The 120,511-nt window shown below is 39.9% G+C and overlaps 2 protein-coding genes across 7 annotated transcripts; one reads left to right on the top strand and one right to left on the bottom strand.

Moving 5' to 3' along the window:
- Positions 1–26,183: 26,183 nt before the first annotated feature.
- cd276 (CD276 molecule) lies at positions 26,184–114,195 on the bottom strand. 2 transcript variants are annotated; one of them, XM_078795863.1, is made up of 8 exons: positions 113,554–114,182; positions 112,065–112,161; positions 94,502–94,852; positions 91,173–91,469; positions 56,834–56,971; positions 53,646–53,687; positions 43,235–43,273; positions 26,184–26,930 (listed from the first exon to the last, which is right to left on the bottom strand). In XM_078795863.1, exons 2-7 carry the CDS (start codon positions 112,108–112,110, stop codon positions 43,251–43,253), a joined length of 897 nt encoding a protein of 298 aa, XP_078651989.1. In that variant the 5' UTR covers positions 112,111–112,161; positions 113,554–114,182; the 3' UTR covers positions 26,184–26,930; positions 43,235–43,250. The 2 variants fall into 2 exon arrangements, with proteins under 2 accessions (XP_078651989.1, XP_078651990.1); XM_078795864.1 differs by lacking the exon at positions 53,646–53,687 and having other exon boundaries at positions 113,554–114,195.
- LOC131139144 (ubiquitin-like protein 7) lies at positions 113,426–118,294 on the top strand. Of its 5 annotated transcripts, none has more exons than XM_058088453.2 (11): positions 113,426–113,562; positions 114,555–114,729; positions 114,833–114,952; positions 115,039–115,124; positions 116,206–116,290; positions 116,395–116,452; positions 116,534–116,667; positions 116,961–117,010; positions 117,092–117,268; positions 117,341–117,454; positions 117,547–118,294. In XM_058088453.2, exons 2-11 carry the CDS (start codon positions 114,555–114,557, stop codon positions 117,685–117,687), a joined length of 1,140 nt encoding a protein of 379 aa, XP_057944436.2. In that variant the 5' UTR covers positions 113,426–113,562; the 3' UTR covers positions 117,688–118,294. The 5 variants fall into 5 exon arrangements, with proteins under 5 accessions (XP_057944436.2, XP_057944433.2, XP_057944434.2 ...); XM_058088450.2 differs by lacking the exon at positions 113,426–113,562 and adding an exon at positions 113,796–114,103 and having other exon boundaries at positions 117,547–118,293; XM_058088451.2 differs by lacking the exon at positions 113,426–113,562 and adding an exon at positions 114,283–114,403 and having other exon boundaries at positions 117,547–118,293.
- The last annotated feature ends 2,217 nt before the right edge of the window (positions 118,295–120,511 follow it).

Genomic DNA, 120,511 nt, shown 5'->3' on the forward strand with positions numbered 1-120,511 from the left:
ATTCAGTGACTCACTCAGCTGTAGCATTTTTGTGTCCTTGTTGAAGCGTGTTGCTCCTTCCGTCTTCTTTCCTCGTCCTTTTCTTTCATGGTGGTGTCTTGTGTCTGGAGGTCTGGCTTTTTGGCCCCATTGAATTCAAGAAATAACACTGTCACATCGTGTCCATTTTTTCCATTCTTACATTTCACGTATGCCTTTTTACTGTAATTAGTTATACAGGATTACTAATTAAATTCATTCATTCATTTTCTACCGCTTATCCTCACGAGGGTTGCGGGGGTTGCTGAAGCCTATCCCAGCTGTCTTCGGGCGAGAGGCTGGGTACACCCTGGACTGGTCGCCTGCCAAAGACACTAACCCTAACCTCAAACCCTAATAACCTTATTACAAAATCTTAACCCATAACCCCAACCAGAAACCCTAATAACCTTCATTTGAAACCCTAAACCTAATTTCAAATCCTAGCCTGAAATGCCAACCCAAAGCCCTAAACCTAAATTGAAATCCAAACCCAAAATCATTCATTCATTCATTTTCTACCGCTTTTTCCTCCTAATCTGAAACCCCAACTCAAAGTCCCAAACCAAAACCCCAACTGTAACTTCAAACCCTTGTGAACTCGAAACGCTAATCTTCACTTGAAATCCAAACTGAAGACACAAACCCTAACTAATACTCTTAATTCTAAACCCTAACCATAGCTCACCCAACCCAAAACCCAACTTGAAATCCCAGCCAAAGACACTAACCCAAACTTCAAACCCTGATAACCTTATTCCAAAATCCAAATTCAAAAGCCATAATTCAACCCATAACCCCAACTAGAAACCCTAATAGCCTTCATTTGAAACCCTAACTTGAAATCCAAACCCAAAATCCTTTAACCCTAATTTGAAACCCTAACTCAAGGTCCCAAACCAAAACCCAAACTGTAACTTCAAACCCTCATAATCCTAACTTGAAACTCTAATCTTAACTTGAAATCCAAACCCAAGAAAAAAACCCTAACTCATACTCAAGTCAAAACCCTAAACGTAACTCGCCCAACCCAAAACCCAACTTGAAATCTCAGCCAAAGACACTAAGCCTAACTTCAAACCTTAATAACTGTATTACAGAATCCTAACTCAAAATCCCAACCCATAATCCCAACTAGAAACACTAATAACCTTAATTTGAAATCCTAATAGTAACTTCAAATCCTAACTCGAAATCCCAACCCAAAGCCCTAACCCTAACTTGAAACCGCAATAACCCTAACTCAAAACCTTAACTCTAACTTGAAATCCCGATATGCGTAAATGGAAACCCAAACCCTAATAACCCAAACTCAAAATTCAAGTTTAACTTGAAACCTGAACCTGAAATACCAACCCAAAACCCTAACTCCATAACCCCAACTAGAAACCCTAATAACCTTCATTTGAAACCCTAACCCTAACTTGAAATCCTAACTCAAAATCCAACCTAAAGCCCGAACTTTAAACCATAAGCCATAATAACCCTAACCACAAAAAAAACACAGATCAAATCTCAACCAAAGACACTAACCCTAACTTCCCAGCTGTCTTCGGGCGAGAGGCGGGGTACACCCTGGACTGGTCTCCAGCCAATCACAGGGCACATATAGACAAACAACCATTCACACTCACATTCATACCTATGGACAATTTGGAGTCGCCAATTAACCTAGCATGTTTTTGGAATGTGGGAGAAAACCGGAGTCTAATTAAAATTGGTGACTCACCACTTTCTGAAGTAGTTCCAATATGGGCAGATGGATCGGGCGTACGTCACATGACATGCTCACAAAAATCACCGACAGTTTTGATGGAGAGCCGTGCGTCTCCGGTGGGGTTTCAACACAAACCTTCACTGTACAGCTCTGTGAGGCCATGACAGGCGTTTACAACTGCGCTCCCTCTGCATGCCTTGGTGCGTATTAGCATCAATATTGCATGCCTGAAGATGTGTTCTGCGCGACTACATATGACAGTTGTGCCCGGCGTGTGAAAGTGTGGCGTATGTGTGAGAAGCCGAGCCTTTGCAACGGAGAGGCGACGCACAGAGAAAAAAAAGCCTTGTCATGTTGACGTATGAAAAATTTACCCTATACAGTCGTAGCGTTATAGAAGAGGGTAGCGTCCTATAAATGTTTCAACGGGAAGGGATTTATCTTTTTGCTCACTTTTTCCTCCCCGAACAATGCCGTAGCCTGAACACAATGTTCCGCCTTAAATGAATTCTTATTAGGCGTCTAAAAATAGTGGCTGGCGTTTGAGGGTCTGGGCCGCCTCTAATCTGACAAGCACAGAGGGAGCATCATGACCAGCCAGCTGCCACGGGAGGAGAGGAAGAAAAAGGGCTGAATATCAGCAGCCTGCTCCGTCATTAGAGCGCTAAATGAATAGGAGCTAGCAGATATTGTCTCATGGTTTGCTGCTGCTGCGGGAATCTTCATGCGGGCATAAAAGTTTCATTGCGTAACCTCTGCAGAATCGGGTGCAAATGGTTCTGTTGAGCAGTAACGGCAAATGGGGTTCGGATCTCACTGGCTGGATAATTAAGTGCAATGTAGGTCCTCACAATGGTGGCCGGGGTATGCTGGAGCCTATCCCAGCTGACTTTGGACTTTGAGAGGGGTACAGTCTGGACTGGTCGGCAGCCAATCATAGGGCACATTTAGACAAACAACCATTCACACTCACATTCAATGGACAATCTCTGTGTGGAGTTTGCATGTTCTCCCCGTGCATGCATGGGTTTCCTCCCACATTCCAAAAACATGCTAGGTTAATTAGCGACTCCAAATTGTCCATAGGTATGAATGTGAGTGTGAATGGTTGTTTGTCTATATATGCACTGTGATTGGCTGGCCACCAGTCCAGGGTGTACCCCGTCTCTCGCTTGAAGACAGCTGGGATACGCGCTTGGGAAGCAGGATATCCATGGAAATGCTGCAGAAGGAGGTGCAGAATCTGGAAGATCTAGAAAGTCTCCCGCCTAAACTTCTCAAAGTTGAAACACCTGATTGAAAGGAAACCATAGCCCTTAAGGAACACTTAAGAAACCAAGCTTGTGGAAACGGCAGCTGACGGAAGAAAAGTGTGAAATAGTTCAACATGCATCCACTGCTGACGTGGATACTTTGAAGAACTGGAGACTGAACCCAAGAAAGTGATGTCAGCGTGGGAAATGTGGGCGCCACAGAATCAGCTGAACGAACTAAAGACTCGGCTCCACACTATCCCCTTTGATTGGCAGGTCCAAGGTGTACCCCAAGGTGTATTTTTAATATTTAGCAATATATTTTGACATTATTAACACATTTGTGAATATTTTTGCAATGTATCCTGATTACATCTATTTTGCATGATGTTACAATTTTAACCTATTGTGGTAATGCTAATAATGACTCTGTAATTTTTATTTTATTTTTATTTTTTCATCATTTTTTTTTGTAATTTTTATTTCTGACTTTTAAAAAACATATATTTTTAAAGTTATTATTGCATTATGTTTGAATTATTTTGTATCATTTTTAAAACAATATATTAACTATAATCAACCCCAGTGTTATTAACAAATTTGTGAATATTTTTGCAATGTTTCTTGATTACATCTATTTTGCGTGATGTTACAATTTTAACCTATTGTGGTAATGTTAATGACTGTAATTTTTATTTCTGACTTTTAAAAATATATATATATTCAAAGTCATTATTGCATTATGTTTGAATTATTTTGTATCATTTTTATTAAATTATTGTTGTAATAAAATATTTCTAATAATTGTTATTGAGGTAAACAGATTTCACAGTATTTTTAAATGATATTAGATATTTCATCATGTTATGTTGAATTGGTATTTTTAATATTTAGCAATATATTTTTACATTATTAACAAATATGTGAATATTTTTGCAATGTTTCTTGATTACATCTATTTTGCATGATGTTACAATTTTAACCTATTGTGGTAATGTTAATAATGACTAATTTTTATTTGTTTTTTTGCAATTTTTATTTCTGACTTTTAAAAATATATATATTTTTCAAAGTTATTATTGCATTATGTTTGAATTATTTTGTATCATTTTTATTAACTTATTGTTGTAATAAAATATTTCTAATAATTGTTATTGAGGTAAACAGATTTCACAGTATTTTTTTCAATGATATTAGATATTTCATCATGTTATATCAAACTGGTATTTTTAATAGTTCGCAATATATTTTGACATTATTAACAAATATGTGAATATTTTTGCAATGTTTCTTGATTACATCTATTTTGCATGATGTTACAATTTTAACCTATTGTGGTAATGTTAATAATGACTAATTTTTTTTTGTTTTTTTGCAATTTTTATTTTTGACTTTTAAAAATATATATATTTTTCAAAGTTATTATTGCATTATGTTTGAATTATTTTGTATAATTTTTATTAAATTATTGTTGTAATAAAATATTTCTAATAATTGTTATTGAGGTAAACAGATTTCACAGTATTTTTTTCAATTATATTAGATATTTCCTCATGTTATGTCGATTTGGTATTTTTAATATTTAGCAATACATTTTTATGTTATTAACAAATTTGTGAATATTTTTGCAATGTTTCTTGATTACATCTATTTTGCATGATGTTACATTTGTTTAAATGAATTATTAATTCTTCACCAACTCTTATCATAACCCCAAGCATTTGTGTTTGACAGTATGTGCCTGTGTTGTCTGTTGTTAGGCAGGCATGCAAGCCCCCCCCCCCCCCCCCCCACCATATTTATCTGCAGTTAAATAAATTATGACTGGAATATTTCAAGGCTAAAAAAAAATAAAAAAAAATCCCAATCTCTCAGTAGCAACTGTTTGCTGGGAGCAATCTGCTGTGCTAACAAGTTGTGGAAGATTTCAGCATCCCTCCCACACAAAAAGCAGCATATTGATGCCCACCAGGATTCATCACGATTCACTATTTCCTTTTCTACTGCTGAATATCTGCAGCCGCTGAGGCTGTAGACTTCAACAGGTCTGAATCGTGCAACTTTTCGGACGGAAAACCCGATGCAAATACCAAATCATGGCGGCATATGCGCTTTTTAGCCTAAAAACATATACAACAAAGGAGTCTATACGTTGACAGCGTCAGCCATGTTGCAGTTATTCAACATGCACCGGCCATAAGGCACGGGGGCCCTAATTACAGCCTGCAGGGGCTTTGCTTATCATCAGCGCTGTTTTTATGTTGTGTGTGGAGAAAATAGTCCCAACGCAGCCTTTGATGTAATTACTTTCCAAACGGCTCCCCTCCAGCCAATATTCTGTTGGAAATTCACGGCTTGGCTTGTTGCGACGTCATTGGAACACGAGCGTTCATCATTCGCTCGCTCGCCCGCAGAGAAAGCACACATGCTGCCTGCCGCGCATCGACTTGCCCACGCTGACTCTTTTTTTCCACAAACACAGCCAACAGGTGCTCAAGGTGCGTTAAAGTACTGCATCCTTATTTGATTTAAATGTAAAAAAAATAAACTAAATATGGATCATACTGAGGAGGATGGGATCAGGCAGATTCATTGACAACATGACGTGTGTTTCAGTGGTATCGTCTAGTATCCATGCCGATGGATAAAGTCCGATTCCACAAGAATATGTGATGTTGCAACCGCACGTTCGGTGCAGTTTTAAGCTGAAAAAATGACCACAGGGTGGCATGAGTGCACTTTATAGGAGTTTGGCGTGCATGTCTTACATTGAAATACATACGTAAGTATGCTTTGCAGCAACCAGGAAGTGAAAAGGCATCTTACCGTGTTACGCCAAGGAGGGGAAATTTGAACGCGTGCACGTAGACAGTTCAATTCCAAATGTGAAAAGTGTAAATAGTTCATCGTGTTATATTTGAAAAAAAATTTTTTGATGTAAAACAACCAAAAGTATTTAATTTACTAGAATGAATGTAATATTAAGAAAATAAAAAGTCACAAATGTACCAGAAAAAAATTGTAAATTCACAACACAAAAAAAGTCGTATTATGATGAGTCATAAATTTATGAAGTGACACATTTACAAAAAAAAAGTCTAAAATGTACAAGAATAAAGTTTGAGAAAGTTTTAGAAAAAAACTTAGGAGAACTTTTTTTTTTAATTCACTAGAATAAAGTCAAAAATTGACAAGAAAAAAGGTGTAATATTATGATAATAAAGTCAGAAATGTACCAGAAAGAAAGTGAAAAAATCAAAAAAAGACAAAAAATTACACAATATTATGAGAATAAAGTCGTAAATGTACGACTTTTTTAAAGTTGTTAAAAAAAAGTATTTAATTTCCTAGAATGAAGTTGTAATATTAAGAGAATAAAAAGTCGCAAATGTACCAGAAAAAAATATAAATTCACAACACAAAAAAAGTCGTATTTTGATGAGCATAAAGTCATAAATTTATGAAGTCACACATTTGCAAAAAAAAGTCTAAAATGTACAAGAATACAGTTGTAAAAGAAAAAATTTAGAAGATTTTTTTTTTAATTCACTAGAGTTAAGTAAAAAATTTACAAGAAAAAAGGTGTAATATTACGATAATACAGTCAGAAATGTACAACAATAAAGTCTTAAATTTACCAGAAAGAAAGTGAAAAAATCAAAACAAGACAAAAAAAAGTCACAATATTATGAGAATAAAGTCGTAAATGTATGACTTTTTTAAAGTCGTTAAAAAAGTGTTTAATTTACTAGAATGAAGTTGTAATATTAAGAGAATAAAAAGTCGCAAATGTACCAGAAAAAATTGTAAATTCACAACACAAAAAAGTTGTATTATGATGAGCATAAAGTCATGAATTTATGAAGTCACACATTTACGAAAAAAAAGTCTAAAATGTACAAGAATAAAGTTTGACAAAGTTTTAGAAAAAAAATTAGGAGAACTTTTTTTTAAATTCACTAGAATAAAGTCAAAAACTGACAAGAAAAAAGGTGTAATATTATAATAAAGTCAGAAATGTACCAGAAAAAAAGTGAAAAAAATCAAAAAAAGACAAAAAAAGTCACAATATTATGAGAATAAAGTCGTAAATGTACGACTTTTTAAAAGTTGTTAAAAAAAAGTATTTAATTTCCTAGAATGAAGTTGTAATATTAAGAGAATAAAAAGTTGCAAATGTACCAGAAAAAAATATAAATTCACAACACAAAAAAAGTCGTATTTTGATGAGCATAAAGTCATAAATTTATGAAGTCACACATTTACGAAAAAAAAGTCTAAAATGTACAAGAATACAGTTTTAGAAGAAAAAATTTAGAAGATTTTTTTTAATTCACTAGAGTTAAGTAAAAAATTTACAAGAAAGGTGTAATATTACGATAATAAAGTCAGAAATGTACAACAATAAAGTCTTAAATGTACCAGAAAGAAAGTGAAAAAAATCAAAAAAAAGACAAAAAAAGTCACAATATTATGAGAATAAAGTCGTAAATGTATGACTTTTTTAAAGTCGTTAAAAAAGTGTTTAATTTACTAGAATGAAGTTGTAATATTAAGAGAATAAAAAGTCGCATATGTACCAGAAAAAATTGTAAATTCACAACACAAAAAAGTCGTATTATGACCAGCATAAAGTCATGAATTTATGAAGTCACACATTTACGAAAAAAAGTCTAAAATGTACAAGAATAAAGTATTAGAAGAAAAATTTAGGATATTTTTTTTAATTCACTAGAATAAAGTCAAAAATTGACAAGAAAAAAGGTGTAATATTAAGATTAAGATATGCCTTTATTCCAATAATAAAGTCAGAAATGTACAAAAATAAAGTCTTTAATTTACCAGAAAAAAGTGAAAAATTCACGCAACAAAAAAAGTCATAATATTATGAGAATAAAGTCGTGAATTTTATGGGAAAAAATACGATTTTCAAGAATAATATCGTACATTTACAAGACAATAAAATTGTAATATTACGGTTAGAAATTTACAGAGTCCCCCCCCCCCCCAAAAAAAAAATGTCTGCCAATACGGGCTTCAAAAATTCCTGTTTTTGGTGTCACACTGTATGACAATAAAGTTGTAAATGTACCAGAAAATACATTGTAAATTCATGAGACAAAAAAGTCCTAATATTACCAGCTTAAAGTCGGACATTTACATACAAAGAAAATACAAACCGATTAGCACCCCTCCCAAAGGTCACAAAAGACCCCCACTTTCATAGCTGTCTCATACAATGACAGGAACATAAAGTCAAGAGTTTCCTCTCGTAAATTTACAATTTCCTCCAAAACCTCAGATTATTATTTGATTGTTGTAAATTTACAACTTGATTTCTCATAATTTTACTATGTTATTCTTGTCAATTTATGACTTTATTCTCAAAATTTCACATTTTTCTCCACATGTGGCGCCCATTTTGCATTATTACCAGCAAGACTGTGTTTTATTTTTTTGTACTTAAAGTGAGGTAGTATAAGAAGACATATACAGTGTATTACATATCAGTCGTCACACATTCATATAATTTGTATTTTAAAACCGCAAGAATCATTTTCATGCATGCAACCTTTAAAGGTGATGTTTTCCCGTTTCCCGTGCATCCACATTTTCATAATGATTTCCTCCAGTCCGCTTGAAAAGGACCTTTACATGTCGAGGGGTGCACATGTGTTTTCTATTTATATCCTCGGTATTGACATAGTGTATCGCTAGCGTGGTCATTATGCAACGCATATCTTTTTTTTTTTTTTTTTTTCTACTGCGCCGTGCAATTCTTTCAGCGAAAGCCTGACTGCAATAACACGTCCGGGATGCTAATGAGCAGCGCGTTGATACATCCAAAGTCACTTCAGGGTACTCTTGTTGTAACAACTTGTTAGTCTAAGTCACCCCATTAAACCCACCAAATTAGTTTTTTTTTCTAATGATATTGCACAACTCTCGGGCCGGAACCGAATAGATCGTGAGCGAAACGAGAGAGAAAAGTCATCAGAGTGCAATGTTTGACAGCAAATGAGTAGAGACTAGAGTTGCATGATGGCTGGTGGCGGCGTATGAGGCACGAGGTTGTGCAACGAGAGTGCGGCTTCATATGACCCCCCGAGGTGCTTTAGATGGTCATCCTTTTTCTGTTTTTTTTTTTTTTTTTTTCCCGTGCACCACGCCATGAGCTCATTAAGACGAGTCCGTCATTAACTAATTCCTACACAATGTCGCTCAGGAGACTTTGGGGAAAGAATGGGGCCACCCGTGATTTAAGGGCAGAGGAAAAAAGGGCCAAGTAATGATGGCGGAGTACAGCATCCCTAAAGCCACCATATGTAACAATTTGACCCCAAAGTGGCACCCTCGATATCATTTTAATGCTACACCGACATCTTTTCCACTTCCTGATACTATATGATCTGTTTTAATGCGCTGTTGATATTAGTGGACCTGCCAGGACACCTATTCCATCTGATCTCGCTAATGATATCTGGTGTTTACGGCTGAGGAGGAAATAGGTCTTGCTAATGTTGTACAATTATTTGCCTTTAACGTCACAATTTGCAAACAGCACATTAAAAACCAACGCCTGTTTTTGACGATAATAAACTGTTTCTTTTAGAATTTATTTCTTCTTGAATATTTGCAATTTTTTTCTTAGTAAAATAATAGTTTTTTTTACATGTTTTTTGTGTTCGTATATATATAAATACATATATATATATATACAAACACAAAAAACATCTGTCAAGAAAAAAATTTAGGAAATTATTAAATTAAATTTGAGGAAAATTTAGGAAATTTTATATATACATATTTGTATTTATTTATTTATATATTTTATGTATATTATATATATATATATATTTTTTTTACTTGTTTTTCTAAAAAATTGTGAACTTTTTCTTGGAACTAACATTTTTTTGCCTCTTAATTGAAAAAATAACATACATTTTTTATTTTTTTTTAAGGAAAGCGTACACATTAGTTTTTTTTTCGAGAAAAAAAAATATTTTTGACAAAAAAAAATATTTTTCGACAAAAAGTAATACTCGTAATCAGTCAAGTTGCAATCTTTTCTGACAAAAGTATGTAAAAACCAAGGCTTTATTATTTTTCCAAATACATAATATATAATTTATTTTCAAATATATGCATAAAATAAAAATAAAAAAATATTTACAAAGCTATTTTTTACGTGTCTTTTTCTTTTATTGTTACACATGTACATATTCTTTACATATTTTACATGTTTTATTGTTACAAAGGTACAGATATAAGGCATTCAAAGACGCTGTAGTGATATGTAGTATTCTCCACTGGCCACTAGGTGTCAGTAATGATACATTAATGAGACAATAGCCGGAAATGAAGGTGCACAGGAAGTGTGCTGTCCAGACAAAAAACAACAAGGAACAACAAGAAAGTTGTGAATGAAAACACACTTAGGTCGGAACTACCGGCGCTAAAAAACTTTTGGCGGCGACTCGGGATATGGGCACGGTCGTCGTGAACGTAATGAAACATGAAATATCCGTGCAGTGCGAGTCAAGGGGGGAGTCATTAAGATTTTTTTTTTTTTTTTTGTACTTAATTATCATGGCCCATTGAATGTGCCACCTCCCGCTATGTAGCGCTAGCCCGTGTGTCCATTATTATCCCCCCCACGTAATTAGCATCACGTTCTCTCTTGCATGACAACATTTGCTCTTGGAAACATGTTCATAATTACTTTGAGATGCTTAATGTAAAAAAAAAAATGCTGCAAATCCAAAAAGCATTTAGGGAATTGTGCTACCTGCAGTATAATTACTTGCTGCAGCTTTTAATGTTGCTTTTAATGCTTTTAAGTGCGTAGCGTAGTCGTAGCGCCTTCATAAACAATAAGTGGCTTTTCCTTGGTGAAAGGTGCATACTTTTGCCATGCTAGTATTACTGTTTTCCTGCTAAAAAAAAAATAAATAAAAAAAAAGAACCATTACATAACATCAATAATATACCGTTTCTTTTAGAATTTATTTGTTCTTGAATATTTGCAATTTTTTTCTTGACAAAATAATTGATTTTATATATATTGTGTTTGTATATATATATAATATATATAAATGTAATTTATTTTTAGGTGTTTTTGATTTATGTATTTTATATATATTTTATATTTATTTTTATTTTAGTTTTTCTCAAAAATAGTTAACTTTTTCTTGGTAAAATCCTTTTTTTTGCCTCCTAACTGAAAAAAATAACACATTTTTGAGGACATTTTTTATATATATATATCGTCTTTTCTAGCACCTGTCCTGATTGTACACTTCATAAAGAATTTTAGTACTGGCTAAAAACAAAAAAGAAAAAACAACTATATTCTCGTAAATGTATGACTTTATTCCTGTAACATTACAAGGTTTTTCCTCATATATTTACAACTTTATTTTTGTAATAATTATGACTTTTTTTCTCAGAAATTCAGGACTTTATTTTCATAAAATTGCAAGATTATTGTTGTAATATTACCACTTTTTTCTTGTAAATGTACAACTTTATTCTTGTATTATTGCAACTTTTCTCTATAATTTAATTCTCGTAAATTGACAACTTTATTCTTATAATATTCCAATATTTTTCTGGTGAATTCAAGACTTTATTCTCGTAAATTTACAATTTTCTTTCTTGTGCATTTAGGACTTTATTCTAGTAAATTTATTGTTTTATTCTCATAATTTACATTTTTATTTTCTTTTTCATATTTTTGTTTTCTAATAGTACCAGTTTATTCTCGTAAATTAACAACTTTGTCACAATATGACAAAAAATTTCTTGTAAATTTACAAGTTCATTCTCATAAATATACAACTTTATTCTCATATGATTATGAGTTTTTCCTAGTAAATTTACAAATTAATTCTCATAATATTGCAACCTTTTTTACAGGACTAAAGTCATAAATTTTCAAACTTCATTGCCATAAATTTTCAACATTATTCTTGTAATATTATTCATTTTTTCTCATAAATTCACAACTTTATTGAAACAAATTTACAACTTTTCTCCAGTAAATTTACGACTTTATTATCTTAAATTTATAACTATATTGTTGTAATGTTCTGTTTTTTTTTCCTAGTAAATTTACAACTTTATTCTCAAAATCTCCGATATTTTTCACAAAATACTCGGCCGTAGCGTAGCATACAGGTTATGTGCTAACTTAGCAGTTGCTCCCATTTTAAGAGTCCAAAGTGAAGCAAAGAAGAGCAGGAGTATTTGTACTTTAGCAGCATGTGCTTGGTCAGGCTGATTGAATGTTGCTGGTCTAATTAAAGTGTAGCAGGTTGGTCCTGAGGCTGCACAAAGCATCTTATTCTCTCCATCCATCACTTCTACTGTAATTACTTTTGTTTACAGTGCGGCAAACGGCATCTGTCTGATTACAACTTATTGGCCAGATAACTCATCGTGGCTAATGTTGATGCCGCCTCTCTCCTGGATTTATGCAGATGAATCATTTCCTGGGTGGAAAGCGGCGGCCATGTTGAAAGAGCGCGCGCGTTGACAAATTGTCTTGAAGCTGTCACATGTCAACGTATCGTCTTTTTCTTGTTTTCTTCCACCGGTTATGATGACTTTGACATGAAAAGTTAGCCAAATTTTGTTCTAATTGATATTATGGGGTTAGGGTTAGTTCTTTGGATGTTGTTGTGGGGTCTTTTGTGACCTCTTGGTTCATTTTGGTTGGCCGGCCAATCCCGGGAAGATTCACCAATATTCCATGTTTTTGCCATGTGTGCATAATGGCTCTTGCTGTGGTTAGCTAGAGTCCCAACGCTTTAGAAATGGCTTTTAGCCTTTTCCACACTGACAATTAATCTTTGCCACTGTCTTTCTTATGGTGGAGTCACAAACACTGACTTGTAGTTCTTTGGATGTTGTTGTGGGGTCTTTTGTGACCTCTTGGTTCATTTTGGTTGGCCGGCCAATCCTTCCATGTTTTTGCCATTTGTGCATAATGGCTCTCGCTGTGGTTAGCTAGAGTCCCAAAGCTTTAGAAATGGCTTTATAGTCTTTTCCACACTGACAATTAATCTTGTCCACTGTCTTTCTTATGGTGGAGTTACGAACACTGACTTGTAGTCCTTTGGATGTTGTTGTGGGGTCTTTTGTGACCTCTTGGTTCAGTTTGGTTGGCCGGCCAATCCTGGGAAGATTCACCAATTTTCCATATTTTTGCAATTTGTGCATAATGGCTCTTGCTGTGGTTAGCTAGAGTCCCAAAGCTTTAGAAATGGCTTTATAGCCTTTTCCACACTGACAAGTAATCTTGCCCACTGTCTTTCTTATGGTGGAGTTACGAACACTGACTTGTAGTTCTTTGGATGTTGTTGTGGGGTCTTTTGTGACCTCTTGGTTAATTTTGGTTGGCCAGCCAATCCTTCCATGTTTTTGCCATTTGTGCATAATGGCTCTTGCTGTGGTTAGCTAGAGTCCAAAAGCTTTAGAAATGGCTTTATAGCCTTTTCCACATTGACAATTAATCTTGCCCACTGTCTTTCTTATGGTGGAGTCACAAACACTGACTTTTAGTTCTTTGGATGTAGTTGTGGGGTCTTTTGTGACCTCTTGGTTCAGTTTGGTTGGCCGGCCAATCCTGGGAAGATTCACCAATTTTCCATATTTTTGCAATTTGTGCATAATGGCTCTTGCTGTGGTTAGCTAGAGTCCCAAAGCTTTAGAAATGGCTTTATAGCCTTTTCCACACTGACAAGTAATCTTGCCCACTGTCTTTCTTATGGTGGAGTTACGAACACTGACTTGTAGTTCTTTGGATGTTGTTGTGGGGTCTTTTGTGACCTCTTGGTTCATTTTGGTTGGCCAGCCAATCCTTCCATGTTTTTGCCATTTGTGCATAATGGCTCTTGCTGTGGTTAGCTAGAGTCCCAAAACTTTAGAAATGGCTTTATAGCCTTTTCCACACTGACAATTAATCTTGCCCACTGTCTTTCTTATGGTGGAGTTACGAACACTGACTTTTAGTTCTTTGGATGTTGTTGTGGGGTCTTTTGTGACCTCTTGGTTCAGTTTGGTTGGTCGGCCAATCCTGGGAAGATTCACAAATTTTCCATGTTTTTGCCATTTGTGCATAATGGCTCTCGCTGTGGGTAGCTAGAGTCCCAAAGCTTTAGAAATGGCTTTATAGTCTTTTCCACACTGACAATTAATCTTGCCCACTGTCTTTCTTATGGTGGATAACGAACACTGACTTGTAGTTCTTTGGATGTTGTTGTGGGGTCTTTTGTGACCTCTTGGTTCATTTTGGTTGGGCGGCCAATCCTGGGAAGATTCACCAATTTTCATGTTTTTGCCATGTGTGCATAATGGCTCTCACTGTGGGTAGCTAGAGTCCCAACGCTTTAGAAATGGCTTTTAGCCTTTTCCACACTGACAATTAATCTTTGCCACTGTCTTTCTTATGGTGGAGTCACAAACACTGACTTGTAGTTTTTTGGATGTTGTTGTGGGGTCTTTTGTGACCTCTTGGTTCATTTTGGTTGGCAGGCCAATCCTGGGAAGATTCATCACTGTTCCATGTTTTTGCTATTTGTGCATAATGGCTCTTGCTGTGGTTAGCTAGAGTCCCAAAGCCTTAGAAATGGCTTTTAGCCTTTTCCACACTGACAATTAATCTTTGCCACTGTCTTTCTTATGGTGGAGTCACAAACACTGACTTGTAGTTCTTTGGATGTTGTTGTGGGGTCTTTTGTGACCTCTTGGTTCATTTTGGTTGGCCGGCCAATCATTCCATGTTTTTGCCATTTGTGCATAATGGCTCTCGCTGTGGTTAGCTAGAGTCCCAAAGCTTTAGAAATGGCTTTATAGCCTTTTCCACATTGACAATTAATCTTGCCCACTGTCTTTCTTATGGTGGAGTTACGAACACTGACTTGTAGTTCTTTGGATGTTGTTGTGGGCTCTTTTGTGACCTCTTGGTTCATTTTGGTTGGCCAGCCAACCCTGGGAAGATTCAACACTGTTCCATGTTTTTGCTATTTCTGCATAATGGCTCTCGCTGTGGTTAGCTAGAGTCCCAAATCTTTAGAAATGGCTTTATAGCCTTTTCCACACTGACAATTAATCTTGCCCACTGTCTTTCTTATGGTGGAGTCACGAAAACTGACTTTTAGTTCTTTGGATGTTGTTGTGGGGTCTTTTGTGACCTCTTGGTTCAGTTTGGTTGGCCGGCCAACCCTGGGAAGATTCAACAGTGTTCCATGTTTTTGCTCTTTCTGCATAATGGCTCTCGCTGTGGTTAGCTAGAGTCCCAAATCTTTAGAAATGGCTTTATAGCCTTTTCCACACTGACAATTAATCTCAGTTATGTTTTAACAAGGGGTGCAATCACTTTTTCCATACAGGTCACAATATTTACATTTTTTGATGATCTGAAACATTCAAGTGTGACCAACATGCAAAAACACAAGGAATAAGAAAAGAGGAAAACACTTTTTGTTAATTTTAAAGTATATTCTGTAGCACGTGCAGCTCTCTGGTTCACCGAATCCTGCTATTTGCGTTATGGATGCAGGGCGAAGTAAAGCGAGAATGGTTGCATCCCTTCGTAATAATCCTCTTGGTTTGAAGTGACTGCAAAGGTCCAAGGTGACACACCCACGGCGCCTGTTGTCGTCCTTGAGAGTGAGTTGTGTTATTAAAGTGATGGTTGGAACAGTGGACGCTACTTTTGACACTGATGCGCTCTGACGTGTTAATCAATCATCAGCCATTGTGGCGTGGGCGCTAATATGCTAACGAGCCGTGCAAATAGCAATTAACGGCACGTGGCGCTTTGCGTCATCGTGGCGTTATTTGTGTGCTGATTTATTTTGTGATTGTTTTTCGAGTCTACGCCCACCTCAGGAGGTCTGCTCCGGTATTATGTGTAGTCCAAGCGTCATGACTACTTCACTGTTCACTTTAGTGCTTGTTTGCCTCATTACTCTCATATTGCATGCCTGTTCATGTGGAAATATAATAACACAAATAAAATAAAAAAACACTTTCAATGAGTTCCCTTCGTCATACCAATCCCGCCTGTCATAGTGTTAGATTAATTAGTCTGCCTTAATTGGGGATTGGGGGGGGGGGTACTAGTGGGGGACAGGTAATCAAAAGTTAATAATGGTCCCTTTAGAATGCATCAAATAAACTGGCAATATTATTTATGTTAGTCACGTTCTTCAATGAACTATCACGACTTACTCAGTCATTGGTTGATCTAAGTGTCAGTCCGTCAAAACTTTCTTTCATCCAACAGCCAAAAGTAGGATTTTGAAATCCTTACCTCAGTCGGCATGACTTGCGTTGCCCTTTATAGTTTCCACCGTCTTGCACTGCACCTGAATCTAGAGACACAATACAGTACAGTTCATGCAGTCATTGGTCGGTCTATATGCTCATACTTACTGATTGGTAGGGCGTCGTCATGTAGTTATTAGTTAGTACACATGCTAATCTTTACAGCCATTCATTCATTCAGGCGGGGTACACCCTGGACTGGTCGCCAGCCAATCACAGGGCACATATAGACAAACAACCATTCACACTCACATTCATACCTATGGACAATTTGGAGTCGCTAATTAACCTAGCATGTTTTTGGAATGTGGGAGGAAACCGGAGTACCCGGAGAAAACCCACGCATGCACGGGGAGAACATGCAAACTCCATACAGAGATACCCGAGAGTGGAATCGAACTCGGGTCTCCAAGCTGTGAGGCCTGCGCGCTAACCATTAGTCCGCCGTGCAGCCCTTTTCAATCATACACTAGCAAAAGAGAATTCAACCACTGTACAATAAAACAAAAATAAAGTAAAATTTTAGCCTATCACAGCTGTCTTCGGTCAAGAGGCGGGGTCCACCCTGGACTGGTCGCCAGCCAATCACAGGGCACATATAGACAAACAACCATTCACACTCACATTCATACCTATGGACAATTTGGAGTCGCTAATTAACCTAGCATGTTTTTGGAATGTGGGAGGAAACCGGAGTACCCGGAGAAAACCCACGCATGCACGGGGAGAACATGCAAACTCTACACAGAGATGGCCGAGGGTGGAATCGAACTCGGGTCTCCTCGCTGTGAGGCCTCTTTACAGCCACTATGTCTTAATTATTGGTCGGTCTACATGCTAGATTAGACCAAAAGTTCATACGCTTTTTCACTAATATCACAAAGTGGATATGCAGTTTTTTTCTTGAAATATAAATAAATTGTTAGCATATGTACATGTGCTGATGTACACAATGTCTTTGTGTTTTGAGATTTGTCTAGATTGTCATTCCACTAAATCTTTGTAAATGCATCGGTTACTCTGTATGTCAGTGACTGATTTGTCAACAAGTGTTCATACAGTCATTGGTCGGTCTACATAAAAATATCATCTTTGATGCAGTCATCATCTCCAAAATATCACGGCAATAAACAAATAGTGTATTACAAATTCATGAAAAAACTCATTGCTATACGTCCCATATCGACCCAGTAGTCATGTTTTTTTTGGTGGTGAAGTCCAGTGAGCGTTTCTGATGTGTAAATGAGGCATTGATGGCGTCCATCATCTCAAAGAACGTCAGCAAAGCAAACCGATGTGATGCAAACCACAGTCAACAGTTTCAAAAGCAAACCTCGACCTACTTGGACTTTGTGTTGAACTCTTTATGTGGTGGTGGGGGGGGGGGGGAGAGAACGTCATATAGTACCCGCCGACATCTTTGATAGACCACAGGACGCTTTGGAGCATCGTGAGCAACATTTAAACGACAGAGTGCTAATCCTTTTGTCTTTCATAAAACAAAAATCAATGTGGATTGCAAGCTGAAGTCATGTGACCTCATGTTCTGACATGCGTGATGTGACATGGATATGTTGACATTACAGTTTCATGAGCTAACACGGAAAGCCTTTTATTTCATTCACATTCAAACATGCGGAAATGGATAAAAGGTGTAAATTGATCCAGTGCGGTAAGTTAACGTTTAAAATATACATGAGCGCTTGTTAGAATGCCAGAAATCATCGACTCATAATCATATCTGATGTGGTTTGGTGGCCCGAACTGCACTAATATTATTGTTGAACATATGTAATGTCATAATTGTCATCAGAATGTTTTTCTTATGGATATTCTCATAACATTAGAATTGATTTTTAATGATCTCAAATTCCCCCATAATTTAGTAGCAATTTTGACATTCATGTGTTTGATTAAAAAAAAGAAGACTGTGTCATAACATTAAATTATAATTTTTCTCATTACTTTTTTGATTTGAGTGCGAATTTGTTAAAAACTGCTACATTAAAAAAAATGATTCTCCCAAGTTTTTCCTCATAATGTTACTTTTTGTCACTTCAGTAAGTGTCAAAATACAGTATATTTAAAATATGTATTTTTATTATATATATTATTATTATTTATATTATATATTATTATGATATATATAATTTTTTTATTATTTGATTATTATATTTAAATTTTTTTAATCATATTTTTATGTGTGTATAAACATGCACACATATAATTATATGTGTGCATGTTTATACACACAAAAAAATCAGATAAAATAACAAATATATATATATATATATATATAACTATATGTGTGCATGTTTATACACAAAAATAAATCAGATAAAATAAAAAAAAAATATATATATATATATAACTATATGTGTGCATGTTTATACACAAAAATAAATCAGATAAAATAAAAAAATATATATATATATAACTATATGTGTGCATGTTTATACACAAAAATAAATCAGATAAAATTAAAAAAAATATATATATATATAACTATATGTGTGCATGTTTATACACAAAAAATAAATAAGATAAAATAAAAAAAAATATATATATATATAACTATATGTGTGCATGTTTATACACAAAAAATAAATAAGATAAAATAAAAATATATATATTTAACAAAATAAAATACATACATAAATAAATACATTCCATTCTATTACTAAATGTTTTCTCATGCAAAGGGTAAACATTCACTTTTTTAAATTTTCTAAAATATAACTGTAGAAAATTTAATCTAAACATACAGATATGACTGCCAATGTAATTAAATTTTAAATTAAATTTATTCTCACAATTTCCCTAGTATTTGCATTATTTTTTTTTACATTATTCCTAATCCTAAATCCTTCCTAAATCCTATCCTACAAAAAGGGCTACAATGAAATGAAAGTGGGAAGCATATAATTGTCAAAAATGTCCTGAAACAAGCAGCTAATGTAATTCAAGCCTGCAGTTGATTATTAAGGACATTTTAGTATGATTTATGCCAAATATGCCCTTTGTGAGCACTTAGCTGGGAGATCTCTTGTCTATGAAGGAAACCTACAGTATCCTGAATTCCAAAGCAAATTCAGGACGTGAATGCTTGTTCCAGGGCGCCATAAAACAGCGAGCTTATTAGCAAGTTCAGTCTAAAAAGTATTGCTCGGCCACAGTTGCATTGCCTGCTTTATGCTCCACTCCGTCCTCTGCATACTAAGTACACGATAAGCCCACCTCAGGGGAAATAAAAAGCGTTAAAAAAAAAAAAAAAAAAAACGCCGCTCCTGAAGTGGCGAACAAACCCTGCAGATCGTAAAAATGATGCAAGGGTGCTTCCAGCGAACGGGATTTTCTATGCGGTGTTTACACGCCATGTTAAGTGGCCGTAGCCAAACTTATTTACATGTGCTTTAATAGTCAGCGGTAGCGAATGCGAGCTTGCCTTGAATAAACTATTTACACATTGCTATTCGCTTGCATTCCTCTGAGCCACTTTTTTCTCAAGCCGGCCTTTTAATTGCAATGGCTTCCTGTTAGCGATTAGCACATTTTGGACTGAACGCAAAAGTACATGGAGCCATTTGCTGACCTCAGGTGTCTTATTTTTCCAAGCCACTAAAAGACGACGGGAGGGAAAAGCCTGCTGGCCGCCATATTCAATTGGACACCCTTCTTTCCTATTACCTATACCGAGGGTATCAATTATTCTGTTAGAAATGAAAGCATAGACGCAGATATTGAATTATGAGCTGCACCAATAGTAAATGGATGAAAGAGCACACGGAGAATGAACTATATATGACCTACAGTACTGTGCAAACATCTTAACCACCATTCCACTTCATGTTTTAACTATAGTGTGCTATATGGGAAAAAAAAGTTTATGGAAAAGGAGACTGGACAGTGATAAAACTGGACCCTTGCAGCAAAAAGGAGACTCTGGATCATATTACTGCATCACCAAATATCAACACTGAAGGGTCTGCTGTATTTACCCCTCGAAGAGACACACTATTAGAGAGGCAACTGAAGGCAAACGGGAGACTGTGGGGTACAACACTGCAGCAACAACTCACAACAATGGCGGCGAACAAGGGTTCCCTATATTTACTTTTCCAAGAAGACATTTTATCCAGGAAGAGACTGTGGGCACTGAGAAAATGGGACCGCTGCAGTAAAGAGGAGTCTGCCGTGTATAATACTGCATCACCAAACATCAACAACAGAGGGCCTCCTGTATTTAGTCCTTCAAGAGACACATTTCATCCGAAAGGAGAATGAGGGCAGGGAGGAAACAAACTGCTGTGGAGTATAATACGGCAGCAACAAATGACAACAACAGAGGAGAACGTGGGTCTCCTATATTAACTCCTCAACTCAACTCAAGAAGACACATTTTCTGCAAGATGAGATTGAGGGCAGTGAGAAAACTGGACCGTTGCAGTAAAGTGGACACTGCAGAAACAAACACTGCAGCAACAACTCACAACAATGGCGGCGAACAAGGGTTCCCTATATTTACTTTTCCAAGAAGACATTTTATCCAGGAAGAGACTGTGGGCACTGAGAAAATGGGACCGCTGCAGTAAAGAGGAGTCTGCCGTGTATAATACTGCATCACCAAACATCAACAACAGAGGGCCTCCTGTATTTACTCCTTCAAGTGACACGTTTTATCCGAGAGGAGAATGAGGGCAGGGAGAAAGCACACTGCCGTGGAGTATAATACGGCAGCAACAAATGACAACAACAGAGGAGAACGTGGGTCTCCTATATTAACTCCTCAACTCAACTCAAGAAGACACATTTTATGCGAGATGAGATTGAGGGCAGTGAGAAAACTGGACCGTTGCAGTAAAGCGGACACTGCTGAAACAAACACTGTATCACCAAACATCAACAATGGAGGGTCTCCTGTATTTCCTCCTTTAAAAGACACGTTATCCAAGAGGAGACTGAGGGCAGGGAGAAGGCCCACTGTCTTGGATTATTATACTGCAGCAACAAATTAGTTTTTTTCTTCTCCAAAAAGACAAATTTCATCCAAGAGGAGACTGAGGGCAGTGAGAAAGCAGGCCACTGCAGCAATCTGGAGACTGTGGAGTATAATACTGCATCACTAAAGAAAAAGGGGTTTACTTCTCTTAGAGACACATTTATCCAAGAGGAGACTGAAGGTAAGGGAGAAGGCACATTGTCGTGGAGTATAAGACTGCAGAAACAAATGATTCTTTTCTTCTTCAAGAAGACAAATTATATCCAAGAAGAGACTGAGGGCAGTGAGAAAGCAGACCTCTGCAGCAATCTGGAGACTGCGGAGTATAGTACTGCATTACCAAACAAAAAGGGAGTGTGTCTTGTGTTTACCCCTCTAAGAAACACATTTATCCAAGATGAGACTGAGGGTAAGTGAGAAGGCACATTGTCGTGGAGTATAATACTGCAGGAACAAATGATTATTTTCTTCTTCAAGAACACACATTTTATCCAAGAGGAGACTTAGGGCAATGAGAAAGCGGGCCACTGCAGCAATCTGGAGACTGCGGAGTATAGTACTGCATCACTAAACAAAAAGGGAATGTGTCCTTTGTTTACTCCTCTTAGAGACACATTTTATCCAAGAGGAGACTGAGGGCAGTGAGAAAGCGGGCCACTGCAGCAATCTGGAGACTGTGGAGTATAGTACTGCATCACTAAACAAAAAGGCAATGTGTCCTGTGTTTACTCCTCCTAGAGATACATTTTATCCAAGAGGAGACTTAGGGCAATGAGAAAGCGGGCCACTGCAGCAATCTGGAGACTGTGGAGTATAGCACTGCATCACTAAACAAAAAGGCAATGTGTCCTGTGTTTACTCCTCCTAGAGATACATTTTATCCAAGAGGAGAACGAGGGTAAGGAGAATACTAGGCTTCTGCAAAAAAGAGAGTGGAGTACAAGTCTGCAACAACAAAGGGGAACAAGGGTCTCTTATGTTTACCTTTCCAAGAAGAAAACAGACTATAGCAAAGTGCAGACTGCGGAGTACAACAATGCACCATTCAGGGTTTGGGCCATGTTAGCATTTCTAGCAGTATATGAAGACAAAACGGGTGCGGCCAAAGCTTTTGATAGCTTTTGTCAGCCTGTCAACTCTCTTTGCTTTTGTTTGTTCAGTTTGTCTGTTTTAGTCCCCCAAAAAAGAATTGTTTACAATGACAATATGGTCCAAATCAGTGTGTACGTGTTGATGTCTGGCACAGCTTGGAGCCCAAACAAAGCAGACGGAGGCTATCCAATGTTTTATGACAAACATTGACTTTCACTGTCTGTCAGCAGCTTTGATTCAAAATACTTTTTTTTGCCCTCTATTGCATTATTTTAACTAAAGCTGTGTTCACACTAGTGTTAAAGGGGACCTACTTTACTCATATTGACTCCTATAGAGCAGCTACACACAATAACCAGCACAAAAAAGCTTTCTAGTTCTTCCAGAATCTGCACCTATTCAACCGTATTTCTTTGGATTTCGAGGTTCTGTTTGAATGTATTCCACCCATGACCCACCTCCAGGCACGCCCACTCTGCTGTGGTTGGTCACACTGAAAGAGTTCTGGTTTGTACTGCTAACGTTACAGGAGTTCATAAAAAGTACAGAAGTTGAAAAAATGGCCTCTTGCTAGCCCGCGATAGCCTGTAGACACGACAAAAGACGTCTATAGTCACATTTATACTCTTTTTATTTACAACATATTGCGCAACTGCAGGGTCTTGAGACACATGCTAACTCGCAAACTAGAGAGCTAGCGACCTAAACGGTAGCCTCCAAGTTATTTCCTTTAAATTTAAAAAGCCAAAAACTTACCACTTCCACACGGATAGGGAGGATAACTATTAACAGTTATTTAACCTTTAACATGAACATTAATCAAACGTAATCATTTTTTCTGGGTACATGATACCATACAGCTTTCATATCAAGGCGGGGGCCTCAAACTAGTGCCCTGTGGGCCACATTCGGCCCGCGTGTTTGAGACCCCTGGTCTAAAAGGTACCATATTTACATTTACAACGCCCTTCTTTTATGTTACAAAAGCCTTTCAATAATACCACACTTTCACTTTCTGTATACATTTAAGCACTAGATTACATTTAACTACATTTACCCAACAACTACCCAGTTAACACTCCCCCCCTCCTCCAGGTGACACTTGGGAGAGTCCAATCAAGGTGATCAGACTCTGGCCTGCACTCACATGGGCGCGCCTCCATGCTTGTGAGAAACTGATGAGAAATTAGGAACAAAACTAATAACTTCTATATGAAAAACTAACTAACTTAAGTGGCAATTAAACAACTTAAGTGGCAAACAAATATAATTAAAGTACTAATAAATGGTGATTAATATTTTAAAAATGGCGGCTTTGAACACAGACTGACCAGTCCCAAAATTAAACCCTGTATACTATATATATAGGAATGATAAATTATGAACATTTAGCATTATTATTATTTTATTTCAAGATGGGGGACATTCCGGATAATCCAGATGTGAGGTTTTCTGAGCTTCTGCTCCATCACTAACTATTTCCATGGTGCCTCAATCCTCCTACGTAAGAGTAAAATGTCTCTGCAGACTTTAGCACGGCCAGCAGCAGTAGCCATTGGTCTGCTTAAGGCTGAGAAACATCTTCAAGACTTGCATTTCCTTCCTTAAATCCCTACAACACCCAAAGAGAGAGAGAGAGAGAGAGAGACGGGCCAAGCGAATAAAGCCGTCTTTGGGCCTGCAGCCACTAATCTGTAATTTAATTTCCAGTGGGTGTGTGGGTCATGAAGACACCCCAGCAAGGTCAAGGGCTACTGTATACCGAGATGATGTGCACGTTTGGCCACAGCCTGAGGTTTTTGATCAACAGACTCATCCTCCAGCTTAGGGAAAAGGACATAAATGCTTGAGTAAGGGGGTGTTTACCTCTGCGTGGATGGTGCAAGGGTGGCTTTTTTTTCCTCCTGCTACTTATGCAAGGTAGCTATTTCGCCTATGACAGCAACAAGAAAATCCATTATACAAGACATGTTTAGGATGGCTGAGCATCTGCAAACCTAAAATAGGAGGAACACAGCAGAACTGGGAACAATTGGACAAGTCAGCGTAGATCTGCATAGAAATATCAATTCTTTTATTTTCACCATTATTCAGTAACAAAGTGGAACTTCTAAGCCAAGGGGTGGGCAAAGTTTTTGCATTGCTTTAAGAAAATTTATGGGGGGGTCAGACTATATATTTTACACGTAACAGTCCACCTGGAAGTATTGTATCTGGAAAAGTGTCCTTTTTTCAGGAGCACTTTGTAAACAACAGACCACATCAAATAATTGTTATGGTACACATTATGTCATTGTATGGTCATATCACCTTGTACTTTGGTACGTGACAAAAAATAAAAATAAAAAAATAACGAAAAATACAAAATAAAAAAAATTAAAAATAAAATAATAACAATTAATTAAAAAAATAAAAAATAACAAATAAAATACTTAAATTATATTATGAAAGCAGGAAGTGAACAAATGTAACAGTTACTGATTGTAAAAGTACCAGATGGAGGGGTAGGGTTTAATAAGCTTTGCTTCTTCCTACTCCTTTTGGACATGTGGAACTGTGAACTGATTATGTGATGCATTCAATTGCAATCTGATGCATGTTCAAATGAATACCAAATACCAAGAAACCAATAACCAAATTGATTAAAAAAAAAGCTACCTAAACCATCAAAAGATTGGCTCAAGGTTGTATGTTAAGTTTCAATGAAATACTTTGCAAAGAACAGGCGGGCCGGATGTGGCCCCCGGGCCGTAGTTTGCCCACGCTTACTCAAAGGTAAAGTTTGCTATTCAAACAAAACGTTTCACAAAACTTTGAGAACTTGGGAAAAAGTAGGCAGTTAAAGGATTTTGGAAGTTTTGGGAATTTTGCCCCATCATCCACAATCCTTACATGTCTTTCCTTTTTATTTGGTAATGGTAATGGTTTTATTTCATTTGAACATGCATCAGATTACAATTGAATGCATCACATAATCAGTTCACAGTTCCACATGTCCAAAAGGAGTAGGAAGAAGCAAAGCTTATTAAATCCTACCCCTATATCTGGTACTTTTACAATCAGTAACTGTTACATTTGTCCACTTCCTGCTTTCCTAATAGAATTTTTTAAATTGTTTTTTAATTTAATTTAATTTAATTTAATTTAATTTAATTTAATTTAATTTAATTTAATTTAATTTAATTTAATTTAATTTAATTTAATTTAATTTAATTTAATTTAATTTAATTTTTTCCTCACGTACCAAAGTACGAGGTGATATGACCATCCAATGACATAATGTGTACCATAGTAAGTGTCAATATAGTGATATATATAGCACATCATGACTGGTTCAAGACTCTTCATCCTTGTATTTAGCAAACATCAACTGCTTGTATTGTTTCTTGAATTGGCTCATCGTTGTGCATTGTTTGAGGGTCTTACTCAATCCATTCCATAGTTCGAGTAAGTTTGCCATCTGGAAATATTAAAAAAATGGCTAAAAAGAGACAGCCAAGAACGCATGTAATAACATGTACCTATTCTGCCTGTAAAGCCTTCTGAAAAAACTCCAAAATAGAATATCTTACTTTAACTTCAATGGTTTACGACGGCGATGTTTTGACACTGGAACTGATTATTTCTAAATCAGGTCGAATAACATCCCAGAACGGAATGGGTTCCACTGCAAAGATAAGTGTCGTGTTAATCCTGCAGGAAAAGAAAACAGGGTTTAATTAAAGTGTTAGTAGTGGTTAGAATACACAATAACAAATGACCAATTGGCTTCATTGTGTCCCTTTAATACAAAGTAGGCACAATCTTTTGGTATTCGTACGTGGACCTTGTGGTACCTGTAAAGCAATAAAAAAAAAAACATCTGGTTGACGCTGAGAAGATCAAGCTCCTACAAAACAAGCAGTCATTAAAAAAACAATGCGTATAAGGCCGTCAGGGTGTGTCCCATGCACCATTTGCAGTTTGTCGGAGCTTAGCTGGCATTCAATTACAATCGCCTCCAGTTTCCACGAGGATAGCAAAGGGGGAGCAGACACTGACGGATACCAGTTACCCTGGCGACAGACGCTAATTAGCAAGTGTGGGGACTAATGGCGGATAGCGGCTTGTGTCTGGCGGCGATGATGATTGAAACGAGCAAAGGGTCGCTCTTCAAGTTTAAAACCAAAAAAAAAAAAAATCTCTTGACGTAAAAAAAAAAAAAAGTTTTTCCCTCATTTGCATAGCGCATTGAATAGGACCCATTGAAACACATTCACTCGTCGTCTTCCGTGGAGACAGACAAAAAAGGACGGCGAGGGCAAGGGAGTACATAATGGCGCATGACGTGTTTTGATGGACACTCGTGGGAGCGTCTCACAAAGATGATGATGGACTCATCTCGGGCTCAGGTGAGCGCCTTGACAGTCTGCAGAGGACGCTGGAAATAGCCAGCCAGGTTGATGGATTCCGTAGGTGTTGGTGTGGGATTTAGCCGCCAGACTCATCTCCAACCTCGGCCGTGCAGCTGCGACTCCTGGAAAATACGGGGGTAGGTGTTGGTGATAGCGAAGGGGGTTATTAACTTTGAGAAATCGTTACAAATAGACATGTGCAAGACAAATAGAGAGGGTATTAAAAAAAAACACTTCCAGGAGAAAAGGAAGTCTTTTTAAGGAAAATTGTGGGGTGGGAAACCTACAGCCTGGACCGTGAGAGCACTTGATCCACTAGGAATTCATTCATTCATTCATTTTCTACCGCTTTTTCCTCACGAGGGTTGCAGGGGGTGCTGGAGCCTATCCCAGCTGTCTTCGGGCGAGAGGCGGGGTCACCCTGGACTGGTCGCCAGCCAATCACAGGGCACATATAGACATACAACCATTCACACTCACATTCATACCTATGGACAATTTGGAGTCGCCAATTAACCTAGCATGTTTTTGGAATGTGGGAGGAAACCGGAGTACCCGGAGAAAACCCACGCATGCACGGGGAAGAACATGCAAACTCCACACAGAGATGGCCGAGGGTGGGATTGAACTCGGGTCTCCTAGCTGTGAGGTCTGCGCGCTAACCACTCGATCACCATGCAGCCCTTTTCAATCACACACGAGCAAAAGAAAATTCAACCACTGTACAATAAAACTAAAATAAAGTAACATTTTGGCCTATTTCCTGTTGTCTTCGGGCGAGAGGCGGGGTACACCCTGGACTGGTTGCCAGCCAATCACAGTGCACATATAGACAAACAACCATTCACACTCACATTCATACCTATGGACACTTTGAAGTCGCCAATTAACCTAGCATGTTTTTGGAATGTGGGAGGAAACCGGAGTACCCGGAGAAAACACACGCATGTACAGGGAAAAAGTGTATCTGCAGTGACTTCAGGACATTTGCCACCAGCTGCTTATAATTATCTGCCTTGTAGTTTCAAAGAAACTCTGATGCAAAAGTTTATTTCTGCTACCGTTCATGACATTTCATGACAATGCAAACTCCACACAGAGATGGTCGAGGGTGGAATTGAACCCTGGTCTCCTAGCTGTGAGGTCTGCACGCTAACCACTCGTCCACCGCGCCGCCCATCCACTAGGAATTCCAAACAAAAATGAAACCGTGAAAAAAAATCTGATACTGGTCGCATAAGAGCAAAAAAATATACATAAATAAAGTAAACAAAACCTTAGCCCATAATGAAAAGAAAATGAACGTTATTAAAGAACTCCCATGTCTGCAGCATGTTGACGCTGTATTGCTTTCACTTCCTGATTGGCAAGTCTCTGTGGACCGCCTCACTTCTGTTCTGGCACAGTGAAGGAAACCGCTCTCCATGCAGACTTCATTAAACAGTTTGCATTAACTATGCCATTTAGTTGAGCTCAATGCTCGGAGGTTCATCCTTTGCGGATACATTATTCAAGTCAGTCAGTAGGATCTGCATGCTTGGCTTCCTAAAAAAAAAAAAAGAATCCACGAGAAGAGGATCATTTCATTCTGGTTCCTGGTTGGTATATTCAACCTAAGTACAGCAAGGAAGGCTAATAGGGAGATCGTACTGGTGCTTCATGCTACATTAAGACCTTCGTTGTGCTTGTCGAAACCTGTCACGGATCCCTTTTGATTTAGCAACTTGAACGGCTTAGGCCCGCTTGGGAGGCAGACGTCTTCACACATTTTCAAGCATTACTGTCTGGTCCAGCTCAATTTACAGAAAAAATACAGAACTGCTTCAATTTGCCAGTTTTATGCCCGCATTCTAATTGAGATGACTATCACCTCTGTTGAGTTTTTACACCGGACAGGATGGTGATGATGCGTTCTGAACGAAAAAGCCCCGAGGGCATTGCTAAGAGCTCCAAAATGTCAAATCAGAATGGATACAGATGTAAGGTTCTGAATTATAGAAATTGCAAAATCTTGCCTTAATAGTATCCCTTTGCAGCCTTTTGCTCCTTGTCAAAAGGGAATGCGTGTACATTTGTCATCGACCAAAGGAAAAGTACACCATTTTGACACATGTTCTGTCCAACAGTCCAATATCTGTGGTACTGTCAGCTATTATTAATATACTTTTTGGTTCTGTCTAATAGCTTAGTGTATTTCAGTCTACTAGCGTCCTATAGAAATACTTTCATGACACCACTCACATTGCACAACAATAGTTGCAAAACACTCAGATAACACAACAATAGTTCCAAAACACTCACATTGCACAACAAAAGTTGCAAAACACTCACATACCACAATAGTTCCAAAACACTCACATAGCACAACAATAGTTGCAAAACACTCACATAGCACAACAATAGTTGCAAAACACTCACATAGCACAACAATAGTTCCAAAACACATAGCACAACAATAGTTGCAAAACACTCACATAGCACAACAGTAGTTGCAAAACACTCACGTTGCACAACAATAGTTGCAAAACACTCACATAGCACAACAATAGTTGCAAAACACTCACATAACACAACAATAGTTGCAAAACACTCATGTTGCACAACAATAGTTGCAAAACACTCACATAACACAACAATAGTAGCAAAAGACTCACATAGCACAACAATAGTTCCAAAACACATAGCACAACAATAGTTGCAAAACACTCACATAGCACAACAGTAGTTGCAAAACACTCACGTTGCACAACAATAGTTGCAAAACACTCACATAGCACAATAGTTGCAAAACACTCACATAACACAACAATAGTTGCAAAACACTCACATTGCACAACAATAGTTCCAAAACACTCACATAGCACAACAATAGTTGCAAAACACTCACATAGCACAACAATAGTTGCCAAACACTCACGTTGCACAACAATAGTAGCAAAAGACTCACATAGCACAATAGTTGCAAAACACTCACATAGCACAACAATAGTTGACTCAGATAAGTCATAAAAAGTACTGAATGGAGAACATCGTACACAGACACACTATCAGCATAGCTCTGTGTACTTTAGTTCTGGGCTTGTTGCTGCTACAGTCCAGCGTTCGATTGCAAACCGTTGAAGGTATGTGATTCCTGACTACTTGATAGCTACGTCGTTGCAAGGAGATAGCTTTTACTGTACTCCAATCGACCGGTGCCTTTACTCTCCTGAGGTCTAAGGAGATGTTTTTCAAAAAGAGGCTATCCAGTACAGAGGTTTGGCTTCAAATAGCAAGTTTTGCGAGAGTACACTATGCACCAGCTATGGGTACACAGTGTGTACTAGCTATCACTGGGTAGCTAGCAGGCCAATAATGGTCACGGGATGACATCAGGCCATCCCACAAAAAAAAACTACAAATCCAGAAGAACATGCTAATAAGAATTTTATTGTACATACAAGAGCCATGCGTTCATGGTTTGGTACGCTGGTCCTGACCAAATAAGAAAAAAAACAGGGTGTTTAGGAGAATAGCCGTCGTACTCTATACCAGAGATTCTCAACTGGTGGATCATGACCAAAAAAGTGGGTCTTTTCAGTGCATTGTGGGTCTTTGCCTGTGCAAAAAATCCCCCCAAACTGTTATGACCCAATGTCAATGAATGCATCATGTGTCCATGTCTTGTCTATTCGCTTGGTGCAGCTCATGCTGTGTTGCAAACAGGCTGTTTAAATACAAGTTTAAAATGTCTGCAATTTGATGGTGATGGCGGGTCCTGCAGCCAAATCACTGCTCTAGAACACCAATCCGAATTTTATAGGCAGCTGTTAACACGGAGAAAATACAAGTAAACGTGTTTAACAAGCGGAGGCGTTCCTCACCTCCGACATCAGAACCAAGCGACGTTGATGGACGGATTCATTTGCAGCAGGTACGCGAAATTGAAGTCTACTTTAAGTGGGCTATCAGCGCTTGTTCATGTGCAAAATAAGGCGGATTCAATCTCATCGACCACCCACCCCCCACACTCACCCACACCGCTTTTCCATTTACATTGAAATAAAAGCGCCGTATAGTTCATCCTCTGACTTTGCAACGTCCTCTTTTAATTTGTATATTGGAAGGAACATTAGACCCAAAAAGAACAGCGGGGCTGCTGTTTTATGACATCGTGGCACCCCAACAACAATCAGAGAACCCATCAAAGACAAACAACAGGGGTGAGACCATGAAACTAAAAAAAAAAAAAAAAAAAAACATTTGCAGAAGATTTCAGGATAATGAGCAAGCAACTTAAACCTGGGTAATTCTGAAAGATCATTACCGCAAGGATCAAACGTATCCCACACGATCTCTCCGTGCAGGAATGGTTAATTATGTAGCATCTATAAGCTGCACAAACAATATACAGAAGAGCTTATTTGGAACGAACCATTTGCATATCTCCTTTTACCTGTAACCTATCAGGTACCGGAGTTAGGTAGAGGACTCTACTAGAAATGAGACCCCTGGGGAAATTTCAAGAATAGTTCAATAGTTGTGTTTACATTTGATATTACCATCATGAGAGGACTGCATATCAGTACGTTGTCTTACAGCAGGGGTCTCCGATCGTTTTTCTTCTGAGAGCTACGACAAAATGCCAGCGGTATTGCTTTTTGTAACATTTATTTTAATAGCTTATTTTCAACCCAAAGCCGACGGAATGAACTTGTTTTGGCAGAACATGAACAAAATGTTGAAAACAAACATGTTCATCTGCATTTTGTATTTCTCTGTAACAGCTTGACCCAGGAAAGGACTCATTCAATCTGCATTACTTCCAATGGCAGAACCTTAAGACGTTCCAATCTATCCATATATATATATATATATATATACAGTTTGTCTATATATATATATATACAGTTTGTCTATATATATATATATATACAGTTTGTCTATATATATATATATATATATATATACATATATATACATATATATACATACAGTTTGTCTGTATGTGCCCTGTGATTGGTCCAGTCCAGGGTGTACCCCGTCTCCCCCAAAGACAGCTGGGATAGGCTCCATTATATCCATTATTATATCCATCCATATATATATATAAAATATATTAAAAGATATATATTATATATTATTATTATATTATTATATATATTATATTAAATATATATATGTAAGTGTATATATATATAAATAATTAAATACTAAATTATAATAATAAAATTATAGAATTATATAATAATAAATACAATTTAAATTATATATATATATAAATCAAAGTATATATACATATATATTAAAGTATATTTATATATATAAAAGTATATATATAAATAATTAAATACTAAATTATAATAATAAAATTATATAATAATTATATATATATATATATACATACATATATATATATATATATATATGCTGCGACCCTATATATATATATATAGGGTTGCAGCACACCCTGCGACCCTTGTGAGGAAAAGCGGTATAAATATATATATAAAATTGGCCATGTGGTCTGAATAATGTTACTAAAGGGACATAATGCATTTTAAAGGATAGACTTATATAAGCTATTTTTGCTGACAGTTCATCTAAAATCGATGCAACTCTTACTGCATATCCATAAAATAACAATCCAGCGGCTGCCTGCAAGTTGCTTGGCTTTGCAAAAAGGCTGCAAATCAAAACAGGAATATCTAATTTGACCAAAACTAATGTGCAAAAAATGACCACACAGTATGTGTGTGGTGGTGTGGGGGGGGGGAGGGGGTCGGCTAAAATATTCCTTGGTTGGCAACATTGCAAAGTCATTCGGTATCATTTCCTGTTAGTCTCCACTGGTTGCTTGGCAACCTCAAAGGAGGAAACTGCCAGTAAATGTCAACCTAAACATTAGTTTTAGCATTCACAGGGTGGATCCAGTTCATCAAGGTTACGTGTGCAATATATTGGATATTTTACATATAAGCATTATTTCTAGAATAGAAACAAACCAAAGACCTACAACTCAGAGGTCCGAGTGTCATTCATAGGTCGGATTGGGCCCCACGGGCAGCCATTGGAATAACCCTGACATAAACCGGAGCTACAGTATCATGCAGCTGCTTTAGCTTAAGGCCTCTCCAATTAGTTCCAGTGAAAACAAGCAATCTTTGGTCCCAATCCAATTCCACAAATCATTTACTTTCCCAGCTTGGTCAAGGTAGCCCACCCCCTTTGCGCATCTCTCCAAAAAACCAGTGGCCCTTGTGGTGTTAATTATAAGGCTTCCACCCGCCCTTGGAGGCTGGGTTGAACATGGGAGTGCATTAATCTTTATTCTTCACTTCAGACTAAAGAATCGTTTGAAGAGACTCCTGTGGTAAGCCCCAAAGGCAAGGTGACTGAGTAGCAGCAGGAAGGTTGAAAGAAGAAGAAAAAAATATATATATACAAGTCGTGGTTTATTTGCCGCTCGCAGCGGGACACCTGCCGCTTCGATAGGTGAGTGCGTCATTTGGCCCGCCACTAACATTCTCAGTATGTTAATCGGATTGAATATTTAAAGTGACACAGTATGGCATTCCCGGGTGACCTTCTTCCACCTGTGTTTTGATTTATTTGTTTCCCGACACGGCGTGAAGGTGACTGTCAATTTATAAAACAGCTGAAGGACTACGAGATGCTTATTTTCAGCATCGTTTTATCAAGACTCTTTAGGCTGGGCCATGGAGGTCGGCGACGCACTCTGCAGCGACAGCACATCAGAGATGATGCGGCTTAGCCATTTTCTTCTGTGACATTCAGGCTGTTTTGTTTTGGTTTCTTTTTTTTTTTTTTAATGTAATGAAGGGTGGAAATGACGCAGTGGAACACTTCAGTGGAAGGAGAATTTATGAGGAAAACAGCGACAGCAACACAGAAGCCAAACCAAAAAATGGGGGAGAATCGGGAAAGTTCTCTCAGTTCTTTGACATTTTGACATTAAAGACTGTAATTCATTCATTTTCTACTGCTTATCCTCACAAAGGTCGCGGGGGGTGCTGGAGCCTATCCCAATTGTCTTCAGGGCAAGAGGCGGGGTACATCCTGGACTGGTCGCCAGCCAATCACAGGGCTACTGAGGTGCTGCAATGCTGCCTGAGGAGCACAAAAGTCCAGAGGGAGGCTGAAGTCATTGCAGCTCCCTCAGGCAGATGGAATGCATTTTGGGAAAACTTTAAAAGATTTGTATTTTTTTTCCATTGTAAACTCATATTGGTACATTCATTCATTTTCTACCGCTTATCCTCACAAAGGTCACAAAGTATGGGTTACTTGTCGTTCTCATCTCTTCACTTAATCGCCTCGTCCTGCCAGATTGGACCACCGGACCAGATAATTAGCATACAGAAATATTCATGTGTGTGTAATCGCCCCCACCACCTGTACAGTATACGCAATGCAATTCAGCGTGAACCCACTCCAGAAAAGCATGTGTTGTGCTTTTAGCCATCACAGTAGGAGACGGAAAATAACTGGTGCTGAAAAAATTAAAATCTGCTGAAATTAATTTTGAATTAATTTTATTTGAAATAATTGCATATTAGGAGATAGTTGTGTGTTGAACTGCTTTTCCTTTACAATGCAAGGTGCTTAACCAAGACAAATTGAACCTTGATGGAGGGATATCAATCGATCAATTGGCCGCTCTACAACAACCTGTCCACCTTTTCTCTGTGACCTGTGCCAAAAAAAAAAAAAACGTTGTCCTTAGTGACGGAGCGACTGCCGCTCCATTAAAAAAAAACATTTCAGCGAGTAAATAATGCCTCTTTTATAAGATAATAATTTAATGAAAGAATTAATTATGTTTGCTTGTCAGTCCCGGTCTTTCATCTACAAAATTCACATGCATATCTGGGCGTCACGCGATCCCAGCGGTATTCCATTCCGTGCATTGCGGAATCCGTATCAACAACGCCACACCACGGAGCCTCTCGCACGTACACACACAGTCTCTCGTTTGTATTATGTGTACTATTTGGTTGTTAATTGAGCCCACAGGCAGTTGGTTTCAATGGAGGCTCATGTGTTTTTCTGGCAAAAAAAAATATATATATATATGAGAAAAGAGCTCTCTGAAGGCGGTAAACAGAGCAGAACTCTTTGCCATGTTCATTACAGCTGTCACTGATTAGTGATTCAGTCATTTAGCGGCTCCCGACACGAGTTAACGCCGGTCACATGTCCTACTAATTAATATGAGAAACATGATATTGCAGAGAGTACAGCCTGTACTTTGCAGTATATGTAATACTCGGCGTTTACGGTGTTCCGTGCTATGGTTAAGTCTGTAAACACTTGCTTGAGATTGGGGTAAACGTGCTCAGGAGGAGAATACATTAAGTGCTCAATATTGAACACACCTATCTCAATTGCTTGACACTTTAGAGCAGGGGTCTCAAATACGTGGCTCGCAGGACACTAGTTTGATATGAAAAGTTTAATGCTAGTGCGGCCCGCGCAAGTTTGATATGGATGCTGTATGGTATCATGTACCCAGAAAAAATTATTACGTTTGATTAATGTTCATGTTAAAGGTTAAATAACTGTTAATAGTTATCCTCCCTATCCGTGTGGAAGTGGTAAGTTTTTGGCTATTTAAGTTTAAAGGAAATAACTTGAAGGCTACTGTTTAGGTCGCTAGCTCTCTAGTTTGCGAGTTAGCATGTGTCTCAAGACCCTGCAGTTGCGCAATATGTTGTAAATAAAAAGAGTATAAATGTGACTATAGTCGTGTTTTGTCATGTCTACAGGGCTCTAATAATGCTTTGTTCATTTTAATCTGAAAAAAATAATTTGTCGACCCACCAACTATATGTGGTTTCTTAAGTTTTTATTATTTGCCGTTTTATTATTATTATTATTATATTTATTACTGATAGATTTTCTTTATTCTTGATTTGTTTATTTATTTTTCATCTTATTTTGTGCAGAAAAATAAAAATTAAGATATTTGAGAACAGTGGAAACCGGAGTACCCGGAGAAAACCACTCGACCGCCGTGCCGCCATAACAACTACACTTCAAAAGTAAAGTAAAAGTAAAGTAAAGTAAAAGTAAAGCAGCAAACACTAATAGTCGTGACTTCTAATCTTCCATCCATCCATTCTTTAAGGCAAGAAACAGGGTACACCCTGGACTGGTCACCAGCCAATCACAGGCCATGCAGATATACTATATATATACCCAAACGGAGATTCAAACTGTGCAGCCAACATGCTAACCACTAGGGCACCGTGTAACCCACTTCTAATCTTATACTGTATATGTGAATATAGAAGTGGATTAAATCGATATTTCTCAACTCTTGCTGAAGCACGGAGGAAACGGCTATTATGAAACACTAATTGCACCTAGAGGACCTTCCTGTAGAAACATTTAATGTGCTCCGTCATTGGAATTCATCCAAAGGTCCTCAGGTAGATTACCTGGGCCCAGTACGCTTCTAGCTATTTCAGCAAATGCTTGCATGGCTCCTCTTATTTGGAGGACAAATCTATCCACGTGTAATATGAGCTTTCAAAAAACAAAAAAAAAAAAGTAAAGTGTACACTTGAGTGTGGTTTGCTTGTTTGGTCATAGGTTGTGCAGAAGCACAAAAGAAACACAGGCATTAAATAATGGGCGGCATTTGTGACATATGACATGACGTAATTCCAATATTGCACACCAAAATGTCATCTGCAGAGTGCCGTTATTGACGTGCACAAAGAGAGAACGAGAGAGAGAGAGAGAGAGAGAGAGAGAGAGAGAGCATAAGGCAGCACTCCCAACGCATTTTCTTGAACTTTCCGCTTACCTTTTTTCTGTCATTTTTTTGTACATGCACAGCATCTTATCCCCTTATCTACACAGACCGATACCCATATTTACATATTATATTTATATTTAATATGTGTTTGTTACGGTTTTCTCCGGGTACTCCGGTTTCCTCCCACATTCCAAAAACATGCTAGGTTAATTGGCGACTCCAAATTGTCCATAGGTATGAATGTGAGTGTGAATGGTTGTTTGTCTATATGTGCCCTGTGATTGGCTGGCCACCAGTCCAGGGTGTACCCTGCCTCACACCCGAAGACAGCTGGGATAGGCTCCAGCACCCCCCGCGAGCCTCGTGAGGAAAAGCGATAGAAAATGAATGAATGAATGAATGAATGTGTTTGTTACCACATAAAAAATGAGCTACAGTGGTTCTGAAAAATAGCTGAATTTGTAGATCTTTACAGATGGTCTCTAGGTTGAGTTTGACTAGTCTCACCATCCTCCACCTCTGCTTATCTTGAGATTTTTCTTAGCCTGCCACTTCCATTTCCTCACTATGTTCCTCAGAGTGAAACCTGACATCTGAGATCTCTGACCTAGCTTTTGTATCCTGCCCCTAGACCATGATGTTGAACAATATTTGCTCTCAGGTCATTTGACAGTTGTTTTGAGGCGACTCTTCAGAGAAGATGCAAAGAAACTTGCAGTTGGCCACCTTAAATACTATTTCTCATGATTGGCTTTGCTTGTGTATGTAGGGCAAAGGTCAGGGAGCTTACCAAACAAATTTTGTAGTCCAATATTTAGTGTTAAAAGTATTCAAATCAATAAAACAACAAGGGTGCCCAAATTTAGGCACCTGCCTACTTTTGTTTAAATAATTATTGCACACTTTCTGTAAATCCTATAAACTTCATTTAACTTCTCATCTTTCACTGTTTGTCTGCTATATATTTAATTATATATTCATTCATTTCTACCGCTTTTCCTCACTAGGGTCACCCTGGACTGGTTGCCAGCCAATCACAGGGCACATATAGACAAACAACCATTCACACTCACATTCATACCTATGGACGATTTGGAGCCACCAATTAACCTAGCATGTTTTTGGAATGTGGGATATTTAATAAATATATTAATAATATAACATAATATAATAATATTAATAATAATATAGTAATACAATAATATTAATAATAATATAATAATACGAATAATACAATAATATTAATAATATATATTAATATAAATATATTTAATAAAATATATTAATATAAGTATATTTAATAAAAATAGATTAATATTAGTATCTTTAATAAAACATCTATTAATATAAATATATTTAATAAAAATAGATTCATATTAGTATCTTTAATAAAACATCTATTAATATAAATATATTTAATAAAAATAGATTCATATTAGTATCTTTAATAAAACATCTATTAATATAAATATATTTAATAAAAATAGATTCATATTAGTATATTTCATAAAATATATATTAATATAAATATATTTAATAAAATAGATTCATATTAGTATATTTAATAAAAATATATTAATATAAATATATTTAATAAAATATATTTATTTCTATATTTAGCTAAAACTTAGTTAATCTCAGCAATCAGTGATTTAGGAAAGGAAAATCTTAAAATCTTAAAAATCTGTATGTTTGTGTTGACCCAAGACTACAAACTATTACCACAGCTTCAAGTAGCAATAAAGAGTAATATATACAGTACAACAAAAATACCACACAGACTGCTGTGTGTGTGTGTTGCACACAGATATTCTCCATGTGGTGTGCCCTCGGCTGCTGGTAATGAAGCCATAAAAGTTTGAGTGGATAAACATAATTTGCGGATGAACATGTATCGATAAGGCAGCGCTTTATGAAAACAAAGCGCCCCTCCACTCCTAAAAACGACTTAATCAAATGCAGAGCCCGGGCTTGATTAAATAAGATATGCCGCACTCTGCATAAAATCGTTAATCGATAGCAAAAAGTGCCACATAAATATTAGAATAATTGATCAGGGATGATTCAGCAGCAGAGAGGTCGAGAAGGCGTGTGGGATATTAGCGAGCAATAACAGCCTCGGTGAAGGTCAGTGGATACTACGGTAATGACTAATGCCCTTTCTTTGACTCCCACTGGCCAGACTTTATTTTGGCTAGTTACAGGAAATTACTTTCGGTATTTTCCATCATCTTCTGCTCGCGCTGCGCGCTTCCGCTTTATAGCGATGACCAATCAGGGTGTAATAAAAACAAGCTGTAACTGGCCAAGCCTGTAATGAAAAGTATTCACGCAACTGACACCAAACCGACGGTTATTAAAGTAAGAGTTAGAGGCACATCGGAGCGCTGATGCAGCGTGGCGCCATACTTTATGTTAATGTCATCTGGGCTATTATTGCCTTCCTATACCACAATCCATGTGGCCGGAATATGCAATGTTTGCAGGTCTACAACTACCAAAGAGGGAGAAGCTCTATAATGTCCTTCTCTATTACGTCTCATGTTCTTTCTTTGTTCATTACTGAACTTTCTCCCAAAAAAAATACCCTGTGCTTTTTAGGCACATGGAGGCTGAAGCATCCCTTCCAGGGAAGGAGCCACGGCTGATTGAACACGGGGTTGGTCCTGCCGAGTCACTCACCGAGGGCTAGACGGTCCATCACTGCTTGCACTCTGTCATAAATGAATGCTTGCCTACTGCTGTATGAGTGGAGCTCGAGCTGGTCCAGGTCACCCTGCTACTGACTTGGACTTGATATAAAAAGTAATCATGTGGAACCTATCAGGTGTCACAACCTTAGATTTGCTTGGATTTAGAATCTAATTTGCCCATGTAGGAAATAATGGAAATAGAAATAATCTGTTCTTGGGTCGATCTGTCTCTATCATAAAGTGTTATTAACATTGCGAGCAATGCTTCAAGTAATGCTGTACCATTCTTAGCTCCCACATAAGTGTAAAAATAAGTCCACCACTTGTAAACTGTGAATGGTGATTGGCTCAGTTACAAAAACATTATATGTGTTATCATTAGGGCTGTTAAATGATTTATTTTTTTCATTTATTACTTATTTTTTATGATTATTTTTTATTTATTTTTCATGATTATTTTTTATTTATTTTGTATGATTATTTTTTATTTATTTTTTAATTATTTTATTTTTTATATTTATTTTTATTTATTTTATTTTTAATTTTTATGAATCATGGGTTTCAAATTAATTAATCATGATTAATCACCATGTCTCACTATGTCTGAAATATGCCCATTTGTACCGTATTTTTATTGAAAGAAAGACAAATTAGAGGTCAGGATTGTGTATACATTTGTGTATGTATATGGTGTATGTAACAGCGCCTACATTTTAATTTTAATTTTAATTTTAATTTTAATTTTAATTTTAATTTTAATTTTAATTTTAATTTTAATTTTAATTTTAATTTTAATTTTAATTTTAATTTTAATTTTAATTTTAATTTTAATTTTAGTATGCAGATATGCACACATGTCTGAAAATTGATTTAAATTCAAATTAAATGTCTGAAAATTGATTTAAATTCAAATTAAATGTCTGAAAATTTATTTAAATTTAAATGTCTGAAAATCCATTTAAATTTAAATTTAAATGTCTTTAATTAATTAATTAAAATTAAAATTAAAATTAAAATTAAAATTAAAATTAAAATTAAAATTAAAATTAAAATTAAAATTAAAATTAAAATTAAAATTAAAATTAAAATCAAAATTAAAATTAAAATTAAAATTAAAATTAAAATTATTTAAGACATGGCTCACATGTCCGAAAATCGATTTACCTAACACTACTTTAATTAATTCTTGCCTGAAGTCAGCTGGGATAGGCTCCAGCATACTCCCGCGACCCTCATGAGGATAGAAGAGGGATGGTCCCTTTAATAGCAGATTATTTGAATCAGACTTGAACTGGTTCATTATGAGCAGTGAGGTCTTGTGTTGAAAAACACCAGCGACCAGCTCGACGGCTGAATCGCAACACACTTGTAAGACATGTCTTCTAAGTCTTGTAAGGCGTGCTCGTGCCTTTGCTTGGCAACATGCATGGCAGCGGTGGATCAAACCTCTTTAGAGGTTTCAACTCCTCACAAAATTCTGACGAAATTGTACAAAGCGTATAAATAAAAGCCAAACACCCTAAAATAATAACGGTAACGGATGACTCCATGGGAGAAAGAAAGCCCCACACAACAACAACAACAAGCCTGAGTGGGTGCAGCCATCTAAAACCCTGTCATGCACTGGCCCAAGCCATCTTAGTCAGCCTCACATAGGGCAATCATGGAGAGAGGTTATGCTATCAGGAATGTGACATCTTGCGTCTTCCCAAAATGGACGTACATCAAGAATGACCGGGATGTGGACGCCACCTCCAATCTACAGCGCTGATATTTGATGGTTTTTGGACCGAAAGGAACTGAAGGAGGTCTCTCTCTCTTCTACCAAGTGTACCCTTGCCAGAGGCCACCCATGAGTCAGACGATGCTGAGCCAAAAGAAGCCACTTCCACCTCCCGATGTGCCCCCCTCTCCTCATTGGAAGGGAGTCATTGAATTTGAATTTGATGGCAATTCTAGATGATGGGCCCTGTAATGGTGGCTTGTTGTAATCCAGTTTGGCAACCCTCCAGCTGTCATAAAGTAGTTGGCCTGCGTTGCGCTTTTATTGAAAAGAAGTAATAATAAGGACAAAACAAATCAAATCAAAGCAAAGCATTTAAAGCGTTTAAGAGTGGATGGAGCTGTCCGTGGTGCTGAATGTCTACACACAGTGCATTGCATATAACTGGGAGAGATTCCCTATTACTTTTTTTTCTAACTTTCTTTCCTTTCCTTTATTAGCGCTCACATGAAACTATCAAAATGTAACATTGCAAAATACACATTTATGACCTTCACAATAAATTAATTAACCAATTAGATATGTTAAAATTAATATGTTCTTTTAATTGGGCAGGAGTAATGGCTTCAGGTCAAAATGTCTGAAGGGGTACGCGACTAAAAAGTTTGGAAACCATTGCATGACAGTGGTTTGAAGCTATAATCATATTAAAATATATATATTTTTTCCAGGGCGGCACGGCGGTCGAGTGGTTAGCGCGCAGACCTCACAGCTAGGAGACCAGGGTTCAATCCCACCATCTCTGTGTGGAGTTTGCATGTTCTCCCCGTGCATGCGTGGGTTTTCTCCGGGTACTCCGGTTTCCTCCCACATTCCAAAAACATGCTAGGTTAATTGGCCACTCCAAATTGAATGTGAGTGTGAATGGTTGTTTGTCTGTATGTGCCCTGTGATTGGCTGGCGACCAGTCCAGGGTGTAGACTGCCTCTCGCCCAAGACAGCTGGGATAGGCTCCAGCACCCCTCGCGACCCTCGTGAGGATAAGCGGTAGAAAATGAATGAATATTTTTTCCATTGCTGTTTATGTGTATGCACAGAAAAATAATAATAATAATAACCACAATAATAAGTAAATCAATTAGAACATAGGCATAGCTGCCATTGCCCGATTCATCGTTGTCCGGAATAAGCAAACCCTAAAAGTGAGTTTTTCACCAAACTCAAGACATGGCACAACTAGGTATGGTACATTTACTATAGCTTACCTACAAAGTAGACATGGCATCTGTAAAGCTGGAATTCACAATTTAAAGATAAGTTGCCGGAGTTTAAAGAGAAAATGTTGCAGTGTTCAAAGTGTTTCAACATGGACCCAAAAACCAAATAGGGCCACCTGTTGATTACACATTATACATAATAGACACATGGATGAGTAAATAAACTTCTTGCATTAAGATTTACATTTTTCAACACTTTTCATGGTATGAGATATCATTTAATATTGCTATCCTGCTGGCTATTTTATACTCGCCGCACAAGCAACTTTACGACTGTAGAGTGGTCATAAAGTTCTTCAGCATTAAAAAAAAAAAAAAGTAACTCCATGCCATGTGGTGACCCAAACTTTTACGACTGTATATTCTGGCTGTAACCTGAACTCTCTGCACATGGGTGGGACGCAACTTTGTTGTGAAGTAGTTTAAGAAAACAAGGGCGTATCGCTCCCCTAGAGGAGTCTTGACTTCTTTTTCATGACTGAAGAAATTCCGCCTTTAATCAAATAGACAGTTTGTAAGATCGCTTGTAGTGATAATCTGCTTTAGTACTGACATTTTGGGTTTGGAATCGAGGTGAGGTTCAAGATTAGCCTTAACTCCCCTTCCAAAATGTCAAAAAATTAGTTGGCGGTGTGGTGCTGCAAACAGACGAGTAAATACTTCTCAGACAAAAGTGTATGACTTATACCTCTAGTGTTAACAATGAATCAATAGGCTTCATGCGGGCCGAGAGGGGAACATTTTTTTTTTTTGTATATTACATATAATAAAAGTAGAATTGTCACATCAACTCTGTGATTCGTGAAATCAAAATGTCAACACATCTGCTGAATTAATGCCGCCAAGCCTCATTACAGAGACACTTATCCATAACCTCGGGAGATATTTTCCTGCAGGGCAACTGGAAAGAGAGTAAAAAAAAAAAAAAAAAAAAAAACGAAACAGACCACATTCACATCAGACTCACCCCTGTTCTCTTGGCCTTAGCTCCTCAGAGGCGTCATGGCTGTGAAAGAAATGAAAACAAGAGTGAACACTTGGGGTTAATATCATATAATATATCATATAACTGGAAGTTCTGTTGTGTGGTGGATTTAAAGCTTTGCACCCCCCCCCCCCACCACCACCACCACCACCTTGTTCTTCTTATTGCTCCATCCGTTGCCATGCACTAACCTTGCCATGGCTAACAGGAAGCAGAGGGCACACGGCTTTATTTAATTAGTCACAGCAGCCGAGTGCTCATGCGGAACCAAACAGGGGAGGCAGATTGGGCTAGTGAGATGGATAGGCGATCTCCCACCAGAGGCCTTTTCGCTGTGCTGTCAGAGGAGCGCAGCATACACGACAGTGGGGGGTGGGGTGGGGAGGGGGCGTGAATGTAGATGGTGTCTGTCATTCCTACCACTGCGACTGCCCTATTACTGGGGCCCTTTTTTAACGATTGGCTGTGATGTTACGGTATCCAACAAAAGTGAGAACGGCCATTACAGTGGAGCCACCATTTTCATCACAGACACGCACATATAAATTCAGAGTAGTCAACGTGCAGCTTGTATAGCAGTATACATTTATTATCCATTGAAAATGAGTCAAAACACGGCCATTACTGTGGAACTACCTGGCAACACAAGTGAGTACACATCACAGTGAATATGTCCACAGTGAATGGTTGTTTGTCTATATGTGCCCTGTGATTGGCTGGCGACCAGTCCAGGGTGTACCCCGCCTCTCGCCCGAAGACAGCTGGGATAGGCTCCAACACCCCCCGCGACCCTTATGAGGATAAGCAGTAGAAAATGAATGAATGTACCAATATGAGTTTACAATGGAAACAAATACAAATCTTTTAAAGTTTTCCCATAATGCATTGCATCTGCCTGAGGGAGCTGCAATGACTTCAGCCTCCCTCTGGGCTCTTGTGCTGCTCAGGCAGCATTGCAAAACCTCAACAGCCCTGTGATTGGCTGGCGACCAGTCCAGAGTGTACCCCGCCTATCGCCCGAAGACAGCTGGGATAGGCTCCACCCCCCCACCCCCGCGCGACCCTTGTGAGGATAAGCACTAGAAAATGAATGAATGTACCAATATGAGTTTACAATGGAAAAAAAATAAAAATCTGCTGCAATGACTTCAGCCTCCCTCTGGGCTCTTGTGCTCCTCAGGCAGCATTGCAGCACCTCAGCAGCCCTGTGATTGGCTGGCGAACAGTCCAGGGTGTTGTACCCTCGTGAGGATAAGCGGTAGAAAATGAATGAACGACTAAACCTCCACTGCTGTACAAGCTGTACATTGACTAATCTAAACTATATATATATATTTGTCTAGTATTTCCCCTTGAGAATATATGATGTAATAAAATGGTTGCTGAGATTGTTTTGCGTCTGCCCCCCTCTCTGCTATGTACAGTATTATCGCTATGCGTACCAACAGGATCGAGTCTAATGTGAAATCAATATGATATTAAGAGCTCTATAATTCCTGTTATTACCCAACCAGTGTTGCCAGTCTCTCGGGGTGCATCCTTGGGAGAAAACTCAGTAGCACGCATGCTGCTTTGCCACGAGGACGTGGAGTGCGGTGCTTCAATAATGCGCGTGTAACTACTAAGCAACACGGCATGGGGGTGTGTGGTGGTGGTGGGGGGGGGGGGGGCTCTCTTAATTAGCGCTCTTGAAGTTATCCAGTGACCCACATCTAATAATGAAGGCACCACGAATGTCCTATTTACATATCTTTAGTTAGTAATGTGTGACCACTGGGAGAGCCCCGGTGGCTGAGAATGTGTTGCCAGTTGAGAGGGAAGGGCATGTCAAGTTGAGCTGCTTTCCGAGGGAGGGGTGCGGGGGGGGGTGTCTCTTCCTCGCAATTATTATTGTTGCTGTGTGTTGGTGTATGTTCGACACCCTAAGGTCTGTCAAACAAGGTTATGATATGAGGATGTTGTGTGCGGAAATCTAATGGTGTGGAATCCAAGTCAATACGTCATTCCAACAAAGGCTGGATTTTTTTTTTTTTTTTTATTCAAACATTGACGTTGCGGAGAAGTGCCTCATTATCAAGAATAGCTGCACAAACTGAATTTGACGCAGTATAAAAAATTCAGCCTTTGCAACATTAATAATACTCAGTAGTATTTGGCAATGTTAAGCGATAAAACATGTTTATTATTGTGATTGTGTAGTTTGCAGTCTGTGTGTAGATGTCTTTCGAACGTTTTTGATACTCAATCTCTTTACATTGTAATGTTGTAATTGGATTATACTCATACAGTACAGAAGTAATGGAATAGTTGATATTGATTGCCCAATTCCATATGATACAACACAGTCCTTTATCAATAAATGACAATTATAAAGCAAACAAAAAAAAAAAAAAACGTGATGCATGCATTGTGTATCTAATTCCCGGAGGCAATTAAAGACGGCGAAGAACACGCAGCTGCACTCCCTATAGAATGTTGAAACGCTCAAGAGTAATTCGCTCCGAGCGCAACGTGGCGATTCCCCTGAGAAACATAAGTTGAACATTCCGTTCCTCGTGCATTAAGGGGTTCTATCTTTATTGCCGTACGTGCGAGTGAATAACTCGATAGGCAGGACAGACGGGCGGGCAGTGGGAGCGGGATATAAAAAGAACAGAGGTGACTTTGAGTGATATGGCCGCCCTTGCTTCTGTCCGTCTGTTGAATGCGAGTAGTTTGGTTAAATCAAGTCAACAGTGAGATTGCTCCGGGATTTGAAGGGATTTTTAGCGTTTGGCCTTAATTGCTTAACAGCGGGGCTGCGTGTGGGTTGAGTGTTTGGTATTGTTGCATCACATAGGGCTTTTTGGCTGTGAATCTTGGGTCTGGAATGTCTGTGAAAAGTTTTTTTTTTATGTGTTTGCATTACTTTGGGTACTCCATGGCTTCCTAACAGTGATATTCATTCATTCATTTTTCTACGGCTTTTTCCTCACAAGGGTCGCAGGGGTTGCTGGAGTCTATCCCAGCTGTCTTGGGCAAAAGGCGGGGTACACCCCGGACTGGTCGCCAGCCAATCACAGGGCACATATAGACAAACAACCATTCACACTCACATTCATACCTATGGACAATTTGGAGTCGCCAATTAACCTAGCATGTTTTTGGAATCACATTCATACCCAATGTCCCTATTAGTGATCATTAACTTTTACATGCTGACACTTACAATATTTCAACGACCCATGTTTTGTCATTGACACTTTGTTCACTTCCTGAGTTAGAAGAAAGGAAAGGAAAAAAACAAATAGGGGTTAAAATAATGACTAGAGTAAGTCGACTTCAAACTGCATTAGTCGACGACGTCATCGCCAACATTCCTTGATGTCGTTGACAACAATCACTTTGGCTTCCTCCAGTCCTATACATGGTAATAGTAATGGTTTTATGTCATTTGAACATGAATCAGATTACAATAAATTCATGCATTTTGTCCACTTCCAAGAAAGAGATTTCTGCAAATAAGAAGAAAAACATATTGAGTGCATCACATAATCAGTTCACAGTTCCACATGTCCAAAAGGAGTAGGAAGAAGCAAAGCTTATTAAATCCTACCCCTCTATCTGGTACTTTTACAATCAGTAACTGTTACATTTGTTCACTTCCTGCTTTCCTAATATGGTTTAAGGCTTTTTTTTTTTTTTTTTTGTCCCGTACTAAAATACGAGGTGATATGACCATACAATGACATAATCGGTACCATAGAAACATATTGACTGGTTCAGGACTCTCCATCCTTGTATTTAGCAAACATCAACTGCTTGTATTGTTTCTTGAATTGGCTCATCGTTGTGCATTGTTTGAGGGTCTTACTCAATCCATTCCATAGTTTGATTCCACATACTGAAATGCTACGGCTTTTTAACGTAGTCCTAGCATATAAGTGTTTCAAATTTAGTTCTTCCCTGAAATCATGTAATTAGATCATCAATGTTCTAATTCAAAATAGCCATGAATAAGGTAAGGCCTCTTTTCCACAAGAAACATGCCAGAACGATCTATATAGGCACACCCCCTAAACATCCCCGCATGTCCCCCTTCTCATAGAGTATATGTAGGACATACAGCCTCTCTGCAATGTGTTCAGTAATCTGAGCTTGATGCCCTGTTAAGAGGGCGTCACAGTCACGCCAGCGCCGCTCCTGTCCTGTCAGAGGCGGGCTTTAGTTTGTCTCGGACCCAGAAGAGGCTTCATAAGTGCCTAGAAGAGAGCTTATTCAGTGACCTATTTTTTGTCATGGGAAAGGAATTGTGAAAATTGGAACGTCTGTGTGAAAGATCCTGAAGAAGGCTAAGGGATGTCCTTGGGCAGTCAAACGTCCATTTTAACATGCTGCTTAATCCTGTACCGGGTCAAAGGGAGCTGGAGATTATTTGGGCTTGAGACGAGCGTACACTTTGGACTAATCACAAGTCCTTAAAGGTCCCACATTATACTATTCTTCAAGAATTTTAAATAGGTCTCAGAGGCCCCACTATAGTGTATTCAAACTGTGCTGACCAAAATATTGCCATGATGCTGGAATTTAGACAGTGTTTTGTGTAAGCTCTACTGGGAAAACAGCATTTAGGGGTTTGTGTATGGCTTTGAAAAGAACTACTGCACATTCTACTGTTATTATGCACATTTTACATACACACTGTACAACTAATGCCATATATATGTATATATTAGCAATCTTCACTCGCTAAATGTACTGCAAAAAAGTCAGTAAGGATAATTCATAATGCCGCCTACAGAGAACATACTAACTCCTTATTTCTAAAATCACAAATACTTAAACTTGCTGATATAGTTCTCCTTTTGGACATGTGGAACTGTGAACTGATTATGGGATGCATGTTTTTCTTCTTATTTGCAGAAATCTCTTTCTTGGAAGTGGACAAAATGCATGCATTTAGAGAAATGTCATGAACGGTAGCAGAAATAAACTTTTGCATCAGAGTTTCTTTGAAACTACAAGGCAGATAATTATAAGCAGCTGGTGGCAAACGTCCTGAAGTCACTGAAGATACATTTTTTGCATTCCCATCTAGATTTATTTCCATTAAGTGATGAGCACAATGGCATGAAATTTAAGGAAAAGCATAATTAAAGACCTCACAGCTGGGAGACCAGGGTTCAATTCCACCCTCTGCCATCTCTGTGTGGAGTTTGCATGTTCTCCCCGTGCATGCATGGGTTTTCTCCGGGTACTCCGGTTTCCTCCCACATTCCAAAAACATGCTAGGTTAATTGGCGACTCCAAATTGTCCATAGGTATGAATGTGAGTGTGAATGGTTGTTTGTCTATATGTGCCCTGTGATTGGCTGGCCACCAGTCCAGGGTGTACCCCGCCTCTTGCCCGAAGACAGCTGGGATAGCGGATACCGCGACCCTCGTGAGGATAAGCGGTAGAAAATGAATGAATGAATGAATGAATAATTAAAGCTTGACCTTAGGTATAAGCATGTGTTCAATACATGACAGTAGGGCTGCACGGTGGACGACTGGTGGACAACTGGTGTACGAGTGCAGTTTCTTTCTACATCCAGTATACAGTATATATGTAATCTGCTGCATGTTGAAATGAAATAAAACCATTACCATTACATTGTATTCATCGGCTATTTTAGTCATGCATTCTAACACCTCCAATTCACTACAATATATACTGACATATTCCATATATGATATTGACAATGCCCGAGCGGTTCAAGTCAGCACTAGAAATAGTACCAAGTACTAGAAGGTGGAAAAGGAGACTGTGGAGGGGAATGCTGTTGGCTTAGCCACCTGCAATAAATTCACCATCAGAGCTCGGCTGTTAAACATTATTTGCCGCAGCTATAAAGGCAACAATGGGGTACCCCACCCCAGTGAGAATGAATGAGCCCTAGTCCCCCAGTTATCACTGCTTATTGTTCCAATCAGGCTGTCTTTGAAAGAGGAGGCACGCTCTCCCTTGGACAGCTCATTAAGATAACACGCACATGTGGCTCCCCCATCATCCCCATTAATGCCGAGCTTGTTTTAGGCGTCTTTGTCTCAGGCAGAACCTATGCCTATGCCTTTGTCAGCACAATTGGAGCCAGATGGCAAAACAAAGCTGCCTGTCTGGAGTACTCATATGAACCATCTCAAAACGGCAAGAGCCATTAGTTTGCCTTTACAGACACCGCCGCCCCGCGACGTCCACCTGGCTCCTCGATGAGCCGCGTGACGCCAGGAGGGGATCGAGTGCTAGGGCGGATAGATGTGTTTTTTGTTGTGTCGCTGGCGGGGGCCGGTGCACCGGTGACCGGCTCGACTCTTTGCCTAAACCCTGCGCTGAAATATTCAGTCTGGCTACTTGTGGGACGGCTGACCCCACTCCTGGCTGCACGGATCGCGCTGAAAAATTCATGAGGGAAGCAATAAAGAATAGAAAAAGTAATCGCCCCCCCCCACATTGCCATCACCTCTCGACTTATTAAAATCACATGGTATTAACTTTACTGTTCACGGAAAGGCTAAATAATTCAATCAGACTAAAGGAGTCAAATGAATGACTCTAATGAGATTAACGCTTGAGGGAGAACTGCTAAAGATGGTGATGTGTATTTACTGAGACGAGGCTGGCTATACTAGTATCGTCTTCTTTTTGTTGGTGGTGGACAGGCCGCCGGTCGTGTAGTGATTCATTGACTTGATTACCACTCAATGCCACATTGTCAAACATTATGGTAAAGTCCGACAAAAAAGCAAAAAAAGACGACATCGGAATGTCCAAATGAATACAAACAAATAATATGGCTGGATTCTAGAGAGAGAAAGTGGTTGGTGGAGAACAAGGAAGTAAGTAAAGTGCGCTTTGTGGCACAATATGAGCGTACGCAGACTACGTTGCGAGCTTGTTTTTCTTGGAAAACCGACGACCGTCAGTAACTTGTGAGATAGTTTTGGCAACAAATATTTTCTTCTTATTTGCAGAAATCTCTTTCTTGGAAGTGGACAAAATGCATGCATTTAGAGAAATGTCATGAACGGTAGCAGGAAAAAAAAAACTTTTGCATCAGAGTTTATTTGAAACTACAAGGCAGATAATTATAAGCAGCTGGTGGCAAACTGCTGAAGTCACTGAAGATACACTTTTTGCATTTCCATTAGATTTGTTTCCATTGAGTAAGTGATGAGCACAGAGAATATTGCACAGAGGGCAAGTGGTTAGCGTGCAGGCCTCACAGCTAGGAGACCCGAGTTCAATTCCACCCTCGGACATTTCTGTGTGTAGTTTCCTCCCACAATCCAAAAACATGCTAGGTTAATTGGCGACTCCAAATTGTCCATAGGTATGAATGTGAGTGTGAATGGTTGTTTGTCTATATGTGCCCTGTGATTGGCTGGCCACCAGTCCGCCTCTCGCCCGAAGACAGCTGGGATAGGCTAAAATTTTACTTTATTTTTGTTTCATTGTACAGTGGTTGAATTCTCTTTTGCTCGTGTATGATTGAAAAGGGCTGCACGGCGGACGGGTGGTTAGCACACAGGCCTCACAGCTAGGAGACCCGAGTTCAATTCCACCCTCGGGTATCTCTGTATATCCAGGGTGTACCCCGCCTCTCGTCCGAAGACAGCTGGGATAGTAGTCTATTCCAGAATGCATTACGCCTTTCACCTGAAACTCACCTGTGGAGGTGTCAGCCTGGCTTCACACTAAGCACAAATATTTAGCCTACAGCTCCAAACATTTGGAAAGTTTGGAGATACTAACTGTTGTCCTTGTTATCACCCCCCCCCCAAAAAAAATAATGTCTGTTAATTTCCCAGCTGGCATTATATAACATAGCTCATCTTTATTTTCACTCGATGGCTCTTCAAGTGTTCAAAATGTTTCTTCATCAAACCTCAAAATATTTCGCCCCCTGAGATTTTCTGTTCCGGTCGATGTGCGATTTTCAGTTTTTTTCGCAGTCTTTTATTCAGAAAAAATACAACGTGATATATAAAAAGTCTGGCTCGGCCATCAGGGTTGATTTACACGGCAGCTCTATAGCTGCCCATTCGGTGAAACTTGAAAGTAATGGATTTTACTGTGTAGCTTTTGGGGAGGGGGGACGTGTAATGTAAAACAGCTTGTTGGCGTCTCTAAATGAGTGCATCTGTCTCCATTCAGCACACACACACACACACACACCGTTACACACCCTTGACTAAGAATGATGCCAACATGCTGCTGGACTTGGTGCCTGGAGCAGGTTTCATTTTTTATGTGTATTCATGCTTCATCAGCATTCGCTCGCACTTCAGTAAACAAAGTTAACATTCACTTAGCGGTTTTGTTGGGTCCCCTCCCCCAACACCTGCCACCTGCTGAACCACCTCGCCACCGTGTTGAATTTCTACCTGTGTTTTGCACACAAGGCTAATTCATCGTCTTATTTGTCTTCGACAAGCAACAATTTCTATTGCAAGGGTCACCAACGTGGTGCCCGTCGGCACCAGGGAGTCCCCCACTACCACACAAGGGGTCCACAAGCCTGCGTTTATCCAGGCTTTCAGTTAGTAATGTGATAAAGTGTTAGAATAAAATGTAAATATAATGAATATAGTGTTAGTTATCACCCTTACATCCATTTGCTTAGACAATAGAAAGTGTTTGAATGTGCTGAAAAAGTAAGGTTCCCGTGACCCTGATCAGAGACCCCTCAGCGACCCCCACATCCTGAAGGAGCCCAACTCATAAAACAATAAAAGTAATTACTTATATAAACACACACATAGACAAACAAATACAGCTCGTGCAACTGCCCCCCCAGAGTTGCACGACCATGTAGTAGGGACCCCCAGTGACCCCCATATCCTGGAGGTGCCTGGATGCGCCAACAGCAACCCTGCAGATGTTCATGTTAACCCTGCAAGTATGCGCCAAGATAAGAACTCATAAAACAATAAAAGTAATTACTCTCATATATACACACACACATAGACAAACAAATACAGCTCGTGCAACTGCCCCCCCCCGCCCAGAGTTGCACAACCATGTAGTAGGGACCCCCAGCGAACCCCAGATCCTGGAAGTGCCTGGATGCGGCAACAGCAACCCTCATGTTAATCCTGCAAGTTTGCGCCAAGATAAGAACTCATAAAACAATAAAAGTAATTACTCTCACATATACACACACACATAGACAAACAAATACAGCTCGTGCAACTGCCCCCCCGCCCCCCCAGAGTTGCACGACCATGTAGTAGGGACCCCCAGCGACCCCCAGATCCTGGAGGTGCCCGGATGCGGCAACAGCAACCCTCATGTTAATCCTGCAAGTATGCGCCAAGATAAGAACTCATAAAACAATAAAAGTAATTACTCTCACATATACACACACACATAGACAAACAAATACAGCTCGTGCAACTGCCCCCTAGAGTTGCACAACCATGTAGTAGGGACCCCCAGCGACCCCAAGATCCTGGAGGTGCCTGGTTGCGCCAACAGCAACCCTGCAGATGTTCATGTTAACCCTGCAAGTATGCGCCAAGATAAGAACTCATAAAACAATAAAAGTAATTACTCTCACATATACACACACACATAGACAAACAAATACAGCTCGTGCAACTGCCACCCCCCCCCAGAGTTGCACGACCATGTAGTAAGGACCCCCAGTGACCCCCAGATCCTGGAGGTGCCTGGATGCGCCAACAGCAACCCTGCAGATGCCCAACCATCTAGGATACACTGAAGGGACTATGCCTTGGAAATGGTCTGGGAACACCATAATGGAGCTGGAGGAGGTGGCTGGAGACAGGGAAGTTAGGGCTTCCTTATCCCGGCGACCCCATCCCGGATAAGCATGGATGGACATAGTTTGGTGAGCGATCCACCCCCATAACCACAATGGTACCACCCGTCTGTCGTCCTCCATTATATTCAATATGTGGTTTACTGATGAACATTTTAGTTGTCATAATAGGAGAATTGCAGAGATGATTTCCACAACATTTAGAACAATCTACCCAAAGATACATTTCATTTTTTTAAAGCTACAACGCCAGGACTGTTACTTTATTGCCGTTGAACGAACTGAACCAGGACATAAAAGAACCATTACTGCACGTGTGTGTGTGTGTGTATATATATATATATATATGTGTGTGTGTATATACACTTGATTGTAGACTGTTTGATCTCAAATCTGACAACACAAAGACTTGAATGAAAACATAATTCCCGCCTAGTATTTTCTTCTCTATCATCAAACATACAGGTGTTGGGACGTTTCACAGATTTCTCGGGCCACGGTAATTGTGCTGTCGTTATTGTGTGGTGTGTGATTCCCGCCCCGGAGTGTATGAGGCAGGGGGGAACCAGGTGCTTGGATTGGCTGACCTGTCTTTGACTCGTCTTCTTCCAGCTCCTTGGCCTCTTCAGCTGTTGGAAAAGACAGACGAGCTTGTATGAGTGGAAGCCGAGGCACAAAGGCGAGCGTTCACAATGAAGACACTTCATCACCAGCCTGGGGCGAGCTGATCCTTCACAGCTCAAAGGACAAGCTGTGATGAGAGCGCCTCTATGACCATCAAGCTGAGCACAATGATGCCCCCGTCGCTACATGCACACCGTACACACCCACAATCACAGCCGTTCCCCAGCCCTAAACATCCTATCCATCCCTCTCATCCAGATAGTCAACATATAAGACTTTGGCTGCTGGCTAAAGAAGATGGATTGTGTAAATTATGAAAGGTTATCACATTTTTTGATACTCCTGATATCACCTGCTTTAGGTATAAATGAAAATTAGAGCATTTAAAACATGTACCAGGTATAAAAAACATGAAATATTACATTCATTCATTTTCTACCGCTTTTCCTCACAAAGATCGCGGGTGGCCTATCCTAGCTGTCTTCGGGCGAGAGGCGGGGTACACCCTGGACTGGTCGCCAGCCAATCACAGGGCACATATAGACAAACAACCATTCACACTCACATTCATCTTAATTTTTATTTTTCTGCACAAAATAAGATGAGAAATAAATAAACAAATCAAGAATAAAGAAAATCAATCAATCAGTAATAAATAAATATAATAATAATAATAAAACGTCAAATAATAAAAACTTAAGAAACCGCATATAGTTGGTGGGTAGACAAATTATTTTTTTCAGATTAAAATGAACAAAGCATTATTAGAGCCCTGTAGACATGACAAAACACGACTATAGTCACATTTATACTCTTTTTATTTACAACATATTGCGCAACTGCAGGGTCTTGAGACACATGCTAACTCGCAAACTAGAGAGCTAGCGACCTAAACGGTAGCCTTCAAGTTATTTCCTTTAAACTTAAATAGCCAAAAACTTACCACTTCCACACGGATAGGGAGGATAACTATTAACAGTTATTTAACCTTTAACATGAACATTAATCAAACGTAATAATTTTTTCTGGGTACATGATACCATACAGCATCCATATCAAACTTGCGCCGGGCCGCACTAACATTAAACTTTCATATCAAGGCGGGGGCCATAAAACTAGTGTCCTGCGGGCCACATTTGGCCCGCGGGTCGCATGTTTGAGACCCCTGCTCTAGAACATGCAAACTCCACACAGAGATGGCCGAGGGTGGAACTGAACCCCGGTCTCCTAGCTGTGAGGTCTCGACCGCCGTGCAGCCCCATGAAATATCACACATAGACGCAATTATGAACGACAGGAAGTAAATTGTCACCGGTGAAACAATAGGTAAAAGGTACATAACGCCACCCCTGAAACGGACCGGAGCCTTTTAATGTCAACTGCAAAAGCCCTAGCGGTTCAGTTATGATACACATTCCAGACCCGCACATATATCATGACAGGGAAGATAAATTACTTACTCATTTTCCCACTTTTACTGACCCCTGCACCCCCACACTACCCAGACATGGCCGAGAAGAGAGTCAACTCCAATCTGGCTCGGGCTCAGGAATACCATTTAAAGATAAGACAACCGCAATTAGGGCCCGTGCTTGTGTGGAATTGAATCCCTGCTCATGTACAGTACATAGGAATCCTATTATAATCCGCCTCTCATCTGTTTTCACACAATGTCATTCTATCAGGAGTGTCTGCGTGCATATAAGGCAACCCCCCCGCCCCCCACTCCCACTCCCACAACCATACTTCAAAGACCAAAGACTGCAGATCCACTGCTGGAAGGGAACAGAATATAAGCCTTTACATTTCAATAAGGTGGATAACCAGATAATCAATCCTGCTTTCGGTGTGAAGGGTTGACGGCACACAGCTCCACCTCCTTTCCACCCGACAAAAAAGGGGGGCACTAAACCCCAAGAGCCCTTTGCTCATGGGAGGAACTGCATTATATTTCGTTTCTTTCCATTTCATTTGATTTCATATGTTCCGTGGAGCTATTTACTCTCTACTCTAAGTCTGTGTCACTTCCATATTTATTTTTAAACCTCTGGGCCTTGTTGCAGACACTAGCTGACCTTTATTTAAATGTCTCCTCCACTCTGAGCGGATCTCATTACAGGCAGAGCTGGTGGCTTTGCACCATCCATCTCCCATCACAACTTTTTTTTTTTCTATTTCTTTTTTAACAGCCTGCACCTGCGGTGATCCTTGGTCATTCTGCAATGCTAATTACTGGAACCGAGTAATGACGTTCCCGACCATCCCAGATCCACGCCTATACTGTATGCATTAAGAACAAATCCCTCCGGGTTCCTGAAGTTGTTTGAGCCGTTGACATGGCGTCCTGATCATGCATCTCATCTCCGAGGTGTTGTATTGTAATCTAATGAAGGTTCAGGAAAGAGCGGAAATGGCTTCCATGTGTGGATTAGTAAAGTAAAGCTCCTTAACCATTCACTTTGTATAATAATCGATGAATTGATCTCGGTCGATTGTGTGGAATTGACTGTTGATTCTTGTCGAGTCTGAAGCCAAATTTAGTGCACTGCTTGTTTGCAAGCAGCAAAGAAGCTGTTGATTCAAGCTTAAAAAAGTTTGCCATCTAATAAGAGTTATTAGACAACAATTGGTTATGTAATTTTCCCACTTTGATCAAGGAAATTTAATCAAATTTACGTTGATTTTAGGGTGGCGAGGAGCCATAATCAGCGAGTTGTGAGAATGTGCAATGGTGTTGAATGTAAGGATCGACCGATAAATCGGCCGGCCGATATATCGGGATGATATTTGCGTTCTTTACTTGAATCAGTATCGGCCGATACGCGATATGTGGGTTCGCCGATGTATTTTTCTCTACAAAATGTTTTATATATGTGTTTGTGTGTGTGGAGGGGGGGGGGGGGGGGGGGTGTCACACTGTTTGTTTACATTTCAATAAATATTTGTTTACACTTGAGACCTTTATGACAAAGATATTTGTTATCTTTGTCATTTTTTCAAGTAAATTGAGCGAGCAAAAGCAGTATCGGCCACAAATATTGGCCCAAGCAAAATCGGCCATCAGTTAAGTATGATGGAAAAAAATCGGTATCGGCATCGGCCCCCCAAAAAAAAACATATCGGTCGATCCCTATTTGAATGCCCTCCATACCTTCTCTCCTAGCTTCCTCGCAGCTTTCCTTGATCTTCCTGCGACAGACGGCGGCCAGCGCGACGAGCAGGACCAACAGGCACACAGCAAGGCCGATTGTCACCCATAGCGCCACCGGAGGGAAGGAGATGTTTTGACCTGAGGAAGGTAGGAAGGTAGAGAGGAGAGAAAATCAAACTTTAGTCCATTACAATGGAAATGAAGGCAAAATCTAGCGGACGGAGGCGGTCTTGGTACTGTTCTTATGATCCAACATTGATTCAATCCAAATGAAAGTAATCTAGTGCAGGCGTCTCAAACTAAATTTACTTGGGGGCCACTGGAGCTAGGGTCTGGGTGAAGCTGGGCCGCATCAGGAAAAAAAAAAATATTTATATAATATATATATATATTAAAAACAGAAAAAAATTATAATTAATAAAAATATTAATTATATTAAATATTAATAAATATATATATATATAATATAATGGTCTTCAATGCTTCTGCTATACCCTCCACTTTTTCAGTGCTTTGGTTCTTTGGAAAAGCTCTGATAAAACATTAAAATATTATAAATCATTATAAATTAATTTTTATTTATTATTAAATCATTAAATAAATATTTAATGTTAATTTTTATTTTTCGACACAAAATAAGATGGAAAAATAAATAAGCAAATCAAAAAACTAATTAAACAAATTAACAAATACATTTTTATTTATTATTAAATTGTTAAATAAATGTTTAATGTTAATTTTTTATTTTTCGACACAAAATAAGATGGAAAAATAAATAAGCAAATCAAAAAACAAATTAAACAAATTAACAATTTAATTTTTATTTATTATTAAATTGTTAAATAAATGTTTAATGTTAATTTTTATTTTTCGACACAAAATAAGATGGACAAATAAATAAGCAAATCAAAAAAACAAATTAAACAAATTAAACTTTCATATCAAGGCCGGGGCCTCAAACTTGCGTCTTGCGTGCCGCATTTGGCCCGCGGGCCGTGAGTTTGAGACCCCTGATCTAGTGTGATCTACAGGTAACGTATAAACAGATAAGACCCCTGACTAATCGTATGATTTTGTCATAGTCGTGCTCAATTGTTTGGAAGCTAGAGGCAAAGAAAACAGACACACATGCACATGGCAATCCATAGAGACCGGCAAAATGATCTAATTCATTTTCATTTATTTTGTGATTAATTTATTATCATCCAAGTGCCGACGAGACCCCTTTTTTTCTGAACAATAAATCTGGTCACATTTTAAATCTATACTATTATATTACTATATACTCGTAATATAATGAATATATTACTATTATGCAAGCTGTACACTGACTTCTGATTACATTACTAGTAATGTCCCTTGAGAAGAGGTCTCAGAGAAAACACGAGTTAGTCTTAACCTTCAGCTTATGGGGTTTGAGCCTCTTCATAACCTCTTTTGAGTCATTCCATCCAGCCCAGATGGCCGATCGCTTACCAGTCGCAAAAACAATGTCGTTTCGCTCGAAACAACATTGGCACAGAAAGCGGTAGCTAACTATTCCATCCCTTTCCCCCGCCGCCTAATGTCTAATGAAGGGCATTTTGGTAAAGTATCTTCAACAGGGATCAGAGTACAAACATGATTATGCATATTAACACATAAATTGTATTTTTAATTAATGCATTTTCGACACAGCTATCTTGTAAAATCACATAAAAGTGAGTTACGGTGTCTCTGCAAAGGGCAAACTGATGAGTGGAAGCAAAAAAAAAAAAAAATGGTCAGCAGGAAAAAAAAAAAAACAAAAAAAAAACTATATCAGAGACACAGACAAATTTCCCCAGAGTATTCAAACTGAACAGAGGGAGAAGCAAAGAAAACAGCCGAGCCAGTGAATGGCTGTGAGCCTGGCAGTAGCACAAACAGGCTTCCTTCAGAGAATACCCGCGCTGGCCAGATAATAACCGAGAGAAAGAGAGAGAGAGGAAAAAAGAAAAATCGCTGGCTTTGGAAAGAGGAAATGATGAAGCATCTGCAAAGACTTGGCATGGAGTCTCAAGGCAGGCAGACAGGCTCGAGTACAGTCAAGCCAAGATGGAGGGCAAACAGAGGGGATCCTTTTGGAGATGATCTGTTGTCAAAGACGCCCTATGTGACAACGAGAAACAACATGTACCTGTTTTTCCCTTGCAACAGAGGCATAAGGGCATGAAACAAAAAGTTAGGGAGTGTGTTTGGTAGATGCTTGTTTCGTATTCTTTGGTGCATTGACTGAAATCTTTTTGCCCATTCAAAGCATGCAGCAAAACCGTCACAGTGCTAGTGAAATGTTAAGTGTGTGTTGTTATTGATGTTGGACGATGGTGTTTACATCCAAAACAGGCATTTTTGGGAAACTGATATTTTCTGTCCTTCGATCTTGAGTGTAAGATTTGATTTAAATCTGAACAAAACCGTGCATTAAAAATCCGACCAATGTTTTTCCCAATAAATTACAAAAAAATTCACAAAATATATATAAATATTGAGTTTTTCCAAAGTTTCAAATGACCTCTTAAAGGTTTTTTTTTTTTGCCCATTCAAAGCATGCAGCAAAACCGTCACACCTTTTATCTTGTTCTGCAAAAGTGCTGTACTAGTGAAATATTAAATGTGTGTTGTTATTGATGTTGGACGATGGTGTTTACGTCCAAAAACAGCCGTTTTTGGAAAACTGATATTTTCTGTCCTTCGATCTTGAGTTAAATATTCGATTTAAATCTGAACAAAACAGTGCATTAAAAATCCAGCCAATGTTTTTCCCAATAAATTACAAAAAAATTCACAAAATATATATAAATATTGAGTTTTTCCAAAGTTTCAAATGACCTCTTAAAGGTTTTTTTTTTTTTGCCCATTCAAAGCATGCAGCAAAACCGTCACACCTTTTATCTTGTTCTGCAAGGGTGCCGCGCTAGTGAAATGTTAAGTGTGTGTTGTTATTGATGTTGGACGATGGTGTTTATGTCCAAAAACAGGCATTTTTGGAAAACTAATATTTTCTGTCCTTCGATCTTGAGTTAAATATTTGATTTAAATCTGAACAAAACCGTGCATTAAAAATCCGGCCAATGTTTTTCCCAATAAATTACAAAAACTTTCACAAAATATATATGAATATTGAGTTTTTGCAAAACTGAAATGTTTTGTCAGTTTCAAATGACCTCTTAAAAATCTTTTTGCCCATTCAAAGCATGCAGCAAAACCGTCACACCTTTTATCTTGTTCTGCAAGGGTGCCGTGCTGGTGAAATGTTAAGTGTGTGTTGTTATTGATGTTGGACGATGGTGTTTATGTCCAAAAACAGACATTTTTGGAAGACTAATATTTTCTGTCCTTCGATCTTGAGTTAAATGTTTGATTTAAATCTGAACAAAACCGTGCATTAAAAATCTGGCCAATGCTTTTCCCTATAAATTACAAAAAATGTTAAGTGTGTGTTGTTATTGATGTTGGACGATGGTGTTTAGGTCCAAAAACAGATGTTTTTGGGAAACTGATATTTTCTGTCCTTCAATCTTGAGCGTGAGATTTGATTTGTTTTTCCCAATAAATGAATAAATTCACAAAATATATATGATTATTGAGTTTTTCCAAAGCTGCCATTTTTTGTCAGTTTCAAATGTCCTCATAAAGATTAATATTTGTCCATAATGTTGTTGTTGCAAAGCAAATGCTACAGGAAAAAAAAACAAAACGTGGTCAAGTCAATCCTGTCATTTTGATGAAGCTGCGTAAGCCTCCCCGGGCTAGTCGTGACTGATGACGCCGTATCTCGGCGTCCACCGAGCCCTTCACTGAGCTATTTAAAGGATGTGCCATCTGAGAAGCATCACTGTATTGACAGAAAAAAAAAAACACATAGGCAAGCGGAATAATTACAGAAGAACATCTCCAAGACTGATAAGTACCAAAACACATCACGGAGAGAAGAAGATCATATGCTCTTCGGATTCCGTCGTCTTTCTCATTCCCTTTTATTTTCACACTTTCCCAGCCACATTGTCCCTCCCTCAAGGCAGACTGATAAAGACAAATGCCATAGTCGGCTATCATTGCCACGTCGGGCCCCCAAAGGGCTGCAGGATCATATTTTTCTTTTTCTGTTGTTTGATGATGTGATTCTGTTTTCTTCTGAAATAGATTTGTCTCTAATGGCTTTGTTTACCTAGCCTCTCTTTCCCCCCCTTTATTCCCTGTGCTAGGGAATGGATGGAACGCCGTGGACATTACCTGGTGCTGCAGCTTTTTATATGGACTTGCACCAAATAAGCTTCACTTTATAGTGTATATTGCTAAGAAAAAAGTACATAAATCAGGTTTTTATACCAACTGATGGTATAATTGTCAGCCGCTGCATAAAACCTAGTTGGAAATTGGATGTGAAAAAAAAAAGCTGATGCAGTACGGTAAAGAGAAGCAAAGGCATGCAACCAGAACTTTAAGGTTTCTGTCTACGCCTCACCGCTCGATTTGTTGCATTAATGCATTTCTGTTTTATGAAACGCCATTTCATTCTCACAGATGCCAGACAAATATGTTTTTTTTTTTTTAATCACTTTGTCGGTTGCATATCGAACCCTCACTGCGCAGAATCCTCCGTTATTGAGTCATTATTTAGCAAGTTTCCAATCCTTATTACCGAGCAGCATCTCATTAGGGATAAATGTGTTGAGTAGAAGTCCATCTAATAGGCGCTGTGGTTAATTTTAAGGAAGTCAAGTTACTCCATCATTATTAGACTAAATGTCATGCCACAATGCAACAAACTCTAATGGTAAACTAAGTCAATGACAGGTTGAACGTTTACTCGCAAATGATACGGAATAAATCTGCATCATTAAGCGTTTCTTCTAGCAACTCTGCCAAAGGACGACACATCAAGAGAGTACAAACCACAGCTCTTTAAAAGAGTTGTAATTAAAACTAGAAAATTCCCGCGGAAATTTTGATGGGCTTGCCACCTGTGCTGGGAACCTCGGGCTCGGTGCGCCAATGGCTACCATGCTAGCACCTAGCAAGACAGCCTCAAGTACCGAAAAGGTTGATGCAGTCCCATAGTGTCCCCACATCATGCCATGTGTCTATTTGCCTTTAGAAATGAGTAATTTAGCTAAAATGCTAACATGCTAACAGTCATCATGCTAGCACCTAGCAAGAGGGCCTCAAGTTTACAAAGTGCCAAGGTTGTCCTATAACGTTCCTACATCATGCCATGTGTGTATTTGCCTTTAGACATGAGTAAATTAGCTTAAATGCTAACATGCTAGCAATTAGCATTTAGCCACAGGGAGAGTTGAGAAGTTTATCTCAAAAATGAGCCGTTAATCACGTTTCTACGTGGCCGTATGGCTGAGCTACAAGGCTGTGAAAAGTCTGTAAATTCTCCTTTTCCCTGGAATGTGGCTGTTCTAAAAATAGAACAGGGTGTACCTAATCTAGTGGCCCATTTTTGAACGTTTTGGTGAATAGCGTCGCCATGGTTACACAAAACGTTCCAAAAAATAAATACCGCTGTAGTCCTGAGCGTCAGGATTCCGGCGGTGTAACATGTGTGGGGGTCCTTCTTGCGGTTTTGGCCGCATTACGCGCACAAAAATATGGGCTTGCATTACTGAGCAAGCCCGTAACTATTCGCCGAATAGCCGACGCTTGATTGTTCAGGTGTGTCAGCTAACTCCAACACAGACCCGTTTTTAACCTCGCGTTTCTATTAAAGCTGTCAAATGTGACATCCAGCACAACAATATTTAAATGCGTGATTTTCATTGAAGATGCGGACGGCACTGAGCCATTGAACGTTACTAATGACCTCCTAATTGCATCAGACAAAGAACCTGTGCTGATCTTGTAAGATCTTAGTGCTGCTTTTGACACTATTGTTCTGATTTATTCCGCAGGATGTTGCAGACTATTCAATTGCCATCAAAAAAAAAAACCTGATTATAGAGTTGTAAGATTATGAAACACACAAGCTGTCATGCAGATTATAGTTATACCAATACTGATTCGAATAAATATGCTATTATTAAAAAAGGTGAGGATCTAATAACAAAGATGCTGATGGTCTGCCTGACGCAACTCCACCATTGCCTTTTATGCAGTTGTGACACTTATGGGCCTCAACGGGTCATCAGCTATGGACCACCAGTCAAAAAAATATCAAAATTGTAATGTTCAAATCCTTGTTTCTTGTTCATTTTAATGCCTTTGTTTGGGCACATACACTACCGCTCAAAAGTTTGGGATCACTCGGAAATGTTTTTGGCAAGTCTGAGATATGGCTTCTTCTTGGCAATCCTGCCATGAAGTCCAGCATCCTGAAGTCGATCTTGAGTGTAAGATTTGATTTAAATCTGAACAAAACCGTGCATTAAAAATCCGGCCAATGTTTTTCCCAATAAATTACAAAAAAATTCACAAAATATATATAAATATTGAGTTTTTCCAAAGTTTCAAATGTTCTCCTAAAGGTCTTTTTGCCCATTGAAAGCATGCAGCAAAACCATCACACCTTTCATCTTGTTCTGCAAGGGTGCCGTGCTAATGAAATTTTAATTGTGTGTTGTTATTGATGTTGGACGATGGTGTTCCCAAAAACAAACGTTTTTGGGAAACTGATATTTTCTGTCCTTCGATCTTGAGTGTAAGATTTGATTTAAATCTGAACACTTGTGAGGATAAGCGGTCGAAAATGAATGAATGAAAACAGTGCATTGAAGTCCAGCATCCTGAAGTCGTCGCTTCACTGTTAATACTGACACTGGCGTTTGACGGGTGAGGCGACTTTGTCTTAAACTACAAACTCTCCGATATTTGCCTTCTTGCACAGTTGTGCATCGGGTCCTCAGACTACTTTTTATGTCCTTGTTAGACCCAGTTTGTGCTGCTCTCTGATGGGAGTAGTTAACAGCATGGTAAGATATTTTAGGATGGGTTTCCTAATAATCTATTAGCCTTATAAAATGATTAACTTGGATTAGCAGCCATACCAGGAGACCATACCAATTGATGCAGAGGACTGACAGTTGTTGATAGTAGGCCTCTATGCAAAAATATAGATTGTTCTTTGAAAATCATCAAATAAATTTTAACTGTTTGTGAAATGGATAAAAACATTTGTGAAATGGAAAAAAAATGTTTGTGAAACACATGAAAATGTGTTTTTCAAAGAAATTTGCAAGTGATCGCAAACTATTGAGCGGTAGTGTATGACAGTACGATGGTTATCCATGTAAGAACGTAACTGATTTTGGTGATTATCAAGAAAACCATGGAGGTTTCTCGATATCGGCTCTTAAATAAAACTCTAATGATCTAATTTTGTGATCATCACTCTATTTTTCCCCAAACAAATGTACCTTTAATTACACCAGCATTAAAATGGATCAATAAACTGACAAAACAAGGGTGGTCTAATATTTTTTCCATGACTGTATGAGCATATTGACCTGCAGTGTGACTATTGGCTCCCCTGTTAATTAGACCATCTGTCTGTCGGCAAGAGAATCACTACTCTGCATTTTTGATGACAACATTTTTATTTTTCTTTGCGCACCGTTTGCTGTTAGTTATAAACAATGCTCCTGTTATGTAGACTATCATCCACTATTGACTTATCTGCATTGACATATGACTGTAAAATACTGCACAGTGGACTAGTGGTCAGTCCAGGGTGTACCCTGCCTCTTGCCAAAAGTCAGCTGGGATAGGCTCCAGCATACCCCCGGGTGAGGATAAGCGGCTTAGAAGATGGATGAATGGCTATTATTGGCACTTTTGGTATGCTTTGGAAAACATGCCAGCATTCATGTTAAATATCCTGAATGTTTTCTTACCAGGGCGGCACGGCGGTCTAGTGGTTAGCGCGCAGACCTCACAGCTAGGAGACCAGGGTTCAATTCCACCCTCGGCCATATCTGTGTGGAGTTTGCATGTGCATGCGTGGGTACTCCGGTTTCCTCCCACATTCCAAAAACATGCTAGGTTAATTAGCAACTCCAAATTGTCCATAGGTATGAATGTGAGTGTGAATGGTTGTTTGTCTATATGTGCCCTGTGATTGGCTGGCGACCAGTCCAGGGTGTACCGAGCCTCTCGCCCGAAGACAACAGGAAATAGGCCAAAATGTTACTTTATTTTAGTTTTATTGTACAGTGGTTGAATTTTCTTTTGCTCGTGTGTGATTGAAAAGGGCTGCATGGTGGTCTAGTGGTTAGCGCGCAGACCTCACAGCTAGGAGACCCGAGTTCAATTCCACCCTCGGCCATCTCTGTGTGGAGTTTGTATGTTCTCCCTGTGCATGTGCATTTTCTCCGGGTACTCCGGTTTCCTCCCACATTCCAAAAACATGCTAGGTTAATTAGCGACTCCAAATTGTCCATAGGTATGAATGTGAGTGTGAATGGTTGTTTGTCTATATGTGCCCTGTGATTGGCTGGCAACCAGTCCAGGGTGTACCCCGCCTCTCGCCCAAAGACAGCTGGGATAGGCTCCAGCTCCAAGCGGTAGAAAATGAATGAATGAATGTTTTCTTACCATAACAAGGACAGGACTTATGAGTTATGGACAGTTATGTATATGTGTTAATATGTTTGTGGGCAATCCAATACCTCCTGAAAGTGTCTGATTACATTTCTGAAAATGTGGCCCCTAGAACAATTTAGCAGAATAACCATAGCTGATGTTTAAAAGGAAATGAATAAACTGCAGACCCTTGGATCTATGAGCAATGTTGTTGTTGTTGTTGTGTTTTTCCTTAACACACCTTGCAGTTTATCTTATTTTGTCACTTGGATTACAGGTGGTTCTTTGCCTTTGGGGTATTTTGTATTTTAAAAGGCCACAGCAGACTGCTATGTTAAAAATAGATGTTTAACAAGGGCAGGCAACAGCATGATGAAATGCTACATCCTTACGGAGCCTCTATAACACAGGATTCATCATCGGTGAGAAATAAGCCCTCTTTATTCTCCGGATGACACGACCGGGGACTTGCATCGGGCCAGTTCAGGTATTGTTTTGGTTTCAGTAAAAAAAGCAAGAGCAAAGATTGCCCAGCCATTTTTTATTCATTCATTCATTTTCTACCGCTTTTTCCTCACAAGGGTCGCGGGGGGTGCTGGAGCCTATCTCAGCTGTCTTCGGGCGAGACAGTACACCCTGGACTGGTGGCCAGCCAATCACAGGGCACATATAGACAAACAACCATTCACACTCACATTCATACCTATGGACAAAGCCAGCAAAATTAAGAAAGTCTTCCTAATGGATTGGGAAAGAAAGACAAAGATACCCAAAAAAATATGTACCACTTCCACACTGAATGGAGGATAGTTTTTTTCTGTGTAAAGGTGATGTCATTCATGTGTGTCGTCAATAAACCTAGCATGTTTTTGGAATGTGGGAGGAAACCGGAGTACCCGGAGAAAACCCACGCATGCACGGGGAGAACATGCAAACTCCACACAGAGATGGCCGAGGGTGGAATTGAACCCTGGTCTCCTAGCAGTGAGGTCTGCGCGCTAACCACTCCTCCACCGTGCCGCCTCCCAGCCATTTTTATTCTTTTTTTTTTTTTTTTTACAAGCCTGAGTGCTTCCTCTCCTGCGTCTTTAGTGGAATAAAGCGTTCCGAAGACTCCCGTGTCTGTCGTCTCTGATCTGCACCGTGAAGACAGTGGGGATCAAAGCAGCGTTGTCAGTCCAGTCTTACCTGCCCAGAAGACGCCATTCCTTGCTTATAAGCTGTGACCAAAGGGGAGTAATGTCCCATGACGGAAGGATGCCTTCAGGCTAAAAGAAGAGCCTAAAGGCTCATTGTAGACAAGTTGAGGGATAAGAAGGAGTCAATTAGGGGTTTGCCTTCGATGTCATGGTGAACAACGCGGCTTTATCCAAGTAAAAACTGAAAGAGGAGGACTGTTAAAGGTAGGGGTCTTCACCAAAATTCCTGTGATCGTGAGCATCACAGCTGAGATGCATACATTCGAGAACAAGAAGGAACAGTAAAAGTGAATGAGATATAAAACTCAGTCAGACAAAACAAAGAGCTCACGCTTAAATCACAATGACCCAACGCCGAGCGGGTGATTGATGGCGTACCACCTCAAAATGTACACCGGCTTGCCACCGCTGTGATTTAAACGCCTTCATCACAGTCCAGTGTGGGGGGAAAAGTGACTGGCAGAACAATAAAAAACCAAGACAACGATGGCCTTGGTTGACGGAAAGGGAGTCGGACCGCTACTGAACAAATGATGTTGAATGATGTATTTGTGTATTAACCTCAAAACTGTTCCTCAAAACCTGGAAAAAAACACCATTCCTTTAAATCCAAGCAGGAAAAATCCTGTTAGTGCACAGTGGCTGTTTCTCCAATTATGCAGGGAACACCTTTCCCCTCCGGAGAGGAAGAAATGTGACTTGTAGAGGAAAAGAACTTGCCAAACTAAGATGGATGGCAAGTGTTTTCCCATCCTGTTTGCGTTTCAATAAATTGCTCTTGAGCAAGATGCTATCTCATCGTCTTGCTGGCATGTGGGGAGGCGGTGCGCTCATCGCAAGGAACAAGATTCTTGCGGCCAATTACGAACACAATTTGTCTGACATTATCGCCCTTCCCCTGGTGCCGTGGGCCCGTGGCAAGTGTAAAAAAAAAATATAAAAAAAAAATATATATGAGTCATGACCAGCACACATGCACATTAAAACAGAGTAATAGCAGCGCATTTAGAAGAATAAAGCTTCTAACGGGTGCTCTATTTCTTCTCAGCAGGAGGGTCTTTAAAAGCCATCTGGTGGCGGCGGCAATGGTGGGTAAGGTAGTGGTGAGGGTTGGTGCTTTGTAAACTAACTACCGTAAATTCCGGACTATAAGACGCTACTTTTTTCCCCAAACTTTCAACCCTGCGGCTTATTCAGTGATGCGGCCAATTTATGTATTTTTTCTAACGGCCGCCAGGGGGCTCTCGAGTAAAAAAGGTAAGATTAAGGCCGGTGGAATATATGCGTCGAGGAAGAATGCAACTTCTTGTCTTGTGCATAAATTAAATTAGCGTGAACATGCCCTTATCGTGGAAAATGTTTTATTAAAATATATATATATATATCTATATAAAACATGTCCCGAGTTTAATTATAAAATATTAGCAAGATTTAACTTTATCTTTTCCTGTTCCCGGGTGCGTTCGGGTGCATGTGTGCTGGAAGAAAAAAAAAAACACCATGAAGAAGAACGCAGTCTGACAACTTTCCAATTGAGCGGGTACAAGATACCTCAATCGGATTGGGGAAAGGAATATTCCACCCCTGGGAATCCGATTATATATTCATTCGGATTGGCACTTTTCTTTCGGAATGAGGTGTATACAAAGGTTAGATTCTTTCCGTTTGAGCAAATAACCTGAATGGAATTGGAATATTTGGGTCCATGTATACGTGGCGAATGACCTGGAATAATGAGAATATTCGGCACGACAAACAAAAAGGAACCACAGAGACTCAGCCTCTGTTTACATTCTTCACATGACAGCAACTATTTTAGTATATCTTCTCACAGAACAAGACTATAGAACTGGACCTTGGCCATACTTGGAACAACCGTAAGAATCGCAGCTCCACAGTCCCATACCATGACACTACCACCACCGCGTTTGACTCTAAGCAAGACACAATTACCTTGCTAGTCGCTTGTGTTGCCAGCTATGCCAGCAATAAAAGCATGTTTTACAATACCACAAAGTGCTAAGAACAAAGACATCGTAATATGGACAATTCAGTGCAAGTGTAACAAAAAAAAAAAAAGGACACGTTGGCGAGAGGACAGCAGGGACGGCTAACGCTACAGGTTCACTGAAATGAATTATTTGAAGTCTTATTCAGACATTATGCCCGAGGCAAGTTGAGAGTGAATTTTCTCATCTTCACAGGTGAATGTAATCCCATGCCCAGTAGACTGGTTAATTGACTGAATATATAGCTTAGAGCAGGGCTGTCCTGTTAGCAAGGCACAGTCTATACGACAAGTGGAGCATAGTGAGAATGTGTAATAGCTGAGAACGAGAATGGATAAACAATAGCCTGGAGTTAGAGGTGGACAATATAACGAGAATAAACTTCACATCCCCTCAATGTGGACGTGGCTACAGCATTTCTTTGTAAAAAAAAATGGATTGTAAATGTCATGTCAAAAGTGCACCGCCAGTATGAGCTTGCCGCATGTTAACCAGTGAGCATACGCTTCCCTTTTTGCACTAAAACAAATACACAATTGCATGCGAGAAATCGCCGGGGGGAGGAAAATGGAGTCGGACAGCTCAACAGCGACAGGGCCGAAACCATGAGGAAATATGTCAGGCTCTATGAAGAAGAAGTGAGCGTTCTGCAAATATGACACAAGTAGTGCTTGCGCTGGACTATGAATTAAAAAAACACAAGGCGCACACTTTTCTTTTTTTAAGTCACAATAATAGCACAAGACAGTCAGGGAAGCGCAAAACACTGGCAGTAATTTCGCATACAAAGTTTGAAAGAGCATTTCAGGAAAAATAGGCCTCAAGCGTGCACAACAACATGGGGAAAAAAAAATATCTTACAAAATAAAAGTTCAAAAAGCATCAAAAGGAGAAAATGCACAATGGTGATTTTTTTTTTTTTTTTTTTTTTTTTTTAGATAGATAGACTCCCTTTATTGTCATTGCACAAAAACACAGTAGTGAAATTACATATAGTCACTATAGTGACTGAAATCCATAGCTTTTCAGTATGTGGAATCAAACTATGGAATGGATTGAGTAAGGACCTCAAACAATGCACAACGATGAGCCAATTCAAGAAAGTTGATGTTTGCTAAATACAAGGGTGAAGAGTCTTGAACCAGTCATGATGTGCTATACATATCACTATATTGACACTTACTATGGTACACATTATGGCATTGAATGGTCATATCACCTCATACTTCGGTACGAGGTGCATTATTAAAAAAAAAACAAAAAAAAAACCTTAAACTGTATTATAGAAAGCAGGAAGTGAACAAATGCAACAGTTACTGATTGTAAAAATACCAGATGGAGGGGTAGGATTTAATAAGCTTTGCTTCTTCCTACTCCTTTTGGACATGTGGAACTGTGAACTGATTATGTGATGCATTCAATTGTAATCTGATGCATGTTCAAACGAAATTTGCCATTACCGTAGTCCAACATATACAGTATATCAAAATGTATATAATTTAAAGGGTTAGTTCGTATTTTCTTAATATGAATCAAAATGTCTTTAATCAATTATTCTACAGTAGTATTTATCAGAAGAACCATCGCGAGATGTAACAAGCAGCAGTCTGCTAACATTACCATTGTATCCCACCCAGCCACTCCACTTACTCAATTAAGAACTCCTCTGATGTCCAACAACCGACGAGAGACTCCATCACTTTCACACATTAAGATGTCAGTGGCAGAGTGGACAATTGATTTTCTTCAATCATTTGTTTTTTTTTTTTTATTTGTTTTTTTTTTTTTTCTTCTTTTCTTGGCTTCACTCGACCATCTTTGGCAAATGCAAGCCCCAACTTGTTCGTAGGTTTTAATCAGTGGACAACGTTGTGTTGTCTAAATTTTTAATTAGCTTTAAAACAAGTGCTCCCCCATGTGAGGCCAAGGATGTGTAGGAGAAGATTACTACTGACAGCTATCAGTACCCAAACACACCATCAGTGTGGTGGATAATGCTAAGCAAAAAAGAGCTGAGAGGGGACCGACAAGGACGGAGGAGTAAAAAAAAATAAAAAAATCAAGGCGTACGCATTGATCCAACAGAACAAACTAAGACACGATTCACTGTAGGGGGAAAAGAAAAAAAAAACATAATTCTGCTTCGCAATGTCTTCAGACTGTTCAGACAAGATGGTCCAAACATTTCTTTTAATGAAGCGTCCTGGTATCTTACAACAAACAGTTGGCTGACACACTTCTAGTATAAGAACTGAATCCAAAGTACTCTCAAAAGGCAGAGGCACTACCAACTACTTGGTCTTCTAGCATCACTGTCCTATATATACCATCGATCGTGAGCGCAGAAATCGATCGATTTGTGCGCAAACAATGGATCCATCTCGGGTGCAGCGCTATCGATCGATCGCGCAGATCCATCATTAGCGCGTAATATATATACAGTACATGTATGATACTTAGCAACGTTACTTAATACATTCTGCGCCCGAGATGAATCCATCGTTAGCGCACAAAACGATCGATTTCTGCGCTCACGATGGATATAACTGCCTTGCGCTGGAGACCGATGCTTTGACACTGCGCAGACGATATAATGACAATCGTTGATCTGCTAATTGCATATAATGACAGGGTTAGGGTTAGGGTTAGGGTTCACACTCCCCCCGCCGAGAACGGTAACAAAGTGAACTGCTTGACAATTAATCATTCATTCATTCATTCATTTTCTACCGCTTTTCCTCACAAGGGTCGCGGGGGGTGCTGGAGCCTATCCCAGCTGTCTTTGGCCGAGAGGCGGGGTACACCCTGGACTGGTCGCCAGCCAATCACAAGGCACTTATAGACAAACAACCATTCACACTCACATTCATATGTCCTATGGACAATTTGGAGTCGCTAATTAACCTAGCATGTTTTTGGAATGTGGGAGGAAACCGGAGTACCCGGAGAAAACCCACGCATGCACGGGGAGAACATGCAAACTCCACACAGAGATGGCCGAGGGTGGAATTGAACCCTGGTTTCCTAGCTGTGAGGTCTGCGCGCTAACCACTCGTCCGCCGTGCCGCCAACAATTAATCAAAGAAATTTGAAATTTGCATGCATCGACTTCTTGTTGATTCTTGTAAGTAACAACGCTCAGCGCTGCCATCTGTTGGCATCCAAACAAACTACACACATCCACATCCCGGGCGCAGTAATATACCATCGATTGTGAACGCAGAAATCAATCGATTTGTGCACAAACAATGGATCCATCTCGAGCGAAGCGCTATCGATCGATCACGCAGATCCATCGTTAGAGCGTAACATATATAAAGTATACTAAATAAAACTAAAATAAAGTAAAACTATTCACCCATGACTTTAAAACAACAATTCAAGGATAAGCAAAGACATTCCCACTTACCATTATGTGTTTTAAAGGTGACCGATCATCATCTGCATGTCTTAAAGCTCAAGTCCATGTTCTGCAAGTTCTCTATTTCATCTCCAAACTCGCACACCGCTATGTCTCTACGAGAGTAACTTCGCTATGAGTGGCACCACGAAGAAACAATATGTAAGAATGTCACATTTGCAACAAAAAAATATGAAAACATACAGCAAATCTATTACCAACACTAATGCAAAGCTACTGCCGCTGTCTTCACTGCAGCAGAATCTTTTAGCAGACGCGCAGTCGCACACACACACACCGATTGCGAACGCAACTCCTGTGTTGCATCACTTATAGAGCAAAGTGCACTGGAACTATATCACATACAGGAAATTAACATTAACATGACACTTATTTGACCAGACCTTGAAGTGTTTATTTTAGTCGGGAAGCCCTCAAGCAATCTCACCGGCTTCTGAATTAATCTTTCATGTTTGCCTTTTTTCGTCTCTGTTGATTCTCGTGAAACGATACCAACCAAGCCTTTCTCGCTATAAAATTGGCTTGTTTTTTTTTTTTTTGTTTGAAAAAAAAAAGTCATTGTTCAATCTGTCAACATACTCTGGTTTGAATTAAGAATGCAATCATGGATTGGACACAATTAAGTGTAGCTCAAAAAAGCACTTTGCACTTTGCATTGCAGTGTAAGTTGTCAACCTAGCGGCTGCTTCAAAGGACCGCGCATTGTTAGTATGCATCTCACATTGCCGTTCAACCTGGATAATATATCATGACATTTGCAAAAGATGATGGTTTTGCCTTGGGCTTTCATCATATACACATACAGTACATACATACATTATTGCATATTGCTCTGCTGCGGTCTTGGGGTAAAAATAGCTCAAAATCAGTGCTGTAAGATGGCCATCTCGAGATGACCTCACAAGATAACACAGTGATTAACCTACAAATATGTCACTTTCGTTCTATTGAATGTATATTTGAAATTGTTAGCCGCAGCTGAAATGGAAATTCCATTGTTGTAATAGTAATATTATTAAAATATAGAGATGATAAAATGAATCTGGGATAAGTGTGATCTTAGATCATAGATGTTGGAATAATAAGGACACAAAAACCTGACATGAATATCATGGTTTTATTCAGTGTCAAATGTTTTCAACTGTTTGCATTAATATACATACTATGGGACCTTTGTAAACCTGATAATAATTGCTATCTTTTGTGTCTTCAATCACGCGTGTTAATTAGTGTGGGAATATGTTGTGTTTTGTTTCTAACACATATCAGCTGCAAAGGAGCTATGGGGCCAAATCAGTCCTCCTAGATAAAATTAATTATTATGTAGATTAATTATGTATTGTGTTATCTAAAAAAAAAAAATGTGTCCAATCATGAATGTTATTACCAACATTTTGTGACTGTCCAGTTATAGTTTTAGCATTTTTTATGATGTGTCATAATTTATTCATTCATTCATTTTCTACCGTTTATCCTCACGAGGGTCGCAGGGGATGCTGGAGCCTATCCTAGCAGAAAACACCCTGGACTGGTGGCTAGCCAATCACAGGGCACATATAGACAAACAACCATTCACACTCACATTCATACCTATGGACAATTTGGAGTCGCTAATTAACCTAGCATTCTTTTGGAATGTGGGAGGAAACTGCACACAGAAATGGCCGAGGGTGGAATTGAACTCGGGTCTCCTAGCTGTGAGGCCTGCACGCTAACCAATTGCCCTCTGTGCAATATTCCCTGTGCTCATCACTTACTCAATGGAAACAAATCTAATGGAAATACAAAAAGCGTATCTTCAGTGACTTCAGCAGTTTGCCACCAGCTGCTTATAATTATCTGCCTTGTAGGTCAGGCTTTAATTATGCTTTTCCTTAAATTTCATGCCTATTTTTGTGCTCATATCCAGAAGTGCAATGTCCTCTGTGCAATATTCCAAATAAATCTAGATGGGAATGCAAAAAGTGTATCTTCACTGACTTCAGGACATTTGCCACCAGCTGCTTATAATTATCTGCCTTGTAGTTTCAAAGAAACTCTGATGCAAAAGTTTATTTCTGCTACCGTTCATAACATTTCATGACAATGCAAACTCCACACAGAGATGTCCGAGGATGGAATTAAACTCTGGTCTCCTAGCTGTGAGTCCTGCATGCTAACCACTCAACCACCTTGCAGCCTGTCATATTTAATGCTGCCAAAAATAAGCGTTAAAAATAAAGAGTTTTTAGTGCAACTCAACTTTAAATTGTGGCTCCCTTGTCAGGTATTCAGCCAGCAGGTTGGGAGAACCTTTAGATAATTGTGGATATGAAATATAACACATATGGTGGAATTGTATAATTTAATATTATCATGTGATTATATATAAATTTGGGGGTCTCCATTGAGGTCACATTTGTATCAATAAAATAATCCCCCTTGGCGAAAATCCAGTTCAATCATTAACCAGAGGGCTCAGTAAAGTTCATGTATACTCTCTCATAAACCCAAATCACCATTGAGATTGATAGAATATCCAGATTTATAGATTCAATTGTATTAATGTAACACTTGCGGGTCATTCTGATTTTCTGTCTATGACTTCACAAGGCAGCGCTTGCCAGTCCCTTCAGAGGAGACATGCCCTAAAGCTCTTCCAAAATATCCTGTGAAGTACAACTTCTCATGACTTATTGCTTAAATATTCTTTGTCCCCCTGCAGCTGTTTTACAGTAGAAGATCTCAGGCAAGACTGAACTTTGGAATCTCAGTGAATCTCTCACTCCGTGGAATATACTGTAGCTAAATGACAACTTGTTATGTTTAGAAATAGGGCAAAACACCATCAGTGTTCTAATTCTAGTTGGGGGGGTGAACTAAAAAAGGGAATTGGAAGCAGGCGGCAATTGGAGAGCGGCTGTTATTTCCAACATTTGAAACATTAAAAATACATAAATTATTTTTGTAACTTTAATAAGTGCATGAGAAAGCCGAAAGAAAAAATGTAGCTGACAACTTCATCATTCATTAACTCATTGGCTACCAAATATGTACTTTTACGTTTTTTTTTTTTTGCATGAGAGAGGTGATGATGCAACTCCACAATAGAAGACATAAGGTTTGATGGAGTTTTAAGACGAAAAAACGGCATCTGCGGGTGGTTGAAGTGCATTTTATAAAAGCTTAGCATGCAACTCTGCCATTGAAATCCATAGAGATAATGCTGCTGGATGCTGACCACTCGGGACCTTCTGCGTTTACTTGCTAGCGATGGCTTGTAAGGGAAAGCCACATTTGTTTACAATTCCTAAAAGAGCAAGCAGCAAGTAACAATTTGTGCCCTAACTGTTTTTATTTGGTGTAAGTCATGGAGCAAAAATGCTTATCAGTGTAGCATTATAGAGTGTGCATACAGGAAGCGGGGTTACTAATAGCCTTGTTAATGCAGATTGGAGGAAAATAGAACTGTTGCCCCCTGCCGTGACAGAAATACATTGCCTACAAGTCTGAAATTCACACACAAGATGCATAAGACTGCATAAAAAATAACTTTTTTTGATGGCAGATGGCAGTGAATGCGATAATAAATAGTAAAGCAGGTTGAGTCTAGTAAATACATTTCAAGGAAGCATTGTGGACTTTATATACCGTATTTTCTGGAGTAGAAGTCGCTCCGGAGTATAAGTCGCAGAAGGCCAAAAATGCATAATTAGGTAGAAAAAAAATACATAAGTCGCACTGGAGTATACGTCGCATTTTTTGTGGGTAATTTATTTTCCAAACTACTTGACCAAAACAGACATTACGTCCTCTTGGAAGGCAAGTTCTAACAATAAATTAATAGAGAACAGGCTGAATAGGTGTAAGATATGCTAACACAATGGTTATTCAGCTACACAAAAAATAAACATAAACAGAAAAGGTGTCCAGTGTTTATGTAGCATAAACAGTATTTTCATTTATAAGTCGCTCTGGAGTATAAGTCGCAGGAACAGCCAACCTATGAAAAAAAGTGCAACTTATAGTCCGGAAAATACGGTAGTTCCGTTTTTGGAGATATACTTTTTGATCTGTAAAGGCTATCCCTTCACTTTAGCCTTTTCCAGACTGTCTAGCTATCAGAGATTTCGCCAATGATCACACAATTTGACGGATTTTCAGTTTGTATTACAAAATAACTACTATGAGAAGATATTTTTGCAAATGCACTGAGCTAATAGGCCGAAGCTACAGGTGTAATAATAATATCTAACACAGCTTTTGTTTTGCACTCCTAGTAATCCCCGCATGGCGAAGAAAGTGCCTGCCAGTCAGTTACTTGGCAAAACTCGCTGTTTCAGAGTCAATTTAGTTCCTCGGTTCCTGTCCAGTCTTGTTGGTTCATTTGTCCCCTGGTCTTGGTTCATTCATTCAGTTGTTGTACCCAGCTTTTGCCTGTCTTTGACTATATAAGGCCTTTTGGCGATAATTAAGAAGTGCCTTGTTGGGCGTAACTATGAGATGGATAAAGTCTTAGTAGTCAACGTCACATCATATTTGGCGAAGCAGCATATGGCCGTGCTGCATTTCAAACCTATTACCGCTTTCATCGTCACCACCCCCACAATGTCATCACATTGTGTAACGTGGCAATGAGAAGTGGTGAAAAAAAATGAAAAATCCAAGGGCATTAATGTCGGCCTGCCTTGTGAATCAGTCAGCAGGGACTGTGTATAAATAGTCCTCAAGCACACTCCAGTTGTCAGATACTGTATAAAAAGGTACTCAGTACTCTCAAAATACTGTATGGACACTTCATTCAGGAATTCTTCTCAATATGAAAATATAGAATACAGAAACCAGCCTACTCCAAACCATAATTTGTAATTGTCCAAAAAAATAAACAAACACCTGCTACATCAACAAACCATAATCCACACCAAATATGAAATTACCATCGGGCTGCACACGAGTTCAATTCCACCCTCGGCCATCTCTGTGTGGAGTTTGCATGTTCTCCCTGTGCATGTGTGTTTTTTTTTTGCGTGCTAACCACTCGACCACCGTGCAACCCCTTGTTCCTGCAACTTCAACAAATTTTGTAGACCTGTGTTGCAGCTGGAGTTCTGTGCATATTCTTTTGTGGTTCTGATTCTCTGTAAAGGAGGGTAGTGTTATGGCTGTGATGTGATTTACCCATCAGGTATCAGCTCAGCACGTTTAGAACCCTCTATGATCCAGTATAAGAAATGCATGGTGCATTGAGCGCTATGTGAAGCACTACACTACTAAAGCCGTCTGCCGCCGCCTCATCACAACCAGCACTACTTTATGTCCGTACAGAGTCTGGTGGAAGGCTGTCCTGGCTGTCCTCTCTTGCTCTCCCTTTTCAGGATGCTGTATTTATGGCGGCAGTAAACACAAAAGCCCTCTTTTGTTATTGATTGGGTGCATTTTATATTTGGACTCACAGGAAGGACTATCATAGGTACAGCTGGGACCCTGCAGTGGACATTTTACACAGTGCCTGCTAAATCCTGTAAGAGGGATTGCTTTCAGGAGGTCTGGCGTCAGTCTCTGCACGATATGAAATCATTTTAGTTTCGGGCCTTTCAGCCAACAGCGGATGCCCGGGCACACCTTCAAAGTTTGGTGATTTAATTATCCAGTCCGTTTATTTGATGTTTAAACTCTGCACCTGATAACACCGTGAATTATTATGCCGCAAAGGACATTTGCAGTCAGTAAATGGTTTTGTTTTGTAGACTAAATTAGCGAGCGGCTGCATTCAAAGAGCACTATCTGGCAACGTGAGGTGTTTCCAATTAATAGAAGAACAAGAGTTTTTGCTTATTTCCGGATAGATGCCTCTTTTCTTTGTTTTTTTTTTTTTTTTTTTTTTTTCCCCTCCGGTAACTCCAGAGACCGGTGATTGATGACCAAGTGTGAAATGGAAGTTAAGAGTGGCCCAAATGACCTATAAGTTTGAGTCCATTCTGCCTGCATGCTCACAGCCTGACTTAATACATAGAATCACACACACTGGCCCTCAAACAAATACAGGACGGGGTATAAGTCACGCTGTGGCCGCACGCCTAATGATACCAGTTTAAATGGACAGCGGCTTGCCGTGACTCACATCCCTCTCAGACTGCATTAATATTCTTGTGCTGGTTCTCCAGGCCCCCATCCCCGGAGTCAGACAACTTTTCCCTCATAAGTCACACTGGGAAACACACGAGCTCCGTTTGCCTTATTAATATTGTCAGCTGTGTTTAATTTCATCACTTCCTGTCATTGAGTGCGCAGCTCTGTCAACAGCAGAGACAGCTCAGTGACCCACACTGAAAGAGTCTGTCATATCCATGACGTCTGGCTTTTAGACACTTAGTCTGCAAGAGGAAGACTGATGCAATGGTAATTTTGCTTTCCGTTTCCTTATATGGCTATAAGAGTGGTTAAGTCACCGGTTTGTCGTTTGGAACTTTTTTTCATTCATTTTCTACCGCTTATATACCGATATTTAAACCCAAGATGGGTACTTGATACACTCTAGCCGTGTATTGTTTCATTCATTTTCTACCGCTTATCCTCACGAGGGTCGCGGTGGTGCTGGAGCCTATCCCAGCTGTCTTCAGGCGAGAGGCAGGGTACACCCTGGACTAGTCGCCAGCCAATCACAGTGCACATATAGACAAACAACCATTCACACTCACATTCATACCTATGGACAATTTGGAGTCGCTAATTAACCTAGCATGTTTTTGGAATGTGGGAGGAAAGCGTAGAAAACCCACGCATGCACGGGGAGAACATGCAAACTCCACACAGATATGGCTCAGGGTGGAATTGAACTCGGGTCTCCTAGCTGTGAGGCCTGCGCACTAACCGAGATATAATCAGAGCAAATAATATTCATTCATTCATTTTCTACCGCTTATCCACACAAGGGAGCCTATCCTAGCTGTCGTCGGGCGAGAGGCGGGGTACACCCTGGACCGGTCGCCAGCCAATCACAGGGCACATATAGACAAACAACCATTCACACTCACATTCATACCTATGGACAGTTTGGAGTCGCCAATTAACTAGCATGTTTTTGGAATGTGGGAGGAAACCGGAGTACCCGGAGAAAACCCACGCATGCACGGGGAGAACATGCAAACTCCACACAGAGATGGCCGAGGGTGGAATTGAACCCTGGTCTCCTAGCTGTGAGGTAGGATTTTTTTTTTTAAATTTAATTTCCTTTGTAGTCCATGAAAGCAGATCTGTGTGTTTTTGGCAAAACAATGGAAATTCCATTGTTGTAATAGTAATATTATTCAAATATAGAGATGTTAAAAGACCCTGTACCTTAAGACCCCCCTCACACTAACCACAAATCAAGCAGGACCAGCCAGAATTAAAAAGTTTCAAAATCGGCATCGCATTCAGTAGAGGATTTGAACACGGTTCGAATATTTATCAGCAATAGGAGCTAACGCTTCAGGGGCTTCCTGGATTTCAGTACCTTTGTGGTAAAGTGGCGTTTTCACTTGCGGGCATCTAGCCTCTGTGTTGTCCTACAATATTCTGCAGCAAAGCGTGCCATATATTTATTCATTCACCGAATGCCTGTGAAGACTAGTTTGCATTCTGTTTACAAATTAATTTGGCATGCAATTTGGGACTAAAAATGGTGTCCATTGCCATGAACTGATCACACTCCCGTAGCCTGCATTGTTCCCGCATGGGTATGCATTGTCACCACCATTATTTGGTCCTTCCCTGTCCCACGTGACGCCCAGCAACACCAGGCCTCACCCCTATAGCTTCATTAATATGTCTACTTGCAAGGGACCTTCAAGCTATTGAACTCCAGAGAGCAAAAAAAAAAAAAAAAAGTTAAGTCCATATTATCTGGCAGCTGCAGATGAGAATGTGCAAAGAGCAGGAAGGAAGCAAGAAAATGACTAGAAGACATCGCTGTGGGCATTATGATCACTTATTAACAGAAAACCTGACCAACAATGATGGTATTTTAAACTCAGAAAACACAACATCTCATGTCTCTCAAGTCGATTACCTCTGTTATGAAGTAGAGAGATAAAAGCAAACAAAGATGAGGTTGAGCAGCAGGACAACAACGTAAACTAAACACACATCTCTTGATTGAACAACACAATTAGCATTTAAATAGAAAAATCAGCTCTTACGAGACACTGTGTTCTCCACGGGTGCGGTGCTCGATTTTAGTCGTATTTTAGCAGCGCACTTTTGACATACTTCCAGCTTTGTCCCAATCCGTGCTATAAAACTCAAAAGTGAGTCCACACGCTGACACGTATTTCGATATAACTTCACCGCTCGAGTCTCCCACTTTGGCGAGGAGCTCATCCTGGCTGACATGTAAAATGGTGACTCGCTGAGGAGGGACGGTGAAAGAACTTTATAGCGACTATCTGCACGGCGGTTCAATTCCACCCTCGGGCATCTCTGTGTGGAGTTTGCATGTTCTCCCCGTGCATGCGTGGGTTTTCTCCGGGTACTCCGGTTTCCTCCCACATTCCAAAAACATGCTAGGTTAATTGGCGACTCCAAATTGTCCATAGGTATGAATGTGAGTGTGAATGGTTGTTTGTCTATATGTGCCCTGTGATTGGCTGGCGACCAGTCCAGTGTGTACCCCGCCTCTCGCCCGAAGAAGACAGCTGGGATAGGCTCCAGCACCTCCATGAACATTAATCAAACATAATCATTTTTTCTGGGTACATGATACCATACAGCATCCATATCAAACTTGTGCGGGACGCACTAACATTAAACTTTCATATCAAGGCGGGGGCCTCAAACTAGTGTCCTGCGGACCACATTTGGCCCGCAGGCGGCGTGTTTGAGACCACTGCTATAAATGCAATCACAGAAAACAGATCGGGAACCCAAATCCGAAAACAATCCCGCTAAACGGGAAGATATACTTTTGTTCTGACAAAGAAAGAAAAAAAGCCGGCGTCATATCATGCCACTGCAAACGGCCTTGAACAATAAAACAGATAAAAGATGGCACCAAGGGGCCTATAATAAAGGGAAACTACATCCCTGCCCAAAAGTAAGGAGCTCATTTTATCTTTGTGATTGTACCATTCAAGAAGTGCAGAGCACAGATCAGAAAGTGCCCACAACTAAATCCGAGCGAACAATCCCTCAGAGCCAAAACCGGGAGAACTGGGAGCATGACAAATAACATTTTCTGGGCTGCAATATAAAGATGCAATTTCCTATACTGAAAGCTCGGAAGAGGACATTGAAAGTCAACAGTCAAAAACAGTGACAGCCGCCTGAGTTAATAATCCTGATGGCGCCGCTACCGCCTACCTGTGTTTACTCTAGATTGCCTACATTACCTCATACGTTTGTGTTGTCGTTTCCCCCCGGCTGGCTTCGTGATAAGATAAAACACACTTTTCGCGGCGGGAGAGGGTGGAAAGCATGTTTGTGCGCCTAACACACACACTGATTAATACCAACGTTACATTGAGAAAGTTTGCAGAGGCTGAACCGACAACACATTTGTTTAATACCGCTGTTTCCCGGTTTCTCTGCAGGCTCTGTTGATTACATTTAAATGAGTTGAAAACAGGTGAGGGAAAAAAAAAAATACATCTGCATATTCTTTGGGCAGAGGCTGCTGCAAAACAACGCAGGCATTATTTTTGATTACCGTGATTGAAAAGTTTACAGACAGATGCTAATGGAAGCTAGGGAAGAAACGATATTCATATACCTGAAAAAGACTTGCAATTACTGCAATTTCACAACAGTGCTCTTATTGAGTGCAGTCACTTTTTTTTTTTTCTTTTGATGGCAACATCTCTCTAATTGGACCGTCGGTCATTGTAATGTGCATCTGCTTTTACCGCAATGTGGCACAAGTGCATCATCATGTGTAAGGCGTATACAGAAACTACAATTCACTAAGAGAAGTAGTGCAAGACTCGAGTAAGCATGACAAGTAGCGATTTCAATCACCGAATGAGATACACTAAAGTTTTAGTATACGGCATTAACTTTTACTATATCACATAACGTCTGATTAATGACAAATTAATCACACATCTTACATCTGTTCAAAATGTGTTACTATCTGGAAGAAGCTGCCTGATGTTCACTGAGGACCAGGACTGCCCATTATATTAATTGGCGATTCATAAGGTGGGTGGATGTCTGACCCACATCACAAACGTCACTGTGTAGATATTATATGACATCGGTCAGCGGACATTAAGCTCCCCTCCTACGGATTCGCTGTTGCTACTCCGCGGCAAAGATTAAGTGAACAGACGTTGTGTCGTGCTGCACAAACTTTCATCCTTATTATTCAGATTATGGATAAACTAACTTAGCCGTAATGGGCGGGAGGGAACATCGCCTCGACTCCATTCATTTTCAATGGAAGCTGTGCATTTGAAAGTTTGTGCTCGGTATGATAGGATGAAGAGTCTTGAACCAGTCATGATGTGCTATATAAATCACTATATTGACACTTACTATGGTACCCATTATGTCATTGGATGGTCATATCACCTTGTACTTCGGTACGAGGTGCATTATTAAAAAAAAAAAAAAAAAACTTGGGAAAAAACATGGGTAAAAAAATATATCTTTACAAAATAAAAGTTCAAGGAGCATCAAAAGGAGAAAATGCACAATTGTGATTTTTCTTTGTTTGCATTCACTACTGAAAATTGATGATGACAACAAAACCACAAATTTAACTTATAGTTCACTTATAGCTCACTACAATTGTGGGTTGATTTTAACAACAAAACAAATACTGTACTCTACTACTTTTTTCAGACTTATAGTCACTGTATAGTCATTACATTATAGTCACTATAGTGACTGAAAGCCATAGCTTTTCAGTATGTGGAATCAAACTATGGAATGGATTGAGTAAGGACCTCAAACAATGCACAACGATGAGCCAATTCAAGAAACAATACAAGCAGTTGATGTTTGCTAAATACAAGGATGAAGAGTCTTGAACCAGTCATGATGTGCTATATATATCACTATATTGACACTTACTATGGTACCCATTATGTCATTGGATGCTCATATCACCTCGTACTTCGGTATTAAAAAAAAACAAAAAAAAAACTTAAACTGTATTATGGAAAGCAGGAAGTGAACAAATGTAACAGTTACTGATTGTAAAAGTATAATCAGGATAATTATTGTATCGTATAATATAATATAATATATGTAAGTATAATACAGGATAATTCATAATGCCGCCTACAGAGAACATACTAACTCCTTATTTCTAAAATCACAAATACTTCAACTTGCTGATATAGTTCATCTTTAAACAGCTGAAAATAATGCATAAGGCTAAAATTAACCAATTAGCTAAAAATGTCGTCCAATAACTTTAAAACTTAAAAACTTAACAAAAAAATTAAAATTAAAATTAAAATTAAAATTAAAATTAAAATTAAAATTAAAATTAAAATTAAAATTAAAATACTTAAATTGTATTAGGAAAGCAGGACGTGAACAAATATAACAGTTACTGATTGTAAAAGTACCAGATGGAGGGGTAGGATTTAATAAGCTTTGCTTCTTCCTACTCCTTTTGGACATGTGGAACTGTGAACTGATTATGGGATGCATTCAATTGTAATCTGATGCATGTTCAAATGAAATAAAACCATTACCATTACCGTAGCGAGGTAACCTGAATACACTGAATAGCTTGGCGTTTGGTTAGCAGGAGCCATGGATAGCAAAAATAAAACAGCAAAAAAGTACTAAAAATGAATCAAACGCTGACCTTGAAACCGATGCACATACCGAATTGTCATTATAGCGTACTGTTACACCCCTAATTAACACTTAACACACACACATACACACGCACCTGGCTTTGTTGCTGATAGCAATGTGCAGGTGACTGCAAATACAAAGCCCCGCCCACCGTCTGTTCTTTTCACACGGGCATGGGGGGTGGGGGGGGTTGGTGCTACGGTTAGTTAGCCTTCAATGAGAGGTGGTAGAATGGTACGTTCAATCTTAAGAAGGAGGGAGCGTAATTCCGTGAAACTGTCATGGTTGTGATGGTCTCGCTCTGAAGAAGGCCCGCCTAGAGCAGGAGCTGAACGCACATTCAACTCAGCTGTCATGCTTTCTCAATAGGCTTTGGGTTCAATTCTCAACCCTAGGTTCCCAAAAGTGGGGTACGCGTACCTCTACCTGTACACCAATTGTCATGGGGGTAAGTGAATAAAAATGAAAAAAATAACTACTGCCTAACACTCACAATTACAAGTGTACCTGAATGCCTCACAGCAGAATGAAGGAAACAGAAAGCGCATGGAGTTCTTCATTGCTCTGTGTGAGTTATATAAATACGTAAATTGGGTTTTCCGTTTGAGTCGGAACTTCTGGAAAGGATTAATGATGCGAACCAGGGTTCCGCTGTAGTTTCTTTTGTTTCAAAACCTTTATTGATAACATTAATAATTACACAGACAATCTATCATGCTATGGTACATATATAAATAAAATAAATATAAATAGCAGAGCACAACAACATGCTAACTGCATTTCTGCTAAACCAACATCAGTCGACCAACTGATTATGCTACTGGATCTATAGCAATTTCACTACGATGACGATGAGTGGTTAGAGCGCAGGCCTCACAGCTAGGAGACTTGAGTTCAATTCCACATAACATATGGAGAAGGTCATAAACAGGTATGCTATGGCTTAAATACGGACAAATGTACGGATAAATATTCCCTTTATTAATAAGGACGAGTGGTTAGCGTGCAGGCCTCACAGCTCGGAGACCGGAGTTCAATTCCACCCTCGACCATCTCTGTGTGGAGTTTGCATGTTCTCTCGTGCATGCGTGGGTTCTCTCCGGGTACTCCTCCCACATTCCAAAAACATGCTAGGTTAATTAGCGACTCCAAATTGTATGAATTGTAGGTATGAATGTGAGTGTGAATGGTTGTTTGTGTATATGTGCCCTGTGATTGGGTGGCGACCAGTCCAGGGTGTACCCCGCCTCTCGCCCGAAGACAGCTGGGATAGGCTCCAGCAACCCACGCAACCCTAGTGAGGATAAGCGGTAGAAAATGAATGAATGAATGCATGAATGCATGAATGAATGAATGAATGAATGCATGAATGAATGAATGAATGAATGAATGAATGAATGAATGCATGCATGAATGAATGAATGAATGAATGAATGAATGAATGAATGAATGAATGAATGAATGAATGAATGAATGAATGAATATTAGGGTCAAACCACATCTGTTCACTTGCCAATTGGATCTGATGGAAGTCGAACTGCGTTCCCCTCACAATCAAACCGTGCAATCCACCATTGATTTAATATGCACACAAGGTCCATTACTACTGTTTGCTCCTACTCTGCATTGAGGAGGGACGAAATTGAGTTTCATCAATACGGAATTTCATCAATGTGAAAATACAATATATGAAAAAACAGTTTTGCTTTGAATACAAAGCCAATTCCTTACTTTGTTGTCATCAACTAAATTGGGGAAAGACTGAAAACGCCAAATTATCATAAGCAATATTTGCTCTTGTTGCGCTGCTACGGAATCTGACATCCAAAAAGTTCCATCTGGCAGGAAAGTCTTCCTGCAAATCCTTTGGTGATCTCCCTCGCTCGTCAGCGAGTCAATTTCCAGTGTCAGGGCCAGCTCAGCAAACACTTTGGACTCCATCGTGTTTTCTGTCATCCACTTTTCGCTTTCTCCCCCTCATCTCCTGTCTCTCTGCTCCATGTCGTGAGAGCGTTGTAATGCCGGGGAAATTACGGGGCCCAGCTTCATTGAGAGTATGGGAAGGGTGATGGGGGGGGGGAGCTGGAGGTGTTGCTGAGGAGGGTGGGCGCTCAAGTGACAGGCCTTGAAATCAAGCCATCGAGACAACACACTGCAGCAATCAGGGGGCGCCAAGGAAGATTGGAAGCACGCCTTGGATCAGGAGTAAATGACAGAATATGAGCTCCAAGCGCCGTTCCTTTCGTATGGAGAATAAAGTGGTGAGACTGGGTTTTGATGCTGGATGACGAAAGGAGAAGACAAGCATCCCAGTAGGACTGCGGGTTCATTTGAGGACTTGAAGCTGCTTCCTTCTTACATTCTCTTATTCATTAATTCCACTAAATCCTTTGGGTCTGGCCCACAAACTGAGCCGAAGTGCAAAATCTATAATATCCCAGCACTCCAGAGGTAGAAGGAGGGTTTTCCGAAGATGACGCTCGATATGTGAGCTTATTCTGGTTTTTCTCACGATTAACCCCATGCTGACAGGCGTAATCTTCCCGGGAAGATTCCTTATAGGAAAACTGTAACACACTTGCTGTCTTTACATGCGTTTTTCTTCGACAATCTCTCCTTCTGTTGTCATGGTCCAGCCTGTATCTTCAGTATATTTCAGACCGTCTTATAATAGGATTCTCCACGATGGAGTGTGTGTTCTATGTGTGTGTGTGTGTGTAAGTGTACACAACAAGCACTGTGTCAACTCGAGCTCGCCGCCACTCCGCTCGCCTACTCTGGCAGAGGAGTTTTTGCTGGGTCAAAATTAATTACTGTAGCTGTTAAGCACACAGCAGCTGTTGTAAACAAATAGATTTTCATTTCAAATGAGCCCCCGCCGCACAAAAATATTTTAAATCTTCCCCGAATGTTTACAAGCAACTTGAGCGATCGGCAAAGCTGTGCTGGCATGTCTGCTAAAGAAATTGCTCTACTATTTTTTTAACTGCACTCATTTGCTGAACATTACTACAGTTTGAATTAAGGGTCTTCCCTTGTGCTTTTTCTGGCTTTCCTTGTTTTTACTGTCCAGTACTAAATCTTACATGTTTTATACTGTGATTTGCTCCTCTTTTTTTATTATTATTATTCTGTATCTTCTGAAGGCATTGCAGTTCTGGGGAATAATTAGAGGAAATAAAGAGCAAAACTCATGAAGCTGATCTATATGGATTTAATTTGTGCAACCTGCGTTTGGTCAATGACTGCAGGACATTAAAAAAGTGTAATTGTAAAAGTTTAGGCCGATCACAAAGGTAACAAAAAACAAACATCAAACACTGAAAGTAACAACAAAAACCTGCATGTTTCGGGCTGTCAATTGTTATGTTTTGTGGATGTACCCAAAGTCCTTCATTTTCATGCACTAGCAAATGATAATTGACAGTACTGTGTATAAAAACTCAGTCATTATGACAAAGCAAAGCAGTATTGATGAACATAAGACGCACAATATAAGTCGAAGCCTTATTTTCAAGAAAATCCAAAGTAGCCAAGTGATTGATCTTGTCTATGACTAAGGATTTTCATAATCAAGTCAAATATTGCTTTTTTTTTAAGATGCCGATCTCATTTACGACTTTTTTCTCCACAAAGAAAAATGCTAAAACACTCTAATAAAAATTAGATTTTACCTATAATCGAGTAAGAGTCAAATATTGCTTTTTTTTAAGATAGCGATCTCATTTACGACTTTTTTCTCCACAAACAAAAAAGCTAAAACACTCTGATAAAAAATAGATTTTACCTATAGTCAAGTAAGAGTCAAATATTGCTTTTTTTTTAAGATAGCGATCTCATTTACAACTTTTTTCTCCACAAACAAAAAAGCTAAAACACTCCGATAAAAATTAGATTTTACCTATAGTCGAGTAAGAGTCAAATATTGCTTTTTTTAAGATAGCGATCTCATTTACGACTTTTTTCTCCACAAAGAAAAACGCTAAAACACTCTGATAAAAATTAGATTTTACCTATAGTCAAGTAAGAGTCAAATATAGCTTTTTTTTTAAGATAGCGATCTCATTTACGACTTTTTTCTCCACAAAGAAAAACGCTAAAACACTCTGATAAAAATTAGATTTTACCTATAGTCGAGTAAGAGTCAAATATTGCTTTTTTTTTTAAGATAGCGATCTCATTTACAACTTTTTTCTCCACAAACAAAAAAGCTAAAACACTCCGATAAAAATTAGATTTTACCTATAGTCGAGTAAGAGTCAAATATTGCTTTTTTTAAGATAGCGATCTCATTTACGACTTTTTTCTCCACAAACAAAAAAGCTAAAACACTCTGATAAAAATTTGATTTTACCTATAGTCGAGTAAGAGTCAAATATTGCTTTTTTTAAGATAGCGATCTCATTCACGACTTTTTTCTCCACAAAGAAAAACGCTAAAACACTCTGATAAAAATTAGATTTTACCTATAGTCGAGAAAGAGTCAAATATAGCTTTTTTTTTAAGATAGCGATCTCATTTACGACTTTTTTCTCCACAAAGAAAAACGCTAAAACACTCTGATAAAAATTAGATTTTACCTATAGTCGAGTAAGAGTCAAATATTGCTTTTTTTTTTAAGATGCCGATCTCATTTACGACTTTTTTCTTCACAAAAAAAATGCTAAAACACTCTGATAAAGAAATAAACATGGTATAGGTGTGCAACAATGGTACCTCTATTTACTTATTTATACACTGAAAGCGAATTAGGTCTTGCTGGTTTCGGTCGCTGTTCACTTCCCCTTAGTCAAATCAGATTCCTCCGAGTGGAATCGTTGAATATTCTGAAACAGCCCGACTCTGTTGTTTTCTAAGAGCCTTTAAAACAATTGAACACACTTGTTTTTTAAGCCACTTACCACTGATGTGTGTGAGCGACAGGAGAGATGGCACAATTTGTTGTGTTTGATGACCAGCTCAATATCGACATCGGCGGATAACTCAAGGCTGCAATATCGGTCAATAAATCTTGGTGAGGATTTGGATAAAGATATGGACTCAGGGATGTTCGGGAATGCTGCTAAACTAACAAATAGACCAACAAAAACAAATCTATTCACTCAAAGTCATTTCCATGGAACAGTTCAGGAACAATTGGGGGATATTCTCAAACGTACAACAACAGGACCAAGGAAAAACACACACACGGAAAAAAAAGCTTGCAGTGGACAGATGGAAAAATTGTTAAAAAAAAAAAAAAAAAGAACGATGGAGAACGATTGCATCATCGACTCAGTCAGCCAAATGATGTCATCAAATTGAGTGTCAACAACCGTCCAAAAGGCTTGATATACAATGTTAAGTGTTCGTATTTATTATAAGTGAGCGTCAAAACAGTGTGATAAAAGGCATCAAAGGGCACTGGGAGCCACTGGTTTGTTTTATGACCATGATTTTGCTCTCACGTGTAATACTTCTGTATGATCCAATAGTATTACACAACACTATTCCACCTGTCCTGTTTTGAAGGAGGCCATCCAAACTGTGTTGAAGGCCACCCTCCTTTAGCCCTCTCTTGCCACCCGGCCATCCTGACAGTGCAGTCATTTCCCAGCCCAGTGGAGCAGCACGTAGTGACCCGTACCTTGACCTCCACCACGGCTTGCATGAGAGTCTGTGCCGGCTCAAGCCCAAAGAGAAGGTCCGGTCCACCTCTGCTATTATTTATGAGCTATTTCACACAGTTGTGCTTCCATTAGAGACCCACCCTTGGCCTACCTTACTCGGTGCTCCCTTTTGCACTTAACAAAAAGGGCAACGGCATGGGCTAGGGGGGACGCTGAGGTGCAGAAGGGTGGCTGTGGTTGGGTTTCACATCTTGGCAAGTTTCATACAATATGTCGAATTATACAATTGCCTCCAGCTTGTCTGGAGTAATCATTCAAATGTGTGATCTCTGGTCTTTCTGCCCCAAAACTTTTTTCAAAAGCATTTTTTTAATTTTTTTGTGCCAAATAGAGATTACGACATCTAAAATAGATGAAGGATAGTTATCAAACCGCTGTGTTAATTTGGCACCAAATTGTTTCACTTATCAGCAATAGTGTAGCGGGGGGGAAAACAAGCAAAATAATTGATTTGATTAAATGACTCAAATAAAAATTGTGGGCACGGAAGGCTAAAATATGATTAACGGGAGTGAGTGGGATCCAGCAGAATGGATGTGATGATGTTTAACTAAGGAAGGTTGGATTTACACTACACAGTTCCCTTTTAAATGTGGTTCATCAGTGGCGTGAGCATAGACCACTACATAAGGAACGCTAACGCGGTCGGTTATTAGAAACATGTTGGAGTCATGCAAAGCATACTAGCTACTAGGCCGTCCCCTCTCAACTAACTACATGATGCAAATTTCCTTGCCGAAAGGCATTTGTCACAAATGCTTTCTTAATATAAGTCCATTTTATTGCAAATGTTGATCCAAAATCATAAGAAAAGGTGTTCACAAAGGTGGGCTGTAGGCATTCCGAACGAGTCTTACGCTCGCAGAAAACATTATACCGCGTCACTGTGATGCAAGGTTAGCTTTTGTGGGCTACACATCAAGCTATACAAGACGATGTGGAGGGGGAGGAGCGAGACGGCGTAGCGTGAGCTAGCGCTCCCGGTCTAATGAGGTTGGTTTCACATCGGTACATTATGACCTGGTTTGCATCAGCGTGCTACACGCTGGTCATCTATATCACAAGGTTCCCAGTAGGGCTTACTAAATTCCATCATGAAGACAAGATTTGTGGGGTGCACGGCGGTTGGATGGTTAGCGTGCAGACCTCACAGCCAGGAGACCCGAGTTCAATCCCACTCTCGGCTATCTCAATGTGGAGTTTGCATGTTTTCTCCGGGTACTCCGGATTCCAAAAACATGCTAGGTTAATTGACGACTCCAAATTGTCCATAGGTATGAATGTGAGTGTGAATGGTTGTTTGTCTATATGTGACCTGTGATTGGCCTCTCGTCCGAAGACAGCTGGGATAGGCTCCAGCACCCCCTGCGACCCTCGCAAGGATAAGCGGTAGAAAATGAATGAATGAATGAAGACGAGATTTGTGGCACACAATTCCACAGTATGGTGGGTTGAAATTAGGGATCGACTGATATGGTTTTTTTGGGGCCGATACCGATTTTTTTCCATCACCCTTAGCCGATGGCCGATTTTGCTTGGGCCGATATTTGTGGCTGATACTGCATCCGCCTGACTGTAAATAATGTGGTGGAAAAATACATCGGCGAACCCACGTGCGTATCGGCCGACACCGATACAAGGAAAAAAATGCAAATATCGTCCCGATGTATCGGCCGATCCTTAGTTGAAATACAGCATGGAGATCTGAAAGAGAACACCCACCTGTGATTGTGACAAAGGTGTTCCCCTCCTCCCCCAGCAAAGGGTTGATGACTCGGCAGCTGTACGTGCTGTTGGGCTCCAGCACCACCGTCAACACGCTCGTCAGAGAGAACAGCCCTTTGTCGTTGGCCACCACCGTCGTGGTGATGTTGTCCGTCAGGTTGCGGCCACTCCCATCCTGCCATATCACGTCAGCTTCTGGGTAGCCTCCGTAGGCCTCGCAGGTCAGAGCCACCTTATCGCCGGGCCGACGGTTAGATGCCGACTCCAAGGTCACCACGGGCTTGGAGTAAGGGGCTGGATAAAAGATGGGAGATGAGGAATCAAACGTGGGTAAACTTTGGAAGACGTGGAATTTTGGGAATGATATGCCGCCATCAAATAATCCTTTAAGCAGCATGAGGCGCTGTGGGATATGTTTGATAAGATTCCTGTTAAGGTGTTAATAACATTTACTGTGCTTAGCATGAAATGGGGTTTTAAGATTCCCACATGACATCTTTGGCACACGACGATGCTGCATCTCAACACTCCAGAGATGGAAATGGGCATTTCCTGGATGGAATTGGCCGGCTTGGAGATATGGGGTGACCCACCCCAATCTCCCTCAAGCTGAAACACCGCTACAAGAGGTGGAAGAGAAGAGAGGCTGCTCTATTCCCAGAGCCAATCAGCAAACAACAGGGTGGAGCTCAGATTTGAGTTTGTCGGCTAAAGGGTTGCCGCTAACTTCTGTCTGTTTGACTGTCAGGCGCATATCCATCGGGATTTGGTCCTTTGCATTCACAGCAGGAAGGAAATATACGATGCTAAATGTGAATTCTGTTTAAAAATAGCAACATCTATAAATCTAATGCATAAAATGGAACCAATTTGTCACTGTTGGAGACATTGTTTTGCCTCTCGCCAGCCAACAGGGAGGAAAAAAAAAAAAAAAAAAACTTTATTCATTAACACTACCTAATGCACATCCATCCTTGGAGAATACAGCGACAGACTCTCAATGGATATAAAAATGTGTGAGCAAAATGTGTGAGGCACGGCATCTCCCTCTAAACAAATAAATACTAAGTCTCCGCAATTGGAAAAAGGTGGCCTACACCAGGACGTTAGTAAAGGCTGATTGAACAAAACACCAGCTAATAATCAGAGTCAGCAGCTATTGACCACGACAGAGGCCGCAATCAGCGCTTATTGACCAGACACACAGCTAGGCGGCCGCCAGGAAGCCGTTTATCTCATGTTTACGTCCTGCGTAAGGTAAAAAGGATGCAGGTAAGTACGCGTGACATTATACGACGGAACTATTAACGCACGAGCGCCGATCTTTATACGTTGAGCTCTTATTTAATTATGTCATTATCCACACAGCATTAGCTTACTTACAACATGCTAATACACGGAGATACAATCAAGCTAATCATCAATACTCATTCGTTTGAGGCCATTACTTGCAATATTACGAGTGATGCTTTCCAGTTCTGACTAATGTTGCCATAACAGGTAAAATATCGGGAGAAAACAGCTAGTAGACCTGAGTTCGATTCCATTCTCGGTCATCTCTGCGTGGAGTTTGCATGTTCTCCCCGTGCATGTGTGGGTTTTCTCCGGTTACTCCGGTTTACGATGGACGAGTGGTTAGCGCCCAGACCTGACAGCTGGGAGACCTGGGTTCAATTCCATCCTCGGCCATCTCTGTGTGGAGTTTGCATGTTCTCACCGTGCATGCGACTCCAGTTTCCTCCCACATTCCAAAAACATGCTAGGTTAATTGACGACTCCAAATTGTCCATAGGTATGAATGTGAGTGTGAATGGTTGTTTGTCTATATGTGCCCTGTGATTGGCTGGCGACCAGTCTCGCCCGAAGACAGCTGGGATAGGAAAAACGGTAGAAAATGAATGAAAAAAACTGCCCCATTTACTTTGCATTTGGGGTATAGTATTATTGACAAAGCAGTGTCGGCTACGCATTATTAGCGAGGCTCGAGGTTCCCAATTAGTGTTTAAACCCGACATTACTCACCACCGGGCTGACTCTGCTCTGTTATAGCTAATGACTTTTTGTCGTCTCGTGGGAGTTTCTCACGCTGTGGAAATGTTTCGGACAGCACTGGTGGTTCGAGGGAGACGCGGTCTTGCGAAAATGCTGTTCTTTTACGATACTGCTTTAAATGGTTTATGGAATTAAACTTCCCCGGTTATGTGCTCATTCATTCATTTTCTAACGCTTATCCTCACGAGGGTCGCGGTAGTGCAGGAGCCTATCCCAGTTGTCTTCAGGCGAGAGGCGGGGTACACCCTGGACTGGTGGCCAGCCAATCACAGGGCACATATAGACAAACAACCATTCACACTCACATTCATACCTATGGACAATTTGGAGTCGCTAATTAACCTAGCATGTTTTTGGAATGTGGGAGGAAACCGGAGTACCCGGAGAAAACCCAAAACTACCGTGCAGCCTCGGTTATGTGCTAATACAGAAAACTTGTGCACGACTTGCTAATTTGTTAGCACATTAGGGCTCTATACGGGTGCCGCTGGACCGAAATCTGGAATGAATCTGGATTTCATTCATTCATCACATCTTTGTTAGGGCATAGAAATATTTAGCAAGTATGTCATGGGTTTGTGCTTTTATTTTTATTTGTGTTATGAATTGTATTGTATCAGAACTAGGGCTGCACGGCGATCGTGTGGTTAGCGCGCATACCTCACAGCTAGGAAACCGGGGGTTCAATTCCACCTTCGGCCATCTCTGTGTGGAGTTTGCATGTTCTCCCCGTGCATGCGTGAGTTTTCTCCGGGTACTCCGGTTTCCTCCCACATTCCAAAAAACATGCTAGGTTAATTGGCGACTCCAAATTGTCCATAGGTATGAATGTGAGTGTGAATGGTTGTTTGTCTATATGTGCCCTGTGATTGGCTGGCGACCAGTCCAGGGTGCACCCACAAAGACACTCAGACTAGTCAAACTTGCTGGACTTTGAACAGTGATATTGGCGCAAGCAAAATACAAAGTATCTGGTAGTGTCTGGTGTTGCCAATGGAAAACCATCAATATTGAGCAAAATGCAAAAAAAAAACAAGGATGACAGCTGGATTTAATGGTGTGTTGTTGGTCTTGTATGGAGGCTGCTTCTATAATTTAGAGGCTAATATTAATGCATGTTGAGCATTGTTTGCCTTACAGTTTAAAGGCCTATAATCACTGCCCACACTGCTTATATTGTAATGCATTGTCAGAGTGCTTTGTTAACCTAAATGGGGGTCACATCATTCCTATGTACTTAACACCATTATTGCAATGTGCGTCGTGGAACTCACCGGCCACCTGCAGAATCATAGCGGCGCTGCCGTAGTCCCGCACCCTGACGAAGCACGTGTAGCTGCCTTCGTCCGCCACCGCCACTTTTCTCAGCAGCAGGGAAGCGTTGCCCAGACGCAGCTCGGCGGGGAAGAGACTGGTACGGTTGACGAAGCTGTAGAACTGTTCAACGAGCTGATCGTGTCCCTCGCTGTAGCCGTATACGCTGCGTTTCGTTTCAGTCAGTTGCCAGAAGACCGTCAGATCCGATTCGTTGAAGGGGCCGGCGGCATCGAAGGAGCAGTTGAGGGTGGCGTCCCGGCCGTAGAGCGCCACCACGGGCTGGTCGGGAACACGCACGTCCATCAAGGCTACAAGAGAAGAGCAGGGGAGTGATGTCTTAGTCGAGATTCATGATGCATTCCAAAGAACAGGCAGGCTGAACGAAGTTGAGACCTACACTGTAATTGCCCTATCTGCAAGTACATACATATATTATGTGCGGAGTTCCCCAGGGGTCAATACTGGGGCCAAAACTGTTCAACTTGTACATCAATGACATCTCCAAAGTTACGAAAGACTTAAAGCTGGTATTATTTTGCGGATGATACCACTGCTTTTTTGTTCTGAAGGGAGTATAGAGAAGAAATGGTCGCACTAAAAAGATGGTTTGATGATAATAGATTGTCCTTGAACCTAAGTAAAACTAAAATCATGCTGTTTGGTAACAGCAGAAAGGACACGCACCAGCAAATACAAATAGACGGTGTGGACATTGAAAGGGTGAACAAAAATACATTTCTGTGGATCACAAATGATGAAAATACGAGCTGGAAACCTCATAATACAAATATATTCAACATAAGGTGGCCGGAAATATTTCAATATTGAACAAAGCAAAATTTGTTCTCAAGCCTAAATCACTCCACACTCTTTATTGCTCTCTGGTTCTACCATATCTTACTTATTGTGTGGAAATATGGGCTAATAACTATAAAAGCAATCTTCACTCGCTAAATGTACTGCAAAAAAGGCCAGTAAGGATAATTCATTATGCCGCCTACAGAGAACATACTAACTCCTTATTTCTAAAATCACAAATACTTAAACTTGCTGATATAGTTCATCTTCAAACAGCTAAAATAATGCATAAGGCTAAAAATAACTAATTACCTAAAAATGTCATCCAATACTTCTCTACAAGAGAGGAGAAATATGATCTCAGGGAAGAACCACATTTGAAACACTTATATGCTAGGACTACGCTAAAAAGCCATAGCATTTCAGTATGTGGACTCAAACTATGGAATGGATTGAGTAAGGAACTCAAACAATGCACAACGATGAGCCAATTCAAGAAACAATACAAGCAGTTGATGTTTGCTAAATACAAGGATGAAGAGTCTTGAACCAGTCATGATGTGCTATATATATCACTATATTGACACTTACTATGGTACACATTATGTCATTGGATGGTCATATCATTATTAACAAAAAATGTATTATGGAAAGCAGGAAGTGAACAAATGTAAGAGTTACTGATTGTACCAGTACCAGATGAAGGGGTAGGATTTAATAAGCTTGCTTCTTCCTACTCCTTTTGGACATGTGGAACTGTGAACTGATTATGTGATGCATTCAATTGTAATCTGATGCATGTTCAAATGAAATAAAACCATTACCATTACCATATGTGTGGTGGGCTCAAAAAGCTTTGGGAGTCAAGCTCGAAAACAGACCTGCAACTCATTTTGGTTCCTCACTCCAAGTTTGGGAAACGCTGTCTTACAAGATCAAGTGAAGCCATTTGAACTTTATACCGGATCTGCTTCAGAAAGAGTGCAACACAGGAGCAGGATAAATGAGATTTAGACAATTCAGCAAAAGCTAAAAACTCATGAGTGTCGATTTTGGAGACAATGACAAATTCTTATGCTGATTGAGTGGCACATGCATGTATTGTTTGTGTAGCTGAGAGCAAAAAAAAAAACAAACAAAAAAAATGTGCCGCATAATTATTCAGGATTAGCGACCATCTCAGGCAGACGTTCACGAGTCAGCGTTCCCCATTGATCTGTGTCTACTCATGCAAAACGCCGGGACACTCATCAACATCACAGTGTTAGTGGAGGCCTGGGGAGTAACTTCCTCCTGATGCTCAGTCTCTGTAATTGTTCAAATCAGGGCAGCATTTTTTGCCTCCTCACCCTCTTTTGAACTCCGTCAGACGGCTATCGTCAGCATTGACTCGCTTTGGTACGGGTGATATTTGACGAACGTGGAGCCATGCTTTAATCAACTACCCAATTAACAACAAACAAGACTTTCATCTGAGCGGGTCCATGTATGGATGGCTCCTGCCGAGTCAAGGCGGATCTATTTTTTACACGTACGTACAAGGTAGACCTGAGTACTGACACATAAACAGTGCCACCTATTGGCCAACTGTCCAACTACAGTGCAACTGAAGGAGGAAAAAGATCCCTCAGTAATCTTTTTCTCTGTTTATGGTTTTTAGAACGTGCAATAATGTTTTATGGGGACGGAGTGGATGGAGTGTCACCTTGATAACCGAAGAAGTTAATGGAATAAAGTGTGTTTTGTTTCCACAATGGAGCTTTGATAGGCAGGCCATTCAGGCAGTTGGAATTCAAATGTTACGCAGTGAAATTTGGACTTGGAGCGACCTTGACCAACCTCTCAAAGTTGCCACTCGAGCAAAAAACAAAAAAAACAAAAAGTGTTTTCATGTAATGTGGTTGCAGTGGAGGCTTTTCCGCATTAGGAAAAAAAAAATACTATGTTCACATTCTTGGCTGTACAGTTCTAGCACGGCAACTCCACGGGAGGAACCCCTCTGATATGACGGCAGACGGCGGTACAGAGTCAGACGCTCTTTAATGACTTTACTGTGACCTGAACACATCAGCATGAATGCAATTCCGACACATACAGTAAATGCATCGCCAACCAGCGAATGCATCTTTGAGTCCTCTGAAAAGTGCTATACAAATAACATGTATTATTATTATTATTATTATTATTATTATTATTATTATTATTATTATTATTATTATTATTATTATTATTACTGTTGTTGATATTATAATTAATATTAGTATTAATAATATTATTATTGATAATAATTAAATAAATGAAAAATAATATATAATAATAATAAATAACAAATAATAATAATTTATAAATATTTCTTCATAAATATTTATACATTTATATTATATTTTAAATTTATTTTTATTCATAAATAATAAAAAAATAAAATAATCATACTAATAATAATAATTATTATTCGTAATATTATTAGTGTTATTATTATTATTGTTATTGAGATTTATAATTAATAATAATAATATTATTAAATAATAATAATTAAATAAAATAATAAAATAATATATAATAATAATAAATAACAAATAATAATAATTTATAAATATTTATTCATAAATATTTATACATTTACATTATATTTTAAATTTATGTGTATTCATAAATAATAAATAATACATACAAATGAAATAATAATAATGATACTATACTACTACTAATAATAATAATAATAATAATTATTATTATTATCATTATTATTATTATCATCATCATCATCATCTCTTTGTCCTCCTCAGAACGTTTCCTCATTCTCACCACACTGGACTCCGAACATCACGAAAACAATGATTAACATGATTTGACAGCCCAAATTTTTGTATTATGTTAATTTTTTAATTAGAGAATTCTACCTATTTCGAAAATGACTCTTACCAAACAGGGCACGGTCATTGTAGTGATTGTGTTCTCTGCAATGCATGTGGAGGAAGGGGAGAGAAAGAGACAGTGCAATTAAGTCACTCCAAAAGCAGCCACGGATGACTCACACCATGGAGTCGGAGGGAGGCGGGAGGGGTGTGTTGGGGGGGGGGGGTTGTTTGGAGAGCAAACTGGCATCAAGCTCACACATTAAGATAATATCAGGAAACAAGGTTAAGGACGAGGCTGTGAAAAAGCTCCAATATCATCCGTGTGGTTATAGAAAAAAGGAAAAACAGAAACCCTCCTTGTTCGAGACCTCCACATCCCTCCTCCTCCTCCTCCTCCTCCTGATGCCTTTTTTTTTTTAAACAACGAGCGACCTACGGCTACGGTAGGGGCCTACACAGGGACCTTGCGTGGTCACGCTGAACCTGCACTTGGAAAGAGAACACAGGGAGTAATTTTGGAATCTGCATCAAGGGGAGGAGAGAAGAGCTAGCAGCAAGCGGGGACGACTGACGTCACGGAAAAAGCGAGCATCTGATGTCCTATTTGTCAGAGGTGAAATACCATGTGAGGCATATCCCTACATGCACTCTGTGTTTGAGTCGCCGCTGACTAGACATGGCCAACGTGCTGTCTACCAAAGACGCAAGACTATACCGTTTAATGGGACAGTAGATCTGTCAATCTGCTGTGGCACAATACGTCTGTCAATCAAATGCACAACAGATCAAGCACACGTCAGACAATTCTAGGTTTGACTCAAGCATGTGACCTTGAAGCTGATTGTCGACGAATGACAAAGACCAAGCCCGCCGCAGACTGGAAAATAGAAAACGGGCTGCAGACCAGACAAGGTGTGCTCACTCGGTCATCTATACCATAATTAGGCGCTTTTCCACCCTAGACTGGATTTTTTTGATGCGTTTAACCCACCAGCTTGACACCAGAAGTTAAAATACGTTTACAAGTAGGAATAGTTGCACAGGCACAAACCACACTACATAGACATCAATTCAAGGGTGATAGCCGCCACGCTGCATAACCAAAATAACCATAACAACTCCAAAAGACGCCGCAAAGTTAGGAAAATTGCAGCAATGCAGTCCTCTATCACAAAGTAATGATAAATGCGTGAGCTCCGACTATCTTACCATAGCCTCTTTTACAAGGATATCTCACAAATTAGTCATATCAGAGCTGGAACAGTTCATCCGGCTATAAGCTACTGGAGGCAGAACATAAAGCATGCAATGACTGATCAGTTAAAACAGAACAAAAAAAAATGGGAAAAAGTGAATAAATCCCAAGAAAACCAGCTACAATACAAGATTATACAGTACGTATGCAACAGATTGTGAGGACACCCGATTTTGTTGTTGTTGCTGTTTTGCAGGTTTGGTAATGGTAATGGTTTTATCTCATTTGAACATGCATCAGATTACAATTGAATGCATCACATAATCAGTTCACAGTTCCACATGTCCAAAAGGAGTAGGAAGAAGCAAAACTTATTAAATCCTACCCCTCCATCTGGTACTTTTACAATCAGTAACTGTTATATTTGTTCACTTCCTGCTTTCCTATTATTTTTTTTTTTTTTTGCCACGTACCAAAGTACGAGGTGATATGAGCATCCAATGACATAATGTGTACCATAGTAAGTGTCAATATAGTGATACGTATAGCACATCATGACTGGTTCAAGACTCTTCATCCTTGTATTTAGCAAACATCAACTGCTTGTATTGTTTCTTGAATTTCGCTCATCATTGTGCATTGTTTGAGTTCCTTACTCAATCCATTCCATAGTTTGATTCCACATACTGAAATGCTATGGCTTTTTAACATAGTCCTAGCATATAAGTGTTTCAAATGTACTTCTTCCCTGAGATCATATTTCTCCTCTCTTGTAGAGAAGTATTGGATGACATTTTTAGGTAATTGGTTATTTTTAGCCTTATGCATTATTTTAGCTGTTTAAAGATGAACTATATCAGCAAGTTTAAGTATTTGTGATTTTAGAAATAAGGAGTTAGTATGTTCTCTGTAGGCGGCATTATGAATTATCCTTACTGACCTTTTTTGCAGTTATTACACCATATTTCCACACAATAAGTAAGATATGGTAGAAGCAGAGATCAATGAAGAGTGTGGAGTGTAGAGTTTGACAGTACATGGGGGAGAATCATTTTAAAACATTGACATTCCCATGGTTTTCCTTGCAAAGTCAATTGAATGCCGTGTATACAACTGTACTGCAAAATAAAACAATAAGACATTGCGTTATGCATGTCGCATGAACAAATGTAGATGGCATACCCTGCTAAGAAAGTCGTGGTCTTTGCCTGAAGGGGAGAGGTGGGCTGGATTTGGTAGTCCCCCCCCACCACCACCACCACCCTCACGGAGGTGTGTTCCCAGAGGGTGAAGTGAGGATTCTCCTTCCCTGCCCTCTCAATAAAGAGATGCTGAGCAGCCATTGAGGGCAGCCTGGGAGACGTCAGGCTGCCTGGATTTACACGCTGCACTTTGTGTTTATGGGCCTCAGCTCTGTTTGAGTGCCTACGTGACAGAGACGGGCACTTTCACAGCCGACATGAAATAAACTCATTTAAGCCTTTCGCGGCCCGCTGGCGGCGGGCCCTGCTTAGCAGCGAGAGAGAGTGTGTGTGTGTGTGTGTGTGCGTGGGGGTGGGGTGTCTTTAAATGATCTTCACACCGTTCTCCACTCTAATTTCAAGACTAACCATCACCATGACACTTTCAACACCTCCTGAAATAATGGTGCTTTTTCCCAGGTGTTAGCAAACTGCTGTTGCTATTTAGGCTTATGATGCAAGCAGAGAATTTAACCGCAATGTGCTAATCAGCATGGCCGCACACCCACTGACTTATGACTTATGCACATTGGCCCCCCGAAGACAACAGCGTCTCGTAAAACAAAATGACAAAGAAGACGTTTTTAGTGCGGCTTGTCCAAGCGATCTGTGTCATAAACAGTCGGAGACAGCAGTCACACCTGCAAAAAGTTAGCATCTTCAGCATGCTATCTCCGCTGGGGTTCCAAACTGATCTGTTGACATCCACAGCGATGACACGTACAATGCTATGCTACGTCTTATAAGTCCAACATCACCGACCCATTGACTCACTTCCATTCTCTTAAGCATGAATGGACAAAACTGTCATAGGAAAGCTTGTTTAAAGTCCTTGCAGGAGAGTGGAATATCTACAAAACATGGATGCAACTCCATATGTTCTCCCATTTCCTGTAGGCGTAATGGCCAGGTGTCTCTAATATGTTTTGTCCATATGGTGTATTTTATTTGCTGCTTGGCAAACCTGCTGCACATTAATAAAAAAAAACGTGTTTATCAGTGCAGCCCTCCCACAAAAGCTATTACCAACATGTATGACCCGCCATGTGTTGGGATGATGGGATGGTCATCATGTTCTCACAGTGGCCTACAGGGTCCAGCGTTATTTTCTTGGCTTTTCACTTCCTGTTGTAGCTGAATACTGATACATTGTAACCATGCTAATTGCATTGCTTATGTTGCACTGAGCAGCCGCATCCTTTCCTGCATCCCATTTCCGGTTCTACGGTTATCATAACACTTCCTCAACCCTTTTCCTACTGATTATATGAAGACCTGCAAAAGTCTGAAGGGAAAGGCAATCATTTTGATTTTAGTACATGTAGATGCCCATAATCCTATTCAGAAGAGGCACAAAAAACAGTATTCAGTCCAAAATTAGTAACCTTTTTTTTTTTTTTTTTTAGAATTTTACCCATCATCCACAATTCTTATGTGAAACATGACCATACATGTAATTGTCTTCTTTGCGCGTTCTAAAGAGAAAAACAGCTAGCATGTGGGAGCTAACGAAATTGGTATTGTAGCAGCGAAGAACACGAAGAACTATCTTTCTGGCGTAGTGACACAGCGCTTCATGCCACTGACGGGTAGCTGACCCAATCCAAAAAAAAATGAGATAGTACACCAATGTGTACTGACTAGAAAAGCATATGAACAACCGAATTATCTGCAAAGTATTAGCCCACATTCCATGTTTTGTTGATACATGGCTGGATGTACTGTGTTGTCATATTACTTTGTCATCAATGGTAGTCTTTTGTGGCGGCGTCACAAAAAAGTCAAAGACAAAGCAAAATACTTTCTTTTTTGGGGGGGAGGGGGGGGGGGCAAATGGTGGTGCATTTCGACCAGAAGAAGGTTGAATTGACTTAACATTTCTCAAACATCTCAATATATGTTACAAAACTGTAAAGACTAAATTACCACAAATTTAGCCTTAAATTTGAACAGGATTGTTTAGGAAAAACATGGCCGCCATGAAGAAAAACGTCTTTGCAGGGACACAGCAATGAATTGCTCCATGAGTCACTGAGTATTTCTCTAATGATTATAAAAACTTTATGAATATGTGTATTGCATGTATGCTAACATGCATTCGCAAGCATTATAAGCATAACTCATATGGAGCACCACAGTAGTTTCATCCATAAACCGCAAGCATCACATTCCTTCCGTGGTCCCACCCAGGCTGGACTGTCAAACAATGCTATTTGGTCAAATTATGATGCAGTTTGTAGCCACGGAGCAAAATGCATCCTCATCCATCTTCAGGTACCATCCGTATGTGCATCAATACAATCAAAACAATATTTAGCCTTTTACACATATTCACTCCTCGCTTAGGTACACACACACACACACACACTTTCCTCCAGAGAATGAAAAGGCCAGAGAACACATTGATATTCCACACCTGTATGTCCACTGACAGGTCCGTAGCAACACAGTCTGAGGAGTTGGACACGAGGAAGTCTTGACACTACAATGGAGAGGCTGTAACAGAGCTGCACTGGAGCAAAGAGCTTCCTGTCAGCGTGACTGACACGGGTCACGTTCACAAACACACGGTGGTATAACAAATGTTCTCTACGCTGGGTTATGCATGCAAAGTCACACACACACATGCACAAACACACCATAGGCAAGTATGACAATGTCATGCGGGTATTGTGCTGTGATTATTCACCATTATTCGGCGTCCATGCATGCCCACAAAAAAAAAACACTTTGCAATGTACTTAACTTTAGATTTCAACCACATAATTAGAGCCTCACAGTCTCCCCTTCATAAAAGGTAATATAACCACGGTTGTTCAATACCTGAGAGGAGATATTTACACAATGATTGCAGCCATCTGCACACACATTTAAAGGCTAACTCCTGCTGCAACCAATGGCACAACATTAGTAATGACTTTTGTGAGCGAGCAAAATTAAAGGTGAAACTATTGACACAGCAAAGCTAAACCGGGAGGGGGGAGAAAAAAAACACAAACGGCTACTGCTTGTGCAATTCTGCCCCCTGCTGTCAGCTCGTGTTTAATGGGCAGCACATTTTCATTCTGAGCATTTTGCTGCAACCTGAACATCAAACGACTGAGCTCAAAGGACATTTCCTCAACCCTTTTCCTACTGATTATTCTGAAGACCTGCAAAAGTCTGAAGGGAAAGGCAATCATTTTGATTTTAGTACATGTAGATGCCCGTAATCCTATTCAGAAGGGGCACAAAAAACAGGATTCAGTACAAAATTAGTGACCTTAAAGGAAAGCTGTACTGTTTTTTTTTTTGTTTTTTTTAGAATTTTACCCATCATCCACAATTCTTATGTGAAACATGACCATACATGTAATTGTAACAAATGTAACAAAATTGGTATTGTAGCAGCTAACACGAAGAACTATATTTCTGGAGTAGTGACACAGTGCTTCATGCCACTACTGACGGGTAGCGGGCCCAATCCAAAAAAATTAGATAGGACACCAATTTGTACTGACTAGAAAAGTATACGAACAACCAAATTATCTGCAAAGTATTAGCTCACATTCAATGTTTTGTTACTACATGGCGAGATGGAACTGTGTTGTGATAGTACATGCTGTGTGTTCCATGTACGTATCAGAATCAACATCATGGTGACTTACTCGAATTGATCCGAGGTGTCTTTTTTTAGTTTATGTTGGGTCGGTCGAAAAAAAAAAAAGTTTTATCGCCGCAGAGTTTTTTTTTTTAGCATTACCAATTTTTCATTTGTTGTGATGCGGTCTCTTGGAGCAACGTCATCCATCGATGGTCGGACTATATGTCACTAAGTGCAGCAGAAACACTATATTTCGGTCAGGCTCGGTTTCTAAAACCTGGAGCTCATCCTCCATATATTCAGGCGAAAAACGATGCTGTTGTTGACGAAAGTAGAGCTCGAAGTGAAATCAATGCGCCCAGTAAATAAGTTCCGGTAATGTTGAAAACCATCAAAGTACATGTTATCATGAATAAAACCATAAAACGCTGTTGGAGATTTTTTTTTTTTACAGGGCTTTATAGTCGAAATAGGTGTGTCTCATGACAGGATTTTGGGTGATGGGCACATTTCCGAAAAAAATGCAGCCGCAGGGGTAGCATCTCTCTGTGAAAAGAGCGACAATATGGATGAGATGAGGTGGGACTTCACACCCAATGTGCGCTAAAGGGGTCACTTTCAACATTAAGCTCTGAACATAATCTCCTCCTTTCTTATTTTTTGTCCTCATAATGGAGTGGCCTCGCCCGGGAGACACACAAGTAATGGTACATCGTACAGACAAGGACTCAGACTCAGACTTATTTCCTACATTCTATTGTGTCGTTTTCATTTTCCTCCTCCCCTTGTCTTTCTGTCCTCGCTGCCCATCACCTCTTCCTCTTGACTCCTTCCTCGATGTGAGCCATCTCATATCCTGTCAATAACCCACTAATGGGCTCGGGCAGTCAGATAAGAGCCAGCCTCTGGCTTACAAGCCCGCAGACATCGAGAGCCTTTTGATGAGTTGGGGAATGGATTTCAAAAAAAAAAAAAAAAAAAAGAGGACAAGGTAGCTGCACGGTCATAAGGTCAGATCTCAATTGAGGACAGCAGACTTGAAGAAGAAGTTATCTTTGATTCCCCCTTAGAGGATCTATTTATTATCTATCTATATACCATTAGCAGTCACCAGTCACGCCAGTTGGTGCCAGTTTGAGCCAAAGATTATGTGATTGGCGCGTAGTGGCTCGCTGTGGCGCCAAATTAATATTCGCTTGGCCACATTGAGCCACTACGCCCCAATCACATAATCTTTGGCGCAACTTGGCTCGTGCCATTACATTCCAGTGGATTCCAATAGGCGGATTGTTTGTGACATTTGGTTCCACTTGGTGGAATTGGATTTTAAAGATTGTAAGATTTTAAACATTTTGAAACTCAATTTTTGCCGCTGTTACGGGCCACTACGAGCCAGTTGGGAGGCAGTTTGAGCCACTGCACGCCACTAGGCACCTTATTGGTGACACTAGGCACCACAGCAAATTGCATTGGTGTGAACTGGCGCCGGCCCAGTGGACACCTAGCATTGGCGCAACTTGGCTCGCGCCATTACATTCCAGTGGATTCCAATAGGCGGATTGTTTGTGACATTTGGTTCCACTTGGTGGACACGTCGCGCTACTTGCATCAAGCAATTGGATTTTAAGTATTGTAAGATTTTAAACATTTTGAAACTCAATTTTTGTCGCTGTTACGGGCCACTACGAGCCAGTAGGGAGGCAGTTTGAGCCACTGCACGCCACTAGGCACCTTATTGGTGACACTAGGCACCACAGCAAATTGCATTGGTGTGAACTGGCGCCAACTGGCACCGGCCCAGTGGACTCCTAGCATCATTGGCGCAACTTGGCTCGCGCCATTACATTCCAGTGGATTCCAATAGGCGGATTGTTTGTGACATTTGGTTCCACTTGGTGGACACGTCGCGCCACTTGCATCAAGCAATGGGATTTTAAAGATTGTAAGATTTTAAACATTTTGAAACTCAATTTTTGCCGGTGTTATGGTCCACCACGAGCCAGTCGGGAGGCAGTTTGACGCCACTAGGCACCTTATTGGTGACACTAGGCGCCACAGCAAATTGCATTGGCGTGAACTGGTACCAGTGGACTCCTAGCATTAGTGACACATTTGGAGCAAAATATAAGAAGAATATCAGTAGAATGTAATAACATACAGTACAAACTACAAACAATTCTATTTTTTTTTTTTAATTATGAAAAACGTCAATGCCTTCAGAATGATGAGTGAATGCTGCTGCCGAGTTTAATAGACACCGCGCAAATATGCCCACTTGGGAGCAATGAGATCTATAGGACACGGAATTCAATCTGATTGGACGGCATGCCAAGCCGTTATTGTTTTTCTGTCCGCAAATGGAACCCTTGGAACAGCTCTTATGCATGTCATGCGAGACATGTCCCGATATTTTTGTCCAGTGTGACCATGAGCCATTCTGACGCAAGGGCGTCTGTCATTGTTTTGTGGTAGTTCAAATCTTTAAAACCATTGCAAACAACAAAAGCCATCGCAGCCACGTTCCTGCAACACTACCCCACAGGAAGGACGGGTGTCTCCATCCTCGGTGGCCCCAACCAGACTCACAGTGGAACCACATGAGACTCCGGGCTCCCCTCCTTTTTGCCCCCCGTAGAAGTGCAATCGCGGCATATTACTCAAATCAATTTTTAAACAGTCCCACGGGGCTGCATTTTGAAGACTTGTTGAAATAATTATGAGGTGCTTGTTGGGTAATGCACTCTGTTTCAATGAACGCACGGCGAGGGAGGGAGCGGCGGCGAGGTAGCGCGAGGGCCAACGGAGACTGATTATGTGCGTGATTGTGTATGCGCTGCGGTGAAACCAATCTGCGTCGAGGCTGGCCCCTCGACTGTTTTTAAAGGGATCCTTCACTGGACGCAATCAAATTAGCAAGAGCATCGCTGATACAGGGTAATAACCCCAAATTGAATTTCTGTGCGGGCTAAAGTGTCCCCTCTCTGCAGAATCAATGGCTGTGAAGAGAAAAGGAGGACATGTCGGGAGGGAGGGGGGGGGGGGGCATTCATAAGCTTCAGACTTGTGAAGAAGCCTGTCGAAGATGCGGCAGTGAGCCGACTGTTTTCACGCTCCACGGGGGTGGTCGTGAGCGACTGCAACAACTAATCTATACAATTAAGCTAATTAATTTTAATTAGCCCTCGGCTCCCGTCCCAGAGTGAAATTAGGTCAGGCCTTCTACTTCTGTATATGATTGGTAACGTAACTTCTGTTGCCTTCTTGCCTTCCATACAGATGCAGCTCCACCTCTGTTAGAGCCCCGATACTACCTCAGAAAGTGGAAAATTGTTGGATCGACTCGTCTCGCATTTACGTCAAAGCTTTTTACCATGATGCACCATGCGTGCATTTGGCTGACATGCCGTTTATCAGCATGTAGAAGGGTCAACAGTCAAGCGGCAGTGTGGCGAATTGTCCTCGCTTCTATCCTCTGCAGTATCTAAACAAACCCATCTCGCGCACAAGATGCGGCGACAGCTGCCTAGATGCAACATCTAAAACGCTGTTGCAGGAGCAAAAAAAAAGAAAAAAAAATCACCTCGAACGATCCATCACCAAACCCCCTCTGAGTCAGGATACAGCTGGGAGCTTCAGAGGCAGTGTCTCTGCGGCGGGATGGGTCGGATGCGTTATTTCACACACACGATAGGGAGTACGGACTGATAAGAGAACTCAGAAGACCTATCAAGCAACGACTCAGCTGGACACAGGAAAGATCACAGTAAGTAAACCCGAAAACGGAGCCCTAACAGCGTCTTATGTGACGAGGTAACTGAAGTGTTTTGTCCCATATTAAATAGTAGTGAACAGCACGGACTTGAAATGCGGACAAGATTCCGAACTTTCATAGTACCCAGAAGTAGGAAAAGAAATAAGATCAAAAAGTATAATAAAAGTAGTCATTGAGAAAACCGGCTTTATGATAATAGTCACTATTTGGTACACTGAAACACAGATTTCCTTTCGCTGAGTAAATAAACACATAGCAGAATATCATGCACTATCAACATCTGTTTACTTACAGACCAATCATTAACTTATTTACTTATGGAGAGTGAAATTATTAGGTACAACTATATGGGCAGTTCTTTTGTTTGTTTTAGGAGGCCTAGCAGCATATCATGCACCATCAAGGTCAGTTTACTTGCAGACCAATCTTGCTTAATCTCTATGTTATTTACACCAAACTATATGAGCAGTTCACTTACACACTGATCCTTACCTTATTTAGTTATGGGGGGCATAGCAGCATATCATGCACCATCAAGGTGAGTTTACTTACAGTCAGTTTACTTAATCTCTATGTTATTTAAACCAAACTATATGAGCAGTTCACTTACACACTGATCCTTACCTTATTTAGTTATGGGGAGGGGCGGGGCTTATGAGAGTAGTTCTTAAAGTTAAGCAGCATATCATGCACCATCAAGGTCAGTTTACTTGCAGACCAATCTTGCTTAATCTTTACATATGTTATTTAAACCAAACTATATGAGCAATTCACTTACGCACAGATCCTTACATTATTTAGTTATGGGGGCACAGCAGCATATCATGCACCATCAAGGTCAGTTTACTTACAGACCAATCTTGCTTAATCTGTATGCATGTTATTTAAACCAAACTATATGAGCAGTTCACTTACGCGATGATCCTTACCTTATTTAGTTATGGGGGGACATAGCAGCATATCATGCACCATCAAGGTCAGTTTACTTACAGACCAATCTTGCTTAATCTCTATGTTATTTAAACCAAACTATATGAGCTATTCACTTATACACAGATCCTTACCTTATTTAGTTATGGGGGGGGGCATAGCAGCATATCATGCACCATCAAGGTCAGTTTACTTACAGACCAATCTTACTTACAGACCAATCTTACTTAATCTTTACATATGTTATTTAAGCCAAACTATATGAGCAGTTCACTTACGCACAGATCCTTATCTTATTTAGTTATGGGGGGACATAGCAGCATATCATGCACCATCAAGGTCAGTTTACTTACAGACCAATCTTACTTAATCTTTACATATGTTATTTAAACCAAACTATATGAGCAATTCACTTACGCACAGATCCTTATCTTATTTAGTTATGGGGGGACATAGCAGCATATCATGCACCATCAAGGTCAGTTTACTTACAGACCAATCTTGCTTAATCTCTACGTATGTTATTTAAACCAAACTATATGAGCAATTCACTTACGCACAGATCCTTACCTTATTTAGTTATGGGGGGGGGGGCATAGCAGCATATCATGCACCATCAAGGTCAGTTTACTTACAGACCAATCTTACTTAATCTTTACATATGTTATTTAAACCAAACTATATGAGCAATTCACTTACGCACAGATCCTTATCTTATTTAGTTATGGGGGGACATAGCAGCATATCATGCACTATCAAGGTCAGTTTACTTACAGACCAATCTTGCTTAATCTCTACGTATGTTATTTAAACCAAACTATATGAGCAATTCACTTACGCACAGATCCTTACCTTATTTAGTTATGGGGGGGGGGGCATAGCAGCATATCATGCACCATCAAGGTCAGTTTACTTACAGACCAAGCTTGCTTAATCTCTATGTTATTTAAACCAAACTATATGAGCAGTTCACTTACGCACTGATCCTTACCTTATTTAATTATGGGGGCGACATAGTAGCAGCATATCATGCATCATCAAGGTCAGTTTATCTTGGAATGGAATCTCTATGTTATTTAAACCAAACTACATAAGCCGTACCTTATTTAGTTATGGAGGTGTGTATGGGATAAAGCTGCATGAGTAGTTATTGAAGTAAAGCAGCATATCATACACTGTTAGATTGCGCTCATCACTGTGTTTTTTTTTAAATACAATGTTATGTATTTGTGCACCAATGCAAACTATGGCCTAAATAATAAACATACCGTCCATCGGCTGTGATCAGATTGTGTAAATGCATGGAATGAAATGCCTGCCGTAACCATACTAATATTACGGTTGATTACACATGTGACTATATAAGTGGCATAGGGACTGTGGTGTTCGTGTATCGGGTTCCATGTGTAGCATCCAACTAGGCTGTAAGTAATTGACTTAGTGTTCCACTTAGCGGAGAGACACTGAATCATTGTATGAGCAACAACCACCACCTCCCACTTTATTCCTTTTCCACGTGGATGCCACACAGCCAGTAATGAGCCAGCCCAGGGCCTCATTTGTGTCGGAAGAGAATACATTACTGCTAATAAAGGAATGATACTTAGGATCACAGGGTTCTGACTGAAACAGGACACTAGAAAGTATGTTTCTTTAAAGAAGTTAACTTCTTGGTTTAAGGATTTGCTGCTCACATTTCTGACAATCGTGTATTTTTCCCCAGGGCGTGCATAAAACCAGCTATCACCCGATATGAGATTTTAATTTACATTATGCGTCAAACACATACCTTACCATATTTACGGCGCCTTGAGATGTTATCAAGCCAGACGGTGCCTGTTTGTTTTTACGTTTTTTTTATGATGTACCAAGTTATTCGCTTGCACAGAAGTGAAACTTTGAAGTTATGAATCGTTCATTACGACATCAACCACAGCTCCCGTCAGAGCAGCGAAATCTGCTCTTCAAGCAGTTTTCATCGAGGACGTTCCCTTTGCCGCCAACTCAGGAAACGTATCTACAGCATACTGTGATGTTTCATAAGATGAATAGAAACAACACAACAGTGCTGAACATGTAATTGGATACAATGAGTCACATTACTAAATGTCCCTGAATTCCAATGATGTGTCTCACAATGTAAATATAGCAGGAAAAAAAAAAATCTGTATCATTACGGCCCACTAATTAAAAGGAAATAAATACTAAAATGTAATAATTACAAACTCAATTCAGTAACTAAACAGCATGTGCATGTGTTCAAATTTCCCTTGGATGCATAACCTCCTTGGGGTAACACGCTCCAATCCTTTTCACTTCCTGGTTGCAACATAGCCTCTTTTATATTGAATATAAAGTGTTTTTTCTTTATTTATGCTTTTTAGCCTGTGCATGTTAATTTCTTCACGCCACAACAAATTATAGTGCTTTTTCATGCAATTAAATGAATTAGTTAACGCGGAGCTACGTATCCGGAAGTCCTCGAGAGCGCTTGAGAGTGTGACCAATCACATCGGAGTGGGCGTATCTTGGTGGAGTAAATTAAACAGACCGTTGAGGCCGGAAGCAGAAAGTTAATTGAAATACTGCAGAAAGAGGTGCAGAATCTGGAAGATCTAGAAAGCTTTCTGTGCAGGTTAAATCAATAACGCAATACAATGCGCTGAAAATGAGCATAATAGGTGAAAATGCTGCAGTGTTACGCTAGTGTGCGCAATGCTTCATGGGTAATGCTGTGTGAAGCACGTCCAGTAAACAGTGGCGCTGATTCTCACATAATCTTAAAAGTCGTTTATTTGCAAATAGGTTGCGTTCAGTTCAACGTGAACAATTAACATGCACAACACTGGTTGCATCATCATTCAGTTAATATAAATACATGATAAATAATCAGTAGATTTTGTTAGATTTTTTATACTGCAATTTTTTTTAATATTTATTCTCGTGACATTCTGTTTTTCTTGTTTAGGTTGAATTACACTGGTTAAATTGAACAAGTTGAACTTGTTTTTAGTGTCAATTGAAACCATGTTTTGCCCTGCAAAGGCCTTTGATGTCAGAAGACTACAGTATAAGAGGCTTAACAAGCCCCACGGGGGCGGATTGTTACTACTATAGGGCAGTGACACGGGGTTGAAACCCACCGTAAGCTTGAATGGCCAGCATGGCGGACAGCAGCAGAGACAGCATGGCTTCCCCGGTGTGGATTCGGATGGCAGGACAAGTTCTTCAGACGTAACGCTGCAGAAATGAAAACACAGTGATGAGGTCAATCTAAAAAAATTAGATCTGTTAAACACATTTGCTTGGTTTCGATACTTTTCTCCATTTGCGACTTCCCGCAAAGAGGATGTGGGACGGATTTGGTCATCTTGATCAAAGTTTCCACAACAGTGCAGCTCTCTCCGGATTCTCTTTTGACTTTTGAGTCCACGCCAGTCCGGCCCGACGCTGTGAGCTTACTTGTCTTCTACTGAGCCGAGGAAAATAAAGAACCCCCCCCCCCCCCCCATCTCCCTTAAGTCACTCTCAGGATAACACAAGGTGAAATTACAGCAACACCCAAAACCACAGGCTGACTCTGCCTGCTGGTGTCCAGACATCAGGAAGTGACTCACTTCAGCGTATAAATCCTTTTAAGTTACCTCTTGTGTAGATTTTACGACTGAGTTAACTAGAAAACATCAAGACATGCTGATTTTATTTTTTTTTTAAATGTGCAGCTTTGGCAAATTTGGTTACATGACAATGCAGTTTTGGGGCAGTTTTAGAACGTGAATGCTGACTTAGTGACTTTCTTCAAGTTTGATCGGTGCCAGCAACTCCTACAGTGGTTTGTACAGAAACAGTTTAAAAAATAGTGATTGTGCTAATTGTGGTAGGAAATAACACAACTTTAAATGTGTTTTGGTGTCTTGCTATTGCTTTGTATCATGAAAGTTTGTAAAATGTAATGCAGGTGTGATCACAATACGCTTTTCAAATATTGTTATCCTACATTTTTTTATCCCTACACTATGTTTGCGTCTGGGACTTTCATATTCCATACTATATCCTGAATATTCCACACAAGAACACTCCTCAGGGATGGTCATTACATCCTCTACATCCCACAGGAAGTTGGTCCTGCCTGAAGAGAACAGTTGCCTATAAGTATGATAAGAACAATATGAAATACTCGTGTACACTTCAATCTATGAATTTTTACATCAAAAAGTGATCTTTGAGTGTAAATCTCGATTGTACCACTAAAACAAATGTAGTAGTGACAGTCTGTCGGGAGGGGGCGCCATTATATCCTCTACATCCCACAGGAAGTTGGTCCTGCCTGAAGAGAACAGTTGTCTATAAGTATAATAAGAACAATATGAAATACTCGTGTACACTTAAATCTATATTTTTTTACATCAAAAAGTGATCTTTCAGTGTAAATCCCGATTGTGCCACTAAAACAAATGTAGTAGTGACAGTCTGTCGGGAGGGGGCGCCATATGCCTTTCATTCATACACTATTAGCGTTCCCTGAGACGCTAGCTTAACTGCTACTTTTACTAAAACTGCAACAAACACATAAATAGCATGATGGCGTCGTCTGGTGTTCGCGAAATGTAGTTGGAGTGTATAGTGTCTTACCATCTTAAGGTGAGTACAATGAAAAAAAAAGTGTAAAAAGTCCAGTTGTGGTTTTGCCTTTCCAGTACAGTCGATGTTGCCTTCAGGAGCTTTTGTGACGGATTCCTGTCGCGATAAAACACGTTAGTACGACTAGCGACCAGATAACGGTCCGTTTTAAACAAACACTTCAAGATTTATCCTTCCCAAAAAGTGTGCGGGTGTGTTCCATTGATTTGGGACGGTTCCTTCCCCACTAACCACTCCTTGTTGCTTTGTCCAGCGGTGATGTCACATATTGAGGGGGAGAGTCCCGAACCCCATGTTAACCGTTTGGTGTCTTTACATCGAGGCGCGTTTGACCAACTGTCACTAAATGCATCACCTTGGCTTCCTGTCCAAATGTGCTTCCACGTGGACAAAGACCAAAATACTGATGTCATCATGCTTTTGTGTAGTTGGCAGCAGTTTTGACAGCTGCTGTGACTTAAATGAGAGCAACAGATCGTGTAACATCTGTCTGAAGATAGCCTTTGAGGACCCTGAAGTGCGCAGCAGGCATATCGATCAAGTACTTATTTATATAATGCTCTTAAAACATGCGATTGATTATATTTCGTGATTTAAATCTTATTTTCGAGTTATTATAGCAACTATGAGTATATATTTTTGTTTGTTTCGGCTGACAAACATAGCGAAAAAGATTTTCGTTTTAAAACTTCCCTAGCACGGACACAGACCAGAAATGCAACACATATCACGTGACCGAACCCCGGAAGTGAAACGAGCGTCATCGTTGAAAGAATGAGTGAGCAGTTGTTTTAATAAGTGCGTAATTACTGTGGGTTTTCAGAAGGTACTACGTTTACAGGTTTGTTATTAATCATATTTTATCGTATCGGTTTCACAGTAAGAGCTGAAAACTTTCCTTCGCAAGCAAAGCAGCTGCGTCTTAATCGAGTCAGCTAGCCTCGAATAGCTGTTTGCTAACATCAGCCATGAAACTGCTAACTTTGTTTCAGATGGCTTCCTCCGATTGGCACCTATCTGTGAAGCTGGTGGACCAGCCCAAATCTATCTTTCACTTCCCGGAGATGATGCCAGGAGACGTTGCACCCGGGGGGTACAGAGTCGCTACCCTAAAACAGCTGGTGGCGGCTCAGCTCCCCAACTCCATCCCTGATCCTGACCTTATAGGTAGGACGTACATCACAGCATCCATTCAGTACAGAAATGGATGTATGTGTATATATTGCAGTATGTTAGTGATATTATCTAAGATAATTCTCTCGTGTTCCAGAGCTGGTCCATTGTGGGCGCAAACTTAAAGATGATCTCACGTTGGATGCCTGCGGGATTCTACCAGGATCTACTTTACATGTACTGAAAAAGACATGGCCAGAACCTGAGAGCATTGCAGGTACTTGTGTATTTACTGTATATTTTTTATTTATTAGAGATGCATACAGAACTGTAAAGGTGAACACTGGTTTGTTTATGCTTCAGAACCTGTCAACAGAGCCACTGCGGCTCGAGAGTTCCGAATGCTCCACGCTGCCCTCCACTCTCTGCACTCCACTTATAGAGACTCGGTGAGTGGAAGTTTAAATACACTCTTTGACCAGTTATATACGCTTCTTTAACCTATAGCTGGAGTTTGCAAGGGTGTCGAACTATACTGCGTTACAATGAGAGATGTAAGTATGGAATGTGGGACGAAACCGGATGACCAGGAGAAAACCCACACAACATGCAAACTCCACACAGCGGAGAATCGAACCCGGGTCTTCCTGATTTCCTGACTGTGTGACCAACATGCTAACAACACAGTTAATTTCTGTGAAAATTGTAAACAACTTTCTAAGTTGGCTGCACAGCGACCGAGTGGTTAGGCCTCACAGCTAAGAGACCCGAGTTCAATTCCACCCTCTGCCATCTCTGCGTGGAGTTTGCATGTTCTCCCCGTGCATGCGACTCCGGTTTCGTCCCACATTCCAAAAACATGCTAGGTTAATTGGCGAATCCAAATTGTCCATAGATATGAATGTGAGTGTGAATGGTTGTTTGTCTATATGTGCCCTGTGATTGGCTGGCGACCAGTCCAGGGTTACCCCGCCTCTCCCCGAAGACAGCTGGGATAGGCAAAAATGTTACTTTATTTTAGTTTTATTGTACAGCGGTTGAATTCTCTTTTGCTCGTATGTGATTGAAAAGGGCTGCAAGGCGGACGGGTGGTTAGCGCGCAGGCTTCACAGCTAGGAGACCCGAGTTCAATTCCACACTCTGCTATCTCTGTGTGGAATTTGCATGTTCTCCCTGTGTATGCGTGGGTTTTCTCCAGGTACTCCGGTTTCCTCCCACATTCCAAAAACATGCTAGGTTAATTAGCGACTCCAAATTGTCCATAGGTATGAATGTGAGTGTGAATGGTTGTTTGTCTATATGTGCCCTGTGATTGGCTGGCGACCAGTCCAGGGTGTACCCCGCCTCTTGCCCGGAGGCAGCTGGGATAGGCTAAAATTTTACTTAATTTTAGTTTTATTGTACAGTGGTTGAAGTGGAGTTTCTAAGCTTATAGAATCAATTGGAGACCACTTGAGTAGAATGTACTTCTACCCAAAGGCCACCAGGTGTCACTATTTCTGAACGTTTTGTTGCCTTCTTTCCATGCAGGTCTACAAAATGCTGACAAACAAGGAGTCTCTGGATCAGATCATAGTGGCCACACCTGGTCTCAGGTCAGATCCAGTGGCGCTAGGTAAAACCAGATCCAGACTCATCTGTACCTGAGCTTTTTCTTTTATTATGCAGTCACACCGTTGGAAAAATATGCAAATGCTGACATTTTCTAATCTTGTCCAGGCGTGCTGCAAGACAAAGATCTCTTTGTGCAGTTCACGGACCCCAACATGTTGGACACGTGAGTGTTGCTTTTTATGTCATTAGAAGTGGCTTTTTTTTTTTTTCCAAATACCCGTCCTGTTCTTCTTCTTGCTCACAGACTCATCAGTTCTCACCCTGCCCTCGTCAATGCCATCATCCTGGTGCTGCACTCTGTGGCTGGTAGCATGCCTGCCCAATCCTCCGCCCCTTCGTCCCGCAACGTCTCCACCAGCTCCTACAGCGACATGCCAGGTATACTATTTATATTTCTTATTTTATGCATGATTCTTGTGGTAACAATTTTATATTCTCCATGCATTATTTGTATTTATATCCATGTAAAGTATTTATTTTTTCAATATTTTAACTTAATCGACACCAATTTTGATACACACTAAAGAGGCTGGACATGCATGTGTTGGGGTTGCAAGTTAGAAAACAGCATTTGGCTTGAATAAGCTTCAAAGTGCAGCACATTCTATGCCTACTTCTGTACAAGCCTCACAATCTCTGCAGTTGAGTGATAGATTTTCTTCCCCCGGCAGGAGGCTTCATGTTCGAGGGCATGTCCGACGATGACGAAGACTTCCAGTCCGTAAGTCCGACCCGTCTGCTGGCTTCTAAGCTTTGCACCTGATGTGAAGTTAAAGTATTTATTCCTCCACACATAAACCAGGGGAGCCCAGCGGGTCCGTCGAGCAGAGCAGGGTCCTCGGGGGGAATACGACCGCTATCGCTGAACCACAGCGGCGCCACGGGGCCTCGACCAATCACACAGAGCGAGCTAGCCACGGCGCTAGCCCTCGCTAGCACGCCTGAAAGCAGCGCCGTGACTCCGACAACAGTAAGCCAGGTATAAAAATGGAACGCTAATTGATCGCTGACTGCGATGATATTCGGCAATGTTATTTTGACCTTGCCTTAGGCGGAGTCCTCGAGTGGCGCCGCCACCGTGCCAGCAGGGACGCCGGTCAGCAACGACCTCTTCAGCCAGGCGCTGCAGCAAGCCCTCCAGGCCTCCAACATGTCCGCCCTGCAGGTGCCTGATAGCGAAAAAGCAGCGACAGCAAGTTCACGCTCGAGACGAGAGTGACGTAAAAATGATGTGTGCGGCGTTTGGGGCGTTTTCAGGGTCGTTGGCAGTCCCAGATGCAGCAGCTGAGAGACATGGGCATCCAGGATGAGGAGTTGATGCTGAGAGCTCTGCAGGCCACTGATGGAGACATCCAAGCGGCCCTGGAACTCATCTTTGCTGGAGGACCGGGACTCTGAGCGCAGACCCCCCACCTATGGATGCGGACTTTATCAGAAAAATGTTGATTATTAAAAAGGAGGATGAGAATTTTGTGTGCTTGTTAAAATGCAGACTTGTCATGTTTACATGTTAGCTTCTTACTCTTTGACTGACAGCTGTAGTGATAAATGGAAATATAAGCTTTTTCGATGAAAACACCTCTTGTATTTCATGTCTTTACGCACAAATTAATAATTTCCAAAATAATTCTCATTTAATGAGAATATTGTTGGAATTTGTTGTGGACATTTTGTTAAAATCGTATGAAGGAAATGTCAAAATACATAAATACTACCAAAGTGGTATTGTGAGAAGTCATGTTACCAAATGTGATTTTAAAAAAAAAGTCACTTAAATATTATATTGCATGGAAATGTATGATTTTACAAGGTTTTATAATGCAAACTAGTAATGCTAATAGAAGATGTATTATTACATAAATAATGTCATACATTTAATGAGACGGTGGACTAGTGGTTAGCGCAGGCCACACAGCTAGAAGACTGGAGTTCAGTTCCATCCGCGACCCTCGTGAGAATAAGAGATTGAAAATGAATGAAAAAATACATAAAACGCGGAAAAATGTCATGCAAAAAAACACCCAAAAAACATAATAGGGCTGCTTGCAGTTCTCTAGTTTGTACACTAGATGGCAATGTAATACTATTTTTCCATACAGCCCTTTTCTCCAGTTACACTCATTGTTCATAAATATGACACGTCGGTGTGTTTAACTGCTAAAAATAAAACAATACAAGATAAGGGAATGATATAATATGCATTATGGGTATTTTTACAGCATGTCTGGCTGTTGGCTGAATCATGGAAGCCACAAGGATAGCAAAAGGAACGAAGGTGAGAATCCACTTTCGTCGTGTTAAAAGGAGGCGAGTGTGGCTGCGTGATTAGCATACCACGTCTGTTACCTGAGATTGCTTTCTGCCAGGCGAGCATCTCCTCCTAGAATCCACAATGAGGCGCCGGTGGACATTTCAAGCCTGCTTTGAGGCCCATTGAACTGTTTTACCCCTGGAGGATTCGGTTCTTTGTGCACAGAAGATCCTCTGATGCCTTTCTGAACCTTGAGAGCAGGCCTTTGGAGACGAGTGTGGATTTGAGAACCAGACGTGTCTGTCTGAGGCAGTAATAAATGACATTTAGGCACAAGTTTAGTAGTGCTATGAAGGTCGGATACGATAGGAACAAGCCCTGGGAGTGCTACAAATATGATGCAATGTATTGAAACTGGATGTTATTGTTTTTTGTTTTTCCCCTCAATGCGGAGTATTCAGCAAAATATCTTCCTATGAAAGTCCCGCACGATCGACGCCCTCAAGTATCACCCTTGATGCCCCGCCAGGTTGATACCGGAATAGATATGTACGCATGTATGTATGCCTTAAAAAAAATGTGACAGTATTTTTTAATCCAAAGCTAAATTTTAGCAAACATTTTGGATGTTAACCAAAAAACATGCTAACCAGGGCGGATGTTAACCAAGGCAACACTGCATTTGTGTGTGTGTTGTAGTTGGAATAAATAATCATAATAATACAAAATCATTTAGAAGAATAAGTGAGCAAAAAATACAAAAATCCAAAGTAAATATTTTGACAAAAATCACACAATTTTAAAAATATTTCTGCATATTTAGCTTAATATTGTGAGGCAGTAATAAATGACATTTAGGCACCAATTTAGTGGTGCTATGAAGGTAGGATACGATAGGAACAAGCCCTGGGAGTGCTACAAATATGATGCAATGTATTGAAGCTGGATGTTATTGTTTTTTTTTGTTTTTTTTTACCCTCAACGCAGATAGTTGGCAAAGCATTCAGCAAAATATATTGCAGTATTTTTTAATCCAAAGCTAAATTTTAGCAAATATTTGGATGTTAACCAAAAAACATGCTAACCGGGGCGGATGTTAACTGAGGCAACACTGAATTTGCGTGTATGTTGTAGTAGGAATAAATAATAATAATACAAAATTATTCAGAAGAATAAGTGAGCAAAAAATACAAAAATACGGGAGTAAATATTTTGACAAAAATCACACAATTTTAAAAATATTTCTGCATATGAAGCTTAATATTGAATTCGCCATGGTTATTAAGTCTTTATGTTTTTTATTGTCATGGATCGCCTTGTAGTTGTGATGTCATCTTTGACATAGGGGTGCTATATCAAACTCTTTTCTCACTGTTCGCACTTACCTTTTTTGTAAGCGGTCAGCCATTTTGACAGTGGAATTGATTGTGTGTGTGTGTGTGTGTGTGATGAGTGACGCCCACTCTCGTGTTTCAAAGTGGATCAATACACAACTCCTTAGCTTTGATAACAGCTTCGCTAGCAACAGCATCGGCATCGTCCTTCAAACAATGTACCGACCCTCATTTACAAAGGCGTCGCCATGGCAACTGGCAACCCCTTCTCAAAGCATCACACCCGTCACGTTTAAGTTGCAATAAGCCCCATTTCGTTTTATTTATTTATTTATTCATTTAGCGGTGGTGATGTCTCCCCGTTAGGATACATTCAGTATATACATTTGGCCATGAGGGGACGCCACGCACACACTCACACACACACACACACACACACACACAATTTAAGACACTTCTGACAGAGATGCTCGTATGACAAACGAATGTGAAGAGTTGATAAGTCCGCTGATTGCAGTCGTATTTATTCCTCCTTTCGGAACACCTCCAAAGCTAAGGCCTCTCCTAGCTAAAGTACAATAACACTCGTCAGCAGCAGTGATTCCAAAAATAAACCAGCTGATTCCGACTACAACAT

Source organism: Doryrhamphus excisus, linkage group LG13, assembly GCF_037039965.1.
Source record: "Doryrhamphus excisus strain RoL-2023G ecotype Guam linkage group LG13, RoL_Dexc_Guam_v1.1, whole genome shotgun sequence".
Lineage (NCBI taxonomy): Eukaryota > Metazoa > Chordata > Actinopteri > Syngnathiformes > Syngnathidae > Doryrhamphus > Doryrhamphus excisus.

Coding starts and splice junctions, on each gene's coding strand:
- LOC131139144 (XM_058088450.2), top strand. CDS start 113,909: ATGCATCACCTTGGCTTCCTGTCCAAATGTGCTTCCACGTGGACAAAG. Junction 116,291..116,394: donor GTCAGATCCAGTGGCGCTAG/GTAAAACCAGAT, acceptor AATCTTGTCCAG/GCGTGCTGCAAGACAAAGAT. Junction 117,455..117,546: donor CCAACATGTCCGCCCTGCAG/GTGCCTGATAGC, acceptor GGGCGTTTTCAG/GGTCGTTGGCAGTCCCAGAT.
- cd276 (XM_078795863.1), bottom strand. CDS start 112,110: ATGCTGTCTCTGCTGCTGTCCGCCATGCTGGCCATTCAAGCTTACG. Junction 94,853..112,064: donor GCTGGCCATTCAAGCTTACG/GTGGGTTTCAAC, acceptor CTTCTCTTGTAG/CCTTGATGGACGTGCGTGTT. Junction 56,972..91,172: donor CACCTTTGTCACAATCACAG/GTGGGTGTTCTC, acceptor TACCTTCCTCAG/GTCAAAACATCTCCTTCCCT.